At 36.7% G+C, this 103507-nt stretch overlaps 24 protein-coding genes across 24 annotated transcripts; 13 read left to right on the top strand and 11 right to left on the bottom strand.

Moving 5' to 3' along the window:
- Window positions 1–2747: 2747 nt before the first annotated feature.
- Window positions 2748–3746, bottom strand: K444DRAFT_510535 (HET-domain-containing protein; the record flags this gene model as incomplete). The annotated part of the gene is made up of 1 exon (XM_024873442.1): window positions 2748–3746. A coding segment is annotated over one exon (999 nt), but the record flags the coding sequence as incomplete, so codon positions are not given.
- A 33-nt stretch (window positions 3747–3779) lies between these two features.
- On the bottom strand, window positions 3780–4592 carry K444DRAFT_617461 (uncharacterized protein). Its single transcript, XM_024881133.1, has 2 exons — window positions 4076–4592; window positions 3780–4022 (listed from the first exon to the last, which is right to left on the bottom strand). Exon 1 carries the CDS (start codon window positions 4542–4544, stop codon window positions 4137–4139), a length of 408 nt encoding a protein of 135 aa, XP_024731929.1. The 5' UTR covers window positions 4545–4592; the 3' UTR covers window positions 3780–4022; window positions 4076–4136.
- Window positions 4593–40434: 35842 nt separating this feature from the next.
- Window positions 40435–41297, top strand: K444DRAFT_617457 (uncharacterized protein; the record flags this gene model as incomplete). The annotated part of the gene is made up of 3 exons (XM_024881132.1): window positions 40435–40504; window positions 40555–41192; window positions 41248–41297. A coding segment is annotated over exon 2 (538 nt), but the record flags the coding sequence as incomplete, so codon positions are not given.
- A 745-nt stretch (window positions 41298–42042) lies between these two features.
- On the bottom strand, window positions 42043–43399 carry K444DRAFT_568948 (uncharacterized protein; the record flags this gene model as incomplete). The annotated part of the gene is made up of 2 exons (XM_024877218.1): window positions 42043–42616; window positions 42855–43399. 2 exons carry the CDS (start codon window positions 43397–43399, stop codon window positions 42043–42045), a joined length of 1119 nt encoding a protein of 372 aa, XP_024731927.1.
- A 3492-nt stretch (window positions 43400–46891) lies between these two features.
- K444DRAFT_95261 (uncharacterized protein) lies at window positions 46892–47637 on the top strand. Its single transcript, XM_024888831.1, has 2 exons — window positions 46892–47301; window positions 47359–47637. Exons 1-2 carry the CDS (start codon window positions 47021–47023, stop codon window positions 47570–47572), a joined length of 495 nt encoding a protein of 164 aa, XP_024731926.1. The 5' UTR covers window positions 46892–47020; the 3' UTR covers window positions 47573–47637.
- A 282-nt stretch (window positions 47638–47919) lies between these two features.
- Window positions 47920–48371, bottom strand: K444DRAFT_633893 (uncharacterized protein; the record flags this gene model as incomplete). The annotated part of the gene is made up of 3 exons (XM_024883673.1): window positions 47920–47931; window positions 47983–48097; window positions 48160–48371. The coding sequence occupies 3 exons, from the start codon at window positions 48369–48371 to the stop codon at window positions 47920–47922; spliced, it is 339 nt and encodes a 112-aa protein (XP_024731925.1).
- Window positions 48372–50004: 1633 nt separating this feature from the next.
- On the top strand, window positions 50005–51125 carry K444DRAFT_696373 (uncharacterized protein; the record flags this gene model as incomplete). Its single annotated transcript, XM_024887908.1, has 3 exons — window positions 50005–50128; window positions 50175–50290; window positions 50335–51125. 3 exons carry the CDS (start codon window positions 50005–50007, stop codon window positions 50743–50745), a joined length of 651 nt encoding a protein of 216 aa, XP_024731924.1. The 3' UTR covers window positions 50746–51125.
- A 500-nt stretch (window positions 51126–51625) lies between these two features.
- On the top strand, window positions 51626–53494 carry K444DRAFT_666931 (uncharacterized protein; the record flags this gene model as incomplete). The annotated part of the gene is made up of 3 exons (XM_024887242.1): window positions 51626–52205; window positions 52273–52505; window positions 52568–53494. The coding sequence occupies 3 exons, from the start codon at window positions 51626–51628 to the stop codon at window positions 53492–53494; spliced, it is 1740 nt and encodes a 579-aa protein (XP_024731923.1).
- An 8864-nt stretch (window positions 53495–62358) lies between these two features.
- Window positions 62359–70744, bottom strand: K444DRAFT_617450 (polyketide synthase). Its single transcript, XM_024881131.1, has 12 exons — window positions 70716–70744; window positions 70177–70651; window positions 69791–70099; window positions 69542–69660; window positions 69394–69485; window positions 69208–69331; window positions 66443–69156; window positions 66147–66323; window positions 65732–66076; window positions 65424–65642; window positions 63368–65337; window positions 62359–63305 (listed from the first exon to the last, which is right to left on the bottom strand). The coding sequence occupies exons 1-12, from the start codon at window positions 70717–70719 to the stop codon at window positions 62438–62440; spliced, it is 7416 nt and encodes a 2471-aa protein (XP_024731922.1). The 5' UTR covers window positions 70720–70744; the 3' UTR covers window positions 62359–62437.
- Window positions 70745–73376: 2632 nt separating this feature from the next.
- On the top strand, window positions 73377–74267 carry K444DRAFT_617448 (uncharacterized protein). Its single transcript, XM_024881130.1, has 2 exons — window positions 73377–73669; window positions 73722–74267. The coding sequence occupies exons 1-2, from the start codon at window positions 73412–73414 to the stop codon at window positions 74121–74123; spliced, it is 660 nt and encodes a 219-aa protein (XP_024731921.1). The 5' UTR covers window positions 73377–73411; the 3' UTR covers window positions 74124–74267.
- Window positions 74268–74342: 75 nt separating this feature from the next.
- On the bottom strand, window positions 74343–76379 carry K444DRAFT_617447 (cytochrome P450). Its single transcript, XM_024881129.1, has 6 exons — window positions 75959–76379; window positions 75658–75900; window positions 75564–75599; window positions 75337–75495; window positions 74905–75278; window positions 74343–74840 (listed from the first exon to the last, which is right to left on the bottom strand). The coding sequence occupies exons 1-6, from the start codon at window positions 76322–76324 to the stop codon at window positions 74381–74383; spliced, it is 1638 nt and encodes a 545-aa protein (XP_024731920.1). The 5' UTR covers window positions 76325–76379; the 3' UTR covers window positions 74343–74380.
- Window positions 76380–76756: 377 nt separating this feature from the next.
- K444DRAFT_666927 (short chain dehydrogenase) lies at window positions 76757–78132 on the top strand. The gene is made up of 5 exons (XM_024887241.1): window positions 76757–76993; window positions 77052–77210; window positions 77259–77365; window positions 77421–77746; window positions 77833–78132. The coding sequence occupies exons 1-5, from the start codon at window positions 76952–76954 to the stop codon at window positions 78018–78020; spliced, it is 822 nt and encodes a 273-aa protein (XP_024731919.1). The 5' UTR covers window positions 76757–76951; the 3' UTR covers window positions 78021–78132.
- Window positions 78133–78418: 286 nt separating this feature from the next.
- On the bottom strand, window positions 78419–80430 carry K444DRAFT_617445 (FAD-binding domain-containing protein). Its single transcript, XM_024881128.1, has 5 exons — window positions 80040–80430; window positions 79764–79977; window positions 79286–79692; window positions 78855–79231; window positions 78419–78799 (listed from the first exon to the last, which is right to left on the bottom strand). The coding sequence occupies exons 1-5, from the start codon at window positions 80334–80336 to the stop codon at window positions 78544–78546; spliced, it is 1551 nt and encodes a 516-aa protein (XP_024731918.1). The 5' UTR covers window positions 80337–80430; the 3' UTR covers window positions 78419–78543.
- A 1395-nt stretch (window positions 80431–81825) lies between these two features.
- Window positions 81826–82884, top strand: K444DRAFT_617443 (uncharacterized protein). The gene is made up of 3 exons (XM_024881127.1): window positions 81826–82099; window positions 82151–82279; window positions 82338–82884. The coding sequence occupies exons 1-3, from the start codon at window positions 81995–81997 to the stop codon at window positions 82695–82697; spliced, it is 594 nt and encodes a 197-aa protein (XP_024731917.1). The 5' UTR covers window positions 81826–81994; the 3' UTR covers window positions 82698–82884.
- Window positions 82885–83071: 187 nt separating this feature from the next.
- On the top strand, window positions 83072–84388 carry K444DRAFT_538919 (NAD(P)-binding protein; the record flags this gene model as incomplete). The annotated part of the gene is made up of 8 exons (XM_024875581.1): window positions 83072–83106; window positions 83159–83380; window positions 83435–83616; window positions 83669–83757; window positions 83875–83938; window positions 84003–84059; window positions 84121–84260; window positions 84311–84388. 8 exons carry the CDS (start codon window positions 83072–83074, stop codon window positions 84386–84388), a joined length of 867 nt encoding a protein of 288 aa, XP_024731916.1.
- A 312-nt stretch (window positions 84389–84700) lies between these two features.
- On the bottom strand, window positions 84701–85713 carry K444DRAFT_645844 (NAD(P)-binding protein; the record flags this gene model as incomplete). The annotated part of the gene is made up of 4 exons (XM_024885134.1): window positions 84701–84957; window positions 85033–85306; window positions 85373–85620; window positions 85677–85713. 4 exons carry the CDS (start codon window positions 85711–85713, stop codon window positions 84701–84703), a joined length of 816 nt encoding a protein of 271 aa, XP_024731915.1.
- Window positions 85714–86487: 774 nt separating this feature from the next.
- Window positions 86488–88063, top strand: K444DRAFT_617440 (aromatic prenyltransferase). The gene is made up of 2 exons (XM_024881126.1): window positions 86488–87687; window positions 87779–88063. Exons 1-2 carry the CDS (start codon window positions 86516–86518, stop codon window positions 87912–87914), a joined length of 1308 nt encoding a protein of 435 aa, XP_024731914.1. The 5' UTR covers window positions 86488–86515; the 3' UTR covers window positions 87915–88063.
- A 600-nt stretch (window positions 88064–88663) lies between these two features.
- On the top strand, window positions 88664–90629 carry K444DRAFT_538371 (FAD/NAD(P)-binding domain-containing protein; the record flags this gene model as incomplete). Its single annotated transcript, XM_024875531.1, has 5 exons — window positions 88664–88860; window positions 89002–89106; window positions 89164–89435; window positions 89497–89864; window positions 89958–90629. 5 exons carry the CDS (start codon window positions 88664–88666, stop codon window positions 90627–90629), a joined length of 1614 nt encoding a protein of 537 aa, XP_024731913.1.
- Window positions 90630–91519: 890 nt separating this feature from the next.
- K444DRAFT_617439 (uncharacterized protein) lies at window positions 91520–92760 on the bottom strand. Its single transcript, XM_024881125.1, has one exon. The coding sequence runs from the start codon at window positions 92464–92466 to the stop codon at window positions 91627–91629; it is 840 nt and encodes a 279-aa protein (XP_024731912.1). The 5' UTR covers window positions 92467–92760; the 3' UTR covers window positions 91520–91626.
- A 485-nt stretch (window positions 92761–93245) lies between these two features.
- On the top strand, window positions 93246–94415 carry K444DRAFT_617438 (uncharacterized protein). The gene is made up of 4 exons (XM_024881124.1): window positions 93246–93580; window positions 93633–93758; window positions 93817–94098; window positions 94158–94415. The coding sequence occupies exons 1-4, from the start codon at window positions 93384–93386 to the stop codon at window positions 94204–94206; spliced, it is 654 nt and encodes a 217-aa protein (XP_024731911.1). The 5' UTR covers window positions 93246–93383; the 3' UTR covers window positions 94207–94415.
- A 387-nt stretch (window positions 94416–94802) lies between these two features.
- K444DRAFT_617437 (FAD-binding domain-containing protein) lies at window positions 94803–96486 on the top strand. The gene has a single exon (XM_024881123.1). It carries the CDS (start codon window positions 94916–94918, stop codon window positions 96452–96454), a length of 1539 nt encoding a protein of 512 aa, XP_024731910.1. The 5' UTR covers window positions 94803–94915; the 3' UTR covers window positions 96455–96486.
- Window positions 96487–96574: 88 nt separating this feature from the next.
- K444DRAFT_94897 (uncharacterized protein) lies at window positions 96575–97036 on the top strand. Its single transcript, XM_024888829.1, has one exon. It carries the CDS (start codon window positions 96694–96696, stop codon window positions 96934–96936), a length of 243 nt encoding a protein of 80 aa, XP_024731909.1. The 5' UTR covers window positions 96575–96693; the 3' UTR covers window positions 96937–97036.
- Window positions 97037–97733: 697 nt separating this feature from the next.
- K444DRAFT_596802 (NAD(P)-binding protein) lies at window positions 97734–98945 on the bottom strand. Its single transcript, XM_024878456.1, has 2 exons — window positions 98014–98945; window positions 97734–97956 (listed from the first exon to the last, which is right to left on the bottom strand). Exons 1-2 carry the CDS (start codon window positions 98922–98924, stop codon window positions 97809–97811), a joined length of 1059 nt encoding a protein of 352 aa, XP_024731908.1. The 5' UTR covers window positions 98925–98945; the 3' UTR covers window positions 97734–97808.
- Window positions 98946–99063: 118 nt separating this feature from the next.
- Window positions 99064–100929, bottom strand: K444DRAFT_568912 (uncharacterized protein). Its single transcript, XM_024877217.1, has 6 exons — window positions 100838–100929; window positions 100545–100775; window positions 100401–100484; window positions 100058–100344; window positions 99764–99985; window positions 99064–99714 (listed from the first exon to the last, which is right to left on the bottom strand). The coding sequence occupies exons 1-6, from the start codon at window positions 100890–100892 to the stop codon at window positions 99172–99174; spliced, it is 1422 nt and encodes a 473-aa protein (XP_024731907.1). The 5' UTR covers window positions 100893–100929; the 3' UTR covers window positions 99064–99171.
- Window positions 100930–103507: the final 2578 nt, after the last annotated feature.

Below are 103507 nucleotides of genomic sequence, written 5' to 3'. Positions count from 1 at the left end.
AATAGTTATAATAATAAGAATACTAGTATTTTATTATATATATATATATATTACTATATTAAAAAATCTTATATAGATATAATATTTCCTGGAATTTAAGCTTATTAAAGTTATTTTTAATAAATAAAGTTTTTAAAATTATATTTAAATAGTTTCTAAAAATTATTATTAATTATTTTATAGAAAATATATTAAAATAGCTTAGTATCTAAAAACTCAAATATCTCTTATATTATAATAATATCTAGATTAATTTTATATTTTTATTTTATTATTATTTTCTTAAAATAATTAAATTAAATAAATTTAATAAAGAAATTATTTATTATATATTTTATAAGCTTATATCTAGTTTAAAATATAATAATTTATAAAAAAAGTAAATTTATAGAAAAAAGAATAGTTTATAAAATAAATAAATAGAAGTTATTATATTTAAGATAAAAACTTCTTTTATAATATGAAATTTAAGAAATAAAATTTTGAAATTTTAAGAGAATTTAATAGTTCTAAAATTTAAGAACTTTAAATATTTAAATAATTATAGAAAAAGTATTTTTTTATAAAAAAGATAGTTTTATAGAATAATTAGATAATTAAATAGCTAATTATTTAGTAATTTATAAGAAATAATATCTTTTCTTTTTATAAAACTAAATTATAAATAAAAGTAATTATTATTTCTTTTCTTTAATATAATTTAGTTAGGTTTTAATAAAATTAAATATTTTTTCTTTTTTATAAAACCGAATTATAAATAAAAATAATTAATAGTTATTTACTTTTTAATATAAAATAATAGCTTTATTTCTAAAAAACCAAATTTCAAATAAATATAGCTTAATTCTTTTTATTATCTAATTTATATATATAAATAAATCTTATTCTAATCTAAATATAAATTAATTAGTATTAGTTTACTAGAAATATATAGTATTATTATATAATTATAAAATACTATTTATATAAATTAATAAAATAGTTATTATTTAGAAATAAGAATTATAATATTATATAATATTAATATATAATTTCTAAATTCACTTTTTTAGTTAAGGTAGTAGTGTTCTGACCCCCGAATCGGGGGGAGGGGGCTGTTTTTAGGGTGTCGGAACCCCAAAATTAAGCGAGCTAACCTCTGTCGGCGGTTCCTTGCCTCAACCATCGACAGCCAGAAAAGCCATAATCCAAAACAGCATTTCCTGTCACCTTTTGAAGACCCACCCACTAGGCAGCCATATATAGAGGCCCTTGTTCCCATCGCCATGGTCTCCCGAATAACTCTATTAGCTTTGTCAACTCTATTATCTTTATTACCTAAGCTACGCGAGGGCCCTTATAGTTTGCCCCTTCTTTTCCAAGGTCATCCACCCTTTCTCAGTGTCCTTTTCTCGTCGAAGCACCACTTCTTATAATCGGCAAAGCAGGCCTTAGCTTATATAGTTATTTATTACTCTCTAATCTCAATACCTAATCTTCTCTTATCCTCTATTCCTATAAACACGTTCGTCTCTTTATAGGCAAAGCAGATCTTAGCTCACAAAGTCCAGTTGTCCTCTATTACTCTCCTCTTTTATTAACGCCCCTTGCTGCCCCTCCAGAGTTAAGCCAAGGCCATAGACATAGCAGTTAACACCTTCTAGTAGCAACTATGAGCTGTGGCACGGGCCATTTTACGGCTCAAATAAGCTTAAATCGTATCACGTGTATATTATGCGTTACTTAAATACTCTTAAATTATGGCCTTATTAGTGCAAAAGTAAAGGAAAAAGGAGGAGTCTCTTTTAAAACATGCTTGTATATATATATCACGTGATTATTTTCATTGGGCAGCCATGGGGCGGGTCAAAAATAGGTACCCGTTTATAGATATAGGACCTGACCCGTCAGGTATCCATGGGTGGGTAGAAGAGTACTCTACCCGACCCACGGGTACCCATTGCGGCCCCTACTTGGGAAGGAGGGGTAGCTTCTTTTTGTATTGCTCGAATGACGTTAAACTAAGTCAGGACAAACGTCTTTTGAGGGGCAGGCCCTAACATCTTGTCCAGGTGGGGATTAGAACGTGTAAAGGTTCCCACTCGCTCATAATATCCCTCCCCCCTTTCCGCCAACTTCAATATCCGGCCATCAAATCGACCGTCGTGTCCCTTCAAAACTGGTAGGCAGAACGCTTCAATAATGCACATGTCTAATAGAGTATCGCTGGTGCAATCTGCATAGAGGCTTAGGTCCACTGGCTCTCGTGCAGCTCGTATAGAAGCAGATTCCCACCGGTTGATGTCATGGTTCTTGAAGATCCGTGGGAATTTCCTCGCAAACCAAATGTCAATGGGATTGAAGATGCGTGGGAGGCACTCTTTGAGTTAATTCCAGACACAGCTCCAGATACAGAGAGCAAACTGGTAAGGGATAAATCCTACGCACAGGAACGGAACCGCCATTGCCCAAAGTACGGTCCTCACTATGCTTGATCTCCAGATAGCGTTCAATGCTCGTTTGACCCTTTCAAATCTTTTTCGGGCTGCGGATTCGGACTTCAAGAGAATCGTGGAGGCTCTCCTCCGCAGTTTCAATGGGCCATTCCTGCTTTCTGATACAAGCTTCACTGGCGATAATTTCCCCGACAGCTTAAGGTTTGCCAGTGGAACCCTGGAAAGATGCCTTTGATGTTCTGGAAGCTCCGCTATTCCATGTACCTCAATCGTGATTGAAGGCGGTGGTGGGAAACTCCTCGTGGTGACTTCAATTTTTTTGAACTCGATTAGCCCATCCACGGAACCCCACGACCATGTAGGTGCCCTGTACTCCTGGGATCTTGGGGATTTGAGTGGTGAAATGCTCCATAATAGCGATAGCGGCAAGGTCTGATCGATCCATAAGCCGGCACAGTACTGTCTTTCCGTCACCAATGCAATTTGATCTGCTAATCCTTGCAAAGCAACCAACCTATCTGATATTCTTGTCAATTCCGCACTTGTGAATTCCTGAATAAAGGCAAACCATGCTGTATCCCATACAGAAATACTTCGATCTCGGTTTAGAAGAGCTTGGAGCCTAGATTTGTCGACTTCAAAAGACTCGAAACGATCAATATAGTTGTCACTCGTTTTTTCACAAGGCCAAGTCTCTGCCGCATGTAACTTCTGGCAAGCCCATAGCATCTGGGTTTCCCCAAACACCAACAAACGCGGCGATAGAGTACGTTCCTGAAAGACCCAACCACGGCTGTACCATGGAGACCCCTTCACCTCACGCCTATAGATTTCACCAAAATACTGCGAGCGTAGATAGAAAGACAAACTAGAATCGTGGTCGAAAGGATTCGGGACTTTACACGGGCGATATTTGAACTGATTTCGAGTGGTGAAGCAGCCATCGTCACCATCTCCACCAAGTGCAGCAGCAATCGTGCAAGTAGCCAGCCCATAAACCTTTGACATCGTTGCAGACTCCCGCTGCCAATCATCATTGTCATCTTGTATGATATAAAGACAATCTATCCACAGATATTGAAGCCCAATGCTCCTTGTAGTATGGAACGCATCCCAGGATGTTTTCGAAACCTGAGATGGACGGATTTCTGTCTCGTAACTTCGTAGCAAGGCGGATGTGAGCACAAAATCCTTGTCTTTCCCCCAGCGGTGGCTAAGGGCAGCATATAGAACCTTGCCTTGGAGACAAGATGTAGAAATAAGGCGCACGATAGGTGCGTCTAACGTTCCTAAAGCAAGTAATCGAGAAGGTGACCAGATTTCGTCTTTAAAGTCGGGACGGCATTAATGGTGATTTCTCAAGAAGTTATTCAGCCAAGTACTCGCAAGCTGGAGGTTTTCTGGTGACCCTGTGGAAGTGTCACGTGCTGTGCACAGGCGTGTATATAGCTTCTTCACCGCCATTAGGGCACCATCATTCATACATATTTACACCACACACACATACATTCCACTCCCACAGCTTGTCCAGGCCGTGACAGGAAGCCTGCTTATCGAGATTGACCTGCATCATATCTTCGAGATCATCTGTCGCCTATGTTAGCAGGCAGAAGAATCCAAAGACAGGGGGTTAAACTGGCCCCTCATAATATCAAGCGGTACTATAATGCGGGGGCCCGGGCAATAAAAGTCAATGACCATTCAGAAGGATTCCTGTCTAGCAAAAAGCTCTTCCGCTTCGTTTTCGAGTAGGCGAGCAAGCTGATTAACCGTTGGGTCGTTTTCCACAGCACTCAGATATCTTGACATGTAATCTACATCATCCTCCTCACCCCCATCAAAAGGTACAAGCCATTGTGAACCTTGTCCATGCCGTGCCCAGGTTGGATTCAAGACCTTGAAGGCATAAGTGCAGCCAATCGGAAAAGTGTCGTCGAATGCAGGGTAAGAGCTGCTGTAGCTCCTGTTCTCCCACACAATATTGCATAAGTGGCAGCCTGCTTCTCTTGATTCTGCAAAAGATTTACTATTGTGACCCCAAGGATAATATGTTCCATAGCCGAGCTTGCGAGGCTGGGCGAATACTGCCTGGCAAATATTGCAAAGCATGATGCCTCATCGAGAGTTGAATAGGGTGCTTTGTGCGTATGTTTCAGGTCTGAGATGGAATAGCCGCCATAGTGTTGCAGGAACTGGAAAGGATGAGGGTGGTAAGTTGAATGCAAATTTGGTGAGGCTGAGCTGAGGTTTATGCAGGTTGTGTGGTCTGTCTCCTAATCGGAATAATATTAGACCGTGGTAGCATTTTTTGTCTTACGTGATTCCCCCCACTGTATTGAGCATGCGGGGGTAGGGCTGCCTAGATACAACATCTCGACCCGCATTGAGCTGAGAACCCACACTCACACAGCATTCACAGACATACTGGGTCCCCTTTATATCTTCTCCTCATCTGCTAGGTTTTGTGCTGCCTGCGAATCTCTACCCCACGTCTCAAATTGTATCATGGCAAGCCTAGCTAAGCCATCTCGCAAAATCACTGGACGTCTTTGCGAGTGCTGCCGCGAGATCACGATTAAAACACTCGCCGCAGAAGAAGGCTATTCATACTTTTCTTCTCCTGCAGAAATGGCGAAACTGTACAACAAGTATGATTTTTGTGAGTATATGTTTAGGATGTGGGCCGTCGACTTTATCCAGGATTAGGCAGCGGCCTGTAAGTAGACGAAGATGTGGGCGATTGACTATAGAGCTTTGGCATAAACCGGTCGCCGATAGGAGCCCCCGTTACTCCAGCTACCATTATCGTCTTTTCAGCTGTCTGCCTTCTACGCAGTCTCCTTCGTTGTTTTCGAGAGTGTCATAATCCATCCCTCAATATCTGTTCGACTATTTTGTTCGTCTTAGTCTTCTCTATCGCATTATATCTCCTGAATTGGCCGGACGTTTGCTAGGGGCCAGGTTTCCGAGTTTGTTGAAAGAATCTCTGTAAAACGTTACTTACGCAATGTCCAAATACTGGGAACATGTGTTGACTTACTGTTGATAATCTGCATCACGTACAGTCTATCCGTTAATCCATCCCACCACCCAAGAAGTAGTGGGTATCTCTCAAAGACATTGATCTCAAAGAGAGAGTCATCGCCCAAGATGACGTGAAAGCCGACATTGTCAAAGACAGGGAATTCCAATATGTGAGGAGTTCCTTCACCGGCGAAAGCCCATTCTATATCTCTGACGATCGATTGTGTTATGGAGCCCTCCACGCGACGAACTACCACTTGAGTGTCGAGATCTATGTCCACTTGAATGTTCCCCCCCAAGACTAGCTGGCGAGACAAGATATCGGCGCTTGGTAAAGATATCGAACTTGTGCGGGAACTCCGCACCCAAGATCAAGTCGCGCGGGCAGTCCTGAATGACCTCCATCGTCAGCGTCTTGGTAGATCGTCTACACTCAGGTTTTAGCCAGTCGTCGTAGTCTGTTTCGGAATCATTTGAATCGGAGTCGATGTCGGGTGTCTCGAAGTCACCTATATCAACCCAGAACCTGCGTGGGACCCAGGACCTGCGTAGCCATGACGTTCCAAGCCATCGGCGTTTCACCTGATGCTTCGAAAGCCACCGTTGTTCGCCCTCATACTGGAAAGGGCATGTTATCGTTCCTAGGGAGATGATGTAACCTCCTGGAACTGGAATTCTCTTATGTCGTTTGTACCTGTGGATAGGCAATCCAATGCTTTCTACCAAATTCGACGATACTGCGTTGCATCCGGCGCGAGTGTCCATGTATGCTTTCACACCAATATATTGAAGTTTTCCAGGTCGCGTTGGATCGTAGCACTTGGCTTGAGGGTCTATAGGCAATGCGGCCACAAAATGTGGACGAGGTCGAGGGCGAAGTCGAGAACATTCATAATATGATAGACCCATGTTTGTCTTGTCGTGTCAAAAGGTTGTATTTTAGTGAAGAGAAAGTGGTGTCAGGAGGAGAAGAAGAGCCGCTGTGGGAGGATGCCGAGCTGCGGTAAGGTTTAAGAAAGAGAAAGGGTGAGAGAGCCGATCATTCATGAACGAATTGGAGCTGTGGCAGTGGAGCTGCCACATACCCTCAATCCATTCGAACGTCTGACCCAATGTGTCTCCCCCCGATTGGCCCTGAGACGTCGTGGAAGTTGGCCAGTGCATCCCCTCGAGCAGTCGTTGGGTAAGCCATAGCAGCTTACAAGTAAGTGGCCCTGGTTGGAACACGAAAATAAAGATGACAGCTCTCTTGAAGCCACAAAAATCTTCCGTTCAGAGGTCGTGTGGACAGTGTGAATAGGATGTATCACGTGCATCTGAGGGACCACTTTTCCCTCGGTACAGAAAGGCATATCTGAATCTTCCCCTGCAAGTCCGCGATGGTGTTCTCGCACCCCTGCCTCCACGCCTGTTGCGTCTCGACTAAATCATCCGTATACGGAGCGATAATGGTCCTCATCTGCACCGCCATCTCGATCGATGCGTGCAGCCGAGTGATTGGTGGGGGATTAGGAGGGGCACACTTCTTTTGGATCCAATCTCGCGATCTTGGATTAAGAATCCCAACTTAAAATTCCCCACGGGTTTTACCGCGGTATACCACTCTATTTGGTTATACTATTTTTAGAATTTTGGCGCGGTTATCACATTTAATGCGCCTGAAAGCTTAAAGTGATTTTGGAGCCTCTATTTATATTTACCCGATATAAACAGTTTTAGTAGCTACTAAAGTAATCCCTTAAGAGGATATCTGCTTAAGGACCAGATTTCCCTTGCAATACTTTAAATTCCTTAGTAATAATAGGCTTTCTATTTAAGTAGTACTTAGAAACCTAGACTAGTGCCTTTGGATTTCCTAATATATAAATATATAAGAAATCTCGGTATTAATAAAATATTGAAATTTCAAAACATTTCCCGTAAACTCGCCTAGTTCGAAAAACAAGCTAGCTCGGAACTTTCTCTCCTATAGACTTATAAATAAGCAAAGATACCTAGCATATATTAGATGCCTTAATAATTATCCCGCCCCTGCCTTTAAACCCTTTTTTCCCTTATTTCTATCTTTAGTCTACTATCTTCTCTTTCTATAACTTTATTTCCAGGTCAAGATATTCTCTCTTTCTATATCTCCCTTCTCAGTCTATAGTAGCTGCTTCTATAAAGCAATAACCTATATAATCTCTATCCCGGCCTTCTAGTCCTGCCTGCTCTTTAATTCCAACTACTACCTACTAAAACAACTATTTGGTATTTAGACTAAAGTAGCTATATATTTACTAATTACTATAATTTTTATTATTAGATCTCGGGATATAATTATTTAGGCTTGGTTTATTTACTTATAGTAATAGGCAACTTTCTTTTTTCTAGCCTATAATACAAGTTCTAACTCAAATATAAATAAAGAATATATTACTCTAAAGATAATAATAGAAGTTCTTTACTAGAGTAAGAAATTAGAAAAAGTAATATATATTAAAGTTTTTAATAGCTCTAAATAGATATATAAAACGTTTTATAGGTATTACGAAATACTATTAAACTTCTTATATTCGGGCCTTAGTAATAAGATAAGTAAAGAAGAGAACTAGAGCTTATATTTCAATATTATATTAGAAATACTTAAGAAAGAAAATATAGAGATAGAGGAAATAAGATCTAGAAAGCGGGGGTAGCTTAATAATAGAATTAGGTAAATAAAGCAAGTTTTTAATAAAGGAAAAAAGAGCCTAAATATTAAAAAAATTAATATAATATAAAAAGTAAAATAATATATTTTTATAGAATAATATAGAAAACCTTTATTTAAATTCTCTTTATTTAAGGTTCTAGTAATAAATATATATCTTATAATCTCGGAATAAGTTAATATTTTAGCTAAGAGATATTTTTCTTACTTTCTTAAAAACCTTAAATATAGCTCTTGCTTTATTAAAAGCCTATTTTACTTTATTTAATAGCTCTAATATATAATTCTTAAGTTCTTTCTTACTAAAAATAATATATAATTTCTTTATAATTAAAATATATCTTAGTATTTTAATATATAATCTTTTACTATTTTCTAAGCAAATAATTAACTTATAATTCTTTATAGCCTATTAGTTATTTTGGCTAATATAATTAAATATAATTTATATATTTCTCTAATATTTTATTTCTAATATTTCTAGATTTAAATACAAGTATTTATAAAGTTATATTTTAAAACTATAATAGAAAATAATATAATCTAGCTTATTATATAACAGGAAAAGAACTTTTTTATAAACTTTTAAAATTCTTAATTTTAAGAAATTAGAAAAATTCAAACTTATTAAATTATTTTAAAACTAACTAAATATTATAATAATATATAATTCTTTAAGAATTGATTTTTTAGAAAACTAAGAGCCTTTTTTATAGCTACTAGTAATAATATTTACTAGATTATCTTTTATTTTAATATTAAACTAAAATTAAAATTTTAGATAAATCTTCTTAATATAGATATTTATATAAGTATAATATTAATATAATAACTAATAGAGTTTACTAAAAATAAGATAGTTAGATATTATAATTATAAATAAAATACTTCTTTACTAGATTCTATATTTATAATATAATTAAAGCTATTAAAATATAAATATTCTAGCTATTTTATTATAAATAGTTTTAGAATATTATAAGTTATAATTCTAATATTCGAGATAATAAAACTATAAAATATAAATATAAATAGTATTTATAATAAAATATTATATAGATTTTTATTTAGTTTTATTAGATCTTTACTTCTAATAAAAAACTTCTAAAATAAACTAAATTATTCTTTTAAATTCAGAATTTATATATTAGAGAAAACGAATAAAATAAAATATATATAGTAATAAAATTCGCTATTAATAAGCTATAAGAAATAGGTTATTTTAATATCTAAAAGAAAACTATTAGAATAATATTCGAGTTTTATTATAAAGTTATTTAAATATAAAAAACTTTTATTATTATAATATATATAATTAAGTTTAATAGTATAAAAAAAAACTTCAAAAGCTATTCGAAATAAGGCTCGATATAATAGTAAGAATTAGTAGAGCTTATAACTAGTAAAACTTAAATAAATCTAGAAAAGAATTTTATTTGAAATATTATATACTAATATTTTTATTATTATTTAAATATTTAATAAAAACTAGTAATAATAAAATAAATTACTATTATATTTTCTTATAGATAATTCATTACTTAAAATTAGTAATTAAGATAATAAAAGCTAGAGCTTTAATATAAGATATTTATTAGTAAATAATAAAATAATAAAATAAATTAATAAGTTATAAAACTATAGTATTAAATTTAATATAAAACTAATCTCTATTTCTTTTATAAGATTTAGGGAAGCCTTCTCTAAATAGAAGGCCCCGATAATATATATATAATTAGTAATTTATAAACCTAATATTTATAATATAAATAATAGTTAGTTATAATATTAAAGGGCTACTAATTTCTCTAATTAATACCTGTAATATCCGAGGTTTATTATATGTTCTTAAGTTATATATAACTCTATATATATTATAACTATATCTCTTTTCTAGAATTTTATTTTTAAGATTTATTAATATATTCTAATAAATATTTAATTATTTATTTATTTAATTAAAGTAAATTTCTAATATTTTAGAAAGTGGTTTTATTAATATAATCTAGATAATAGATATAAAAATTATCTAATTAGATTAGAGCTAAATAAATAAAAAAGAAAAGTAATTATTTCTGAAGTTCTAAAGATTATTTATAGACTTCTAAAAGTATATATTAATTAGTTATAATAATTTCTAATTAGAATTAATATAAAAACTAATAGTTAATTCAGGTAATTCTCTATTTTTATAAAAGAATCTCTTTATATTACTATATGCTTTTTTCTTTTCTAATAACTATATATATAATAACTTTTTTTATTATTATTTTCTAGTCTTTTTTTCTGCTTTTCTTTAAGTCTTCTTTAATTATTTTTAATTAATTTCATAATATTTTCTTCTAACTTTATTATTTATTTATATAATAATAAATATAAAAGTAATCTTATAGCCTTCTTTTCTATTACTAATAATACTTGAAATATTTCAAGTATTTACTTATTAATTTCTTTATTTTATATACTATAATATCTAGTAAAAAGAATTATAATTATTATAATAAAAGTTCTAAACCTTATATATTAGTAAATTCTTTAGCTTTAATATTTATTAAAGCTAATATAATTTTAGATTTCTTATTACTTATTAGAGGCTTACTAGTTTTAGAAAGATACTATTATAATCTTTAAGAAATTTCTTAAAATATATTCTAAATAGTATTATACTAATAAAAATAATATTATTAATTAGGTTTTTAAAAACTAGAAAAATACTAATAAGTTTTAGAATTTTTATTTTTATTTTAATAAGGCAAATATTAATACTATTTGAATTAGTATTCTAAAAGTAAGTTTTTTCTAATATATTTAGATATTTACTAATTCTTTAAAGAAATACTATAAAGTCTATTTTTAAAATATTAACCTTATTACTAAGATTATTATCGAGATTTCTAATAGTCTATTACTAGTATTTTAAATACTAATAATATAATATTTATAATTATTTGAAATCTGATTTTAGAAATTCGGGGTTTTTATAAAATATATATAACTATTATAAGTTCTTTACTTATTTCTCTTAATATTCTTAATACTAATATTATTATAATATAACTATATTATATTAAAAAATAAATAGATTTTAGAAAGTATTAGCTAATTCTTTATTAAGTTCTAAATAGAACTAGTATTTAATATTCTTGCTTTAGAAATTAGAAATTTATAGAAATTAGAGTTTATTTATTTGAAATATCTATAGCTAGTTTACTTATAATAAATCTTTTTTAATTCTAAATCTTTTTCTAATAATTTAAATATAATTCCTATAAACTTTAATAAAACTCTAGAAAACCTTTATAAATAAAAAAATCTAAAAAAAGAATATCTTTATTATTATTCCGGGCCTTTTTTTTTTTAGCTATCTAGATTTTCTTTTTCTTTTAAATAGCCCTTTTCTTAATAATTCAGAATTCTTTTTAATTTTAAGAAATTATTAAAAAATAGTTTTAGATTTCAAGTTATAGTTTTAGTTATATAATTTTAGAAGTTTCTTAAAAATTTTAAGATTAAGAAAAGTAAATAACTAGATATTATAATTTTTAAACTAGGCTTTCTATTTAATTAAATACTATTACTTCTTGCTTTTATTATTTTATTAGTAATTAATAATAGCCTCTATTTTCTATTTTCTATTTTTTATTATTATTTACTAATTCCGGAAGTTATTTAAAGAAATATAAATATAGCTTCTAATTCTTTTTATTATATATTTTTAAAAAAAGAAATATAGAAAATTAAATATAAATAATTATATATAATTCAGAATTCTAAATAAATCTATTAATTTTAGTTTAAGCTTTCTTATCTTAAGTTTAATATTCTTTATTAATAGTATTATATAGACTTTTTAAAGTAGTATTTAACTAATTAATATTTATTATAATAGATTTCCTAGTTATTTTATATATAATATTATAAATTCTTAAGCTTTTTTTATTTTATTTTAAGGATTTCTAGTCTCTTATATATAGCTAATATCTTTTCTATAATTCTATTTTTAGAATTTTATAGAAATTAAAAGTAATATTCGTAATATATATAAAAAAAAATATTTTATAAAATCTAATATTTTAGAGTATTATATATAAATTCTATAAAAGATAATTTCTTAAACTAGTTATTTTTTTAAGTATTATAATAATATCTTAAATAGTATTCTAGAGTCTGGTTTTATTTTTTTATTTAATTATTTATCTGAAAATAGTAAGCTATATTTAAATTCTATTTATATATTAAATAGAAATAAAAAGTAAACTAGATCTAGCTAGTAAATATTATTTTTTAATTAGAAATAATTTTATTAAAAGAGCTAAAAATCGAGAAAATATATTTTTATATAATTTTAATAAACTTCAGAAAATTAATAGTTTTATAATTTTAGAATACTAATTAATAATTATAAGAATTATATTAAAATCAGGATCTTCTATTAGATTCTTATATAGTAATAAATCTATAATAAAATTTATAAAGATCTTATTTTAAAATATTTTAGGCTATAATAAACTATTAAATAAACTATATAGCAAATACCTCTTTATTTTAATTCTCTAATAAATATTATATTCTTAATAATAATTATAAATATTTTCTTTTATATTTTTCTAATACTAGAATTTTCTAAAAAACTTAAAAGTTTTCTCTATTTTATAATATTTAGCTATTAGATTATTATAATAAAGTTTTATAATTTCTTAATATAAAGTAGAATTATTAGATATAGTAATTCTTATATAATATCTAAATAGACTCGAATTATTTTTCTAGATTTCTTTTCTTTTAGTATCTCTTTTACTAAGTTTTTATTTTATAATATTCTAATATTAAGAAGTATTTCTTTAAGCTATCTAGATAATATCTAAAAGAAATTCAGATAAAGAAACTAGTACTATAGCTCTTTTAGTAGCTATATATATTTATATATAGGGAATTAGATATTTATAACTATTTAATTTAAAAACTCGAGAAATCGAGAAGTTTTTAGTTTTATTAAATAATATAATTATAAATATCTCTATTACTTTAGCTATAATAATAAAGCATTTAAAGTATTTTTTTATATTTTATTTCTTAACTAATTCTATAATTAAGAAATCTATAAAATAATTTATTTATTTGTTTTATAGTAAATATTAAATAATATTTATTTTAAAGAAAGAACTTTTTAGATATTTATAAAAATCTCTAAATTATAATTATAAAAGCTTTTTTAGCTTATTCTAAAAAGTTAGAAGCTAAGTTATATTAATAGAATCTTTTTTATAATTAGATCTTTTACTAAATCTATTTACTAGATTTAAAATATCTTTATAATAAATAATATTAAAATTATATATTATAAGATATATTATCTAATATATTTAATAGCTTTCTAAATACTTTATTTCTATAAAATATTAGAGGTTATTATAGTTTATAATAATCTTAATTATAAACCTGAATTTTTTAAAATAATAGTACTAATATTTAAAGGCTTTAATAATTATAAATAGCTTTTTATTATAGGTACTATAATTATATTTGGCTTTAGAAAGTTTCCGGAACTAGTATATTACTAAATACTAGTATTTTTTCGGGCTATTACTAGAATTAACTTATTATAAAATAGTACTAGTATTTATAAATTTTAATATATTAGTTTTAATACGAATTTTCTTAGAAGAATTAAAATAGACTAGAATAGATATTATAGTAAAAGCTTTTTTTAAAGTTTTAAAGCTTTTAGCTACTTTATTTATTTATATAAAGAGACCAGATTTCTGGTTCTTTTCTATTTCTTTTAAGAAATCTATTAAATCTATAATTACTTAAAAGTAATAGTAAATAAATCTATAATAGAAATTAATAAATCTAAGAAATATTTAGATATTATAAAATAATTCTAGATCTAGCTATTTAATAATATTATAAATCTATTTAGAATCTATATAAATATCTTTTATTTTAATAAAAAAGTTCAAGAATTTAATTTCTTTTATATTGAATTTATATTTATTAAATTTATAAAATAGATTATTTTTATATAATCTAATAAGTATTTATTTTTATTTCGAGAATAAATAATTATAAAATAATTTAGAAATTTTATAAATATAATATTAATATATATTTAAATATAACTAGTATATTAGCTAGCCTAAAAGGTATTATAAGATATATTTAAAATAACTATAATAGGTTCTAAAAGCTGTTTTTTACTTATATTTTTTATAAATTTTTATCTAATAATATATATTTTTAAAATCTAGCTTTATAAAAATCTTAGCTTTTTAAAGCTAGTTAAGGGTTTTATTAATAAGAGAAAACAGATACTAATTCTTAATTATAACTTAATTAAATTTATAATAATTAATATAAAAATATTACTCTTTATTTTTTTTAGAAATAAAAAGAATAGATATTTTTACTAAGCTTTTATTAGGCCTTATTTAATATTTATAAAATATATTTTATAAATATAAATATAATACTTCTAATTAGATCTCTAATAAATTATATAAAGGTCTATATAGAACTATATTATTTATATTAATAAAATATTTAATATTACTAAGATTAGAAAGTTTTAAAGCTTTATTAGAATAAAAATCTCTAAGAAATTTTTATATTTATTATTCCGGAAATAAATAAGTATTTCTAAAACTTCTTTCTAGAAAATATTAATTTACTATATTAAAAACTTTTATTTAGTATTACTAGAACTATATAATAAAGTAAAAATCTAGTAATTATTATAAATATATAAAGTCGATTATCTAGAATAATTATATTTGCTTTTAGTTAAAAATAAAATTTAAGATACTAGTTTAGAATACCAGTTAAGCTTTTTATTAAACTCTTTTAGTATTAGAATTTTAATATTATTAGACTATATAAAGATATATATTTATTATTTCTTAATATAATTTAAATTTTATATAAGAGTTATTTTATAAAATTTTATACTAAAAATAAAGCTATAAAAGCTAATATTCTTATATTTATGAAACTAGAATTTAAAAGAATATATTTTATTATAATTATTTATAATAAATATTTTAAGATTATAAGTTTAATAAACTTTAAATTAGTTTCTATAAAAGATTATAAATTTTTAGTTATATTTAACTAAAATAATAAAGCCTCGGCTTTAAATCTAATTATTATTAAGGAAGTTATAATCTAATCTAATATTATTTCTAATTATATTAACTTTACTTAAATAGTTATATAAAGTAATATTTTTTTTTATTATAGCTAAAATTATTAATATTTAAGATTTAGCCTTTTTTCTCTTTTATTTCTTAGAAAAGTTTCTTCTAAAGTATTTCTTTATAATAATAATATTAATCTACTTTTGTAAATATTTTAACTTTTCTATAATTTTAGCTTTATTAGAATTTTACTAAGCTTATTTAGTATATTTAAAATATTTTATATTTCCTAAAAAGTATTTTTTCTATTTATAAATTTAATAAACTATACCTAAAATAGAAATAGTATTTTATTAATACCTTAAAGAAGCTAAAGTACTATCTAAAGATTTCTTATATAATTTTCGGAATTTATTCTTTTTTTAATAGCTTTATAAATTAGAATTTACTAAATTAGAATATTTAGAAATAGAATTACTTTTATTAGACTTCTTTATCTTTACTTTTCTTAATTTAGAATAAATAATATATTCTGCTTTCCAAGTTTTTTTAAGTTATTTAGAAATAGATATTGCCTTATTTTCTAGGAAAATAAATATAAGTATTTAATAAGTTTTATAGTTAGATAAAATAATATTAAAAGTTCGAACTCGATTTCTTTTAAAATATAGATTCTAATTAACTTTAAAACTAATTATCTGAGTATATAATTCAATAATTATTTTATTATTTTTCTAATAAAGATCTTGGTATTTCTTAAAAATATCTTATTAATAAATTTAAGGTATTTGAAATATATTAGCTAAATAGACCTTAAATTACTTCTAATAAATCTTATATAATAGTAGGCTTTACTTTACTATAACTTCTTAAATATTATAAGATTTGTTTCTAAAAGTATTTATAATAAAGTTAATTTTAGAAAAGTATTTATTATAAGTTTAAAATTAGATTTTAAAAACTATTTCTTAGAAAAATATAAATATTCTCTATTTCTTAAAAAACTTTCTATAATATAAGTCAGATATTCGAACTTTAAAAAGCTTTTCTTAATCTAAATACATTTTTAAAATATTATATAATAGTTTCTAATAAATAATATTGAGATTATTTTTAAAGCTTATTATATTAGAAAAAAAATAAGTTCTAATTCTTGCTTTTATTAGAGTACTTTAATTTTAGTATATAAGCTCTATTTTATAGTTTAGATAATAGTTGTTACGGGTACGGTATTCAGGGCTTGGAAAGCAAGGTAGAAGGTCCCTTATAAAGACAATTCAAAGCTAAGGAAGGGAAAACTAGAATACAGGAGGCTGCAAGGGAGTATATATATCCTATAATATACTAGTCCTGAAGGGGCTAGCCTTCTAAATATCTCTAGTATATTCCAAGCATATTTCCCTAGTAAGGCGGCCGTATTACGTATACCTAGGAGGCATCTGACATCTGGCGAGGCATCTGGGAATTGTAATATTATTCCCTCCCTTTATAATAAGCTTATTCCCGAGCTTTATATAAGCCGTTAATCTATCCAATTTCATACTATACTCCTTCCCAAAGTAAAACTAGTATCTCGGATATAGATATTATATATAAAAGGCCGGTGCCTTTACTATATGATTTAGGAGGATTTATTATTATTTCCGTATGGTTCTGGACAAGTATTATTTTTTATATAGTCTAGCCAGTATTATAGGTTTTATAGAGGTCCTGGTATATCGATATTATTATTATAGAAACTCTATAAAACCAGGGGGCTATTACTTAGTACTAAAGCTAGATACTATACTAGATCTTTATCCCAACCAACCTACTAAATTCTATACTTTAGCCTATTTCTTACTAGCTTAATTATAATAACCCGTTTAATACTATACTCTTATTCGCTATCCTCTAGTATTAATAGGAGTAGTTCCGGATTTACTTAACCTGGCAGAGGATTCTGGGAGTCTTTTTATAGCTTCTCTATATAGAAAACTGGATATATCTTTATAGTTTCCGGCAGTTTCAGGAGAAACAAATAGCCATACTATTCTAGAATCTCAAATGGGCCCTCTATTTAATTCTCTAGCTTCCGGTTCGGATAATCGGATTTCCAGTACTTTATAATAACCTATATTTTATCTCCTACTTTGAAATCGATCAGATAGCGGTATTTATTGGCTTATACTATATATTATTCCTATACTCGCTCTATATAGCCTTGGGCAAGTTACTATAATTCATATAATCAATTTACTAATACTTTAGCTTTATTCCTATTTAGCTTCTCTTTAGGTAAGTTAGCTTTAATAGGAGAGTTCCAGTCCAGAGAGATATAAGGCTTATAGCCCTTTTCAGTTATAAATAGGGACTGGCTAATAGTTTCGTACCAAAAAGAGGCTTATTAATAATCGATTATAGTAATCTATTCGTTCCAGTTATCCTGGTAGTAATTAATATACAGGTATAATCTCTAATCAAAATACTAATTAATAATCTCCGTTTATCCGTCTATTTGAAAATAATTAACTATAAAGAGCTTAAGCTTTATACCAATTCTTATATAGAATTCGCTCCAAAAATCGGATATAAATTAGAGTTCCCGATCTAATATAATTATTTCTGGAATACCTACTTGGTATACTATATAGAGTAAAAACAGAGGTACTAGCTATTTGGCTATAATCATATCTTATATAGGAATTGTAATTAGGTATTTAGACAAGCGATCTATAAATATAGTAACTATATTATAGCCCGATTTGCTTTCTAGATAGCTCTTGAAGTCTACGGTAATATACTACTAGGGGCAATCAGGAACTGGAAGGGAATAAAGCAAACCAGGCTTCTTATCTCTAGATATATATAATCTCCTATAAGTATAGTAATTACTATAGTATTAATTAATATCCTTATCTATAGATAGCTAGTAATATTACTCCTTTAATAGCTATTAGAGCTTTATATATCCAGGATATTCAGAAAGGGATTTATTATATACTTTATAAATTAGGGCAGTCCGTAAAGGTAGTCCGGAGGTTATTTCATTCTCTGTAATATAAAGTTTTCTATAATATAAAAGGAGGCTGTCTTATAGTATCCAGATATTATTTTCGGCTTGGGCTATTATATATAGCTTCTCTAGATCCGGTAATATACGATTATCCTATAGGATCTTATCTATAAGTTGCAAACTACTATACTCGGCAGGAGCCTTCAATAGTACTTCTATAGGGGCTACTATAATAGAGTCTACCGGTAAAGCTTCTAAGAGAATACCTTCTTCCAGGGGAATTATATCTCTAATAGAGATATTCTCTTCCGGAAAATCTTTAGTATATATTTGGTTTTCAGGGCCGAATTCCGGATCAAATAAGTCAATCTTATAAAATATTATTATAAGCTATAAATTATAGATAATCTCCGGATTAATCTTATTTTTGGAGAGAAATACTTGAGTTTATAGCTTCTTCTTAATCTGGCCCTAAGTATCTACTTTATCTTGTCTTTATAATAAAATATCTACTTACTTATTCGATTTTCCAGAATAATATATAAGCTTAAAGTAATAATAGGATAAGAGCTCAGCCCATCTAGCTTATTAAAAAGAGAGCTTCTTAGTAGTTATAAAGTACTCCAAGGTATAGTAATTAGAATAGATCTTAAAAGAAATATCCTAAAGGCCTTTTAGTTCAGTTTTCCATTCCTCTAATATTCGAACTATAGTAAATATCTCCTTATTATATATATTATAATTGAGTTCTACCGGGAATATGGTTTTGGAAAAATAAGCTACTAGATACTAAAGGCCTGTTTCTGGGTCTTATTAAGAGAATAGGCTAGTAACTACTTCTTTGGATATATCTATTTCTACTATTATAGGCAAATCTGGATTATAGTATTACAAAACTGGAATAGAAATTATAGCTTCCTTTAGGCAGATAAAAGCCTCTCGGTATTATTCGGACTACTTAAAGGGAATATCCTTTTTTGTAAATAAGATAAAAGGTCTAGTAATCCGTCTATACTCTCTAATAAAATATCTATAAAAGTTATAAAAGCCGGAAAAGAACTATATACCCTTAGCTATCTTTGGGAGTTACTAGTTATATATTACTTCGACTTTATCGGAATCTACTTTAATACCAGATATAGAGATAATAAAGCCCAAATACTTTATATATATAATTTTGAATTCCGATTTCTTAATATCTACTTAGAGGCCAGTAAGATATAAGTAGTCTAGTACTTTTCGTATATACTATTTGTATTTTACTGGATCCTTTAAATAAATGAGAATATTATTAAGGTATACTATATAAAAGTTATTTAGATATTTAAAGAATATATTATTTATATAGTATTAATATATAGCCGGGCTATTTATAAGGCCTTCCCAGAAAATATTATATTTATATACTCTATAGCAGATACGGAATATTATTAGCTTTTAAGAGTCCGGGTCTATAGCTATATAATAGAAAGCTTAATAGATATCTAATTTAGTATAGATCTTGGCCTTAGATAATTAACTTAAAGTCTTATTAATAAGGGAAAGGGGATATTAATTCTTCCGGGTAATATTATTCAGGTAGCAGAAATTAATATAGAAGTATAAACCTCCGTTTGCTTTCTTTATAAAAAGAACTAGTAAAATAAAGGGAGCCTGACTAGTTTTAATAAAGCCTTTAGCCAGATTATCTTATAAGAAATACTTAATTTCTAGAAGCTCTTAAGTAGACTATTACTAGAGGAATTAATATCTAATACTCTCGGTTCTCTTTAGGCCTTTAATCTAAATCTTATAATTATATAGTCTATAAAAAGAAAGGATATTAGATTTCTTTTTAGAGAAAACAGAAGTATATTCCTTAAGTTCCAGAAGTAATATCCTCTATAGCTACTAAAGTTCTATTTCTTCCGGTTATTAATCCTCTGGGCCAGAAATAGCTTCTTTTTTCCGAGCTTTAAGCTCCTTATTAATCTTATAAATAGAGATTTAATTAATAATATTATCTTTTTTCTTAGCTATATAATTAAATACTATAGAGGTAAAAATAGCTAGATCTAATATTTGCTTTTTATTAAGGACCTCTTTCCGCTTTTTCGGCTTTTACTTAGGTATTATATCTTAATTAGGCTATAGAAGCTCCTTTTCTATAATCTTATATAATTCCCTTTAATTAGTCTGGAAAGAGAAAAACCGTTCTAGAATAGAAGGTTTCCAGAAATAGCTTATAATAGAATCTCGTTAATTAGTATTCTTTTAATACTTCTTATTAGGTTACTTCTCTAGCTATTATTATAAAATACTAATAATATAACCGAATTATATAGATTTAGGCTTGTTTTTTGGCTATATAAACCTATATCTTCTATAATTAACCAGAATATTAATATATATTACCTATTTCCTATTAAGGATAATATTATAATCTCTAAAGTTTAGGATAATTATAGGTATATTAATACTTCGTCCGTTAATTAGAAGTAAGACTTCTATATATTTCTTAATAGATTCAGCTAGCTTTCTATTAAAACCGTATATAGTATAGGGTAAGAAAAGAGGTTATAGTTCCACTCCTAAAAATCGCTCTATAAGCTAAATAAGCTTTATATTAATAAAAGCATAACTATTAGCTCTAGTATTAATAAGGAAAGAAGATTTAATTCCTAATTCATTTATATTAATAGTATAGGGCATTATAAGAGTATTCCCTCCTATTAGGCAAATCAAGTTAATCTCTACCAAATCTATACTATAAGCCCCTAAAATAGAGACTTTTTTTAGGGATACTCGTTTCCCGGTTCTATACTAGAATCAGAGTTCGAATCCTCCAAATACTCTATTTAAATAGTATACTCTAATAAAATAGGAACTAAGCCTGGCTCAATTTTAGAGAGAGCTACCTTAGTTTCCTTACTATATAGAAACGGACAGTATCTGGTATAGTAGCCGAACTCGTTATAGTTATAGTATTTAACGGTTAAGAGATCCTCGGTTTTTATAGGATATTACTTATACTTATAAGGGAGTATATATTTAATAAGAGTAGTTAATATAGGCTTTTTGGATTCCTTCTTAGGAGTATACTCCTTAGAAGTATATAAGGGTATAGTACTAGAAGTGAACTTGGCTAGGACAGCTCCTGCCTTCTTATACTCCTTAGTCTTCTTATATATAGCCTTAATTTACTAATTATTAGTAGTATAGTATTAAGTAAAGCAAGTAGTATTAATAGATAAATTATTATAGTATATATATACTAACTTCTGGAGCTTTAATAGGAGTTTCTTATTTAGTTTATACTTAATATCTTAAAGACTAATACCGCCTTCTATAGATAGTTATAAGAAGAAAATATAGAACTTCTGAAATATTTGACTAGAATATATTTAAAGCTTACTAAAGTTATAGTAAGTATTCTATATCTTATTAGGATTAGAATATAGCTTCTTTAGGTAAGAGTAGAACTCTAAGAGCTAATAGTACTAATTTGAACTATCTTTATTTATATGAGGATTAGTTAGGGCAAGAGTATTACCGGTAAGTCTACTAGAAATATAGATAATCTTAAGATCCTCTAAGGGATATAAGTTAGTATTTCTTTATAGCTTGTTTTTAATTTGAACTAGCCAGTTATTAAAGATAGTATAATCTCTAGTAAAGAGATTTAGATCTGGGAGCTTAGTAACTCTAGTACCTCTAAAGAAAGAGTAAGATATAGGGGATCCTGGATAGGAATAAGCAGGAGATAGTTTGGAATTCTTTTAAAAGAGGTTCGGAATAGTCGGAATAGGCGGAATAGAAGTAGTTGGAGCTACTATAAGCCGATCTACTATAGCCATATAACATTTGACTTTGTCCTCGAGCTTGGTATTATAGAGCTTAATATTCTCGAGAATAGCTTTATTATAACTATAGGTATTCTTATACGAAATAGCTTTTTAGATATTCTCCCGGTAGCTTTTTATAATAATATTAATATCTGAAAGTAAAATATCGGGTTCCTTGGCCTATTTATATAACTCTCCGGTAGTAATATAATTATTAGTTTCTAGAAGCTTTATAATAAAAGCAGAGGATTCTATTTCTATAGACTCGTTTACAAATTCTCCAGAAATACTAACGGAATATTCGGTTCGGGAAGGGCCGCCGACGGAACGACCTGAACTAGTAGGAGCTTTACCGGAAGCCTTAGTAGAAGTTAATATAGTTCCTGGTTATATAGTATCCTGGGAAATTAACCTATTATACTTTTCCTCTATTATATTCTCCCTGGCAGTCTCGTTACCAGTATATATATAGGGCCTATAAGGTTATAGGATAGGACTTGGGGGTAGTAGTTAGGTTACTGGCCTATAGGTATCTATTATTCTAGGACTTGGTTAAAGAGTAGCCTTTATTCGAGGTTCTTCGATTTTTCGGGTTTTCGGGAGGGTTTCTAATATACTACTAGTATATATTTATAAAAGTATAAATATCTAATTTCTTTAAGGGTTCTAAAGCTTTTCACTTTTATTATTCTAGAGTCTATTACTCGAGTTTCTGAGGTTCCGTCGTCTTGGTAGTACCTATATTTCTAATGGTTCTGAATTAGTTTATTTGAAATCCTCTATAGGATTAAAGAAAGTAAGCTTTGAATACTATTACGGATATGGTATTCAGGGCTTGGAAAGCAAGGTAGAAGGTCCCTTATAAAGACGATTCAAAGCTAAGGAAGGGAAAACTAGAATATAAGAGGTTGTAAGGAAGTATATGTATTTTATAGTATACTAGTCCTAAAGGGGCTAGCCTTCTAAATATCTCTAGTATATTCCAAGTATATTTCTCTAGTAAGGCGGCCGTATTATATATATCTAGAAGGCATCTGGTATCTGGCAAGGTATCTGGGAATCGTAATAATAATAACTTAGATATTAATCTCAATATTTTAATTTTACTAGAATTATTTCTATTATTATTACTAGCTTTTAGAGGCTTTTAAAAGGCCTTATTAAAACTATTAAATAAATCTTTATTATTATCTATATTAGAATTAATCTAGTTAACTTTTTCTATAGAAATAACTTTAATAAGAAATTATATATTTTATATATTTTATAGATTTCGAGATATAATTATTTATTAAACTATTTTTTTTTAAAAAAATAGAAAGATTAGTTTATAAAATATTTATTAGTAAGTAATAAGATAATAAAATAAATTAATAAATTAATAAATTATAATATTAAATTTAGTATAAAACTAATCTTTATTTCTTTTATAAGATTTAAAAAAGCTTTCTCTAAATAGAAGATTCTAATAATATATATATAATTAATAATTTATAAGTCTAATATTTATAATATAAATAATAGTTAGTTATAATATTAAAAGGCTACTAATTTCTTTAATTAATACCTATAATATCCGAGATTTATTATATATCTTTAAGTTATATATAATTCTATATATATTATAAAATAATACTTTTATTTTAGGTAATTTAATATTATTTTTATAAAATAATATTTCTCTATAATAAGTCTAAAATAATAATATATAAGCTTCTAAAAATATTAATAGAAAAATAACTTATTAATTAATTAAAGATATATTAAATAATTCTTATTAAGTAAATTATTATATTTCTTAAATAAAGAGTTTAGCTTTTTAATAATAATATAGCTAATAGAAATACTTTTATTTAGTTAGCTAGAACTAATATAGTACTATTTCTTATTTCTTTAAGTTAAATTAATATCTAAATTCGAATATTTTAATATATAAATAAAGTAAAATAAAGGCTTTTTAAGTTTATAATAATTTATTAAATAAATAAATTTTATAAAATATATATAATTAAAAAGAGCTTATTATACTATTTCTAGAGTTTTAATATTAGATACTTTTATTTAATTCCAGATTAGATTTAGTATAATATTATATAATACTTTTAAGTAATCTTTTCTAATTAGTCTAGCCTTAATTATATTAACTATATACTTTTAATAATACTAAAATACTATAATATTACTATTTAATAATAGAATTAATTTCTTAATATTAGTAATATAATCTATAATAATTTTTTAAAAGTCAGCCTTATATAATTATAATTAAGAACTTCTAGTAATAACTTTATAATTTCTACTAATTTCTCTAATATTATTAAAATTATTACTAAAATTATTTACTTTTTCTTTACTTTTTATAGTATAATTCTCTCTAGCTTTAAGTACTTTTTTTTAATAGCTAATTAAATAATAAATATTACTAATTCAGTAATAAAGTCTCTAGTTAAAACTATTAGCTCTAAATAGTTATAAAAAATAAATTACTTCTATATCTTTTTAATTTTCTTAAAAATACAGGCTTTTTTACTAATAGTAAATAATTATATAATATAATAGCTCTTTCTATAATTATTAATTTCTATAAAGTTATAAAATAAAAGATATTAGTATTTTTTATTAAAGATAGTATTAGTTTTAAGTAGAAATCCCGAAATAAATTAATAATTAAAGCGAATTTATTCGAGAATATATTATATAATATATTAAATAATATAATTTGTTTTATTTCTAAAGTTATTAAATATATATATCTTATTAATAAGAATATAATAGATTTAATTATTAAGGTAAATAATAATTATATAAGCTTTTTTTAATTTAATAGCTTTATCTTATTTTATTTATATATTAAGTTATAAAACTCTTTTTACTTAATCTTAAACTCTATTTTTTAAAGAATATTTAATAATATTTTAAAACTAATAATTTCCTAATAGGTTTTAGTAATATATTTAGCTTTAAAATATCTAGATTAATAATAGTAATATAATAATAATAAGAAGAAATTAATAGAATAAGAATAATTATATTTTAAATACTTATTATAATAGAAGATTTATTAATTTTCTTGTTTTTTTTATTTACTAATATAGTAATAAATAAAATAACTAGTTTTATAAATAAATATACTAATATACTATTAATTAGTTTTTATAATTTAATAAATATTTCGAGTTTTCTTTTTATAAAAGATATATTTCTATTAAATTCGAATCTTATTCTTTAATTTAATAATAAAAGTAAAGCCTTAAATAAAAGCCTAGTTCTATAAATACTAGAAAGCTATATTAGAATCGGAAATAATAATATTATTTCCGGATTACTATTAATTTTTAATAGAAATAGCTTTAATTATAATAGTAATTTAGCTAAGAAGCTAGATATAAATAGTTATTATTTTTAGTAATTAGAGATATAAAGATAAAAACTAAATTAGGAAGCTTTTAGATAATTATAATATAATAATATATAGCTTTTAGTAATAGTTATTATATAAATAAATATTAATAAATATATATAATAGCTAGCTATTTCTTTCTTCTATTATTAAATATTCTAATTACTAAATCTTTAAATATTAGTATATATAATAGAATTAATATTATAGTAATATATAAATAGCTAATTTTATACTTTATTTAATAACTAGACGGCAAATTGGCTATTATTTTCGGCCGGTTTAGTTACTGTTTTCCGTAGTTGACTTGCCAAAATCTTGCACTGCCCTAGTACTTGCGTATCTTATGGCCAAGGCGGCAAGGCGGTAGGGACCCCTGTTATAAAAATACGAAAAAAAGCGAGTAGGTTAAGTTATTATTCGGAAAACTACTTCTCTTATATTATCCTTGTTTAATATTTACTAAGAAAAGGGGAGCAGAAAATAGCTGCCTACCAAGATAGCGGCTATCCTATATCTTTGTTTATCCTCCCTCTCTCTCTCTCCTCTATCTTCTTTCTTCTAAACCTTTTATACTTAACTATTACTATCCCTCGCTTTACCTCTCTCCTATTCCTCCGCTAGCCGCCGCTATTATTTGGGTAGCAGGCTTCTTCTCATATCTTCTGCTTTACTTCTTTACTTTTAATTACTCTCGCTATTTTTTTTTTAATTAATTTAGTTAATATATATTATTACTAATAACTAATACTAAACTTTGCTTTTTTTAATAGTAATAAATTAGATATTAAAAGCTTTTTTAATATAAAAGATAAGTAAAAGGAAATTAATACTAAGACTAAGCTAATAAACGTTAATATTAATATAAATAGAGATAATAAGACAAACCTGCCAGATCTAAAGTGGTTTACTAAAGAAAAAAACGTTTATTTACCAAAATATTACTTTAACTAAAAGAATAATTTAAATAAATTTAAAAATAAAAATAAGGATTATAGTAATAGTAGCTTTTTTCTTTTGGATATAATTAAGGGAAATTTTCATTAGTAAGTATATTTTTTATTTATTTATTATCTTTTATTATTAAATTTACTAATCTAATACTTTTTATAAATATTATAAATATATACAAAAGAATTTTGCTTAAATAATATAGGCTGTCTTTTGCCGTATTTTTAAGGCCTTTTTTGAATAGATATTAAATTAATATTAGGAGAAGGATAAGAAGAAGCTTATAGGTATTTAATTGGCTAATATACTCGAGATATACTAAAAAGTCTTTTGGCTTATATATAAACGAGTAACTAAAGAGAAGATTAAGGGAAAGATAAACCGTTATATATATTAAGTAAATAGCATTTTTTATCTGTTTGCTTAATTTAAATTGAATTATTATAAATGAGAGCTAATAAATATTTATTATAGGTCCTTAAGAAGCTAATAAAGAAATATTATTTATTAATAAAAAAGTACAATAATATTATAATATATATTAAGGATCTTATAGGCATTCTATAGATTAACTTAATTATAATAAAACAGAAATATATATATAATTAGTAATAAATTCAAATTTGCTTTTTTTATTAATTAGTTATATTTTTCGCAAACTAACCTTTAGTGCTTTTAAAGCTTTATTATAGTAATATTGCGGTTAACTTACTTTGGGACCTTAGTAGCGGGCCTTATTAGATTCTAATTAAGTTTACGTATAAGTTTATAAAAAAATATTTTAGTATAAAAAAAGTATAAGTTTAATTTTAAGTCTTATCTTCTTTTCCTTCCTTGCTTATTTTAGCCAAAACATGCGACTTATATAAAGCTAAAAATACATTTATATTTCTTAAGATTATTTTTAATTTGTTTTTGATTTTTAGTTCACATATTACCTTTTTAGGTTTCATTTTTGCTAATAATACGTTTTTGGCCCTAAATCTTATATTAGCTAAAAGAATTAGTAAACTAGATATTCTGTCTAGCTATAAATAGTTGTTTTTATATTTAAAGCTAAAGATAATTAATATTCCTGTTTTTCGTAAGTTTACTAGGATATTATATAGCTAGGAGATCTTGCCTAACTAGCTATTATTATATATAACTTTTTTAAAGTAAATAAAATAACTTGGTATACTTATTAGATTTCTATAGATCACGCGTTTATACTTCTTCTAATATAGTATAGGCAATATTTTTAACTAGAGTAATATATATTATTTATTTCTCTTTTCGTAACTTTACTTTTTTATTTATAATATAATATATTAACTATAGACTAATAGGTAACGTAAGTAATATACTTTAAAATATAATAATATAATATACCAAAATTAATACTTTTATTAAGTATTACCTTTAGTAAATAATTACTATTAATATGCGAGTTATTATTTCCGGCTATAAACCTTAGTATAACCTAATACGGGCGGTCTATTAGATAACTTATTAAATTAATCCTAACTAACTATAAGAACTCACGCCCAAAAAATTTCTATCTATTAATTAAAATCTTGTTATTTATTATCTTATTATAAAGCAGAAAAAGTAGAAGTGTCATTTTTAGGGTATAGTAATATAATAGCCAAGATACCGGATTATTGGCCAGGTAATTTTTAATATTAGGTAGTAGCTAAGAGCTATGCTTTTTAAGTATATTTAAAAATATTAGGATTTGAAATATTTAGTTAACGAAATTAAGTAGTAACTCTTTAGGCTTAAACTTAGCCAAAACATAAAGATTACCTTAAACTAAAATAATAAAATATTTTTACTTTAAAAGTATTTAGCCGAGATAATAATAATACTTCCGGGTATAATTATTAAAGAAAAGTTCTATTACCGTAATATAGCTATTAATATAGTTACTACCTATTATTACTTCCAGAAAAGGAAAGTTATTGCCATATTATATAAAAGATTATTAATATAACGGAAAAGTTTAATATTATTAAAAGAGATTAGCTTTTAGCTAATAGCTATTTAGGCCGAGAAGTAAACGTTAAATAATGTTATATTATTAGTATTTATTAAAAAAAGAACTATTATTTATTTTCTTTATTTAAGGGAGTAAAGTTTACTATTTAAAAAGTGTATTTACAAGTTTATTAGTCTGAGAAACTTAATAAAATACTTTAAGTAGAAGTATTTGGCTTATATTAAAAAAGGAAATTGGCTTTAATATAAAGTTTATTAAATAGGATTATAATATAAGTAGCATTTTTAGAATTATATAAAGAGTATTCACGAAACCATTTTTTAGTATTTAAATAATATACCCAAGAGTATATAATTATAAAGCTTATATTTGTTTTTTTTTTTTGTTTTTTTTTTACTCTTTTTAAGTTAATATACTATTTTTATAGTATATTTCCTTAGTAAACTTATAGCTAGTTATATAATTATGAAATTATTTACTTGTTTTTATTAAATTTCTTTAGGGAAAGACCAAATTAGATAGGGCCCTAGCAAATACGTGAAAATAAAAGGCTATTTTAAAGTAGAGCTAGTTTTATAGGCTATTAATATTAAGCTTAAGGCCTATTCAGATTAATTTAAGACTATAAAGAATATTATATACTAGTATTTACTAGGCTTTAATATTATTATTTTATGCTTTTAATTTAGTATAATAACTATATATATCCTGGATTAGCGAAATAGTTATAAGTAAGACATATTATAATAAGAGAGATTAATTAAGATTAGATAATATAGCTATTATTTCTTATATTAAGTTAACTTTATATTTAGGATTTATTATAATTTTAACCTTTTCCTAGCTTACTTTTAGGGCCCCGGAAGCTTCCAGGGCCTATAAAGATCTCAGGACACTTACTTTTAAAACTATAAAAAGTCCTGGGAATAGTAATTCCAGAACACATTATAATTCCGGGGCTTTAACTAGTCCCAGGAGCCCGTAAGTAAAATATTATATATATAGCTAAAAATTATTAATTATATTTTAAGTTTATATAATAAATTTATTTTATTATTATATAAGCAGATTCTCGCCATGGTTTTTTTATATTAATTATTTATTTATATTAACTATTTTTTTTAATATTAGTTTTATAATATTAATATCTTATTTATATTTATAATTTTAGGATATTAATAGTTTTTTGGCATTAATTATTTCTTTATACTAGTTACGTATTTATACTAACTATTCCGGAGTATAAAAGGTTTTATAGTATTAGTAAGTGGCTTATACTAGTAGTTTAATAGTATTATTAGCTTCTTGATATTAAGTATAAATATTTCTATAATACTAGTAAGTAGTTTATACTAGTAGTTTAATAGTATTATTAGCTTCTTAATACTAATTAGATTATAGTACTAATAAGTTTTTTAGTACCAAAACTAACTTTTATATTATGTATTCACGTGATCTCAGTCTGGTCTCGTAATTCTTTAAGCCTTACTTAATATAGATATTAGTAGTTATTACTATTAAAATAATACTTCTGATTATAATAATTATTAATAGTGGGCCAGGAGTTAATATTTAGATAGTATTATCTAAAAATAAATAATCCGCAATTATAATTATTTAAATAATATTAATAATACTATTAACTTTAAGAGAATTATTTTATTTATATATATTAAACTATATAGTAAGGTTTTTATTTTATATATAAAATAATATTTATTTATTTCTATAATAGTTTCTATAAATATTATATTAAGTAATAATAAGGTAAAAAGAAAAAAAATATTAATTAGGAAAATATATTAATTAAAGAAATATTCTGGGTTTAAGGTAACTTTATTTATTTACTAGTAAGATAAAATTATTATATACTAGTTAATAGACTATAAGTTTTAGTAGCTAGTAATAATAAAAATAATATATATAAATTATAGATTAAATTTATAACTAATAAATAATATCTAGGAATTTGCATACCCGGCCCTAAAAAGATTATTATTATACTATCTTAAAAAGTAAATTTATTAGGGATATTTAAGATAGAATATTTATTATTAGTTATTTTATAAAGATATTATAATAAAGTAATATAAAAATAAGGCGGGTTACCTATATTTATAGGATAGAATAAATATAGTATAGAAACTAAGAACTATATAGAAACCAAATAGTATATAGAAACCAAGTAGTATATAAAAACCAAATAATATATAAAAATAAAAATATATAAGAGTTATTTCGATTTTTAGATAGTTTTTATTAAAATGAACCCCTTAATATTTAGCCTTTTAAATAACCTTTAGCTAGAGTAATTTGGCTTTTAATATAGATTTTTAGTTTACTTAAAGTTATATTAGGCTGAATTCGTATACTTTAAACTAAAATACTCCGAATTATATTATTATAATTCGGACTACTTTAGCTTAAAGTATAAATAAGATATATATATAATCTTATAGTATATTAAAGTATTTTACTTTAAATATAACTATTTTAAGATATATTATTTTAAACTAATATAGTTATAATTATAATACTTTAAATCTAAAAATAAAATTTCGAAAAGCTTATTTTATTAAGTAATTTATTATACTATAATTTTGGTATAATTCTAGGGTTACTCGTCCTATACTTAAGGGGCCAAATTAGGTCCCAAGGCGCTAGTATATCTATTTGAGAATAGAGTAAGATTCGGCTCTTTAATACTAGCTTATTTATTATAATAGTGCTTAAGAAGTACCGGTATTAAAAAGAGAGTAGAAATTAGCTCCCTAATATTAGCATATCCGTTTTACTAGCGCTTAATAAACGCTAGTATTAGGAAAAGAGTAAAATTTGGCTATTTAATACTAGCGTATATTTAGTAGATATTAGGAAGTACTAGTAGAACGGAATTTTTAATTTTAGGCCAAAATATTTTTAATATTAATAATCTGGCTAAAAAGGTTAGAATATTATTAATTTTATATTTTAGGCTAAAATATTTTAAATATTTAATAATCTAATAAAAAAAAATTAAAATATTAACTTAAATCTATTTTATTAAAAATATTTTTAGTATTAATAATCTGACCTAAAAGGTCGGAATATTGACTTAATTTTATTTTAATAGAAGAAAAATCTTTAGAGAAATTTTCTAAGTAAATAATTATATCCGGAAGGAAAAGGCTACTAGAAGAAAAATTCAAGAAGGTAAGTATATATAGAAGAAAGTTTATAGAAGCATATAGGGGCTAGAAGAAGGATAATTCAGGAAGCTATAAAATTCAAGAACTAAGAGTATTCTAGAAGTAGAAGAATTCTTGAAACTTTTTTCTAGAATCCAATTTCTTCTAGAATCTTTCTTCTAGAATACTAATATTTCTAGACATAACTAGATTAATTAATTAATTAATTAATTAGTTTATAGGCTATCCCAGCTGCCCTTATAGCGGCTATATAGTATATAACTATAAATACAAGTATTCCTATTTTCTTGCTTTTAGAAAATAAGCCATTCCTATATAGAATTACTTTCTTCTTCTACTTATTATAGTTATACCTATACTAATAGCCTTTATAGTTATTCTCTGTCTCTAAACTAGTCAGGCCTTTCCTGGCCCTCCTCTACTTCTATATATTAGCTTCTAGCAAACTATATCTAGAAGTAATTTCTCCCAAAATTCTAAAGCTCTTATAAGAATTCTCCTATAATATCCACGGACTTAGGAGCATTCTCTTAAGATCTATAAGAATCTAGGAGAATTCTCCTATAATATCTATAGTCCTAAGATTATTCTCTTAAGATCTATAGGGTCCTATAAGTTATAATATCCGAAGATATTTATTTTAAAAGTAATATTATAAAAGCTATAAAAGATACATATTATAGTTTTATAAGTTTAATAATAAACGTGGTATATATTAATAAAGAAATCGCTTAGAGAGCAGAAATCTAGCCCGAGTAAAAATATATACTAATATATACGTAATTTGGAGATTAAATCTTTATAATATAAGAGCTTTTTACTAATAATATTATTTAAAAGTTATAAGAAAAGGTTTATAAAGTTATATATATATTATAATTAAATAAAAAAACGTAAATATAATTATATTAATAAGATTTTAGGCTTTTTTTTAATTATTTATATTATTTAAATATTAACTAAAACAAAATATATAAAAGTAAAAGTAATTATTATTATTTTTAAATATATGTCTTTTTACTCTAAGGTAAAAACATAAAAGTAAATATTAATTAAAAGCTAATAAAGGGTTTATAATTCCAGAAATCGTAAAACCTTTATCTAATCTTATAAAAAAACAAAAACTAAACAAAATTATATATTATAAAAATAAGTAGTACTATAAAAAGACTTATAGATTATAGTTTATTTTTAGATTTAAAAGGGGTCCAAATTTAGCTTTTTATTCAAACTCAAAAAGGTTAATTCGGGCCTTTTACTATCTAATTAAACCCTTTTTTTGGCTAAGACTTTAAGATAATTAAAGGTTTAAATATAACTTTTTATTACCTTAAGTTAAAGGGGATTAATTTAGGCCCTTTATTATATAATTAAACCATAAATATAAAATCGGCTCTAATACCTTTATAGGTAACCGATATAAAAGTCCTTAAAAATAATAACTAGAATAAAGGGTTTTTAATAAAATATAACTTAAAATAATAAATAATTTTTAATTATATTAGGCTTAATATTAAAAGTATATTAAAATTAACTTAAATAAATTACTTTTTGGTATTAATAGATAATATAAATATTAAATATAATAATAAAGGGAAAAGAAAAAAAAGAAAGAATAAGAAAATAAAAAAATAAAAAAACTTTAATTAAAAAGACTTATAAATTAAAGAATCTTAATAGTATTAATATAACTTTAATTATTTATAAATATAATTAATATACTATATATAAATTTAGGGACTATATATTATAATTACTATTTATAATAAAGATAATAAGTAAAAGTAATTACTTACTTAAAATATATAATTAGTATTAATATTTATATAATAAACTATTTATTTTCTCTTAAAGAATATATTACTAAAAAATATTAAAAAGCGTTTTTTTAAATATATAAAAAAGAAAAAATTGCTTTAGTAAAATAAGGGGAAAAGAATAATAAATAGTAAGTAAACTATTTATAATTAAATAAATAACTAGCATTTTTATAAAAGAGAAATAAGACTATAGCTATAAATATTAGGAAATGAAATTGCGCCGAATTCTCTTTAAGCTCTTTTTCTAAATAATTAAAACTAGACTATTTTAAAATTCCTTTATAATATATAGAGGAAATCGAATATAACTTTCAAATTCGTCCTATTTAAGAATAAATATCCCTTGCAAATCGGAATTTTTAAAAAACTTGTAATTAATTTTATAACCTTTTTTATTCTAGCTAGTTACTTAGTAGGCTTTATTATATTTATATTAGTATTCGAGTTAATATAATATAAAAAAGATTTTTAATAGTAGTCTTACCTTATTATAATATTAAAAAGATAAGCATTTATTATATTATTATAGAAATATTACTTTTTTATTATATTTATAACATATTTTAATACTATTAAGTTTTATTAAAAACTATTAGACCTAGTTATTTAATACTAATAACTTGTCTAGTAATAGTAGAAAGACCTATATAATATCCCGTTTAATTAACAAATATAAATTAAACTATAAATTAGTAATTTTATAATACCTTAATTATCTAAAGATCCTTATAGCAAATACTAAGCTTATAGAACTTAAATATATAATGCTCTATATAAAGAATAGTAACCATATACCTCTTTTAAATTTATTTTAGTACTAATTCATTATCTTGGCTATTAATATAAAAATATAGCGGAATTATTATACTATTAATATTCTTAATCTCTATTTATAGACAAAATAACAAAATAAAATTTATAATCTTACTAAAAAAGCATTAATAGTATTACGGTCGGTATATACCTGTATTATTTCTTTTATAAAACTCCAGGTTAACGTTATTTTTGTCTAAAAGATTAATAAATCCGGGAAATATTATATGACTTCGCAAATTCGCTAGCTATTCTAGGGCTTTTAGCTTCTCTTTTCTCTAAAGCCAGTCTTTAAAATTACTTAATTTAAGTTTTTAAAGGGCTTTATTTACTTTTATCTTTTACTTTATTAAAACTCTAAATAGCTTATATCTCGAAAGGTTTTATATTAGAGCTCTATATTTAATAGCTTATATACTATTACTATTAAAGGTTATTTTCTAAATAAACGCTACTTTCTCTATAAAAACGCGTCCTTTTACCAAATTACTATTAGTAATAATGAGCTAAGCGGTATTAATAAAAGTCTATATAAAATTAATGTCCTTTTATTTTTATTTATTATAAAGACATATCTATTAATTAAAATAGCAGAGGGTTTAAAGTAAAAATATTAAAATCCTTTTTATATTAAGTTAGTTAATAATATTATTTAAGTAGTAAATCTCCTTTAATCTCCTATTACTTTCCTAGCTTTACTCTAATAGTAAGAAGTAAAGATAATACAAATATATAAAGTCGAATTTTTTCTAAAAAGCCTTTTACCGGGCTTAGTAGTTTTTAAGAGGGCTTAGGTAAATTATTATAATCTTTTTGTTTTTATTAATGTTTTTTAAAATATATATTATATATTAATTTATCTTTTTGTTCTAGTTTTTCTATATATTATTATTATAAACGTAGTTAATATAATATGTTTTTAGGAAAATTATTTCTTTATCTTTAATAGTTTTAGTAAAAAGAAAGTTTATTTGAAAAATCCCGAGATATTACTTAATAATATTTTTATATAAATAAATATTATATATAAATAGAAAGTCTTACTACTAATTTTTGCTAAAAGCTTTAACTTACTAATAAATAAATATTTAAAGCCATTTATTACTAACTGATTTACTAATTATAATAATGGCCTTTTTAAAGAGAATTCGCGTGTTTTTAGAGATTTTTTTTTTTATAATAAGACTTTTCTCTTTCTCTAGTAAATCCTATAAGGTATATATAAAATTAACTATTATGCTTTATATCTTTACGTTTTCTGCTCTCTTCAAATTTCTATTATTCTTATTTATAATAAAAATTACCGCAGTAAATTTAAATAAAAGTTTTATTTTATTTTATTTATAATTAATTATAATTTTACTAAATATAATTTAAGGCAATAAGCCAAGTAATCCGAATACTTTATTATAAAAAAGAGTATATTATATAGATCCTACTAAGTAATATAAGTTGTCTATTATTATATCCTTTAGCCTATTTTTCTTATTAGATAAGACCCCCGACTTCTGCCATTACTTAATAGAGTTTAGTAATTATAGATAAGGTGAAATCCTAGTCCCCCTATAAGAATCTAAGATATTACTATCGAAAATTTTATTATAAAAAATATTTATAAATATTAAAACTACTTTAAAAGGCATGTTTAAATTGCCTTAGTTAAGGATTAAACGGATCGGGCAAATGGCTAATTCTTGAATTATCTATAGATAAGTTTAGTACGGATTTCTATAAAAGTAAAAGAGTATTATAGTAATAAGATTACGAAAATATAAGGGTCTAAATTTATTCTCGTTATTTAAGTTAGCCTACTACTTATTATTAAAATACAAAACATCCCTTAATAAGGGTAAGCCCTCTAGCTTATTATAGTTATAATTAGATTTTTATGTCTTTATATTAATTCCCAAAGCTGTTTTTAATATTTGCCTATTATAGACCTCTAAAATTATATTATAAAGGCAAAGGTTATTAAACGAAATCTTAACCTAGAAGTTTAGGCCTATATTATTTATTTTATTATCTTTAAGCTATACTATTACTATTAATAATTAGCTTAAGATATTTTTTATCCTTAGGATCTAAGTATTATATTTATTAATATTGTTTTAATTAATATAAATGGTATTAATCTAGACCTTATCTATAATAAAAGACTAAAGGTAGTTTAAAGTAGTAGCTAGGTTCTTTTTAATAGTAATGAGTATCCTATTAATAATAATTGTTTTTGTATTTTCTAAGCTTTTCTATATATAACTAATTACTTTATAGTTGCCTTATATAAACCTAATAATAGTATGAAATATATTTAAGGATATTAACTCTAGTTTAAAATTAAACTATTTATATTAAATGTTATTAACTTAACTTCTACTTTATTTTATAGGGCATTTAGTACGAAATATTATATATTTTAGCTTAAAGTTATTTAAAGATATATATTTTAGTATTAGGTATAAGGAATTAAGACATAAACCTAAAATGCAATCTAGGTAACTACTTAAGTTATTAGGTATTAAGAGAGGCTTAAAGAATAAAACTCGAATTTTATTATAAAAAGTATTAAGAGGCTTATATTAAATATGTTATAAGAGAAAGCTTGAGGCTAAATCCATATTTAATTATTAATATTAATAAGAGTTTGAAATAACTTAATAGAAGTAAAAATTTCAAATACTATTGAAATAAATTAGTAATTAAGATTAGTAAAGACTATATCGACTCATTTAATAGAAATAAGTAGTACTAATGCCTTGTATACCTGTTATATAATACTATTACTAGAGAATTAGCTATACTCATATATTAATACCTAATAGGATATACTATATCCTATTTAATACAAAACGACAAATAGAGCTAGTAGGGCCAATTACGAAGTCCTTTTATAGGTGTCCCTATTATATATTCCTAGTATTATTTTTGGTAAGGATATATTATAGCTCTATTTATCTTAAGAGTAAAGCTATTCTCGCCGCTTAACTTATCCTATATAGATCTAAATTAGTATTTTACTAAGTTTTGGATAGGGCTATTATATATAAAAAGAATATATATATTAAGAAAATATATATATGCTTTTCATAGCTTTTATAATCTTCCTAGTTCTAGAATTCATAGCTTAGATTATTTGCCCTAGCTAATAGCGGTGTCTACTAGCTAGGTTAATTATAGTATAAGATTCAAAGTATATAAGAAGTTCATATATAGTAAGAGGAAGGTTTTTGGTTCAGGAAAATAGGGGAGTAATATAGTAGTAATTAATTATAGCTAGAATAAAAGTCTAGAGATTACTAATCTAAAGTAAAAGGTTTTAGCCTTCTATATCTAAAATTAGATTAGTAGCAAATACTTTTACTTTATTTTATAGCAATAATAGTAAGTATATATACTAATAAGCTAAGGCTTTAGAGCTTCCCATAAGGAGGCAAGTTAATAGATTAATGTACTATAATTATAATACTTATAGTTCTCTAATAATTATTACTACTTACTCCTTAAAGGCAGATATTAAATAATTAAAATACCTATTTTTAGCTTAAAGTCAATATACCGGCCATGTTTAAAGAATATATTTTATCTTTTACGGTTTATAATTTATTATCTTATAACCTTTATAGTTATATGAATTAATATTTTTTTTTATAGGATATTTATTTTTTGCTCTTTTAAGTTTATTATTAGGCCCGATAAGGTTATAATTATAGTTTACGAGGTAATATTCACAAAGTAATTCCTTATATTAATTATATTTATATAGGAAAAAATAGCAAAAAGTATAACTAGCGAATTTAAGTAAATAGACATAAATAAAAAAATATTTATATGGTTTATTTAGTTTGCTTATATAGGAGATTATTCGATCTCGAAGAGCTTTACAGTTTAAGTAATTATAGAGGCAAAATTATTATTGCAAGAGCCTCGAGTACTTAATAAATAGAGATCCTCCGTAGCCTGTCCCGTATCCCGTATCTCCGTACTAAAGCCCGAGAATAAATGGCTATTTAAAGTTTAATTAAAGAAAAGGAAAAAATCCAAAAATAGCCTACTTAACTTATATAGGTCTAGTCTAGAGCCATTAATATCTATATCCAAAATATTTAATTCTCTTAAATATTTTTTTATTAAATCTTAATTTAACCTTTATATTTACAAGTTCTTAATAAATAATAATTTAATTAAAAATAATAGTAAAGTTCTTCTTACTTATGTTTCCCTATATGTTTTAATAGAAAAATAGAAAGTTAATAATCTGAAAATATTAGTTCTATTTAAGTTATATTAAATACTAAATACGCTTTGCCTTAATATATTTAAGGTTCAAAAAATTATTAATCTTATATAATATATGTATTTGGATAGTTTAATTCCAGATTTAAAAACTAATATTAATAGATTAAAAAAGTTAATTTCTTTTTACCTAGCTACTAATATTAAGATAATCTCGGAGTATATCTTGTTTATGGCATTAATTAAAGGTAGGGGCGCCTTTATACGGGATCTTTTAAAGCGCGTAAGATTATTACCTAAGGAGCCTGCTAGAGAGATAATAAGGCTAGATAGTTAATAGTACTAGAGAGATAATAATACTAAAGCTATTCCAAAAGTTCTTATTTCTGTGTGAGTCCGTATGTCGTATTAGTAGCTGAGGAGATCAAGTAATTAAAATAGCTAATTAAGATTACTCTTTAAATATTTTGTAATTCTATCTTTAAAATAGAAGTCTCGTCCTATTTCAGCTATGGCCGTTATTAAACCATAACCCTAGTATTAAATATATAAGCTTCTAACTATCTGCGAATCTTTACTTTTAATTTCAGAATTATGCTTTTGTAGTTAGTTCTGCCCTAGAAAATAGTAAGAAGATTTAGTTATCTTTAGTCTATAACTATTTAATATTATAGTATTAGTACTTTTCTAAAAATGGCAAAAAGATTTAGTTATCTTTAGTCTATAACTATTAATATTAGCTATAATATCGTATTAGTGAGATTTCGCTCTTCTCTCCCGTAGTTAAATACTAACCGAAATTAAGGAGGTGGACTCGAAGGCAAAACTCTGTAGATTCAATATAATATATTAAGAAGAGGTAAAATATATACAGGTTATAGAAATATTCTTTATTGGATTATTAGAGGCCACTATAAAGGGAGCTCAAGAACTATTATATTAAATAGCTTATAATACCTTGGAAGGAATATTTAAAGTCTCTTTAAAGTATGAAAAAGGTATAATCTAAATAGTGCTTGACTAAAAGTATAATAGATAATTTTCGGAGAAGGAAAATCACCTTTATAGAAAAGGCAAATAAGCTAAAGAGCAAGTTTGGCTATAATATTTACGTTTTGGAACGGAGAAACGGAAAACTCTTTAATTACATATTTAAAAAATTAGTTAAAGATAGACTTTCCTGGCTACTTAGCTTAATAGAAGTTGTAAGTAGCGTTCTTTTAATCCAAGGCCTATAATCTAAAAAAAAGTTTAAGATCAGAGTTATTTTAGGCTAAAGAGATATATACCGGCTAGCTTCTTAAAACGAGGCACCAAATCTCTACTTTGTGAAGGCCGGAGGGGACGAGATAATCCAAAAGTGAGAATTGAGGACTTCCGGACTAGAGACATAACGGGTACTGGGGGATAGATTGGCTTTTTAGGTTTGAGGACTTGATGCTCATTAGAGAAGATAGAAAATTATTTGGTTTGCGCTATAGATACCTTAGGTAATTTATTTCTTATATTTTCTTTTAAATTAGATTCCGCATCTAATTTTTGACAAATTGCCTTCGCGTCATCGCCCTTACGCCTGATTTACAGAGTGTCTCCTATTATAGCGCAACCAGCTTCCTCTACTACAGCTATACTACCGAGCTTGCACCATCTTTTAAACTTATAAACCAGGTCTAAGCCAAATTCTTACGCCTTGTTTGCAAATCTCTGGTGATAAGTGATGACAAAACATCATCACGTGGACTTCTACTTGAGGCTTAGCCGCTCCAGATGCTGCTGACTGAAGTGAACCGTAAAACTTCACCAGCTTGATGGCAGATTCTAGCTCTTCAATTTTGTGATACAATTTGTGCTTTGCTTCAATCCACTGCTACACAGCAGCAATATCGACGTTGAATACACTTCACCAGCAGCGAAGTGAAGCTCTGAAAATCATAAATGGGCCGTTCGATTGCACGCTAAGTCCTTCACGAGAACGAAGTTTGCTCAGGCCACTAGTCTGCGTATGGAGGATTCTTGTGAGTTTACTGTCCAATCGAAGCCCCTTGTATTGATGAAAAGCGTGAAGAAGACCCATGTCCAAGTAACGACTGGCGAAGAGACATCACGGTTGCAACACACTTCCCACAATGACGAGCGAGCCACAAACAGCCAAGGCCTTGCTCCTTCCTGCTGATGGAACCAGCATCCGGATTGTGGACTATGATATTAAAGAGAAGGACGACGAAGATGTGGTGGATAGTGGAATGGCAGATTTCTACGATCCTATACCTGACCTCAAATCATGGTTTTCGGATGCCTATCAGGACAGGGCTATGACAGCTTTCCACGTCGACATGAGAACAAGGAAAAATTGTGACCCAATAGGACGAGCTTTTATCAAGTCCGAGGAGCCTGCCGCTTGTGGGCAATACTGCTTATATTACACCTTTTCTCCAGCCCTGCCTACGAACAAAAGCTGTGAGCGGATAGTTGGTTGTCTATCTCCAGGTCAATTATTCTGGAGAGGTAATGTCGTGGTTGTCCGATATGATTACCACTTAGGCCTTGGACACGTATATAAGGATGTTGAGGAAGTGGCGATAAAAGCAGTGGAAGAGGTTCTGAGGAAAGCATATAAGAGCCATGGGCTTGAACGAGTATACGAACAAAACGGGCAATTTCTAGTCTGAATTGACGACATTACAAGGTGACACTTTGGATTGCGTGCGATGACTCTTCTTCTAAATTTCTGGAAGGGACTTCTCTGATAGTGCGTTAGGTCTTGAAAATTTGTATCTACTTCCTCTTGCGATTCATTTTCCTTTCCGGTATGTCTATATTTCCCCTAGTCAGACCTTGAAAATCACTGTCCCACACCACAGAGAAGCGACGTAAAGAGGAGGATGGCGTCTGAGAAGAGTTGTTTTCATGAAGACCATCGGATCCGCACACTGGAATTACCGGCTAGAAAGTCGGTAGTACGGTACTATACCACAGGACGGCCGTGGACATGTATCTGATCAATGATCAGATAGCGCCCAGCTTCGGTTGATGAAGTTGTCGGCGCAGGGCTATACAATACTGGGCCATTCAGTATGATTTAGTCGGATGGAAGGATACGAACTTCATACGTAGGTGGGGAGTAGATTCGAGTGGTTTCTCACAATCTATAGATGGAAATTCGCAGTCAATATGTAGCAACTGCTTGGTGTGAATGAGACGTGATGTGAATAAAGTTTATGTTTTCGCAACCAAACTATGTGAAACTTCCCAGTTCATGGTGACGGCATTCGTGGACAACAAGCACGCATCCACCTTATCTCTGCCTTCTAAAGGCTCATTTTCAAAAATCCTCTCGAGATGTCGACATTGTGGCAATGCTTCTAGAACCAGAACATCACGCAGCCGCCAATTTCTTGGGTATTAGAAAACGTAGAAAAGAAATGAAGAGGAAGTTCATGTCCGTAGCTGGGTCAAATGAGGATTCGGGTAAGTTATCTACTAGTCAAACTAGTTACAATAATAGTTGCAACACTTAGAATAGAATCAAGATTCCACCAATGGCAATAACATATTAACTTGAAGATAGCATGAAACTACTAAACCCTAGGAGTTTTAATTGCTCCTCCACGAAGGCGACCGCTTTGCCATACATCTCAAGCCCACCTTCACAACGACCGCTCTCCATATGCTGAGTCAATCCACCCAGAGTCGAGAAATTCCTGGCTTTTGATGAGTCTAATGGTTTGACCTTTGGAATGAATGTCAAAGGGCATTGAAAGATTTTCGGAGCGTGAGCTGCTGAGTTTATATGCGCTTGGTACGCTCTCACGCTGCGAAATGGTTTTTGGTTGGGCCCGCAGAGATGACAGCGCCGTTCCTGAGATATGGTACCTCTATGTGAGCTGGCATCAAGATCCGTATCAAACGAAAACGCATTCGACGATAAGGGTATGAAATCTTGGCTCACGAACGACCATTCGCTCGCATTATCACTGTAAGTAGGAGTTAAGACAGCCCCGCCGATGATTAACCAGTCGCTGTCGCTAGCAGTAAGACTCGATGGTCCGCAGCCAACAGCGGACCACTCGCTGAGGCTGTTAACGTCAGAAACTAGAGGAAATGGTGTGGATTGGTCATTAGGTGGGCTTTCGAATTAATACTTGACCAAATCTGAGAGATGTGAATGTAATTATTAGCTTTAACCCAATGCTTTAAGATTAGAGGAGGTAGTACCTAGCAGATATATGTTCAGATGCCTCAGCCGATGTAATATAATGATTGGGATCGTGTGCGAAAACGAGTTGGTGCATTTTGGCTCGAGTCATTCCCGAGCTACAGCAGCCGCTCTCAAGATGGTTCAGGAGGGCAGATGGTATCGCGAACTTCTTGTTGCATGTTCCACCGGTTGGGCAAGGAATATTACGAGGAGGTCTATGGCTTGACATATGCTCTCTCAGCTGTTTCTTGTGATGGAATGACTCGTCGCACTCGTTGCACATGTGTGGGAGGTTGCGAGAAATTCCCGACACCGGATCTCCGACTCTGCGAATATGCTTCTCCCTGTGTTTTCGTAAAAACCTTTGTTTTTGAAGTACTTTATCGCAGTCGCAGCAATGGTAGCTCAAGGTTTCCTGGTTGGTGTACTCTCGACCGCAGTCGCAGCAGTGATGTGGAGTCGTATGTGTAATGCTTCGTACATGGGTGAGGTGCTTCTCAAGACTTGGGAAGTAAATATCACACTCGCGACAATAGCAATGGTCTGCAATTTGTTGATGGTTTTGCAGCCCTGCCAGACTAAGAAATCTTTTGTTACATTGCCTGCACTTTGGATGCTCCTTCTGATTATGCTTGTGGGCGGTCTTTTTCGTTGAAAACCGGAGGCTGCAACGGGGGCATCTAAATGAGTTCGCGGTCGCTGCAGCAGGCATGATCAACGGGTTGATAATCTTCCCTGAGCGTAAAATCATTCTGCTGGAGAAATGAAGGTGAGGGGACGTATAATCGATGGCCTTTTGATGTATTTAGAGACTTCCTTGAATGTTTGTGTTGATGAAAGCGATGAGGTTGTAAACGAAATGGAGGAGATATCAACCTGCACATCCCCAATGCATTACCCCGCACGTGGGTACCGACACGTGTGGCGATCTCGCATAAATCTGTACGCCACAACCGCTACAGGGCAGTTAACAATCTCTCGCAGAGTACGACGGCCTAAGAAACGCGGCAAAGAACCTTTTCAACGTTTTAGGGATAACGTGAGGGCTCGGTGGTGCTGTAGTAGAGGAAGTCTGTTACGCTATAACAGGAGACTATTTACAAATCAGGCGTGAGAGCGACGACGCGAACGTAATTTTTTTAATCGGAAGTATAGAACCTAACTTGAACGAACATAAAAGATATATTAAGGTATGCCCCAATTTTACAATACTTAAAGCCAAAGTACCTGTTTTTATTCCCGGTACGTAGGGGTTTCCGGCACGCAGGGATGTATGTTCGTACTCCCTCCAGTGGCATTGCATATCTGCTCGGAATCCCGCCAAAAAGCCCTCTCCATTTACCAACCTTTCTTTACGTTTAACGAGTTGAGGCCAATATATTTCCCCCCTGCACACGACATTCTCGATTTCGCTGAAGGAAACGCGTTGACAGAAGAGGAGTCCATCTATGGACTTCCTGAGATAAAGGAAATTCAATCAATAGGCTTGCACTATGATCCGCATTGCCATTATCTGACCGAGTCATCCGACCTCTGCCCTTTTCAAAATCCCACCGAATTAATCTTAGTTGTGAGATACTTTGATGAACCGGTGTTTGAATTTAGATGCTGTGGAAGAACGACATTCTTTGACTTGGATGCCGAATCGACTCTTGGGCCGGAGCTGCTACGGAGATGGGAAGCCCTGAAGCATACGGAGGTAAGCTTACGGAAGCTCTGCGGAAGCTCTGCCCAAAAGGACTGCACCTATCGTGAGAATTGTGAGGATTCGTCAAATTCCTCGAAGGCCATGCTATGCCAACCTTGAATATACTAGGTCAGAGCCTCCCAGTCAAATATGCGTAGTTCCTCTGTTTGCCGCAAATCTTTAGCTTTCCAGACAAGATAACTTTAATCTTTGTTATCAACTTTCTTAAATGGATTTTGCCTTAGTTCACGGATTACAGGCAATAGATTTTGGGTTAGATGTTTGAGAAATATGTAATAAATAAAAATAGCAGCCATCGTTTAAGTTTCATCGCAACTGAGCTCGGAGGGTCTCAGAAATTTCCTCTCTAACAGCAGTAATCTCTTACTTAAATTTTTGATTCTGTGATGTGTGGGCATTGACTAGAAGTTCCCAAGGATCGCCGAGCCTTTTTTGGTGGGCGGGATTGAATTGCTCCTCCTCCCTACGATTTCCAAGTTGGAGAGAGACGAGGGAAATGAGATGCCATTGTAGGCGGGGGACAGGCAGAGACCCTGAAAAGATGATGACCAGAATGAAAAATACCCACTTTTACTAGCGGGATCCGCTTTCACGAGCCCAGAAACATGGGTATGCCATAATGGGTGATGACATGTAGAGAATTGTGGTGAGGTGTCAATGTCCTCTCAAGGGGTTGAGTTATCGTCAGGTACGAGTCGATTCTCAGAAGGCGTCAGCCTCATCGTCAGCCTCATCTTCACCTCGCGATTTTGACCCCCACTCCAAGTGTGGTCACAATGTCACTGCTGACATAACATACTTTCTTTTCTTTTGTATAAGGATTTTCATTTAAGTGTCAGCACCACATACAGATCATCTTGGTGACCATTGGCCACTGCGATAGTACTGAATATGTTGACCGTATGTGCATTCGCACCGCACTTGCACCAGCTGGATGCTGTAGTAGAACGCATACGCACAAGTTCACAATGATCAAACGATCTATATACTGTGTAAAGTTTTAGATATGCCAATTGATTATTTCTACTGTATATCCTGCCATTTTCTGGGCGCCAGGCCCATGGCCAGGATCCGGTCCAGTCATTCCAGACCTTACGGCAAACCAAGCTTCGCAGGTACATCGTATAGTACAAGTTAAGCCTTCGACTTGGTCACCATGGTACTTTTCATGAAGCCTCTCTTCGTGAATACCAATGACTGGTGTAGAAGGTATTGTTCATCTCGAGGATCTCTCTTCAAACCCAGTTACCTTAACACTACCCTCTTTCAAAGGGTCCAATTTCTAAAACGTTATTGAGATGTCTCCAGTCCTTCAAACCGCCCGGTGGTGCAGTGAAGATGGTCACTCTGGAGCAAGAGGTGGTTTGGGATAGCTCTTGAGGATCCTGAGCGAGACTAGTAGAGGGAAAGGATATTAAGTTTTAAAATATCTTCACACAGAGTGTAGCTGATAGGGACACCTTGTCTCCAGTCGAACAGAGTTCCGTGGCGGCTAGATTAGAGACACTGCAGTCGAATGGTTGAGAACTACTTGTATTGCTCGAGGCTGAAATCGCGTTCAAAAATTGGCTCGTTAAAGCGAAGTGCTAGGCCTTTTAATGTTGCCGTTCCTGTCCGTGGACTCGCTAAACTCTGAACATGTTCAGAGCTTGGAAATTTGCGTAAAAATCAAGGTTCATTCTATGAGTAGAGCACATTATATAACCAATCGTTCGCAAAGTCTAAGGGTTCCCTCAATTTTGGTCTCCTTCCATAAATAACATTTTTCAACTGAAAGGTACCGTAACATCTAGTCCTTACTTTCATGAGAGGTACTCAAATGCCAGCCCTTCCTACCTGAGACTTTGCAAGACGATCTTCAGGGACAGGACGCGTGGCCTTTGCCCCATTGCGCAAACGTGCCCAGAACCTTTGGTCACGTGCTCTTCATGCCTGATAACTTCCAAGAACTCAAGGGAGAGTTCCAAGTAGAAATTTTCAATTGGCAGTTTTAATGGGTTTAATAAGGAAGTCGGGCGAAGTTTCTGATGCGTGGAAGGTGAAGTTTCCTGCCACCAGTTTCCCCATGGTTCTAAGAAATTCCATAAGAGTGGGGAATCTGAGTCATTGCCGCTAAGGTTCTGTCAACCATTATTAAATCCCCTTTTACTTCAAGCAACATTTGAGCAACTCTTCGACATGGCGACCGATGATCTAACTAATCTTCAACGCCTATTTGCTCGCGCGTTCAAGAAATTGCACGCGCAAATGGGGCGAGAAGAAATGGGAAAGTTCTGTTTAGCAATCTCCAAAAATGAGAAATTCCTAACTGGGAAGGGTAAATTGAAATTCCCCATGGACTTGGAATCGACAGAGATTGTTAAGGATTTAGTGCCTGAGCAACGCCCAAGAAAACGTAAAAGAGCGCTGGATAAAAGTGAACGCCTGGACATGACGGTTCAAAACTTGAAGAAGAATGCTGTGAGCAATGTCAAAAGCCTAATTGAAGGCCATTGGCGCGAGCTCAGCACTGAATCCTTAGACATCATCAGTTGTCAGCCAGAGTCTGATCAGCCGATTCGTATACTTCGCCTTAATCAACACCTCGCGCTACTTCAAGAAACGAGAGACGATCAAATTCGCTGGATGTGGAAAGGGATAAAGTTGATTCAACATCTGCGGTCATATGAGGCTTTCCTTGGTGAATCAGGCTATACTAAAGAGAAGGAACGTAATTCTCAAAGGGCTCGTGACCAATATTTGAGATACCTCTACAAAGGTTGGAAATTGGACGAGGCAAAGGAAAAGGAGGCGAGGACAGGTTTGACTGAGCATCTACGCTATGGAAGGAGGTGGAAGATCTTTCTAGATGCTTTGACGGCTGGATTCATTATCGTTTGCGGTCTAAACTTTGCAACGAAAGTAATGTAAGTGTTCTCATACGATGCTGGCGAGCCATGAAATTTCTGACATAATAAAAGCAGCAGAACTGATTACACGCTACTGGATCTGGAGACCCTTGCGAGCCAGATGACAAAGTCTAGGATTTATCAACTATGCGAAGCGTTCAGGTTACCGAGTGAGCAGTTACTTAATGCTGGTCGTGTAGATGGTGAGTACTCTAATAAGGATTTTATGCTGGCAGAAGTGCAGCGAGTATCTCGTGTAATATTGAAGGTACGGTTTGAGCCTACTTAGGTTGTGGCCAGTCAGCCACGCGAGGAGGCCCTGCATATATATATGCGAGGCGGGGATACTAGGTGGCTGGCTAGAAGTGGGGTGATAAAACTTGACTCCCAAAGCATAATCATAAATTTTCCTAGCGTTCAGCTATCTACATGGAGGCACAACCCATCTATCTACTCTTCCCACCCGTCTCAAACCCTACATCTACAATAAAGAATCTGTCTCGCGCCTTCATCCACCAAAGAGCTCATCCAAGTCTAATCCCTCAGCTCTACAGGATCTGCACTTAGCTTCACATTATGCTCCTGACGAAAGGTCTCAGCCAATGTTGACGCAGCCGAACCTAGAGTTGAATCTATCTAATTGGCTCGCTGTTTTTAACATCAGTACAGGTACTGTCGGCAGATTAAAGGAGAACTCACAGTTTGCTTGGAAGGGTCCTGCATAACATGGAAACCTTTGACTTTTTTCCCGCCACTCCAACCTTCACAAGAGAAGTGGGCGTTCGGGTCCGTCTCGCTTTCGTGGTTCATGTTGCTATCTGATATTAGTTATTGCACTGGATATTCATTTCAAAGGAGACTAGATGCGAAACTTACTTGATTTTGACTTCGTCAAATTTGGCATAATCTTCATCTTGAACAGCAATTCCATTTTCAAGTGCTGCCGCAACAGTCGTTGCTGCGTTATCCTTGGCCTTGTCGCCAATCGCGTCAACGAGGCGCTTGTAGCCAGGCCCCTCAGTCGAGAGTTTGATCGCTACAGATTTCCCGTTGCGGACAGCGTGCTTGAGTAAGACAGAAGACGACATGTCGGTGATTAGTGGGTAAAGTCTGAGAGACAAGTTTAGGAAAGTGTTGGTTGCAAAGATCTGGGATTCTGAATGAAGAATGTGAATTGTTGAGCTGATGAGTTGAATTCTGTCGAAGGATGAGGTTTATATAGACAAAGTCGTCGCCGCTCTGGACCCATTCTTTCTGTCGATAAATGTAGTAAGATGGCCGTTGAAGAGGCCGTGGGAGAGTACGTTGGAGGGTATGTTGGCGCGTATGAAGGACAACGTGTTGGAGAGTATGTTGAAGAGGTATTGGGATTCTAGGGTAATTATGAGACAGATAGCGCGCGCTAGCACGTTATGTCATCATAATCAAAGTCGCTGCGTGCCAGCTTTGACCTGTCCTCGCCGTGCTAACTGTCGGTCTCTGTCACAGGACTCCTCCTTGGGCGTTGAGTCTGCTGACTTCCCGCTGCTTCTTAGGTACTTGTCGTCGTCAGCCCATGCATCTTCGCCTCGTCCGGGGCGCTGGAGAGAGCGGGGAACAAGGGCAACCACGTATTCGACGTCAATGGAGCAGTGTTGCGGTACATGAGGTTGAAGGTCGCTCAGTCACTGCACTCTGGCTATCGTGCGCAAAGGTCTCGGACAAATCGGATATTGAAGGAGCCATGGTAAGGAAACAGGCACCGGTTTGCACAGCCGCTTGCAACAAATGGACTATCGAAAGACATGATTGTCGATGCTGAATTATACGGATGCTTGTCAGAGCTTGTGAGGCGGTCGGCCGAAGGTGGGGTCCTCTGGCATTTGCAGACGTTGGGCATGTAGATTTTGCTAGAAAGCTCCTTGCACCAAGGATTCAAACAAACCCGTGATTAGCAAAAAGGGTTAGAGTAACCGGGCGAGACGCCGGCCTGCGTCTGGTTGGAGCCTTGGTTGGACTGCATGGGAGACCGAGACCATCATCTCGTGCTTTTCAGTTCATTAAGCGCTTGACCGATTGGGCATAGTCTGGCACGTGACAAGCGAATTGAACCTGGGCCGTGGTGCAGGTACCTGGGCGAGAACACAAAATCCGTGATGGCGGAGCACGTCCACTTTCTCAACAACCCATTTCATTCCCGACATCACTCACACACCACATTTCCATCAGAGACAATGGCTCTGCATCTTGGGAGCACTCTTCGTGGGAGCAAATACTCATTTCGTCTGGTTGAAAAACTTGGCGATAAGACTGTCTTCAGTCCTGTGTTCAAGGCCGAGGTCTTGCCTGGCATTCAATCTCTTCTTCCCAAAAATCGATGGTACGTCTACAACTCAGTTGCGTACAGGAGTCTGTGCTAATTCTCGTACCAGGGCGGTTGTGAAAAGCGCTGATGTTGAAAATCAGACTCAGGTGGACTGCCTCGTAAAGGAATACAAGTATTACAAGAAGCCTTCTATCGAATCGTCTAGGGACTTTCGAAAGTTGTGTGACATTATCAACGACCCTATAGGTTGGACGGCTCAAAAGCCCTTTTGTCTAGCCTTTGAATGGATGGATACGACTCTGGCGGAGGTTCCTTTCGAGGAACACATGAAAGATCCTGTATTAGTCGCAAATATTGTCAAGGTATGCTTGGAAGCATTTGTCGAGCTAGAAAAAGAGCACCTTGTCTATTCAGGTATGCAATTCACCCCTAGAGAGTTCTATCGCCATTCACTAAGCAGAGCAGACTTAAAACCTGCGAATGTTCTTATATCTAGCGTTGACGGGCTGTCTAAAGTCAAAATCGGAGACTTGGGGCTAGGTACGGAGCACACATCGCAGAATTGGGTTACGCTAATTTTCTGTAGCGGGACCAGAGGGCGGCAATCCACGCTGGGTTCAGCCCGAAGCATTTCGTGCTCCTGAGGTCTGGACAGGGGTGAGCTGCTTCCATAAAGCCGATGTATGGTCTATTGCTGCTATGGTTAGTTGCCGGCCTCTCATTCTTACCCAAACTAAAGAAGGAAGATATTACAACGGTTTGATCCCAATATCCTAGGCAATGCCGACAACATCGACAAGACGCTTATTCACTCAATGGCATGGTGCCTAGCGAAGATTATACTCCTCTTCGATCCATCCTGTAGCTCGATTCCTCCTCCTTCTGACGCCGATAAGACCTTACAGGCCTATTTCAAGTTAGCCCAAAACCTTACGACAACACAAGCAGAAGAGGATTCGGACGAATTACTTTTGCAGATTCCTTCATTTGAGGTGTGGGCTGATCTAGCTATGGACGCCGGCATCCCGAAGGTAGTGCTAGACATTATACGCCTTTTGGCCGTTCCTAACCCGACGAACAGACCTTCGGCTCTGCAAGCTCTTCAATCACCCGAATATAAGGCCCTCCAGAAAGCTGCCGCCGCGTATGGAAACTAGGACGCTCTCTTAAGACCTGGTATCCGATGATTCCAAATCGGCACTTGAGTTCCGAGCTGATGCAAAGATGGGAAGACCTGGAGGACATATTTACAGAAGCTCTGCGTAGGCAATGCCCAAAAGGGACTACTCCTATCGTTCGGGTTGTGAGGATTGGACAAATTCCACAAACGCCTTGCTATACCAACCTTGAATATACTAGGTGAGAACATTTGTGGGAGGAGATACAGAAGTCAACTATAACGTTACGCCTAGTTTCTGTTTGCCGCAGATTTTGGGGGTTTTCCAGACAAGACAGAGGATTTTATGCTGGCAGAAGTGCAGCGAGTATTTCGTGTATAAAGGTACGCTTTGAGCTTTGAGTCAGCTAAGGCTGTGGCGGGGTAAGCCACGCGAGGAGGCCCTGTATATGAGATTCGCAAGACTCGGGATGGAAGGACGATTTCACTTTTGAACAGAATTTTGTATGCGAGGCGGGGATACCAGGTGGCTGGCTAGAAGTGGGGTGATACAAATTGACCCTCATAATCATAAATTTTTCCTAGCGTTCAGCTATCCACATGGAGGCACAGCCCATCTATTCTACCCACCATCTCAAAACCTGCATCGATAACAGAGAACACCTGCCTCATATCAGCCACTGCTAGTTCTTACACAAAAGTGAACTCACCGTATCTACGACACTTTGTGCTTGGGGCATTATTTAATACGTTTCAAGCCTGGGTGTGGGCGGCTAGCCTACCGGTATGTCGAAATCGCGGGGTATCAAGCTTCAAAATATCGAGGTCCGTGCACGTAGGCCTCACCAGAGTTGCGAGCATGATGGAGCCTCACCGAATGGCAACTCCCGCTAGCGGTGATTTCGTCCAGATGCTTCATTATGTCCTCGGACACCACCATGTCAGATTCAGACCTTGACAAGAAGATGGTGTATCTTGCTTATCGCGATATTTTCAAAGATAAACTCGCAAAGCTGAGGAAGCGGAATAAGGTACGCAATGTGGTGGAGAAGCACAAAGATCACCTCCACCATAAGCAACTCGCCGATTCAATGGATTTGGAGAAAACCTGCAGGATTTTGGGAGATCTTCTAGCAGCGCGTTTATTCGAATCAGATTCAGCAGCTGAAGCTACTTTCCCAACACTCTTCTCTCCCAGGGAGCTGGGATACGATACGGCCTTGATTGTGAAGTGCGTGGAGAACAGTGTCGAGGGCAGCTGTGGAAGGAGAGATAGAACAAACCCCGACGCCCCTCCTTTCCTGGAGATCCTCCGTTCTCCCGATACTCGTATGCCAAATGGCGCTTCCCCAGAGAGTGCTCCGACGGTTAGACAGCATCGCATTGACAGAAAGTCGGGGCGCATTAGAAAGCCTACTCGAGCCACGACAAAACCTACAGGGCCCATACTTCAAGTTGGAGAGGGAAAGGAGGCTGCGCCCAAGGAAGTCTTCCGCGAAGGTATAAATACAAGTCTCCCGAATATTCCTTTTGGAGTGTCAACGCTGACTACAGTCTATCTTTGCAGGCAGAGAGAAGGGCAAAAAGGGCCTGAAGCGTACACGTGACTCCGACATCATACCGACAAATCCCACATATCTCCCTTTCAGACTTCAGCATTTGATCCTTACCCAAACTCAACGACTGCTCGAAGAATGCTGCTATAACTTCGCTAAAAAGTGGTTTCCGTCCATGTTGGAAGCCAATGGCTGGGATGCACCCGAGGCGGTCGAACTGACTAGGTGGTGGAAGTCTCGAAATGTGATATCCCTGCAACGGCCATTGCTTTAAATCATGGCCTGTCACTGGCAGTCCTGTTTAAGCGTGCTATATCTATCCGGAACTGCGCTGTTCATCGTCGCCCACGGATTCCTGTCAAGAGAGTAGGAGAAATGGTTCGAGACGCCTGGTTGCTTTCTCAAGCACTGCAGGACGATTTGCGAGCTGCACAGCTCCTACACTGGCACAAGGAGTTGGAAACCCTCGTCGCGCACTTGCAATTAAGAATAAACTCCCAGAGGGAGGCGGTAGAAGCTGAGCTCCGAAATATACACAATGCCAAGGTTGAAATGGAGGAGAGGCTGGCTGAACTAGAGTCAAGAGCAAGCCAGTTGACTCAGTCTTTAGAAGCGGAGGGCAGAACCCACCGACCAATTGATACCGAGGCATTGCGGTCCCTAGAAGAGGCACTCCGTAGGCCAGCTGTCGCCAAACCTCTACCTATCACTGCGCAGGATCAAGTTAGGCAGTGGATAGAGAATAGCGTGGGCATGATAATTAATCGGAAGCACGCTGGAGCTACCAAAAGGCTGGCCATTAAAGTTAAACCTCCGGGCCCAGATTCTCGAGATCAGCCGTTGCTACATGCTCCAGTTTTGGCTACTAATGCGCTTTATGATTCTTACGAGAGCTCTTACGGATATATGGGCGTTCGGGATACCTTTCACAAACGTCAAAAATGTGCCAGAGAGGCGGATGAGACCGAGCAAGAGACATTTCAAGGATCAGCTCAGGACTCTCATGTCACCTCTATATCGATGACGCTTCGGCGTACTGCCGTTCAAGCACAAGAGAGCTTCAGGTTAACACCTTTCATGCGGACAGGGGCTACGAATGAAACCGCTAGGCATGTGCGACCTTCGGCAGGGCAACTTCACCCTTCGACACAGCATCCTCTATATCCAGTCTCTATAGATGATGACAAAAGCACGGACTATGGCTCCGTGCCTGCGGATTACGAGTGGGAATAGCGGTCGACATCTCTCTCCTTTACTTGTGTGAAGAGTTACGGAGCATTTTCTCCCTCTGAAAAGATAGAGTTGCTCTTGGGGCTGGCATTCCGCTTTCTGCCTGGAGCCCTTCCACCAAAGTATGCACTCGCACATACTCTCGGAGGTTTTGCAGCTCTGCAGGAAGCCACGACGTGATGGTTTTGTAACGATGGTGTTCAAGGATTGCTCGAAGACGTCAGACGGAGCCGGCTGCATTGCCGCTATTCTCATGCTGACTACCATAACCGGAACATTGCGTGCAGGTGAGGACGGTTTGAATAGTTATCAAAATTACATCTCCACCTGTCGGCAATTAACGCCTTGCAAGCCGTAGAACTTCATAGAGGAATAATGACATTTCATTAAGAGTCATTACCTAACAGGGAAGTATAGTCGACCTTAATACCCTGCTTTATTATGTCATCTCCCCGGGGCCGTTAGCTTGGGATATCAATGTGACTTCCATCTTAGTATTATCTCGAATTCCAAGGATGTAAACCTGATATCGGATGACTTCTGGTTAGCCGTTCCGGGGCCGCTACAGGGCCACCTCGATCTCTAAATCAATACTACTCTTTCTGGTTGTATTATAATATACACGCTATCTCTATTGTCTCGAGCTATCTAGGTACTATTTCAAGAATCCCCGAGATAGACGATTCCACTAGGAACAAAGAGGTCGAAAAAGGACTAATACGAATAACATTAACGGAGCCTTCAAACTCTGCCTCTACCGCAATAAGTCTTTGTGCGGGGCGGATCTCTTTCCTCCAAGTGAAAGTGCATGATCTTTAGGAGGAGAATCGGCTGCTGAGAGCTCGATCTTGATGCGGATTGCTACCAGACTCCGGTGGCTTTAAACAGGAGACGTTCGAGAGAAAGATTTCTCTCGAAATCCTGAAACTAATCTGGTAATATACTCTCCCAGCTTCCCGCATTATTCAGTTTACTGCCCGTGAAGACCATGGTGGCTCCTTCTTTAGCGGTAGTACTCCTCTAGTAGCATTACATATCTGCTCGGAATCCCGCCAAGAAGTCCTCTTTATATACTAGCTTTTTTTCGCGTTTAATTGCGAGATGGAATCTGTGTTAAGGCTAATATATTTTTGTCCTATATGCGATATTCTCTATATTACTAGAACAAACGCGTTAAGAGACGAGCAGTTTATATATAGATTTCTTGAGGTAAAAGAAATCCAGTTAGTAGCCCTAGACTATAATTCATATAGTTATTATTTTACTAGGATATTTGATCTTTACTCTTTTCAAAATCTCACTAAATTAGTATTAGTTGTGAGATACCCTAATAAACCAGTATTTGATTTTAGATGTTATGGAAGCATGATATTCTTTAACTTGGATTCCAAATAGGCTCTTGAACTCGAGCTAATAGAAAAATGGGAAACCCTAGAAGAAGTATTTATAGAAGCTCTGCGTAGGCAATGCCCAAAAGAGACTACTTATACTATTCGGATTGTGATGATTAGGTAGATTCCCCAAACGCCTTATTATACTAACCTTAAATATATTAAGTCAGAACCTCCTAGTTAAGCTTTTATAGTATATAGCCACTAATAATATTAAAACAGGAAGAGATATAGAAGTTAACTATAATATCACGAGTAGGTTCTATATATGCTATAGATTTTGGGGTTTTCTAGACAAGACAAATTTAATTCTTATTATTAGCTTCTTAAATGAATTTTGGGTTAGATATTTTGAGATATATATATATTATGGATATATATTATGGAATAAAAACAGGCAGCAATAGTATAAACTCAGTATTATCTTAGAAATAATATAAAATTTCGTCTACTTGCCATATTTGCGACATTATTATGATTTTTAGTAGTATTCTAAATAGGGCTCGTTAGTCCGATTTAAATTTCTGCACGTAACAATAATACTTCGCTTTAGTGCTAGACGTTGCCTCACCGCACATAGCTTCCGCTTTAATATTGCCAATTTCGTTTTCTAATAACAACTATCTACCACACATTACTTTAGCTATACTAGTACTTGCCATGACATCTTTATTAATTAAGTACCATATTTACTAATTTTGAGATAATAGTCTAATCCTTAACGGATTAGTGGTCCCATAACGAAGTCCATAATATTATAAAGTGAAGAAGCTGTGGCATGGAATAGGAAGAAGTGCCAACTTAAAGGTTCGCAAAAATGCAAGCGAGGATAAGAAAGAAAAAGCCTATAATATAAGCTTATAGTATGTCTGGATAGTAGTTGTATCTCTGTCGCTAATCTGATCTTAAAGCAGGCAAAGAATCGAGAGTTAAGTTAAAAGCAATATCTCGTTAACTATTGCCATATAACTCAAGTCTTTCAGGAGTGCCTGGTAATAGCATGTATTTATATATACCATACCTCTAGCGGCGTACCTTTTCGTATAATCTGCGCTAGAGGAACGCCGAAGCCTTAGTCAAAGGTTCAACTCCGCTCTTATAAGGTACTCTAGCTATCTTCCAAGGACAGGCAAATTATGCACCATATATAATGCATTAATGCCAATACAGCTTACTTGACTAGCTATAGGTAATACCTCTGTACGAATGAAATAGGAGGCCAGGAAGTATAATCATTCAGTAACAAGGAAGCCTGTATGACCTGTCTAATAACGTTAATTGACTCATGGAATTAAAACAGTATTCCAAAAGCTCGCAAGACTTCGGTAATTGCAGAACAATAATACCTAAGCCTCAGTGAGTGCGGTTCAGAGAAACGGACCTCGTCCGAATTTGAGGACGCCACATCTTCCTGGATGCTGTCAGTCGCTGCCCGCAATGGCCTACTCGAAGTATTACCTAGTCCATGCATCAGCCATGGTCCATTATCAACTCCGAGGACGTTTGATGCAATGAGCGCTGCATGCTGTTACCGGCAAGGGGATTCCTGATTGAGAAATCGATGGTGAGGCCTCCGTCTGACCATTGTCCAACGAGTTGACATGGCCGAGCTAAAGGCATCTCATGAAAAGGCTTATGCAACTGTATTAGCGAGATGGATCCTGGATGGTTTGCAGCTGCGCCATCCGACTCTCTATTCAAATATAAAAAGGCAGCAGCTCCTTTCTCTAAACTACTTCTCTCCCAGCTTCCTTTTAATTTTTTCAAATATCCTTCCACTTCATATTATCGCGAAAATGGCATTTGCAGAATCCGACTTAATAAGATGCTATAATAATAAATGCATACTTCATATTAATATTAGTCTGAAAAGGACTTAGAAGATGTGTAACAATTTGATTGCAGGCCCCAAGTTAGTGAAGAGGCGGGCATCCCCGCTAGAGGGTTTTCGAGGTAGGAGGTCTAAATGCAGACAGTATTATGAAGCCTTGCTAATTGTGAAACAGACCGGCTAATTGTTATTGACGATGATGAGGATTCGCCAAAACGGACAACTTCTATTCAAGGACTAATTAACGAGAAGCACCGAATTAAAAAAAAAGCCCAAAAAATGAGAGGATTACTTTAAACCGCCCGTAAACCCGTAAATGATTTCAGCCGATTGAGGGAGTTTATATAATTAAGTAAAAAGATTATTATTATTAGCGGGGCCGGTATCTCTATTAGTGCAGGCTATAAGTTCAAGCTCATTTGCAAACCTTTTTATTAATATTGATTTGCCCTAGTTTTTATCTTTGAGAACATATGGAAATCCAAACAGACCTCGTTCGACCGCTCTCTCTACTTCTCTATTGAAAAGATAACCAGCTTTTACTTTATAATTCGTAGTATATATAAATGCCTATATTTGGATTTGACTAAGCTTTTATCTTTCCATAAGGTTATAAACAAGCTTATACGGACTCGTCCTTATTTTCGGTATTATATATAAAATATTAATTGCATTAAGCGCCTATTACCTGATTTTAATACTAAGACAATATGCCTTTATAATCGAGTTAATTAAACCCGATATGGGATATATAACTGAGTATATAACTATAAGCCATATTTGTTTTAAGGTTCTGATTTATTATATTATCAAAAGTGTTTACAAAAAAGCTAGACCCAGATATTACAGGGCAAGTAATTATTAAAAATTGGCAGGCTAAGATTTAATGTACTTTTGTCTAGCGAGCTTTATTTAAACGAAAAGGAGATTCTAAAAACTGCTAAGTATAATTTGAGAATATACCCGGAGTTAGTGCTAATTATTAATATAGAGCTAGCAATTTCTAGGGTTTGGTTAATCGCCGTAAACTTTTGCCACACCGCTTGAAGTATAGGTAGAACAAGTTTTTGGATTAATAAGGAGGAGCTAGTATTAAGTATAAAGTCCCTATATAACTATATTCTTATAGGAAATTATAATAAGGTTATTTCTCTAGATATTTGAAACTATTTAATTAATATATGTTTATATTACTATAAGCCATTTTTAACTTTATTATTATATATATTCGCTATTTTTAAGGAACTTAAACGTAATTAAAATTAAATATTATATATAAAAGCCATTATTATAATTTAAATATTTGGATGGAAATTATAGGTATGTAATATAACCTTTTCTCTCTTAGTATTCTTTACCTTAAATATATTTATATAAGCTAACCGGATTATATTAGTTATTTTATAATTAATACAAACTATGCTTAGTTAATATATTTCTTGTTTAATTACAAAACTATTTACTAAAGATCAAAATATATATAAAGCACTGGCTTTAAACTTTTATATTAATTAGTTTTTAAATAAATATACTAGTGGCATTTAAAGCTTCAAATTTCCAGTATTAATAACCTTTTATTAATTTACTGGATTTCTTAGGCCAGTTAAGCCCATGGTATTAAATAAACATGGTATATTAAAAGATTTAATTCGTAAAGGTTAGCTATATATACTATGGCATTAGTTAATTAAGCTTATAAATCGACTTCTTATATTTTTCTAATTAGGCGTCTTTTTATTATATTAATTTATATCTTGATTAAGCAGCTTATATATTATTTTAATAGCTGCGTTTTATGGCTTAATCTTATTGACCTCTTATAAGAGACTTATTATTTAGGTTTTAATAAGCCCTTAATCTCGGGTATTAAAAAATTACTTAATATATTTTAAATAAGCCATAATGCCAATCTCTAATACGAAGAGAATAATATTACCGTAATCCTCGGCTAAGGGTAACTCTTTATATAAGCCTTTAAAAAAAACTCTTATTACTATGGGTTGTACTTAAAAAAGCCGAGTAAATCCCTTTTGCTATTAAATGAGGGTAATAATATTCCTGGCCTTATTATCCTTATTCTAATCCTATAATACTATAAAAAAGAAATATAATTTATTAATAAAAAGTATTAATATAAAAAGAACTTATAAAAAGACGTATTGGCCTGTACTAACTTAATAAGGTTTAGCCAGGGTAATTTCAGCCTTTAATAATTCTTTTTTTTTAAAGATCCTGACTTTGGCTTTATTCTATAGAGAGATTCCTATTTAAACTATAATAAATATAGTATATAGCAAGCCTGTAATAATAAGGAGAATGATTAATAGTTGTGAAAAATTAAAGGAGACAAGATATAAAAAGATTATAATAATTATAATAATAGTTAAGGCTATATAGGTACTTAGAAATAATTTATATATATGGCACTAAATAAATGGCAATAAAAATACGCCCAAGACAGCTATATTTATAGTGGCTTAGAATATGTTTTTAATATAGGAACTTTTAACTAGATTTGATTATAACTTATAATAAGACTTGTAATGCTTGATATAAATATAAAAGAATACGTATTAAAGCGAATCGGACTTAAAGCAATTACCAAGTAAATAATATATTTTATTATAGTAATAATACTAAGCCATTTATAAATAAAACTCTTAAACTACTAAGATATATAAACGTGTTTAGAAAATATATTAGGTTTGCTATATATTAAGAGCAAAATCAGATTAATTAAAAAAGCTTTACTAAATTGTTTTATTAGTATTATTTGGCTCTTAGAAATAGTAAGGACTATAATATTAATTACTAATATAAAAAAAAGACTAAATAGATAAAGCGGTATAATAATGCCTATATTTTTAAGATATTAATAAAGTAAATAATTAGAGGTATATTTGCAAGTAAAGAACTTAAAGTAACAGGAGTTAATATAAGGAAGGGAATTGTTTTATAGATAATATTATAAAAAAGCTAAAATTATAATCCCAAGAAATATATCTCTAAGGATAATTATAATAGCAGTTATAATATCTATTGTGTCTTAGCCAAGACAGGTAGTCTATTAATGTTTAAAGATATATTTATAAAGATATATATATAAAGCCTTATAGAAATTTATTCTTAGAAACAACGTATATATATATAGATATATCAAAGATTTCCCAAGTTTATCTTAGGCAATTTTCCTTAATATAGAGCTAATATAATAGTAAGTAATATTACTCTATATATACGGTCTATAAATCTCCAAATCCTTATTAAAAATAGTATAATCTTACAAGTTAAAATAATATTTTATAAAGTAACGTTATAACATTTCACTTTTATATTATATATATATACTCTATATTAGCTTAACTATAAGTTATTACGCAAAACAATTATTAAATACCGACTATAAACTCGGAAAATTTTCTAGGCAAGATTTTACTAGCAAATTTAGTATAAGAAGCTTTATAATTGGATTTAAATAGTACCGTAATATAATGCGTAGAAGTGGATCAATTTGCTACTATATTATAACCCTGGTAAAAGGGTAAGAATAACGAGTTTGCTAGAACTCGTCTTATAATCCACTATAAGGAAGGCATACTATAGAGGAACCAAACCTATAATCGTAACACGCAAGCAATAAAGCAGCTTGAAAATTTGGTAGTATAATATTTACGGGATATTTAGTAATAATGTATTATAAAAAACATTATAAATATTCGGGAAAAATAAAACTCGGTATTAATTTGCGATTTAATATTATTAGTATACTTTCGATTAAGAAACTTTTGACTTATTAAAAGTATATACTATATACGCACTAAAGCCTTAATTATAATCATAAATATGTTTTATAATTAAAATCAAATTAAATAATAGTAATTGTTATTAAAAAAGTTTGTTGCAAATACGTATTAAGCTTTTAATAGTAATCGGAAAAAAACTCGAGACTTTATATTACAAATTATGCTTTTTGAAAAAAATTAATTAAATTAAATTGCAATCGCAAAAGAATTTAATTAAATAGTAAAATTACTATAAAGTTAATCGCGAAATACCTAAAGTTTCAAAACCGCATTATTAGCTCGTAATATCTATTACGTGAATTTATTTCCTAAATAAGTTACTATCGGTTACACTTGATAATAAATTGTATATTACTACGAAAACGGTTTAAAATCAAAATGGAAAACGCATATATTAAGCAAAGAATTATAATAGACTTTATAAAAAAAAAAGATATTCTACTTTAAAAATAGTAATCTATTTTTTTACCCTGCAATTTCAGTCCCCAAACCATAAAACTTACATTAATAAGTAGGATTTAACCAATATTGTTTCTTAGTAACTAAGTCAAATGGCTGCTTTAAACATAGAGTTAATTGAGTCATATATTTAATTATTCCATCGATTGTAACAAGCCACTTTTAGTATTATATGCTAAATGCATTTAATCTACTAAATTAGTTATTTTGCGCGCAATAGCATAATATGTTTAATATAATACATAATTAAATTTTAAAGACTATTCCTTTAAATTTTCGAAGAAGCTCTATTTATAAAAAAAATCTGTTTTTCCAAATCTCAAAAATGCGTTTAATGCGGCCCTTTTACAAATATTAAATTTCGGCGCTAAAAGTAGTAAGCGACTGCGGTCGATAGGATATAATTATAATCGCGCTATAAAGCAAACTAAGAAAGATAAAGTCCAGAAGAATATTGCGGCTTGATTCTTAGGAGAATAAGGTAAAGAGCTATGTACAAATAGTAGAAGGGACGAAGTCTATATATATGTCAAGGGGTAAGGCTAGTCCGATTAGGCGAGAGCCTGATCTGGGTAAGCGCAGACTAGAACTGTAATAATAATCGCACGTTTGCTTTTGGGTTCTATAATATGCAAAGAAGCAAACAAAAAGAAGCAATTTATTTCTTATTATATTTTCGCATTATTTTTAATTATATTAATTAAATGCTAGTAAATTATAATTAAAGAATAAAGTTTAAAAGAATCGCGTTTTATTTAAAAAAACTCTAATATAATAAATTAAGCGAGTATAAAAACTAAAGAATAAAAATCTTAATTATTTTATTATTTTTATACTTTATTATAAAAAAATTATATTTATATAATTCTAAGGCTTAGTATAAATATTAATATATATATAAATATTTTTAAATTTCTTTAGTATAGCTTTATAATTAGATTATCCGAAAAACCCTAATTCGGAAGGCGGTAATTTGTCGGCAATACTAAGCTTTTCGCCAAATCGGGAAACGTTATATTATAACACCACTTTTGATCAATTATATCTTTTACCATAACGCTTTAATAGCAATATAGATACCTAGAGTGTAATTCCCAAGTAAATGCGAAATTAATTTAACCTCAAATTCTCAAATCCTATCCTGACCCTTACCCTATATTTCTCTTTTATTAAGAAACTCTATTATCCGATTTAGATCTGCCAAGTTAGTAGTAGTATATCTCCTCTATCTCCAAATCGAGGAACTTGGAAATAGATACTATTGCGGGGTTTTTGTGCTAGGACACGGACCATCCTTGTTGCTATTTTACCCTATTGCATATTACCCCGCTTTCTTCGATTTAGGCATAGAGAAGACAGTCACGATACGACGCTTCTAAGATGCGAGGAAGACTAGGCAAACATCTTAATTCTAAATTCTAAAACCCCTATGGAATTAACAATATGCGCCGAACTTGTACCTTTATAATATCTTCCCCTGTACAAAATCTGCCAGGCCCAGCAATGTCTTCTGCGGGCTCGTGATGTCTAAAAATGGCAAATCGACCCGGAAAACAGCCCAAAACCAAGAACGGAATTCAGACGCAATCATACTATCGATACCGAAATCCGGCATCGGCTTCTCCTCGTCGACCTGGTCTAACGGCATCAAAATCAAATTCGAAAAGCGCTTCTTAATCAAATTCAGAATGGCCTCGTGCATTGTGTTGGCGCTGGCTTCCGGTGCGAATGTTGCCGTCAGCGTGTTGGGCACATCTTTGAACCAAGGCGCAGCTGCTTTAGCCATTGTTGCATCGTGGGCACCTTGCAGCTGGGATGAAGCTGCGGCTGCAGCTTCTTGTTCCGCTTGAAGGGAGGCCAGAAGGAGACTGGAACGTGCTTCAATGAGGACTCCATGGGTCATGACATCGAAACCGCGGGCGCTCAGCTCACGGACAGCTGCTGGCTCTAGACCCGTGAGCATATGTGCTTCGGCAACACTACCGGATGCCTCGCTCGCCAGGGCCAGATCGATGACTTGCAGCATCTCATCCTCGTTCAGGGGCTGGATACCTTTGCGGAGTAGGAGCGCCTCGATTTCGGGGTTCTCGTGGAGGTAGCCGACTTCTGAAATCATGCCCAGACCCACTGATACGCAGGGCTTGCCGAGAGAGCGGCGCCATTTTGCGAAGGCATCGAGGAAACCGTTGGCTGAACAGTAATTGCTCTCTGTGGCTGTGCCCACTGTGCCAGAAACAGATGAAGTGAGGAGGAAAAAGTCGAGGTCGTGCCCTTCGAGTGCATTGTGAAGGTTCCAAGTTCCTTGATACTTGGGATCGATACCTGTGTGCCTGCGATGTCTTTATTAGTACGAAATCCAGAATTGAATTAGGGAAAAAGGAAAACAACGCACCAAGCATCGTTGGACATCTTTGTGAAAAGAGCCTCATGGAGTCCCATAGCAGCTTGGATCACACCTCCAATTTGTCGTCCGTTAGCCGCACAAACTTCGACTGCTTTTTTGATATCAGCAGCACTCGAAACATCACCCCGAACCACATCAATATTGGCCCCATTCTGCTCCAATCGAGACACTAGCTGTTGAGCACTTGGCCTATCTGCCCCGGAACGTCCTACGAAGACAAAGTTTCGGGCACCGCGAGTCATCATCCATCGGCTCAAACTGCGGCCGAGGCCACCCAGACATCCGATCAAGAGGTACACCTTCTTTGGATCAAACAAGGTCAGATAGTTGGCTGGAGAAACAGGAACCCGCGCCTGGGGATTCTCCATAGAAATGACGACCTTGCCAACACGGTCCTTGTGAGCAAAGAAGCGATATGCTTGTGCCACGCGGGTAACATCAAACACTTCCATGGGAGGAGGCTTGATCTTGCCGGCGCGATAAAGCTCTAGCGTCTCGGCCACTAGGCGATCCCAAGTGGCGTTTGAGAAGGGGCTCTTGGAATGGAAGAGATCAGAGAGATCAAAGGCCGTAAACGTAGCATTCCGAAGGAAAGTGCGCATATCAAGGCGACCGGCATCCAACAGCTCGCGTTTCCCTATCTCCACAAAGCGACCGAAATCGGCAAGACATTTCTGCCAGCCATCGTGCATCAGGTCACCCACCAGCGAGTTGATAATGACATCGACACCATGACTATCCGTGGCAGCCAGTATGGCGGGAACAAAGGACGCATCACGAGAGCTGAAGATGTGATCAGGATCAACTCCAAGCTCATTGATCAGATAGTCGCGCTTGGCTGGCGAGCTGCACGTTGTGTAGACCTTAGCACCAATTTGCTGTGCAAGTGCAATAGCCGCAATCCCAACGCCACCTGAGCCAGCATGGATCAGAACAGACTCGCCGGCGCGAAGATGGGTGCGGCCATTCAGGGCGTAGAGCGCTGTCGCATAGGCCAGGAGCAAAGTTGGCACGACGGTGTATTCTTCATGCTCCAGCAATCGATGGACGCAGCTTGCGGGAACACGAGCTGTAGTGCCAATATGAAAAGGGGCACAGGCGACCACACGATCCCCGATTTGGAATGGCTGCTCGCTTGTGGTGGATCCCACTGCTGTCACTATCCCCGAAAAGTCAAAGCCCGTTGTCACCTCTCGCGTCTCGACGCGCCCGCTCATCGCGTACACATCCTTTGCGTTCAGACTCACGGCCTTAACCTCAATCTCAACATAGCCTGCCGCAGGTGGTTGCGTTTGCTCGAGCTCGCACAGTTGCTGGAAATAAATGGTATCAGTCGCCCCAGGCCGCCCAATTGACAGCCGGGCTGAGCCAATCGACCCCAGTGTTTGCTTCTCTGTCTCGGATTGTGCTTCCAGTCGCTGGCGAAATAGCGAGTTGACTCCAAAGTCAGGATAGTATCTGCTCACATTGAGAAGTCCATCCACCGATATGAACTCGCAGTCGTCTCGCTCATATCGGGCAACAACTGCTCTCACAACGTTGCTGCAGGTATGGTTGGCATGGACTTGATCTGCCAATTGCTTCATTGACGACCCAATATCAAGCACGGACCATCGGAGGGTGGGCTGCTCGAGCATCAAAGCGCGCGAAAGGCCACTGGATAGTGTGAGGTTAGGATCAGGAATCTTGCCCAGCATGTTGGCTCCTGTTAACCAGAGCAGGTCGGTGACGGTATTGGTGACCGCACGGAGACTGTCCATAGCTTCTGGCGACAGAGTGGCTAGCGATTCATGTTCTGTCTCGATCAAAGAGATACAGAGATCGCTTTGATCGATATGAACGTCGTTCAGTTGGTGCAAGCCAAGCACACGAGCTTGTGCGACTCCAGCGTTCTTTTCTAAGAATGCGGCCAAAATATCCGAGAACTTGCCAATGGTACTGGAGCAATTCTCTGCTTGCTATATGGTCGCGAGTCATTAGTCTGCACTTCTGATGAAAACTGTGGGGGAACAAGAAGGCTAAAGAACGAAAGAGGTTGGCTTACCAGAATGAAAGCATTTCTGCCTTGGAGGCTGGAGGTTTGTGCTGGTCGGACAGCTAGGAGGACTTGGGTTCCCACATCCAGTACGTCAAATCCAGCCTTTTGCAAGGTATTCGTAACTTTAGCTGACTTTCGGCAGATCACAATCCCTTGTTCGCCAACCAACGCGGCAATCCGGTCGGCAATCTGCTCGCAACCATCTTCGGACGTCAATGTGGCATGCTATTACAACACAATAGTTAGAACTCAAGCATCTCCAATCATCTACCGTTACTCTTTCAGACCACGAGAAATGGGAGAGCAGCACTTACTTTTGGCACCACAAGAACCTCGAAAGGCCCTTCAACATCGTCTTTGATTGTGATCTCTCCGTTCTCTGTCAATGTACCTGCATGCCACGATCGGCAAAGCGAGAATGCTGTCTCCTTACCCAGCATATCCAGCCATTGTTTAGCTTTGTATCCCTGGGCATCGCCACCCAGTTCCAAAATGCGCATGCGTGGATTCTTATGGCCAGCCAGTTCTAAGAGAGCACCGATGACTGCGAGACTTTCATCGTCCCTTACATCTGGGTCTTGCTGTTCTAGGAAAGTGGTAATGTACGCTCGGAGTTCCTCAACTGCGTCTGGGCCGAGCCTCAGGACGTCTGGTTTCCACTGATCGATCACCAAAGGTTAGCTATGTACTAGCATGCGCAACTGAAGAAGACCTCAGGATCAATCTTACCTGTACTCTGAGGGTTGGTTGGCGCTGCATGTATTTGCTTAATGGATCGCTAAAGCCATTAGCAGTACCGTTACCCTCGGCAGCGTCTGCATGGATGAGGGCGTTCTTTCCAGTGTAAAGAGCGATTCGTGAGTCTCTGAACTCCACCACAGGTGTCCCATTCGTGTTCCAGATTGTCTAGATTATCAATGTCAGTGAAGTCTTTTGTCATTCTATTGTTTGATCCTGCTGATTCGGCGAGTGTTTTTCTGAACACACAAGTTGGAATTCTTCTGGATGAGAGTACATGTGCTTACACCATCGATACGTCTGCTGGAGAAGCCCATTTCTTCAGACTTCACATGTATCTCTCCTTCGACCTCGTTATCTGTTGCGCCTGTTGGCGGCTGGATGAAACACTCAGCAATGAAGACAGGAAGCCATGCCTTGAGCGTAGCTACACGACCAGCTGTGCCGCTCAAGCACGCAGCTTGAAGTCCTGCATCGATGGTAATCGGATGCACGGAGTAGAATTCAAATGGTCCACCAACAACCTTTGGTTCTATTTTCGCCGTGGCTATGGCTTCGTGTCGCGTCTGTACGCTGTCCGTCCGGAGGCTGGTCAGTGATTTGAATTGGGGTCCAAAACATAGCCCTTCTTGATCCCACTTGGTGTACCAACGATTCGTCGAAGACCACAAGTCGAATCCCTCGGCATTGTTCACCTTCATGCCAACATCGCCTTCTCTCTTGCCTCGCGTGACTCGGATGCTGCCTGTGCAGTGGAGAGTGGCTTGGCTTGACGTCCAGAAGAGAGATGAGATCGAGAAATCATGCCAGTCGGCTGAGGTATTAGCCCCTGAGATCTTGCGCAAAAACATGGTTGTGTGCAGCTCCAAGTCCTTGCCAGCACTATCCTCCTCGTCTGGTATATTCAGCGCGGCAATGACGGTGACATTACGAAGTTCGAATCCGAGATCGTGTTGTCTCTTCTCTAGTTGTTCTTTGATACCTGTAACCTGAGAGACGGCCTCAACAGCGACTGCGATAAAGCCCGCAGCAGGAAAGACAACTTGCCCCTCTAGCTTGTGGTCCTTGATCCATGGCATCTCGCTGGGTTTCAGAATGTTACGCCAGGTGAAGTCGATGCCATTGCCAGTGAGAGCAGCTGTCCCAAGGAGCTCATGGCGCATGTGCTTTCTGGCGCGCAGCTCGACGCTCGCACGAGGCTCGCTCCAATTCAAGCCACTGGAGTAGTCCCATGGGTATTTCGCCATCTCATAGACTATCCTGGGCTTTGTTTTGTGCTTTGACGAGATGCCGAGTGTGTTAACGTGGTCCCATGCCAAGGGATAGCCCTTTGTGAAGAGTGTACCGGCGAGAGTCTTGATACAGAAATTTGAATCTTCATTCCTGACTAGCGTCGAGGAGTAAGGAACGTTCTTCTGATCCAGACCAGCAGCCTTCCGGATCTGCTGAATGGGTCCCTTGAGAGCCATATGCGATCCAACTTCAATCAAGTGGAGTTTCTTTCTGTCTGTTACGAGCGATGTCAATGCCGCGCTGAACTGGACGGGCTGCTCAAGATTCTGGCGCCAGTAGGCTGCTCCAACACTCTTCGAATCCATAACTCGTAAAACATCAGGGCTGTAGCCGACTGAGGAGTACATCTCGACGTCCTCTGTCTCCTTGGCGACGGGGTCTGAACCATTGACAACTGAGCCATTCACATGACCCCCCGCCTTTGGCGCGCGGTGGAATACAGCCGTCAGAAGGTCTTCATACAATTGGCCGACCTCTTCCATCATATGCGAGTGGTAGGCACGGCCGCCTGTCTGCAGCTTCCTTGCAAACTTATTCTGGCTCTGTAGGTCGTCGAGTAGACTCTCAATAGCATCCGAAGAGCCGCTCAAGGTGACACTTTCCGGAGAATTGATACATGCTACACGAGCCTGTGTCTCAAGACCCTTACTTTCAATGAGTGCCTGAGCAGTCTCGAAACCCAAGCCAGCCGCCATCATGGCACCTTTCGTGCGCAGCTGGCCAACTGCGTAACCACGGAAGTAGGCAACGAGGATAGCTTGTGACGCACTGAGGAAGCCAGCAGCATACGCTGCGGCGATCTCTCCTGACGAATGCCCTACCACGGCATTGGGCTTGATTTCCCAGCTCTTCAACAGATTGACTAGTCCGATCTGCACAGCGGTGCAAATTGGCTGGCTGTGGGTGACCTCGTTGATGCGACTGATTTCTTTGTCATCGAGAAGCGTTTGCTCGAGAGTCCAGGATGGGGTGTATGGTGCAGGAAGTGCCTGCAAGACATCATCTAATTCGTGGAGAGTCTCGCGGAAGACCTGGCTATGGTGCAATAGTTCCTCGCCCATGCCAGCATACTGTGCTCCCTGCCCGGTGAACACGAAACCGAATGGCAGAGGATCGGTTGTTGAGCCAATGGTTGCGTCAGCTGGGGGTGTCTTAACTCCATCAACCGAAGCGAGAAGAAAACTGCGATGTCGAAGATGATCCCGGCCTTTGCTTAGGGTGTGGGCTACGCTTTGCAGCATTTGTACAGATTGACTTTCAGATGTTGTGCTGGAAATCTGTTGGATGAGCCTCTGTAGCGATTTTGGCGATGCTGCTGATATCGGGAGCACCAAGAGTTGGTCAATTGCTTCTGTGCATGGATCTCCGTTCAAATGTCCGTTTGTCTTGCCGCCGTTTGGCTGGACTCCATTTGTATGAATTTCATTTCCATTCGTGTGAGCTCCGTTTCCATTTGTATGAACTCCGTTTCCATTTGCATGGGTTCCATTTCCATTGGCATAAGCTCCATTCGTAGAGTTATCATTCTTGGGAAGACCAATAGTATTGGCGGGTGGATTCTTTTGGCTGAGATAACTGTCGATCGATTCGAGAATGACATGTGCATTCGCACCACCATAGCCGAACGAGTTGATGCTCCCTCGACGTAGCAGACGTGGCCATTCCTCTACCTTTGTAGCAACTTTGACATTTCGTTCTGCCAAAATGACTGATGAAATATTAGCTTATGTTTGATCATAGGAGAGGGGTTGTAGCTTACGTTTTGGGTTTAGTGTCTTTACTCCGTAGGTAGGCGGTATTTGGCCATTCTCAAAGGCTTTTGTAACTTTGAAGATGGAGGTCAGACCGCTGGCTGCTTCGCTATGGCCAACATTCGTTTTCACCTGCCCTCAATTAGTTGATGATCGTGAAAGAGCCCCAACGGCAACAAAGGGGGCTGTTTTACCGAGCCAATCAGAAGTGGAGCGCCCTCTCGTGGAGAGAAAACTCTTCCCACAGCATCTACTTCTATGGGGTCTCCAACTGGAGTGCCGGTGCCTGCGAAAATCTCTATGTCAGCAATCTTTCAACAGGGCGATGAGATCTTCATTTACCGTGGCACTCGACGTAATCGGTCCCCGAAACATCTAGACCCGCATCCTTGTATGCATTGCGCATAACAACTTCCTGCATCTTACCGCTCGGTAGCGAGATTCCTGGCGTGCGCCCACTCCTGTTGTGGCATTGTTGTCAGCCATCAGTACGTGATTCTCTGCATGAGCTTGCATGCTGTCCTCTGATCGTCGCTCTATGCTAATCTGCAATGCGGGGTAACATCGAAATCACACTAAGGTTCAACTTACGCATTCACAGCACTTCCTCGAATGACCGCTCTGATGGGATTTCCATCCCGCAATGCGGCAGAAAGTCGCTTCACATATATAGCGCCCACACCCTCTGCTCGACCATACCCATCGGCAGATATGTCAAAAGTGTGAGATTGTGCGGTCGGCGACAAAACGCCACTCTTTGCGGCACCTATGTGAAGCTCTGGCGACAACATCAGGTTCGCGCTGGCTACGATAGCACTTTCGCAATCACCAGTCTTCATTGCGTTCAATGCTTGGTGGAGAGCATATATTGATGAGGAGCAAGCTGTATCAACAGTGAAGCTGCAGCTTGTTAGCAAGTGCTATGCTTCTCTAAAAATCCCCTGACAAGCGTGAAGGGGAATGTTTGGCTGTCTTACCTTGGTCCATTGAGGTTGAAAACATGACTGATTCGATTCGACATCACTGTCGCTCCCGAGCCCGTTGCTGTGTATCTGTGTATATAATTTGGATCGCGCGTCTGTCCCGGTTGGTAGTCGACCGAGAAATTCGCTACATAGACTCCAGTAATGGAGCCCGAAATGCTATCCATTGTCGTGCCGGAGCTTTGAAGGCATTCCAGAGTCACCTCGAGCAACTTTCGTTGCTGCGGATCCATATACGTCGCTTCCAGGTTGTTGATGCCAAAGAAGTTGTTGTCGAACTCGCGGACATCTTCCTTGATGAAGTACCCACCAGGTACGTTCGTTGAACCACTGCGGGCACCGCCTTCTGGATGGTAAAACCCCTTGATGTTGTACCTCTCAGGCGGAACAGGACCTTGGGCTGACTTTTCGTCGACCATGAGTTTCCATAAGTCTTCTGGGGAACAGACATTGCCGGGAAGGCGGCAAGCTATTCACAAAGTTAGCGTTTATTCCCTACTGCTGCTGTTGTACAGGAGTGCAAGGTACATTACCCATTCCCACAATGCATGGCGGGTCGTCCTTGAGAGACATTGTCTCGACGTTACAGTCTAATAACTCGTGGTTTTCGTGCCCTTAAAAGAAAATCTAGTACTCGAAGTCTCAATGTTGTGCAAGGTTGAAGATTCCCGAATCCCAAACACCAAGATGGGGGTGTTCATTTATGACAATGGCATCGAGTCAAAACCTCAGCATCTAATTGGCTTGGCCTATTGACGTTATTTGTTCGCATGCAGGGGTGATCAATCTCCCGTCAGAGAAGCTGCAAGAGTATCATGCCAATAGAAGAACGCGGTCAAAAGTCCGGGAAATTCAGGGTGCTTACAGGGCTAGGCCCTGTAAGCTCCACTTTCAACCCCTAAAGGGCTCCTAATTTGGATAAGCCCTGTTGGTGAGCTAGCAGGGTTACAATTTGGCGTTGTGCTTGCTAAAACTACAGGCTCTTATAGGCTTAACGCCCTAAAAGGTATAGTGGATTTCAAGGCCAACAGCGGGGTTATTTTCAGTGTTTTGAGAATGCCCCTCTATTATCCTCTACGCTGCGGCCAGCTTTGCGTCCCCAAGCTCTGTATATAAAGGCCATCATACCTTCTTCCTTATAAAAACAAGCGCCATTCTTATTATTCTACTACCCTTATTTTAAGATTCAAACCTACTTCGCTCACTCAATTGACTACTCGTAGCTCTAACGTCACAGATGATTATCGCGGCGGTGACGTATGCGGCATGGCGCCGGCTAAATCCTACTTTAAATGATCCGCCATGCATGAAGGAATCTTTATCAGGCCCATTAGGGTCTTCTTAATCAGGATCATTAATCAAATCTTCTTCATTACTTGAATCCCAAGCGTCTTCCCCATTTCTAGGCTCTCCTATTAGTCTATAATAGACTCTAAGATCGCCAAGCTCTGTATCTTCATAATCAAATGCATCGTCATCAAACTCATCAAAAGTATCAAATAAACCATAAACACCTTCCATTTTAACTAATAAATTAATTAAAATTTGAATATCTGCTACGCTGCGGCCAGCTTTGCGTCTCGATCGCTAAAGATTGTCCTAGTTACAGAGCCTGTATATTGCTATAAAATATTAAAAAGCAAAAGCCATCTTTGCAAATAGCATTTTACCTTATCAGCTTTCATTAGACGCAATGCTTTTGGATTTCTATTAACTTCCGGTTATTTAAAGTACAGTTTAAATGTTCGACTCGAGTGGATTTTGGTGTTCTCGCTTTGCAGAGGCACACTAGCTATCATACTCGTTGGCAGCTCGCATCAGGTGTTCTGTGACCCCCCGTTCACCAATACGAGCGATTGCCCAATCGGGGCCCCCGATTCCCTAATCGGACGCTACGATTGGGTAATGGGAGCTCCTTTACGAATCGGGCGCCCGATTCCCTAATCGGGGGCGCGATTGCCTAATCGGGGGCGCGATTGCCTAATCGGATAATATTTGGGTATTGGGAACAAAATAAAGATATATTAAAGACACTTCACCCATACTAAGCTTTACTCTCCACGTCTCCTACTATGTCTAGGTACTCCCATAGCCACCTTAGCCCTTTTTGGTGCCCTCCCCCTAACTAGATCACCTAATTCTCCTTCCCTAGCTCTATTCTCACATGCTTGCTCTATAGCTACTCTCTTCTTTGCTCTCTCAAATGCCCTACTAGCCTTTTGAACTAATATAATTAATCCACGGCTCAAGGGCCTTTATATGTTTTAGTATTCTGGGAAAGTATCTTTACCCCTATTACCCCTATTATTACTCCCTTTAATATCTAAAATTAATAAATTAAACTATTATAATAATATTATAATATGATCTCTCATTTGGGCGTAGCATAATTACTCCGCTTAGTCAGGCTCTGTATACCTATATTTTGGAGTTCTCATACTTACTTGAGCTCCTTTCTAGCTAGCTTTAATTAACTCTTTTACTAGTAATATAACTCCCTACTCTGCTCTATTTACGTATATTATAAACTATAACCTATAGTATAAAAATGTAAGGTATAGTAAAGTAAAGAATATGGGGTTAAGGATATATTTAGAGCGAACTAGTAAGTAAGGGGGTTTTAGCCCCTTTAGCCCCGATACCCAAATATTATCTGATTGGGCAATCGCGCCCCCGATTGGGGAATCGGGCGCCCGATTCGTAAAGAAGCTCCCATTACCCAATCGTAGCGTCCGATTAGGGAATCGGGGGCCCCGATTGGGCAATCGCTCGTATTGGTGAACGGGGGGTCACAGTTCAGCTATCAGACTTACTGGAAGAGTTGCCTCGGAGCCATGTTCCGTCGTGCATTGCATTGCATATACTGAGGCTGTTTGTTTTCTGTAGCAAAGCATAGATAAGTGAAAACTGGAAATTTTTGAGTGAGATTCACATGTGTTTGCTGTTGATACTGATAAGTCTCTTGTAAAATGTTGGTTTTGCGGCACGGACCGGGGCGGGCTACCTGCCACGAATTTTGCAGCTAGTCTGCGATGTCGTGCATGTAATACGGAAGGCGAAGAACAGGTAATACCAACGTCGGATAATTTGTTCCGGCTGTCATACGCTGACTTCTTCACATGCTAGAACATCTTCACAATTAATTTTCGTTGCTCAAATTTTACATCCTCAAAGATTCAGAGATTTGAAACTGAGATCACCACCAACACCATCCAAATTATCATAAGTTATGGCTGCCAAAGATATGCACAACCCAGCAGAGGATTATGTAGTAACACCACACCCCGTCCAAGGCCTCACCCGTGTTGTCCGTCACATTACCGGTCACAATGCTGAGGGCAAGTCAGTATTTCTATCCACCGACGTTGGAGATCATCACCGCGAGCTGGTGAACAAGTCAGCGATTGCAAATATCCTCTACTCAACACATGAGCATCCTGTGAACCTCAATGGCGATGTTGACGTCAAGTACAGCCGCGAAAATGAGGCATGCTCCAAAAGACCAGCTCCAAGTATCACAAACTGACTACATGACACAGCCTGGAATTACGGTCAAGAATGGCAGTGTATGCCGCATGATTGATTTCGCCCCCGGTGGTGTATCTCCCATGCACCGCGTCGAAAGTCTCGATTACGCCATCGTGATTGAGGGTGTCTTCAGAATGGTGCTTGACTCGGGCGAAGAGCGCATCATGCAGCGTGGTGATGTTGCTATTCAACGTGCTACATCTCACAGGTGGATCAACGTCACTGGGAACGGGCTCTTGCCTGCGCGTATTCTGTTTGTTCTGCTTGACGTGAAGGATGTGAATGTGGCAGGGAATAAAGTGGATGGATTCCTTGGTGTTCTCGGGAAGGACTATGTTGGATTACCGGGGCACGAGAAAGCTGCTGTAGAAATGAATGGGGTGGACAATGGATTTTATCAGAGCGAGTTTTGAATTCCACGTTGCCTATGGGCCCAGTTGAACTTCGACCTCAAGTTTAGTGACACTGATATCTTCCTGCAAGTATAATTGAATTTATTGCAATTCAACTGCAATCAATGAATGCGGGAATGTAAGATTTGGAAAGTAAGGAACCATCACGTGTGAGAATGATTATTTGATCGTATTGATATTGTGATATACGAATTCCCATCAAAGAGAAATGTATACAGTATGGGAGTTCTTTCTATTCATGGAAAATCTAAAGTCTCTCACTGAGACACCTGCTCATCTTTCCAAACCAAGCCCTCAGGAACCTCCTTCCATTGTTGGTTTTCATCAAGCATCTCCAACATTTGGTCCCATTCCTGCTTGACCTTTTCGGCTTTTGCAGCGCTTCTAGGATGAATATTCGCAGCGAAGGGTTTTGGAATCATCATCATACCATCTGCGAAACTATCCATATCAGGAACAATTTCCTTTCCAGTCTCGCCATCTACCGCTCTGTGGAAATTGAATGCCCAGAGCAGACGCGAGATAGCTAGAAATATCGATCGGTCAGCAATGTGCATACCTTGGCACTTGCGTCTTCCTGCACCGAAGACGAAATGGTCTCTTTTGCTGACATCCGGGTTATTGGATGAATCTATGGAAGTATGGTGGTCGTCAATGTATCGAAGAGGATTGAATTGCCTTGGATTTGGATGTCGTTGGGGATCATTGTGGATAGCCCTGGAAAAAAAAAAGGGTTAGCTAAAGAGAACTGCCAAATTCAAATGAGCCAGAAAGAACATACCAAACATTTAGAATCACCGCTGAGCCTTTTGGAATGAGATACCCCATATACGAATCATCTTGCGTAACGGCATGAGGTATACCCAACATGAAACCTGGCATCCATCGAAGACTCTCCTTGGCACAAGCCCGAATATATGGGAGATCAGGAACGTTGTTCAGATCAGGCATGCGGTCACCACAAACACGGTCCAACTCTTCTTGGGCAGCTTTTGCAACTTCAGGAAAAATGACCATCGCTTGCACAAAGGCGACAAGTATTGTTGCCGTGGTCTCAGAGCCAGCTTGCAAAAGTGAGCCGCTAATGTACCCAGCGAGGTTGTCTGAGAATTTCTCCTCTCGCTGCATTTGAACGAGATCGACGCACACACAAGGCTGTATGACAGAATTATCATTGCAGGATTCTTGGTTTCAAATATTCGGGATCTCGTACCTTAGCAGTACCATCTTGTAGCCCTGTTTTGGCGTTGAGGAAGAGACCTCGAAATAGCTTCAACTCCCGGCGGTGTATTTCTCTCCCTTCCTTTTTGATGGGCGCAAGAAAGTCGGGTAAATATCTTAAGATGGGCAACAAATCAAAAAGAGCTGCAGTCTGATATTTCAAATTAGACTAGAGTCAGAACACTAGAGAGTCAGGTCCAAGAACACTTCTTCACTTACTCGTGATCCAATCATCTCTCCACTCCGATCAAAAATCTGGGGAAAAAACATAAGCAACTCTCTTAGCAAGATGGACCAGATGTTATTAACATACATAGAATGCTTCTTTGAACCTTTCATCGTGCATGCTCACCGTCCGAAATCCAAACGTCATCTGAGTAGTCAGAGACGCCGTATATCGACGAAGATGATTTATAAAATCACTTGGACTTTCCAAAACGCCAAGAAGCATAGCTTTGTTTTCCAAGTCTTGATATGGCACATATGTTCGTGCAACAGTCACGTTCAGAATGCGACGGGCCAATTTGTGCACCATTGTCCATACTCCATGATTTGGCTGGAGTCGTATGAGCTCCTGTACATACAAATATTTGACTTAGGTGAAAAAGACATACCATGAAGAGTACTCTCAGCCCACCGCTGAGAATATTTTGGCCAATATAAATATCTGGCCTTGAGGAGTAGATAGCACCACGCTTATCCAGCAGGTCCTTAACTGCGAGGTCTGAGTTGAGGACAATCATGACCTTGGCGCCCAGAATCAGTGAATATACAGGCCCATACTGCCGTGCCCATTTTTCGAACTGTAGATGGCGGTTTTTCTGAGGAATTTGGTGCAAGTTGCCGATGAATGGCAAAGTTGGAGGTCCTGGGGGATAGTTCGCTGGCCTATGGCCAATCTTGAAGTATTTTTGTAAAGCAAGAAGAATTACAGCTACAAGGCCAGCATAGAAAGCAAGGCTGAAATTGTAAAGAGACATTTTGATGATCTCCAACACCAACTGTTGGGTTTTCAAATCAGGGCTGCAATTTTCCACAAAAACAAACACTATATTCACTACGAGAGCGGCCGCCTCTCAGCTGTCATCGCGAGGTTATCTACATACACACTCACCCTAATTACGCAGGTACTAAATTCTTGGTAAACAAAAAATTACAGGCCCTGAATATGGTACTAATAGAATATGCATACAATTGTAATCCGATGCGGGGGAAGAAAAGAGAGAGACGACCGGGCCTTGCAAATTGCCAGGGATGTGCTGACCCTTGCATGGAGGGATTGGCATGTGGGAAGGAGGCGTGGGATGGAGGTGTGGGTGTGGAGTGTCTTGCCATATCTGCTGAAAAAACGCTGGCCTACATATATTGGATCGGCTCAGATTGCATGTTGGATACAATGCGACAAACCAAAGGGCAGAAATGCTATGTGACGACATGTGACTGTTTCACTGGCTGACCAACCTGACGTCTTGTGTAACCTGGATCTGTAAGCAGCAACATGTCACGTGCAGTCGTATAAACCTCGCATAACCGCCATGTCGTCTTGATCAAACAAATCATTCCTCTTACCATATTCCTTCTTTCAAGTCCACCAAGCTCTAATCATCATGGCTACCTACGTTATCACTGGCACATCGAGGGGATTAGGCGTAACTTCCATCAAATACTGCCATATCTTACAGCTTGACTGACACTTTTCCTCAACAGTTCGAGATCCTTCGTCAAACCTCCAGCGACCCCAAGAATACCGTAATTGGCCTCGTCCGCGACAAGGCTTACACCGATAAGAAGATATCAGAAGAGTTGAGTGACCGCAAGAACATCCACATCTTTCAAGCGGATATCACAAGTTACGAAGATCTCAAGGTAGCGTTGTCTGATGCTGCTTAGAGGCGTTCGCTCACACCACCCTAGAAAGCCGCCGAAGAAACTGCCGCTATCACAGATGGAAAAGTCGACTATCTGATTGCCAACGCTGGATATGTGACCACCTTTGATTCGTTCGATCCCATTAGTGTCCTGTAGGTTCTCCCTCTCTCCTCGAAGCTGGTGCAGAAGGACTGATTCATCCAACAGTGACAAGAATGATCCAAAGGGACTCGCCGCCGACATGCACAAGCTTATCGATGTCAACGTTATTGGCAACATTCATTTTTACACCGCATTCGTCCCCCTTCTGCTCAAGGGTACCGTCAAGAAGGCCATCTGCATCACCAGCGGAATGTCGGATGTCGAGATGGTCAATTCTCTCGCAATCGATACTGGTGCTCTGTACTCCATCTCTAAAGCTGCCATGAATTTGGTTACTGCTAAATTCCACGCCGAGTATAAGGATCAAGGTGTTCTCTTCCTTGGTATCTGCCCAGGAATGGTAGACGTCGGCGCCTTCGACTATGGAGCATGTAAGAACAATTTTCCTTCCAATAATATCACAAGCTGTTCTCTTGGATCTCAACATGGAATGAAGCTGACAACACGTCTCTTACAGTGACCCCTCACCAGATGGAAGGACTGCAACGCCTGATGGGTAAATTTATGTCATACGCACCGCATTTCAAAGGTCCCGCTACTCCAGAGAAGGCCATTGGAGATGTTATCAAGACATGGGACAATGCCACCCTTGAGAAGAATGGAGGAGATTATATCTCTCACTTGGGCAGCAAGCAATGGATTTGAATTGCAGACACATGTTAAAGTCTCCTCCAAGCTTGCCTAGTGTTGTTGGGGGAGGGTGCATGCATAGCTAGTCTTCTTTCCTATGAAATACGATCATCCATCAAAGAACCCGCTCGTATCTCAATGAATTAAGTGGATCCTGATTGTAAATATGTGCCGATTTTCCATGAAGTAAATTGACATTGACGACTGCGGGGTCGAAGCTACCCCGCATTATGTAAGCACGCCACTCAACAGCCGTTGCAGCAACACTTCTCAAGCTCTGACATTATATTTTGTTTTGCGAATAAAGTTGAGTAAGTCTATGAAAACTGAATGCAGCTTCTTTCTGTCAGATAAACCACATTATCGAGATTTGCTCATAAACCGGGGATTCACTTCATGCCAGCAAGGGATAGGTAAGGTTCAAAATCATCAAAATACATTCTAAATACGAAGCATTCTGAATGCAAAAAAGTCTAATTTGTGTGCCAACTCTCCACCTTCTTACTGCCTTCTTTCATCGCCAATCCTCCAGGATGGCTCAATTGGAAATAATAGGTTCATAGTAGCGGAACCTATTATGCGGATCATATTTCGCCTTCAACCCACGTAGCCGGTTCAAACGCCACGGCTCATACCCATATACAGACTGTAGGCTTTCGTATGAATTTCCTGACGCATAATTGACATACGTCTGTGGTTTATCATTCCCTATCCAGAGTGCTCGTGCCTCTTGGGCCCAGGTCTTTGCTGGTGCTTGATCAGATGATCCTGGCGCTGCGGCGGCTAGGAAGTATCTGAGAAAAGTCAGTCAATATTCTCAAGCAAAGGAGCAAATCTAGTTCTACTTACACGATAATGTTAGATTCGCGGTGGGGATATGCGGTAGAGTCAGATGGGATTGCCTGAACGGCCTTGTTCGAGTACCCTTCGTGTGCGTAACGAGCAGAGAATTTGAGATCGGGGTACTGGGTGATTTTCTGCACGAACTGGTTGTAGAGCTGTCGCTGCGCCGTTACATTGTACTTGATCAGAAGATCAGTGGAGTGAATGTAAGGTCCGTCGCTACATGTTCCGTTTTGCTCGCCTGTGCCTTGAAGAAGGGCAATGTCAGGATATGGCACATCTTGCACATTCTCGGAGGCGGCGCCGATTGCGTTGAAGGGTTCAAGGAGGGCTTCAGCATCTGCTGCCGGTCCATTGTAGGCAAACGACCAGCTAAGAACAGGCTACTCTTGGTTAGCTGTCCTGGATTAAGGAGGACAGAATTCCTTGTGACTTACCTCGGTGTCACTGATGGAAAGATCTATGGCAATGATGCCAGTCTCGAAGCTCATCAAAACAGGCGTTGTGCCGTTATCTTTGGTGTGGAGATCATTCAGCGCCTCAAAGACAGCCTCCAGTTTATCCCCAGTCCAGACATAAGAATGGTAATGCCATGTCTGGGTAGACTTTGGATAGATCTTGGCTCTGTAGCTCGTCACAACACCAAAGTTGTGACCAGCTCCTTTCAAGGCCCAGAACAGATCTGCATTGCTTGTTGCGTTAACTCCAATCTCATTACCGTTCGCCAAGACGAGGTTGAAGTGCACAATGCCATCTGCAACGAGTCCATGAAGACCCTCAAGACGCCCATGGCCACCGCCAAGACTTAACCCCACCAAACCTACACAGTAGGCAGCACCGGTACCTTTGCAGAATCGGTGTCAGCACTGATATTGCCAAGAAAAAGATGCAGATGTTCATGCACGGGAAACTCACTGGTTACCCAGCCATTGTCCCACAGATCTGCGATGACTGGACCGGCATATACTCCACCCTGGAGTAAGACTGTTTGCGAAGCAGCATCAATTTGGAGCCCCTGTAGCTTGTCCATGCTGATCTGCAAACCCTTGAAGCTATTCAGACTCGAGGTAATTCCATGGCCGCGATTCCTCACGAGGAAGTCGATGCTGTTGTCACTGCAATATCGAACCTGTATGCATATTCAAGTAAGCCTGCGTGTACTATCAATCGCTGCATTGCTACGTTACTGACAACTTTGGAAATATCAGATTCTGCTGCCACCTCCACTATGACCTCGAAATCTGGTTGTATGTAAGTGATCCAATACGAGGTTAGGTTGGCATATGCAGCGTTTGACGATCCGAAGATCAGAGATCCTTTCGATAGGTGAGGACCCAATTCGTTTTCGACAGTATTGACCATCAGGTTCCGACGTGTGAGAGGATTTGCTTGGAAGTAACGAGGTAATTCGGTATGCAGGGGAGAGCCGGCCACGAGTGCATGCAGGAGCACAAGGCACCCTGCAGTGAAAGACAGCAGACGCACCATTCTTCAAATTAAATTTTCTAGCAGTTTCGTGATGTCTTCAACAGATGTAATGTCACTCTTTTTTGGTTCCCTCTAACTTTTCGACCATTGCTCCATCTTATACCAACAAAAACTGCCTGGAATTCTTCAGAATCCACTGACCAGATACCCACTCCCTCACCCGTGCCTGTGCCTCACGCCTCTCAAGCCACGAAATCATTGGGGAAGGCAAGCGTGTGCGGCGTCTGAGTGCAGCCACACCCCCTTGCTAGCGTCTGGCAATGTCTCACCGGACGAAGGGATAACGTGAGATCATCTGAATGAATACCCTTTTCACGACGCCCAGTCCGCGACTCGTGGCTTAACCGGGATGAAAACAGGGGCTTGTCTATCTATAGGAATAATGCGGGCTCCAGGGCTTACGGAAAGCAACTCGACCTGTGACCCCCCGTTCACCAATACGAGCGATTGCCCAATCGGGGCCCCCGATTCCCTAATCGGACGCTATGATTGGGTAATGGGAGCTCCTTTACGAATCGGGTGCCCGATTCCCCAATCGGGGGCGCGATTGCCTAATCGGATAATATTTGGGTATCGGGAACAAAATAAAGATATATTAAAGATACTTTACCCCTACTAAGCTTTACTCTCCACGTCTCCCACTATGTCTAGGTACTCCCATAGCCACCTTAGCCCTTTTTAGTACCCTTCCCCTAACTTGATTACCTAATTCTCCTTCCCCAGCTCTATTCTCACATATATGCTCTATAGCTACTCTCTTCTTTGCTTTCTCAGATGCCCTACTAGCCTTTTGAACCAATGCAATTAATCTATAGCTAAAGGGCCTTTATATGTTTTAGTATTCTGGGGAAATATCTTTACCCCTATTACCCCTATTATTACTTCCTTTAATATCTAAAATTAATAAATTAAACTATTATAGTAATATTATAATATAATCTCTTATTTGGGTATAACATAATCGCTCCGCTTAGTCAGGCTCTATACACCCATATTTTGGAGTTCTTACACTTACCTGAGCTCCTTTCTAGCTAGCTTTAATTAACTCTTTTACTAGAAATATAACTCCCTACTCTGCTCTATTTACGTATATTATAAACTATAACCTATAGTATAAAAATGTGAGGTATAGCAAAGTGAAGAATATAGGGTTAAGGATATATTTAGAGCGAACTAGTGAGTAAGGGGGTTTTAGCCCCTTTAGCCCCTATACCCAAATATTATCCGATTGGGCAATCGCGCCCCCGATTGGGGAATCGGGCGCCCGATTCGTAAAGGAGCTCCCATTGCCTAATCGTAGCGTCCGGTTGGGGAATCGGGGGTCCCGATTGGGCAATCGCTCGTATTAGTGAACGGGGGGTCACATAGCGTCCGATTGGGGAATCGGGGGTCCCGATTGGGCAATCGCTCGTATTGGTGAACGGGGGGTCACAGACCCACAGCCTCACTTCGGTCTGAACTCCATTTACTCCCGAAATTTCCAATATTCCCAAATATCAGACCTTGTGCATGATGACTGCAGGCGGGCGGCGTCTTTCGATTTTTCGACAGCGGCCTACGTCTTACCTTGCTTAAAAGTGTTCAGTATTCTTCAGCCTCTCAAGCTCACATCATATCCCCCTATTTTTTGCCTCCCAAGCGCAATTTCAAATTCCATAATGACCCCTCCTGTTCTGGCTACCGGGTTTCCTGCCCCAGGACTTCGGAATCCGAATCGATACATCACCGGACATAATAGCGAAGGAGAAGCTGTATTTTTGCAGGTAATTGTTCTTCAGCACAGTCAGAAGCTCAGAATGAGACTGAAATTCTAGACCGATCATGGAGACCACCAAGGCATCATGCTTGACGGCCTAGGAGCTCAATCCATTTTCTACAGTAGCAATAGCAATCCAAATGAGCTCACAGATAATGCCGACCTCGAGTTCGCTGCCAAAAACAACGTCAGTCATTCTACGCTCACATCCCATGATCAACAATCAGCTAACCAACTACTTACAGCCCTCCCTTCACATGCCTAACGGATGCGTTGTGCGAATGATTGATTTCGTCCCCGGAGCAGCTTCCAATCTACACCGAGCGCTGACTCTCGGAATCGGGACAGTCTGCGAAGGAGAAATCGAGTTGACCATTGGGAAAGGCGAGACGAGGATTCTTCGTCCTGGAGACGTATCAATCAATCGTGGGGCAATGCACATGTGGCGAAATACCTCTAATGAGAAACCTGCGCGTATGCTGTTCGTCATGCTGGATGTAAAGCCCATTATAGTTAATGGAAAGGCTTTGGAGTTTGAGATGGGAGAATTGATGAAGGCTTATGCTGAGTATGCTGATGGAGAGGGGCCGAATAAAAAGACGTAGTATCAATCTAGCAACATAAAAGTGTTTAGGCTGCCAGAAATGCGCTTTTGTAAAATTTGCAGTACATTCGTGAGAATTAGACGGATCCAATATTACCGAGCAGTCTGGAATAGTACAAAGATGATACATCCGAGTGATGCTTCCATCTCAATTGAAGACAGCAATCAACTCTCTTCAATGAAAATTATTCCCCAGTTGCATCCACATTCCTATTGGATCGGCGATAGTGTGTAGTTGCCTTATGTATACAGTGCATGCAGCTTCGCCGTTCCCCTGCGCACCGATAGCGTTGACCGACCTCACACCATCACCAGTGGACTTAATTACATTCCAAGCTCAGTTCTTCATCTTCAGCACTTCAAAAGATTTTTGCCATGACACAACCAAAAAAGTTTGCACTTGTCACAGGGTCAGTTATTCTTTTGAAAATAAATGTCATTCACCCCCTAATTCAAGTACAGATGTGGTCAAGGTGGCATAGGTGAAGCACTTGTGACAGAATACTCTCGTCGTGGCCTCCACCCCATTGCAACTGTACTTCCGCACGAGTCAAGCGATCATTTATCGAAAGCTGGAATCACCTTCTTTCCCCTTGATGTTACTATTGAGGAGTCCATTACTCAGTTGAAAGCCTCAATTCTTGAATTGACTGGCGGACGTCTGGATATTCTGGTGAACTGCGCGTGAGTCTACCTATGTCATTGAGTCAGTTCGATTTGACTTACTGTGTATTTCAGAGGAATAGCTTATACTATGACTGCAATTGACACAGACGTCGCTGCTGTGCAGCGTATGTTTGATATCAATATGTTTGGTCCCATGCGTATGGTGCGCACTTTTCACCCCATGATCATCGCTGCTCAGGGCACTATCGTGAATATTGGATCGATCGGAGGCATCATCCCATTCATATATGGCTGTGGGTACAGTTCATTTTTCAGGTTTAAAAGCGATGCTGAAATCTTGACAAGCATCATACAACGCAACCAAAGCTGCGCTCGCACACTGGGGAAACACTTTGCGAGTGGAAATGGCACCATTTCAGTCCGTTCTCCTCCCCGTTGATAATCTGAGGCTGCAAGACTAATAGACCGTATCATGATAGTGTTAAAGTCATCACAGTATGTCATGTCCAAGATCCTGACGCAGCGTTACGAGCTAAATCTTTCGCTTTTAGGTCATATCAGGTGAAGTGAGAACGAACATTCTGAAGTCCGACACGCATAGAACACTACCAGAAGGTTTGAACCGCGATTATTACCTCTTGTCCAAAGATTTTGTGTGTTCTGATGCATTTCATGACAGGCTCGTATTATTCCCCTCTTGCCGAGAATTTCAAAAAGCACGTCTTGCGAACACCAGGTAAGTGAAACCCACAAATCGATTCATAAAGCGGTCCTCTGACGGAGCTACTACTATTCAGAGGGTGCTACAGATCGCTTCAAATACGCTTCCAATGTAGTGGCACAAAGCATCAGATCAAACCCTCCTGCGTGGTATTGGTACGGTAGCTTTACAGGCTTGACTCGTTTCCTCGACACATTTGGCTGGCGCACTGTTTGGGTAAGAAAGAATGCTTTCGAGCGGAATGACTGAGCTGATCGTGGACTCAGGACTCCATCATGTGGAAGATGTTTAGCTTACAGACTTTGAAACAAGCTCACGTGAATCAAGCAAAGAAGACCGTCTGAGAGTTTGCAATGTTATTTCATGTTGCGTAACGTTCCACGCATGATGATAGTCAACTCATTACACTCATTTGATCCAGCTTCAACTCATTCATAAGAATTATGGCTCAGTAAAGCTTCATCGTGCTCCGGAAAGGGAAGGGGAATGCTTGGTTTTAGGGCGGCTGTTAAGCGAGCAAAAAAGCGGTTCGCGGTCACCAGAAATTCATAGGAGGCTGCTCTGCACTTGTGAAGGAAGGAAAAATATTTATTGCTTGTGATGGGGAAATAGATTCGCTTCTCAGACTTCGTACAATTCCCGTGAATGTTGACATCCTATCTCAATGCCGTCAAAGTCGTGCCACCGTCGACGATGAGAGCGCACCCGGTCATGTAGCTGGACCTCGGGCTGCATAGGAAGACAACAACATCAGCCACTTCTTCAGGCACCGCAATGCGACCAAGCGGAACAGCTTTGTGGATGAATTCTGCAAGTCCTTCTACCCCTTCTATCGCCCGCCTGACCATGGGAGTGTCAGTCCATGAGGGGCAGACGCAGTTGACCCTGATACCATAAGATGCATTATCGAGAGCTGAAATGATCAATGATGTCAGCTTATGCATAATACACCTTTGTGTATTTTGATTGAAATTAGAGTGAGACTTGCCACTATTCTTCGTCAAACCCAAGGCTGCATGCTTTGATGCTGTGTATGGAAGCACGCCAGGGCTAGCCACCAACGATGTTGCCGAACCGAGATTCACGATCGCACCACGTATCGATCCACGGCTGGCGTTCGATAGGGGTCTTAGCTCTTGCATACGCATGGTTATGGAGGCCTCCCGTGTGACAAGAAAAGTCCCAGTGGAATTGATATCAAGAAAACGCTGAAACTCGGCCAATGAGAGACCAGCGATATCGGTGGCCTCCTGGGCACCAATCTAGGGAGACGAAGTCAGCAAGTGGTAGCTATCACACATCTCAGCTTCGGAGTCGGGACAACTAACGCCAGCGCAATTGACGCAGAAATCGACGCGGCCAAATTCTGAAACCGCTTCCCGAAAGAGGTTGCGGACAGAGTCTTCATTGGTTACGTCTACGAGAACTGCTTTGGCTTGGAAATGCGGGTGTGTTGCAACGGCCTGACACTCAGTAACCGTTTCTGCGGCTGCATCAAGGTTCAGATCTCCTATCATGATACCAGATGCACCCTCCTTAGCCAAGAGTACTGCACTGCTCCTTCCAATTCCGCTGCCTGCACGTTTTAGTAAAGGAGATTTCGGCGTTAAGAAGACAGGGGGGAGGAAATACCTCCGCCGACCACCAAAGCATTTCCCGCAATTTCCATGGTTGTTGTCGTGATTGGTGGACAAGGCGTTCCTGCTGATTTTCAAGATTTAGACAAATACAGGATGATAGTGGCTTAGATGTGCTTGTGAGTTATTGGTGAATTTTTATAATAAACATTGACCGCAAAGCAAGGGATATGCAGGGCAGCGGATCCGATATGCATGTCAGACGCTAACGCGGCTGTCAGGCAAGTGCAGAGAATCCGCAATGGGTTTACCCGCTGTATGCAGGCAGGTGCAGCAAGGATCAAGATAAGCAGGGAATTCTGCAAGACACGCCACATAATGCTAGGCACAGTTTACTTACGATTATCAACCAAGAATACATCAATCACTAGCAAGTTTGGAAGCTATCTGTTCAGCTTAGAAGATCATCTTGCAGAATCACAGTCCGTATTCGTATTTACACAACTTTGAATTAAAGATGCAGTGTAACAAAAGTTTATTGGAAATGGCAACTTTGCAAGCATGTTTGCTCAGCTTCGAAGATCATTTAGCAGAATCTCAGGTCTAGATTCGTAATAACGCCGATCTGCTGTAATGAGGCCCGGACCGGAGCAGGAGAACACTCACAGATTCAACTTGTTGGAATTGCTTGCTTGGAAGTGCGAACTTGGGGAGTTTGGGGAAAGTACCATGAGCTAGCTTGCAGAAATACAAACGATTTGGGTATGTTTGGAGAACCAATCAGAATATGGAATGCTTTGTTCTCGATATTGTGTCCCGTGATCTAACGGCTTCCCATTTATAAGTTCGATAACAAAATGTTGGAAGTGAGATGCAAACCCTTAAAACTCAATCATGACTGCTGTCTCCAACGTTACGCAGTTGCCCTCTTTTGACCAAGTGACTGAAGATGCTCACTCCGAGAACGAGGGTCACGGCTTCTGGTGGAGTGCTGTTGGTCAATCGTTCGCTATACTGTTGAAAACAAATCAGTATAGCGAAGATGATCAACGTTTTTATGTTCGTTGGTTCCAGCAATGGATCACGGCTTCATTAGGACCACGACCTATCAACGGCAAACCTCATTATGGGGCAACTTTTGTCTACGATGGCTCACCCGTGGAGTTCAGCGTCAATTGGAAAGAGAAGAAACCCGAACAAACAGTGCGTTTCACCATCGAGCCATGTTCTTCAAAGGCGGGCACGGCGGCTGATCCACTCAATCAACTCGCGGCGAAGGATCTTTTGCAGTCAATGGCCAGAGTTGTGCCTGGTATCGATCTGATCAGATTCAACCTCTTTCTGTCAGAGACTCACGTGCCGGACGAAGAAGCGGATGAGGTTTTGGCAAAGCTCCCAGCGGGAATTCCACGGGCTCGTGTATTGGTTGCTTTTGACTTGGAAAGAGGTGGAATCGTTGCTAAAGCCTACTTCAATCCCGTTTTGAAGGCGATTGCATCAGGCAAATCTATTTCAACTGTGGTTTTCGACGCAATACGGAAATGTAACGGGCCAGCTGGCTCCTACAATGCTTCCATAGGACTTCTTGACGAGTTCCTGGAGTCATGCGGACCTTCTGAGGTACCACATATCTTCACGGTGTCCAACGATTGTGTTTCCGACACTCCAAACTCGAGAGCCAAAGTCTACACAATCGCTCCGATCACGACTCTTAAGAGTGCCAAGAACGTTTTCAGTCTCGGAGGTAGACTTTCTGGAGCAGCTATCGAGGGAGGTTTGAAAGCAGTGGGTGGCTTTTGGGGATATGTTTTTGGCTTCGACAGTCCTCATACAGATTTTGAGGAGAAGGAGGTCTTGCCTGCGGGGACAAGATGTGTTTTTGTTTTCGAGATGAGACCCGGGAAGGAAAGTGGAAAGGTACCGAACATTGAGGTCAAAATGCACATGCCAGCGTTGTGGCTTGGCAAGACAGATACACAAGTCTGTGACAAACTGTCTTCCTGGTTCAAAAGCCATGGCCATGATCAACTCTCAGGCCGATATCAACAGGACATGAATTTGGTATTGTAAGTTTTCTTTCCAAGATTCCCACGTTCTTCGAGATCCAGGTCAATACGGCTGTACTTTTCACCGAGATAACTGACATATCCGTTACAGTCCAAAACACGATTTCAGCACGCCTGAGAGACTGACTCATACTTGGGTATCGCTCACATACACGGAGAAGACGGGTCTCTACATGACGATGTATTACACCCCAAAGCTGTTTGGCCAATCTTCTCCAATTGCCTAACTTGCAACAACATCACGAACTACGTTGAGATACTCGCGTAATTTGTTGGTTTATTCTCGATTGTTCTCCGTGTAGGGCAATAGCGATATGTTTCACAATTTGCGAGATTAGTTATGAATGATATCCATGGCATTGCTCTACTTGATCGCTCCAAAATGCAGCTTTTACATGTGACGTGCGTCTGGGACATTTGAAGAAGATCATTGAAATTTTACGAACCAAACGAGACTCGTTCTTTTTTGGATGATGTTTTCCATTTCAAAACCCGATCGTGGAGTCCACATTCGAATCAGATTTGGGTGTGGGCTATTCCAATATAAAGCCAACATGTAAGATTAATGGAACAGACACCATTCGTTGACTGAAGGCACCAAAAGAGTCGGCCACCGAATCATCATTAAAATCTCCGACTTAGGCTGTCCTCCTTAAAGATCAGCATTTCAATCCTCCCAATCAGTATTCCACTCACTTTCATCCATGTCTGACCATCTGAGCTAATGCAGCTACCACACTACGTGCTTGTCTTGTCTTCACAGGCCCACGGGTATAGTACCACCGTGAACAGGGGAATCAGTGGCTTTGTAAGATGCCTGGCCTATCGGCGGTAGAAATGTACTGGGTATATAGACGCCACTGCATCGCGGTAGAGAGCTTGTACTTGAGAACGAGAACGAGAAATTTCCCAGCCCATCAGTAAGCTTCTCGACAACACAAAATTTTCAACGCACCAACTTTCTTTTACCTTCACCATGGCAGCACAAAGGATCCCATGTAAGGTCATCATTGTCGGGGGTAGCATTGCTGGTTTGTCACTGGCAAATATGCTCGAGCGATTTGGCATTGAGTTCGTCGTTCTCGAAGCTTACAAGGAAATTGCTCCTCAGGTGGGCGCGAGCATTGCAATATATCCACATTTTGCTCGCATTCTTGATCAGATAGGCTGTTGGTAAGCTCTTCGTCTTTCAAGGTAGTCGGTACGAATCCGCTGACTTGCATGACAGTGAGTTAAAACGGCGTGGAAATCCATGCTTCTATTTCTTGACTGCAACGACCAGTGTATACTAATTCATTTTGGCGAAGGGGATAGGGTTCGAAATCTGGTAGACAAGACCGTTAACCATGGCTTTTATCGCAATGAAGAAGGAGAGTGTATTTTCGACTTCCGCGGCTTGGCAGATGGCCTGGAAAGAAGGTATATTTAAACCCTGTGTATTTGATACATCTGCAAATCCTTAACTTAAAAACACAGACATGGTTATCCAGTGATTTTCATCGAGCGTCAGATGCTTCTGAAAGCACTATACGAGAACCTTCAGAGCAAGGAGAAAGTCTTCCTGGAGAAGAGATTTGTGCAGATGGAACATAAGGAAGATGGAGTTCGAGTCACTATGCAGGATGGCTCTAGCTACGAGGGAGACATCCTCATTGGAGCTGATGGTATGCATAGCTCTGTACGAAAGAGTATGCATAAATTTGGAAAGAGTGTGTCTCCGAAAAGTTTCGATCACGACGAGTATTCCAGTAAGTGAACCAGAGTCTTGCCATCAGCTGGAGACAAGCTGATTTGTTTATCCAATTCAAGAGGTGCCTTGCACGTATAAATGCATCTTTGGCATGTCATATCCGACTAAAGGAATCGAAGGAGGGACCAACCACATCGTTATGGGTGAAGGACACAGCTATCTGATTCTGACAGGCCCTGGAAAAACTTATTGGTTTTTGCAGGTCAAAAACAGTGAGACGACATACGGAAAGGGAGTTCCAAACTACACGGTCGAAGATGAACGACGCCTTGCAGAGTCGCATTTTGAGGATCGACTCAATGAATACGACACATTCGGAGATCTCTACCGAAATAAAATCATCTCCAGACTTACTCCGTTGCATGAATATCAGTGGAAACGATGGTACTTTGGCCGAGTCATGACTATTGGGGATGCCAGTCACAAGGTCAGTCCATAGGGGCGCCACAACTTGAGTTTCGAATTTAGGGGCGGGCTGTCCCAACCTTTTGTCAGTTTAACTAACGAGATTCTTCTATAGCTCCATCCTATTAGCGGAAATGGTGGCGCTGCAGCCATTGAGGATGCTGCAGTCCTTGTGAATGCACTGTTAAGCAAGCTCGGACAATCACCAGGACATCTCTCGACAAATGATTTTCAGGATATATTTTCCAAGGCACAGCACGATCAAGAAAACCGCACAGCACACCTTATTGACCATGCTACCAAAATGCAAGACTTCGATGCAATGGAGAGTATATTCGCACCACTCATTGTCAGATTTGTCATTCCAAATCTCACAGATGATGCAGCTTTGGCAATAGTTGGTGCAAACACTGTTCAAGGGCAAAGAATCAAATATCTACCAGTGCCAAAACGAGATCGATATGTGCCTTACGAGGACGAATTGCCAGTAAAGCCTCTGAACATCTATCACATTGACAAGTTGTTCTCCATGAATCTTCATGCATTACTCTTCTACCTAGCATATAGCTCTTCTAGCTTTAGTCAGCATTTGACCAGGTCTTTGAGTGTCATGATCCTAGACCCTTATCTGAATATCATCGCTGAATACTTCGTCCCAACCATTAGAGAATCTGGGGACCACCACGAAAACTCCTCATATTCTACTTTATCGTCTATTCTACTTATCCTTATGTGGAATATAGAAGGGCATCGCCGTGGAAACATGGCTTCATTGGGATCATGGTAGGTTCAGCCATCTTCACATTCATTCCTCAACGAAGTATTGATCCAAGAACTTTTAGGACGGCCACCGTACCTCTCGTTGCTGCATTAGCATTTGCGGATCCAGCGACTGTTGTGGCCCTCTACTTTCTTCTTGCGGTATGCAATTCCTGTAGACCTGCGTACTCCTCGGTAGCTGGAAGGCCAGTGGCAATTATGGCTGTTAAAGCCTCAATAGTAACGAGTTATGTCGTTTCCGCGGGACTTTTAACTCTGAAATTGAGCCCTCCAGAGTTCCGCAGGATCATCCAGAGTTACTCTGTCGGCCTTGGACCATACATACCACTTCTCATCTCTGCTCTTGTGCAGCTCCTCACATACATCATTCCACAAAAACCTGAGAGTACAGACAAACAGCCCGGGCTCGGAAAGGAACATCTGCGAATATACTCCAACGAAGACTATACACCATTGTTGGTTCTGTACAGAATCGTATTTGTTCTTGGTTTGGTCACACACATATCTGAGCTGGCCTCATTCCACAATCGCCACCTGGTGACCATTAACATGGTTGCTTATTGCTTGCAGAGCGCCTTGGAAATGCGTAACTTAGGCTACACAACAAATTTGAAAGCTATCAGCGCAATGATCGTAATCTTATTGGGGACGACAGCTTTTGGTCCAATTGCGGTCTATGCTTTGACCTGGCACTGGCGAGAATCTGTAATCTACAGATTGAGCAACGGCGTCTCATAAGTAAGGTGTACGGGAAGGGTCTATTAGCGCTCTGCTTCTGAGAGCATTCCCAGAGCAGGAGAGTATCGAGAGTATGTGTTTGTTATAAAAGTTGAAATGGGCATTATGTTGAAACGGGGATTATCTGGAACGAGTGGACATTCACTTTGGTAGACAAACAATTCATTGTGGTTATATGAAGGTGCATTTCAGAAATCCATAGTGTCTACGTTTCAAGTCACAGGAGCACACCCATTCTGGAAAGTGTGAGAAGGACCACCAGTATCTTATTTCGAGACTATCTTCTCATTGCTACCCCAATCTGCAATACTCCAAGCCCGAGAAATCTTGCCATCCACAATCTGGTACGTGAGGTGCTCCGCAAATTTCCCTTGGGTTCCCGTCGACTCAACCCCAGCCAGAGACGAAGGCACGGTACCGGTAGCTTCGAGTCGTACTGCCACTCGTTGTGTCTTCTCATCCGCAATGATGGTGTGAAGATCGACGAAAAGGTCTGGAATCGCCGTTAGAACGCCTTGCATGTTTTGGCGGTAGATGTCAAGCGTCAAAGGTGTTCCTTTGTAGGTAACCTGTGGCTGAACAAATTTATCCCAGTCCGTTGCTAAGGTCCGCTCGTTGATACAGGCCAGATATGATCTGTAGAGTTCTTCGAGTTGACTTGTTGACTGCAACTTCCCCAAACTTTGGGTCCCAAGACTAGGACCGACAAGATCTGGTATGTACTCGGCTTCTGTGTTTGTCAATTGGCGATGAATCGCCTCCTGATCGGCCAGACTGATTGTCTTGGACAGCTTCCCATCGACAAACCAGTTTAGGTGTTTCTCAACGACAAGCATGGCTTTATCTGGAGGGCCCAATCCAAAAATCTGTTTCGAGGGCTTCCACTTCTTGAGAATAGTGGAGGCCAGCTTTTGGGAGCCCTCGTCGACCGTGATGGCATCTACTTCGATCTCAATTTCACCATTCTCCTGCATATACGAAGCAAAACTCTCGGGAGTGTACTGCTGCCCGTTCAAGTCGTATTGGGGAGGTAAGAATGATCCGATGTCACCCTTCTCGTTGATACACTTGATAAAAGCTCCGTATGTGCCCTCCATGCCTTCCATTGTTGCTGCTAATGTCAAATGGCGGTGTCTTCTTGGGGATGTGCGTTCTTGCGAAAGGTGAGCCAAAATAATAGGCCTAAGTTCGAACTACTCCACGCAAATGAATTTGGAAGTCGCACTTCACGCATCAAAAAACCTTTCTGTGTATCTGATGTTCTCCAATGGAATTGCATAACCAAAATATTTGACCCTTTTGTGGAGGCCTGCATCTAAGCGAACCTCTGAGCTTGCCCCGCTTTTCTCCCCCACTATCAGAACAGCATGCATGCGGAGTGGCCAAATATTCAATTGTTTGAGCAGTGAAATCCACAATCTTCGTCAAAGAGCTCACCGGATAGAACATAATGCCCCAGTGCATTCGCCATCTCACGCTGACCGGAGCTACGACGGCAGCTGCACGACTATTACGACTACTGTGTGGACGAGGTCATGATCGTCAGGGTTGATATCTTGCAGGGGCTCTCATATATCCTTATCATTGTTCTTGCCATTTTCTTGCGTTGACCGTGCCGGTGCATGTGCATCGGTGGTACTGCAGGACCTTTGCATTTCGTGCAACGGTAAGGTAACATCTCGCATGTGGTTTCCCTATGTGGAGCTTCCGGTCAGCTATGCATATGCACTTGGTGAAATAATTTAGCGGCACAGACAGGCCAATAGTGTGTTTCTGCCCGGAAATTGAAAGTGAGGCGTTTTTGCTGAGAAGAAGTTTTGAAAGTATAATGATCCCTGCAGTGGCGTGTTCAATCATCAGACAATTTACTGTTGTGTGAATTCTTTGCGGAAGAAATTTCTGTCCTGCCAAGCGTCTAGCTCAGGTTGAGCAGAATCTCTAATTCTGTGGTCTTTGTTGAGAGCTAATAATACACAGAAGCAAATTTCAATTCTCATCTCATATCTATTTGTTTAACTCCAGAATGGTATGGGCGTGGCAACTTTGGCTCTCACCGCGGCCATTACATCGTACCAAGGTTACGTCTCAAACAAGCTTCACCACAGCTAATAATGCTGCCCATTATCAATTCCTCACTGAAAATGACGGTCTTTGGGGTGTCAGAGAGACACATAACATAGAAAATCCGACTGTCGCAGCTGGATTGTCTGGCCCTCCATTGTAAGAGCAATGAAGATGATCATCGTGTCACAGGAAAGCTGACAAGATGTAGACATATCCATCTTCAGCAAGATGAATATTTTCAGGTTGAGCAGGGAGTTCTAGGGGCAATCACGGATGGAAAAGAGCATGCTATCACCAAGGATGATGGTATACTGAAGATTCCAGCTGGCACCAGGTAATTTTATAGACCTGAAAACCGAGATGCTTGAGTTGAACTAAGTACTTTTTCTCAGACATCGATTCTGGTGCCATAAGTCGGCAACAGAGTCACTGGTATTTCATGGCTGGATAGATCCCCAAGACTTGGATTACCAACTAGACAAAAACGCTCTGCGTAACATTCAAGGTTATTTCGCCGATTGCGAAAGATCGAATCTAAAACCATCAGTCTTTCAGCTCGTATCGTTTGCGTACTATTCGGGGACCGTCTTGACTCCGCCTTTTTGGGTTCCTACTTGGTTTCTCGTTTCTGTTCATCACATTGTTGCACGATGGATAGCCGAAGGATTGCTCGGGTATGTAATACACTCATACTTCCACTTTAACATGTTTGGGCTGATACATTCTATGCAAGGTATCAACCTTGGTATCCTGAGTATACCGTAAAAGCTGGAAGCGAATGAAGAGTCTGATAGGTTCAGAAAAGCGGCTGTAGATAATTTTTTCTGAAAAAAGCTTTGAGTTGATGGAATCGCGGGAGAAAAGATGTTTAAAGCTTCAAGATATTTGTGTGACTTTTTCCAAGTATTATGCCATTTAGTCAGCTGAGAAGCCGGCTATGACGTTTTTATGAATTAATCGCTCGACCCAGTCTGCACAACTATGACCAGGATTGACTATGAAGTGAAGCTTCTCTCGTCAGCGTTGCTTTCTATAAATTCAGAGCTGGTATTGACTTGTAAGAGCAACTTTATTCGGATGTAACTTTGGATAGAATCTTGATCGAGAGAGTAAGTAAATAAAGTCTAAATCTGAGTTCCACCACTATTTTCTTCTTGCACCATTGATTTCACAGCAATTTTTCTGAAAACAAGCTTACAAAAACATCTACAATTATCACGAATATTCTTCGGTTTAATAAATCACCTATGTAAGAAAGACGGGAGCAAGGTTAGTGCCTCAGGCCATGACGGCACAGTAGTCCGCAGCATAATTTATAAAGGTCCTCTGCGCGTGCTGCTTTTTCTTCTTCCTTTTCTTCTTCATTCTGCTAGAGATTCAGCACTTTCAAAACATGCAAAACGGGCTCGCCCTGCACACTTCGCCATCTCATCAAGCAACCTTGCATCTTCTGATCTTGTCATAAATATTTGCCAGAAGCACTTCATGAAAATGCAAACTCTCATCTTTTCAGCCGCATTACTTTTCTTCTCGGCAGTTTCTACTTCTATCGATCCCTTGACTTATCAAGAGAACGGAACTTCTGTTGATGTCAGGCATATACTTACTGGTGATGATGTCCATTGGTCAACGGGTACTGTGGTCGCATTTCCAAACTCCACCGCATTCACCAATGCTACGGAGAGAAGAGTAGCCTGGGAAGCACCCAGCTTCGCAGCTGTCATTACACCCGTTGTTGAGGAAGATGTAGCCAAAGCTGTGAAGCTCGCTGTGCAGCATAACATTCCTTTTCTCGCAACTGGTGGGCGTCATGGATCTGGTGTTGGTTATGGCAAGGTGCATGGGGGACTAGCCATTGACCTTTCTCATTTCAATTATTTTGAGGTCCACACGAACTCTAGTATCGTGACCATTGGGGGTTCCGCCACGTTTGGCGAGTTCCAGCATGAATTGTACGCTGCTGGACTGATGCTCCCATCCGGTTCATGTTCCTGTCCAGGTTATGTGGGATTGGGTGTTGGGGGTGGCATTGGACGCCGTATGGGGTCTCTGGGATTGGTATCAGACCGTATCTTATCGGCAAGAGTCGTTACTGCCACGGGTCATATTCTCGATGTCTCAAATGAGAAGCATGCCGACTTGTTCTGGGGTATACGTGGAGCTGGAGCAAATCTTGGAGTCATCATTTCGGCCACTTTCCAGGCAGCAAAAGCTTCTGATTATGCAGGAGATGGTCACGCGTTGACAATTGACTTGTACTTCGATGCTAAGAGTACAACGGCCTACTTTGAGCACCTGGGAAACATAGCTGGAAGCCTTCCTTCCAACGTTGGTGGGCTACATCTTACGATGTACAATGCCACGGTGAACGATGCCGAGCTTTTCGTCAACTGGGTATGGTATGGACCAGAAGCAGAAGGTCATGCCTTTATTTCCCAGTTCCTGTCTTTTGGACCTTATCTCGTCAAGAACTACGAGTATATTACATGGGACCATGTCATAGCCGTCGCGGGAGACGGAGTAGGACAATCTGGACTCTGTATCAAAGAAGTGTACGCAAATTCCTATGCTTCGAATCTTAAAGAATTCGCCACCTCGACGTTCATCGACACTTTTGCCAAGCTTGCTCAGTTCTACGCCGAATATCCAGAAGGCAGGGGTTCGTCGTCAAATCTGGAATTATTCTCCAACCAGGCTGTTGCTGCTCTGGACAAAGACTTTGACGCATACCCGTGGAGAGACACAAAGGGCTTCTTTACTGTATCAGCCTACTTTGATACTACGGCACAGTCAAATCAAACTCTGTTGGACATAGGGGATACCTTTTGTCGAGATTTAAGAGATAGCTGGTCCGAGACTGGAGGCTATGCTGAACAAGGAGGGGCAATCTATGTCAACTATGCACGCGGTGATGAGCCCATTGAGAGTGTTTGGGGAGATAGCCTTCCTCGGCTTGCTGCTTTGAAAAAGCAGTGGGATCCAAAAAATGTTTTTGCATACAATAATCCTTTGCCAACTAGCTATCCATAGATTTCAAAAGTAGTGGAGTATGAAGACAACAGTCAATACCTTGGTTTAGAGATGTGAATTGTATGTGAAATAAAAAGACAACTTCTTGAGCTACAGAATTTTACCATTCTCGAGAGTATAGTACATATGGACATTCTGTCCGTGAAAGTTTGACTTCACGGATTTGAACCCCTTCATCCACTTTCAACAAGAGACACAGTCCAAGCACGAAAGCAACGAAAAGATGTTCGAACCAGCGCATGAGTTTCACTGATCGAGACCTACTCACGTGTTTTCTGAAGGCCTGCGGCTCCCTTGCTCTCTCCCTCGTGCTTGCTCATTGCCTTGTTTTTCGCACCACAGAGCCTCTTCTCCTCAACTCAGAGGTCACCATCATGCGAGAAAATAACAGCATACACGTGACTTCGTCCAGAATACCATGTTTCCCACTTGATAGAAAATCGTGCCCGCCTTCTGGCACAAAGCCTCAAGTTTCCGAATAGCCTCACTCCACTATGCTAAGCCTAACTTTGAGCCGACTGCACAACATCAATTTCCAACAGAAACAAGCAAGTAAGAAAAAACTGCCTCGGATCGGGTTGCACCCATGTTCAGCCCAAGTGGCGCAGCAATGATGCCAATGATGATGTGCTTTGATGGGGTCACTTTTGCAAGCACGCTAATGCACATGCACATGCACTTGCACTTGCAAGCATCTTGGAGCTCTTTCCCCGAGTTGTGGAATTCATCTTACCTGCATGATGCGGGGACCTTCCCGCATTCTTACTCTTTGTGGATTATAGTAGCGGCGTGGCACAGTCTTCAGCTCGTCGTCATTGCCGCGATTTTGCAGATCGATATGCAGGCATCCCAATATAACCAGCTTACCTGGAAAAGCCAAGAATGTCAACTTGCATCGAGGTGATAGGTGTGTGGAATCCGTGCCACATATGTGCTCTGTTCTCGTATGCACCGCATTCGCATACATTCTCGATATTGAGCGTGCATGAACGTTCATTCCCGGCCGTACTTCCGCCTTTCCAAAAAAGATGAGATAGCTTGGGCTTGCAGCTGTCAGTGACCCATGCATGCGCCATAGCCGTTGCAGGAACAGCACTCTGTGATGCAAGCCTGGTCAAGATAAGATGGAATTCCGGGTTCTAAGAAGTGAGATAGCGTATGGTGCGCCTTGTCTCACACTAGGTCGATGTGTTCTTGCAGCCTCGCTTGCATTAATATATGTATGGCGCAGGTAAGATTATTTACTTGTTTGGGATCGTTATTGAGCCAATCTCTGAGTGGATTTTGTTGTTCTCTGAAACATGTGAATTTAGAGGCATTTACATGCGTTTGCTGACTGCCTAAAATATACCTGCTACATAGATTTCTGTGTCATGTCTGTTCCTAGGCGCTTATTTTGAAGAATATCTCGTAAACCAGCAAATGATAATGCAGTGAGTGTCTCCTCATACAATCGCTTCCTGATGATCTCACCCTCTTTGCTGTAAACGAGGGGCGGTAACCTATAAAATTTTATGTCAACATCTAAACAAAATGAAGGGAGTTGATTGGATACATACGGCTGAATCTTGGCATCTTCGACATACTGTCCATGGACCTCCTCTTGCAGGACTGCAGCAGCATGCACAATGGTGCGAGCACCCACAGAACATGAACGACCAATCAAACCCGTCATGATCTGATATGCAAAGTACAATGTTCCCTGAGCCTGCCTTCCCAGATTCGACCCACGACAGAATCCAGGGTTTGTGCAGGTGACGATAACTTCAGTCGGAGAAATATGTCGAACGAGCTCGGTCAGGAACAACTGTCCAAGAAGTTTAGAAGTTCCGTAACGCTCTGACATGTTCCAGCTCGCAGCAGGCTTCTGGAAAACAGGTAGAAGGGGATCTGATTTTCGTTCCTCGAATTTTGACCATGCTGCAACGTCGGATGTGACGAGGATGATGCGTCCTGGTCCTGGTCCAATACTTTTGATCTTGATTACTGGTAGAAGAAGAATTGTGAGGAGAATGTTGGATAGATAGTTGATTTGTATATCCTCTTCGTAGCCGGTTGAACTGAAGGCCTCGTGAACGTTGTAAACTCCAGCATTGAGAACAGCTATATCAAGGGATTCCAAATTCCGAGCGCGACTTACGAATTCGATGATGGAATCGTAGGACGAGAGGTCCAGTTTCCAAACCGTAATACTGCCAGGTAAAAGAGTTCGACCTTCAGAAAGTTGGAGACATGCTTCGGAGCCCTTTGATTCATCGCGTACAGCCAGTATAACTTTGGCCCCTAGATCTATAAGCTGGCGCGCTGTCTCGAGACCTAGTCCACTGTTGGATCCTGTAATTATGGCTGTCTTCCCTGTCAAGTCCGCAGTTTGACGTGAAACTGGTGGAGGACGAACAAAAAACTGACGGTAGAGGAAGTGAAGGGTGCCTGCTCTGGTCTCAGGGCTAATGTTGAAAGTGTGAGCCATATTGACGGAGACTTGGTGGTGTAGAAAGGTAGTGTGTAAGGATAACAGAAAAGGAGAAAAATTTACCGCGATCTCTACTTGGGTCTATGCACGTCAACATCGCACTGCCTACACGAGCCTATCAGAGACACATAACTATTCCTCATGTGGTCTCGCATAGATGTAACGTAGCTGTCTAAATTTGTATAATCTGATGAGACAAACTTCTACCCCAAACTTCATAACGCCCTTTCCCAGGAAACTTCATCTACGCAAAGCAGGGTGGCTCCGTGTAGCGACTCATGGCAGCACGCAAACCATTCCAGTAACTAATCTCCCCATTTGGACCATCAACAAGGTCATTCTGTGCCCATATACCCTCAAGTATCGCCTTGACATGCTTGAAAGACCGCGAGCCGATCTTGCCTTCTGTCCTCGAAATCAGGTCGAGGATACCACCTCGTTGACAGTCTGTCCGAGCTTCGCAGCCCAAGATGAAAACAGGAAATTGTAGCTCACAAGAATCCAGACGCGAAAGAACATTGAAACCATTGAGTACCAGTGCGTCTTTTTTCTGCTGGTCGTCAATAAAGGGACTCGATAGTCGATAGAGGTAGATAGACGTCGCAATGACAAATGCTTCATCTGCTGTGTCTTCTGTGATGATTTTTCGAATTCTCCAGTGAAGAATCTTCAGGTATTCTTTATAGTCGTCAGATATCGGGATGGAAGTAATGTCCCTTGGCACAGAATCGTATACTTGGGATAATAACTCAAGAATTGGCTCGGTTGAAGGCGCGACATAGTTGACCTAGGAGATTCTTAGAACACTGCACGTTTTAGAGGCTTCGGGGACTTACTTCGTAAGAGATTTTCGGCGGAGTCAAGGGAACCTCGGGGTCTTTTACCCAGTGCCGGAGCGTGAAGCGAGTCATAATGTCATTGTAGCAGACCCAGTCTCGTAGGCATTCGATGTCTTCCCTACCCTCAATAATCTGCTTTAGATTGACCGTCTTGATGACTTCCTTCACACCGCATATATAATTTGTCCAATCGCCCGAAGTGCTCGTGGAGGTTTGTATCTGGTGTTCATTTAGTATTTCGGAGTTGGTCGAAGAAGGTAGGGTTGAGAGAAAATGTGAGAGTTTTGTTACCTCGAATGAATACAGTAACATGCCGGCTGCAACATGTTGAACAATTTTTTCAGTATCAAACTCTACACCTTCGGAAGCAGCTGCCAAAGCTTTTAGAGCAGAAATCTTCAGCTCCACTGCTTGCTCTTGGAGACCGTGGCGGTGGAGGGACGAAAAAGCAAGCAGGGCCCTTAGAAGCGCGGTAGCAGAAAGCGAATCACTCGATAAGCACATGCGGAGGAGGAAACTGCTAAGTTCAGAAGGACGACGCCGAAAGGTGGCAAGTGCCTGGGCGGCGGAGCAATGAACTGAGTTCGGACGTTGTCAGGTTTACCATTTCACTGGGTTCACTCGAGTATCTTACAGTGCTGGATCAGATCCCTGTCTGAAATCTCAAGCTTCTGGGGGTTCCAGGGGAGACACAGACCAAGGTCTGGTGGTGAAATTGCTAAGACATGTTAACTTAGCCGCTGTTGTTGCAGTCAGTTCAAAAGGGAAAATCGTGTACCGGTCACACGATAATGCATCTCAATATCCCAAGGGAACATGTGGACAAAACGGGACTCGGATATGAGTATGCAGCCGGCTGCGGCCTTGTTCTTGGGAGACTTTCCGACAATGGAACGACGGTTGTCATTTGCATTCGGCCAACGAAGCCGAAGGCCAGTATGCCGACATTTCTTTGAATGCCGTATATCTATGCAGCTCGGTGCCTCGCTATGCCGCCCAAATCTTTCGTCTGAGAGTGATCTTGATTAGATGCCTTCCTTGTGGTAAGTCAGATGATTTAGGGTCTCCTACATGCGCCCACGGATGACAACACCACTGCACGACTTTGAATAGAGGTCTGCTCCATTTGACGTGATCTACCGTCGACTAGATATTGGACGAAGGTGAAGATAATATTGTTCCATTGTGGTGGCCTACGCGCTCTCCACGTTTATACGAGCCACGCATAAGCGCTAAGCCCAATACGGTTAGGCTCTAGAAGTGTTCACTGGCCAACCGCCCAAACTACTCAACCGCCCAAAATCGCTACCTTCAAAAAATCATAATTCAATACCCACATAATATTTTGCTACTAAATCAATTATTTTCTGAAGCTTTTTTAGCCCCTCAATATGCCTGTAAAGAAAAATCACTATGCCGAATTTCCTGACGATCCCAACGAGCTCTCTGAGAGCGTATAATTACAGATAGCCCATGACAATTATCTCGAGTATAATACTAGCAAGAAAACTAAATCTATTCGAAAATATACGAGAGAGTATAGAATTATATATGAAATCCTTCGAGATTAAATTAATAGAGCAAAACCAAAGAAATAAGATATAGTAGTAAAATAGCGGTTATTAGGGAAGCAAGAGATAGTTATTTAGTATTATATTCGAAAATTGGAAGTATAGGGCTAGCCCCTAATAGTTTATTAGATTCAAAAAATAGTAATTAAGTTACTAAAGATATAAGAAGAAGATCTAAAAAAGAACTTTCTTAGAACGAATTAGTATTAAGGTTTCCTAAACTACTATTCTAATCTTAAATCTCGAATTATACTATCCCTTAATAAAGATCGAATTATTATAGAGGATCTAGAGCAAATTATAAGGTATTTTGAACTTTTTTATATAAAGAAAGTATAATATAATATATATAATAATAATATTTATAATATAAATAAGAAAGAGATAATAATAGAAATACTAGCTAAAGTACGGGTTATTTACTTTAGGAAAACCAAAGCTCCTAAGATTATATAATAAGGCAGTCGAGAATAGGTTTTATTAATTAAGTATATATCTTTAGATAAATAAGTTCTTAGTCTATATATTATTTTTAAAGCTAAGGTTCTTTTTAAGAATTAGATTAAGGTATTACTTACCGGATATATTTATATCTCTAAAAAGAATTAGATAAATAATAAGCTTTATATTAAGTAATTTAAAGAGGTATTTGAACTAGAGATATTAAAATTAAAAAAGAAAAAGTATAGAATACTTCTTTTTAATAGCTATAGTTCTTATATAATACCAGAAGTAGTAAGGTTTTATAAAGAAAAGAAAATAATTTTCTTTTATTTTCTAGCCTATTTAACCTATATTCTTTAACTATATAATATAAGAGTTTTTGGGCCCCTAATATACTTATATTATATATATCTTACAGAAAAGACTTATTAGGGTATAGGATATTTTATTAATAAGCTCAAATTCCTAGAAATATTATAATTAGTATAAATAGATATTCTTAATTACTATAATATTATTTTCTTTTAGAGAAAGTATAGCCTTTTTCTATTTAATCCCGAAATTATTATTAGTATACTACTTATAATAATTTTATAAAAAGAAGAAAATATATAAAAGGCTCTTATATTTCTTTCTTTTCCTATTTCTTATTCTCTTACTTTATCTAGTTAACTAACTATATCTAGTAATCTAGCTTCTTTAATTATTATAACTCTAGAGAATATTACTAATATTAAAGCTATTCTTAAAGTTAATAAAGAAATTAATAGTAAGCTTAATAGAGTTCTTACTTATTAGTTAATAATTTAAGCCTCCCAAATTAATATATAAAGGCATTTCTAAGATCTTTAGCTTATAGTCTAAAAGCTTATAAATTTAGCTACTATAGTAATTACTAAGACTACTTTCTCTTAAATAATTAATAAAAAGCTAATTAATATAGCTAATAAGTATAAGAACCGGAAAAAGATATTAAAAAAGAATAAAGATAAAATTATAGATATAAGAGTAATAAATATTAAATTAATAAAAAAGATACTTGAAGTAAAGATAATTAAGAAAAAGGAAATAGAAAAGAAGCTTATAAAAAAGAAGAAACTAAAGGCTTTATATAAATTATAAAAGGCGCTTTATAATTATATCTTTAATAATTTTCGAAAATAGGGCCCTGATTTACTTTAAGAAATTAATAATTTTAATACTCTTATAATTCGATTATTAAAGCTACTAAATATTACGCTTTACTGCTTTACTAGTAAATTTAGCGTCACGTGATCACGCAATGACACATGCGGCTGGGGCTAGTATTTAGAATACCAAAGCTCCTATATATACGAGCTTCCTTCCTTAGTTTAGAATTCTCGGATTAAGAGCCACTCTACTTTGCTTTCCAAGCCCAGAGCCCGGTTTCGTGATACTAAAACTATTAAAAGCTTTAAGAATACCAAAAGCTAGTAAGACAAAAGCTTTTCTTAAAAGCCCTCTAATTATATATATATTTCCAGAAATCGATTTTCCCAATATCCTTTAACTACTAATAAAGCTTTAATTAACTATACTTCTCTCTTTTACCCAATTAACTATTCCCTCACCTTTAAAATAATAATTTCCCAAAAAGACTATAAGGCAGAGAATAAAAAGAATAAAGAAGCTAGTTAATAAGATAATTGAGCCTCTAGAAATTATTACTACTAAAGAAAGAAAGAGTAAAAGAAGACTATTTTAT

The sequence above is a fragment of the Hyaloscypha bicolor genome, assembly GCF_002865645.1.
Source record: "Hyaloscypha bicolor E unplaced genomic scaffold K444scaffold_126, whole genome shotgun sequence".
Classification (NCBI taxonomy): Eukaryota; Fungi; Ascomycota; class Leotiomycetes; order Helotiales; family Hyaloscyphaceae; genus Hyaloscypha; species Hyaloscypha bicolor.
The sequence above is the reverse complement of the archived record's forward strand: the minus strand, read 5'-3'. Positions and strand labels throughout refer to the sequence as shown.

What these genes read in the sequence shown, in the direction of transcription:
- K444DRAFT_617461 (XM_024881133.1), bottom strand. Translation starts at nt 4,544, where the DNA reads ATGCTTTGCAATATTTGCCAGGCAGTATTCGCCCAGCCTCGCAAGCTC.
- K444DRAFT_95261 (XM_024888831.1), top strand. Translation starts at nt 47,021, where the DNA reads ATGTGGAAAGGGATAAAGTTGATTCAACATCTGCGGTCATATGAGGCT. An exon ending in AACTTTGCAACGAAAGTAAT is followed by an intron (nt 47,302 to 47,358) that starts GTAAGTGTTCTC and finishes TAATAAAAGCAG; the next exon opens with CAGAACTGATTACACGCTAC.
- K444DRAFT_617450 (XM_024881131.1), bottom strand. An exon ending in CGAGGAAGTGCTGTGAATGC is followed by an intron (nt 69,661 to 69,790) that starts GTAAGTTGAACC and finishes ATGCCACAACAG; the next exon opens with GAGTGGGCGCACGCCAGGAA. An exon ending in AGGTTCTTGTGGTGCCAAAA is followed by an intron (nt 65,643 to 65,731) that starts GTAAGTGCTGCT and finishes GTGTTGTAATAG; the next exon opens with CATGCCACATTGACGTCCGA.
- K444DRAFT_617448 (XM_024881130.1), top strand. Translation starts at nt 73,412, where the DNA reads ATGGCTGCCAAAGATATGCACAACCCAGCAGAGGATTATGTAGTAACA. An exon ending in AGTACAGCCGCGAAAATGAG is followed by an intron (nt 73,670 to 73,721) that starts GCATGCTCCAAA and finishes TACATGACACAG; the next exon opens with CCTGGAATTACGGTCAAGAA.
- K444DRAFT_617447 (XM_024881129.1), bottom strand. Translation starts at nt 76,324, where the DNA reads ATGTCTCTTTACAATTTCAGCCTTGCTTTCTATGCTGGCCTTGTAGCT. An exon ending in GGTTCAAAGAAGCATTCTAT is followed by an intron (nt 75,600 to 75,657) that starts GTATGTTAATAA and finishes TTTTTTCCCCAG; the next exon opens with ATTTTTGATCGGAGTGGAGA. An exon ending in GAGAGATGATTGGATCACGA is followed by an intron (nt 75,496 to 75,563) that starts GTAAGTGAAGAA and finishes TTGAAATATCAG; the next exon opens with ACTGCAGCTCTTTTTGATTT.
- K444DRAFT_666927 (XM_024887241.1), top strand. Translation starts at nt 76,952, where the DNA reads ATGGCTACCTACGTTATCACTGGCACATCGAGGGGATTAGGC. An exon ending in GCACATCGAGGGGATTAGGC is followed by an intron (nt 76,994 to 77,051) that starts GTAACTTCCATC and finishes TTTCCTCAACAG; the next exon opens with TTCGAGATCCTTCGTCAAAC. An exon ending in CAAGTTACGAAGATCTCAAG is followed by an intron (nt 77,211 to 77,258) that starts GTAGCGTTGTCT and finishes ACACCACCCTAG; the next exon opens with AAAGCCGCCGAAGAAACTGC.
- K444DRAFT_617445 (XM_024881128.1), bottom strand. Translation starts at nt 80,336, where the DNA reads ATGGTGCGTCTGCTGTCTTTCACTGCAGGGTGCCTTGTGCTCCTGCAT. An exon ending in AATCTGATATTTCCAAAGTT is followed by an intron (nt 79,978 to 80,039) that starts GTCAGTAACGTA and finishes ATATGCATACAG; the next exon opens with GTTCGATATTGCAGTGACAA. An exon ending in GGACAATGGCTGGGTAACCA is followed by an intron (nt 79,693 to 79,763) that starts GTGAGTTTCCCG and finishes GATTCTGCAAAG; the next exon opens with GTACCGGTGCTGCCTACTGT.
- K444DRAFT_617443 (XM_024881127.1), top strand. Translation starts at nt 81,995, where the DNA reads ATGACCCCTCCTGTTCTGGCTACCGGGTTTCCTGCCCCAGGACTTCGG. An exon ending in GAGAAGCTGTATTTTTGCAG is followed by an intron (nt 82,100 to 82,150) that starts GTAATTGTTCTT and finishes CTGAAATTCTAG; the next exon opens with ACCGATCATGGAGACCACCA. An exon ending in AGTTCGCTGCCAAAAACAAC is followed by an intron (nt 82,280 to 82,337) that starts GTCAGTCATTCT and finishes AACTACTTACAG; the next exon opens with CCCTCCCTTCACATGCCTAA.
- K444DRAFT_617440 (XM_024881126.1), top strand. Translation starts at nt 86,516, where the DNA reads ATGACTGCTGTCTCCAACGTTACGCAGTTGCCCTCTTTTGACCAAGTG. An exon ending in CAGGACATGAATTTGGTATT is followed by an intron (nt 87,688 to 87,778) that starts GTAAGTTTTCTT and finishes TATCCGTTACAG; the next exon opens with TCCAAAACACGATTTCAGCA.
- K444DRAFT_617439 (XM_024881125.1), bottom strand. Translation starts at nt 92,466, where the DNA reads ATGGAAGGCATGGAGGGCACATACGGAGCTTTTATCAAGTGTATCAAC.
- K444DRAFT_617438 (XM_024881124.1), top strand. Translation starts at nt 93,384, where the DNA reads ATGGTATGGGCGTGGCAACTTTGGCTCTCACCGCGGCCATTACATCGT. An exon ending in GGATTGTCTGGCCCTCCATT is followed by an intron (nt 93,581 to 93,632) that starts GTAAGAGCAATG and finishes GACAAGATGTAG; the next exon opens with ACATATCCATCTTCAGCAAG. An exon ending in ATAGCCGAAGGATTGCTCGG is followed by an intron (nt 94,099 to 94,157) that starts GTATGTAATACA and finishes ATTCTATGCAAG; the next exon opens with GTATCAACCTTGGTATCCTG.
- K444DRAFT_617437 (XM_024881123.1), top strand. Translation starts at nt 94,916, where the DNA reads ATGCAAACTCTCATCTTTTCAGCCGCATTACTTTTCTTCTCGGCAGTT.
- K444DRAFT_94897 (XM_024888829.1), top strand. Translation starts at nt 96,694, where the DNA reads ATGAGTTTCACTGATCGAGACCTACTCACGTGTTTTCTGAAGGCCTGC.
- K444DRAFT_596802 (XM_024878456.1), bottom strand. Translation starts at nt 98,924, where the DNA reads ATGGCTCACACTTTCAACATTAGCCCTGAGACCAGAGCAGGCACCCTT. An exon ending in GAAGATGCCAAGATTCAGCC is followed by an intron (nt 97,957 to 98,013) that starts GTATGTATCCAA and finishes AAAATTTTATAG; the next exon opens with GTTACCGCCCCTCGTTTACA.
- K444DRAFT_568912 (XM_024877217.1), bottom strand. Translation starts at nt 100,892, where the DNA reads ATGGAGCAGACCTCTATTCAAAGTCGTGCAGTGGTGTTGTCATCCGTG. An exon ending in GATGCATTATCGTGTGACCG is followed by an intron (nt 100,485 to 100,544) that starts GTACACGATTTT and finishes AACATGTCTTAG; the next exon opens with CAATTTCACCACCAGACCTT. An exon ending in CAGGGATCTGATCCAGCACT is followed by an intron (nt 100,345 to 100,400) that starts GTAAGATACTCG and finishes GTCCGAACTCAG; the next exon opens with TTCATTGCTCCGCCGCCCAG.